Consider the following 144179-nt stretch of genomic DNA (forward strand, 5'->3'; position numbering starts at 1 on the left):
TGACCTTTCTATAAGTACGAGGACCTTTCAAAAATACATAGACTATTACTTTGGCGTTCGCAAAATGTAAGATAAATAAAAATGCAGTGAGTATAACGCAGAATTACATGTACTGATTTAATACACGAGATTTCATCAAAATCCGATCAGTATTAACACCGCTGCTGTAAGATAATTAACCTAAATCGATCTTTTAATACAATGCACAAAATTGTATCCATTATGTTTAGTTCTAACAATCGGATTATAAGGTATCTTTCAGAGTTTGTATTTAATACTATGACAAAACGTTCTGGTACTCTTGCTGCCGTTGCTTCGTGCTTTGATATATTTTTTTATTGTTTTGGTATACATGTGTTTGGTGAAGCAACAACTTATACTTGTCAGCTTAAATCCGTGTTTTAATATATATTTTGAGATGTATGAATATGTTTGTGTTTGGTCAAATGCATGTTTTTGCTGAAATTGCCAATAGCTGATATGGTTTTCAATCAATAAACTTAATGTTTCAACAACCCCATACTATTTTGAGGCGATATTTTATGCACTAGGATTTGATTTTGTTCGCGTCCGAAATTTAGCTGTAAGAAGTGCGGCACATTTGTGACGACACTCGCACGCTTGTGTACGCATTCAAACTAACATTACCTAATAAAATCATATTAACTTTAACGCTTAAAGTTATGAGTTTGAAATGCACCTATTATATACACGTTTAAGAACTATAATAAATTGATTTGCGGCTATGCGGGACATTTTCGACCCCGATTATAACAGGGCTGGTATTATATATTGGTTTTAATTGGATCTAAGATGTAGCTAATCGGATTACTTGTATAACTGACAAATAAAGGAAATGGAGTAAATGATGTATAACCATAAGATTCATTGAAGTTGCTTATTGAATACCATCTAAGATCCTTTTAATGCAATTCATCCTTTAAAGTGACACTCTTATTCAAAATCAAAACATATACATGTATAACAAACATAATTTTGACTGATAAACCTTTAACTTCTTACTAAATAATGCATTTATGGAAAATATTAATTTCTGATAACAAGACCGTAACCGTGTATTTAATACCAGAAAGCGCAAACATATTAAATGATTGGTGAATGCTAAAAGTTTTATTGTGGTCTGCTATAGTCCCATAAGGTAGAAATACCGTGTTTTATGCTCATTTATTTCCAAATAAACTCGGTTTCCTTCATAAGAACTATTGTTTCTGACATTTATTCATCCTTTTTGGAATAATAAAACAATGTAATTAATTGTGGTAAATCTTATCTTGGAGTAAGAGTGCATCTTTAAATTTAATTCACTTTTTTCCATCTATATCATGTCTTTATCTGGACCCATTTCTTTGAACCACCTAATATGAAAACCTGTCAACTAAGAGTTCTTTGAACTGTTTTTTTTTACTTTAAAACGCATATACATGTATGTGGAGCAACTCGAGAACACACCTCCTTTCTGAATATCGACTATTGTCATAAACATTTATTTCAACCAATGAAAGTGATTTTAAGTACATGATATCAATTTTTAGTTCCGGTATATCTAAGTGGCTCTTAGTAGCTCTAAGTGACTTTAAGAAGGACCATTTTTCAACAATGGTATGGTAAAGTAAAAGCCCAAACTAGTTCAAATAATCTTGATATTATAGGTTTGATGTATCCTTAAGATTTGACAATACACAATTTAGACCCGTTATACACTCTATCGTATTATGTTCATATGTACATGTATTTTCGGACATTTTCACATGTATTTTCGGGCATTTTCACGTGTATATTCGGACATTTTCACATGTATTTTCGGGCAATTTCATGTGGATTTTCGGACATTTTCCAATGTATTTTCGAGCATTTTCACATGTATCGTCGGACAATTTCACATGTATTTTCGGACATTTTCACATTTATTTTAGGACATTTTCCTTAATGTTTGTAACGGACTTGTTTTGTATAAAGTATAATTAAACATATCAAGCAAATGTCGTTGGATATGAAAGTGGATCCATTTGTAGTGATTTTTATACTGTATTATTGTGTATTAATATCGTTCTTATAACACGATAAATAATGAACGAATCAAAACAAACTATGATATGGCTTTAGTGGTATGACTAAGCATTAAAACTTCCGTATATATAAATATCTCTATCAGTGTTAAGTGTTGGTGGTATACTAAAGGATATGGTTATACCACATCGAGGGGTGAATGCAAAAAAGTAATAAGTGACATTAAATAAAGAAGAAGATAGAACCTTTTCGCTTTCACCCCTCGATATGTACTATAGAGGAGAGAAACTGCTAAGCGCAAGACAGTCGTAACTTCTTCTATTTTTGATATAGAGTAACCACTTTCTTGCGATGAGAACACTTTTTGTATTTGCATATACAGTGTGTGTATACCACGTGATAAATTGCGTCCTAAATGCTACGTCGGAAGGCATTATTTGAGTTGAAAAAATACTTTTAACAAAGATATCTTCACTATTTCTTCAACATTTTGAATGAAACATAGCGCAGTCTACGCCGCTTAAGGAGCCCTGCCTCTGGTCTTTGACCAGAATTTGATTGAGGCTTTAGTTTTCTAAAACACTTCGACACACCCTTTCACAATACGGCCGTCTGACGGAGCACTGTAAAAACATTTGTTTTGAACACAGGTTTGTCGAAGTGTTTGATGAAACTAATGACCTTATCAAAATCGGTAATAAAATAAATGCGGGGTTCTATAAGCGGCATAGACTGCCATTTTTTATATTTAAAATGGTGTTGTAAATGAAAAGTTATCTTTGATTTAAGTCCTTATTTTAAGCAAAATGTTGCCTTCCGACGTAGCATTTATGACGTAATTTATCACGTGGTATACACACACTGATATAGCGAAGTGACTACAACATGACGTTCTTTGCACACATTTTAAGTGAAGCATATTGCTGGGTAATAGCGAAATGGTTCTATCTTCTTATTAATTTAATGTCACTTAGAATATTTTCGCATCAACACCTCGATATATACAGAGTGGTGTCTCTTAATTCCCATTTAAATCTTTATGTGACCTCATTTGTGAAAGTAAGTGTTGTTTGTGGTATTCACGTTTAAAAATTTACACCTCAACTTCCATTTCTGAAATGAACAATTTAAGCAATTGAGAATATTTTCCAATTTCCAACCGCAAATGTTCGCTTTTTAACATAAATTGAAAATTGTTAATCTTGTTAATGTTTGTGTCACGAAAAAACTTAATAAACAAACGGTTACGGTCGGGTCGTCCTTTTAACCGGATGAGTGAGAAATCATTACTGTAATGTTTTCTTAAATGAAAATTAAGTATTTTCTTAACAATTCTGGAAAGAAATAATGAACTTTTGGTGTATATATAGTCCTTCGGACACCACATATTTTAACCAGCCCAACTGCGTTCACACCCTGATAAGGACATCAATCACGCAATCCATTACATAAATAAATTCAAGATCCTTTTCTAAGATAAGGAAAAGAAAAAGATGTGATTGCCCGTTATAGGTTGAGAATCCTCGCGACGATGTAAACGTCACTTGTTCTTGTACGTGACTCATTTTCACTGACGACGTCACGTATACATATATACACCTCAACTTCCATTCCTTAAATGAACTACCTTTCGGCAATTGCGTTTATCAATCGATGAACGCAACATCATCGGATATGTTTGGATCGCGATTCATCGCATAACAATATACATGAAAACTATTGATCTTGTTATTGTTTGTATTGTGTCAGCAGGTCCCGTAAATTATAAATCAACATTTTAGAAAGTGTCAATTTATCATAATTTAAATGTTTTGCTGCTATAAGTGTTTAAATTTTACGTTTAAAAGTGATTTCAAGTGGTTGATCTTTTCCCGCGTTATCGTGACGTCATTTGAAAAAAATGTTTCCGGATACAGTCGGGTCGTTCTATTTACAGAATGGGTATGAAAGGATTAATGAATGGTTTTCTTAAATGAAATTAAGTATTTTTTTAACAATTCTTGAATAAAATAAGGAACTATTGGTGTAAAAATAAGTAATGAATTTCAGGGTTGATGTCATTATCGGGACTCCACACACTTTGACCAGACCAGCCCAATTGCGTTCATACCCTGATTATGACATCAACCCCGCAATTCATTCCTTAATTACACTGCCCGATTATTTTCGGTAGCGAAATACTGACGTTCATTGTGCATGACGTCATTGCTCATTTGATTGGTGCACTCAGGCGGACACCCCTAGAACATTCGTATATTGCGGACGTTAATACAGTATGAACGCCGATGGACTTGGAATTAATCCAACTGCTCAATATGAACTACGATGCGGATGTCAACAAGCAGCATGAAACATAACCGTGTATAAGTATCTAACTGAAGAGGGTCTATTGTTGATCAGAATATTTTATTTCCCTTTTTATTAATTTTGAATGTTTAGCGTTTATATTCAGTTGTGCGGGCAATCAATTTCAAAAGGACTGGTACGTGAAGAAACAAACATACGGGATGGCCGACGATGGCGATTTCATGGATATGGATCATACACATCGTTTAAGGGAGCAGGCAGCGGTTGGAAAATATGATGTTCCCCCTGAGGTGGTCGTTCAGATGGAAGAAATGGAAGGTGAGACAGAAATTTAATTTTACTTAAACTAGCTAACAGATCTGTTAGAATAGAGTTAGAATGAATAAGTGGGAATGGTTTAAAATATTGTATCTTTTATAATATAAAGAATCTTTCCAACAGCACTTTACGATTGGTTTTAAAAGCATATGTACTTATATTTATGTGTTTTACTGGCGATGTCTAAAAATGATTGTAACAAACCTTAATATTACAATAAGTTCTCGTCTGTACGTATAACTGTCTAGATTTATACTTGCGTAAAAATGTATGCCCTTCAATCTTTCACCGAATCTCGTTTACTCATGCAAAACGAGATTTCATATTATTACCAACAAATTTAAATATACCTGGCTATACACCATAACCTCGTGCTCGAAAAAAGGAGGGGTTTAATAATCTTGTTCGCCCCTTTTCCGTTGCATTTTATTGTCTTTATTTTCATACTTGCTTGTGAACATATTTCTTGCAAATGGTTTGTTTGTACAGGTATGATTATCCTGTGTTCCTATATGTTACCAATAAGTAATTTATATTTGGTATATAATGTTGCTAAGGCACCATGTATGTGCTTTTGGCATAACTTCACTCTTCACTTGTATTTGTCATTCCTTTCCATCTCCGTCTACGTAGGCAATAAACCATTATTTTTAATTAATTTAATTGAAGGAAATTGTTTAACGTTACAAAGTCATTGTATAAAAAGGTGCCTTACTCCTAATTGCTTAGTGGCTAAAAACCTTAAAATTGTAAAATATTTCCAATGATTCCAAAAAGAATAGTTAATTTCAATTCAAAGTTTAAAAGTTTATATGGACATCCGCATAATATATTTTGCCATTTACTTCACAGACATTTAACTTTATGACATTAATACATATTTATTATATGTTTTCCGTTGGTTTATATAGATTTAAAGTGACACTCTTATTCAAAATCAATACATATACATGTATAACAAACATAAATTTTGACTGATACACCTTTAACTACTTACTAAATAATGCATTTATGGATACTATTAATTACTGATAACAAGATTGTAACCGTGTATTTAATAACAGAATACGCAAAAATATTAAATGATTGGTGAATGCTAATAGATTTACTGTGATCTGCTATCGTCTTAATATAAGGTAGAAATACCGTGTTTTATGCTCATTTCTTTCAAATTCATCTCGGTATCCTACATAAGAACCATTGTTTTCGTCATGTATTCATCATTTTTGGAATATTAAACCAATGTTATTAATTGTGGTAAATCTTATTTTGGAGTTAGAGTGCATCTTTAACATTGGAATGTAAATAAAAATTTCCTTATTTCAATCAGTTGAATAACAATTTGTTATTTCTCTTCATTTTTTTTATAATTTAGCCCGCTCTTACTTCGAAATTAATGTCTGCAATCAAAGGGCTGGGTTACAATTCCAATGACGTTATTTCCGAAATGACGTAACGTTTGCATACAATTTTTGGCGCGCTTTTCTCAACAAATACAACTATCTGTCATATATACTTTTTATGTATATAATAAACATAAACATTGTTAGTTATAGTGTATGCTTGTTATACACGTCATCAGGTGAACCCCAAAGGGTTTATTTCACGAGTGGAGTGACCACGAGTACGATATTAACGTTTGGTTATCACGAAGAGAAATATATCGCCATGTTACACTGGACCTCGTGAACACCAAATGTAAATATTACACTCGTGGATACGCCATCTTTTACAGTTGCTGTTTCTCAGCGCAATCGATAATTTGCAATTTTTGCTTCAAAAATCTTAATTATAAGGGAGTTAACTCTTGTACCTCTAATGCCTTCATTCCTTTTCGGTAAGTCTACGCTTGATTACCTGTATTTGGCGCTCACATTCATTGTTAAAATTTAAGTCGCGGGGACGGTCGTCTAATATTTTTAATTTCTGACAACTGACCGTAACTAACAAAAACGTAAACGGCGCAACTCATGTCAAACTTTTCAATTGGACTTTCCAATTTCTCTGTATTGCGGAAGACGGCCATTCTTAAGCGTTAAGTAACCTTAAGCATTTGATTATTTGATTATTGTGTCACTTAAATGTTTGTGTATAGTTTCGCTATTGTCAAGACATTATCATTTCTGTAACTTTATATTGCTTTTTTATAAAAAAAATAAACATCTTAATTTAACCAGAGCAAAATGAATACAGCAGCCTAAATGAAGTATTCATGTTAACTGACGAACAACTAGCTAACATTAACACAGATGTCGAGCGACCAGTCACGTTGCACACAGATTCATCAAAGACAAGTACACGACGTTGTGAAAGAGAGTCACACACTTCCAATGTTAAGAAAAGCTGTGCCTCAAATTCCGATTTTACTGATGGTGGCTTTGTGAAAGTATCAGAGTTAAATGCACACACCGATCAAACGCAGGATAGAGGAACGACTCCCATAACAAGTGAGTTTCTAGAGTTTCTATTCCATTATAAATAATGGGAACAACGTTGGATTGGATAAAAAAATTCTAGCACACCGGGTAGGCATTTCCGGTGAATCCAGCCTTGATGGAAAACTCCATCTGGCATCCCCCCCATGCCAAATGAGTCACGCGCTGTGACGTAATACTTTTCATTTCTTTTATTTTACACTCTATGTGACCATAATTATGAGATTTCAATAGATGAGTTCCATAAACATTAACTTTACAAAAATATACCTTCAAAACAAAACAAAAAACCCTTAAAAGACGTGATACTGAAGAAACTTCTAGACGTATGCAGTGAATAAAAATTACTGCGCGTCATGACGTCGGTAAACATCATCGCACGCGCTTTTTGGTGAAAATACAAAAAGGCGCTTTTTTATGTATTTTCTCCACACAAAAATGTAATTTAAGGTGTGCTAGAAAAAATCTCAATCATGTTTTTTCCGTTTCCGATAGAAAAATCCAACCCTCGGGCACGCTGCGTGGCCGGTAACGAGGCAAGCCTCGTTACCTGGCAACGCAGGTGCCCTCAAGTCGGATTTTTCTATCTGGAACGGTAACACATGACAGATATAATTAATATGATTTTGATTTGATGATATGGTTTATCTCTCTGAAAATGTGATCAAATTGTGGGAAAATTGAACCAAATGTGCAGAGTGACAGGCTCTCGAAAGAATAATTGTTTTGTTTAGAATTTTGTGTTTTAAAGGTGTGACTTCTCAAATCTTAGACTTAATATAAAAATTGTCAGTAATACTGGCCCTGGCTCAAAAAAATATAAAAGAGCTAGTTCTGAAGTTGTGGAGAAGTCTTCAAATTAACTGTTTGTGTATGAGTATCGTATTTTTGAAGAGTCTCTTTTGCTCCGGCTGATTTATTTTTGTTGAGAACGTGATTTAGGTAATTAGTGAACAGGTTTGTTTTACTTTTAAATATTTTGTCCTGATAGTGATGCTGTCTCCAACTAAGCTTATATTTAGACCTCAATTTCCATTCCTTAAATGAACTGCCTTTCGGCAATTGCGTTCATCAATCGATGAACGCAACATCTTCGGATATGTTCGGATCGCAATTCATCGAACAATATACATGAAAACCATTTATCTTGTTATTGATTGTATTGTGTCAGCAGGTCCCGTAAAATATAAATCAACATTTTAGAAAGTACTAAGTTATTATATTTGAAACGTTTTGTTGCCAAAAGTGTTTCAATTTTACGTTTAAAAGTGATTTCAAGTGGTTGATCTTTTTCCCGCGTTATTGTGACGTCATTTGAAAAAAAATGTTTCCGGTAACAGTCGGGTCATCCTATTTACAGAATAGGTAAGAAAGGATTACTGAAAGGTAATCCGAAATGAAATGAAGTATTTTTTTAACGTGTCTTGAATAAAATAATGAACGATTGGTGTAAATATAAGGAATGAATTGCGGGGTTGATGTCATTATCGGGGATATGAACGCAGTTGGGCTGGTCAAAGTATGAATGTTAGAATGTTTTATGTGCTTTTTTGTTTGCTAACCCTTCAAAGCGGTAGCCCGAACATAACTTGGTAAAGATATTTGGTGCATATGTGATATGTTTGTGTTATTTGTATGTGTCCCTCTCGTTCTGTTTCATTGGGCCCTCTCATTGTTCAAAAACATTTGGTTATGTATTGGCAACTGGGCTTAAGCCACCGTGTTATTTCAGAAACCTTGCATCCACCCTTACCCCCACCACGAACACCGCAAAAACGTATGCATCGCAGCTCTTCAAGACCAGGTCCCATACAGGTTATTGATGAAACTCTTCGCAGAGGTCGGAAAATGTCCTTGTCGCCCCATCTATCTTCAAGGCGCAGTGGTAGATTTTTTGGAGAAGAAACACCCATCATTACATCAAGTCGTGTAGTTGTAAAAGGGTTAGACGAAGGTGTTGATCTTAATAGCGTCAGATCATTTTTTGAAGACACAAGTCGATTTGGAGTGGGTGCTATATCATTCATTGAAAGATGTGACATAACAAACGCTATCACCATTGAATTTCAAACATTCGAAGGTAATATTTTATGATTCATTCTGATTAAAAAACAACAACAACACTCTACACAATGTATTTAAATCATCGATGACCTTTTAATGAATCAATATGTTTATCAAAACAGATGCACGCTCTAAAACGTTTTAAGCTGTGTTTTAAATATTAAGACGATTTTTTTTGTACTGGGTTCATATTTATTATTAACTAACGCTTTGAAATTCGGATGACAAACTGTAATCTTTAATACAATAATAAAGGGTGCAAATTAATGTGCATTTTGTTAATCTAAATATAAGAAACAAAATTTACTGTCATGGCTTTTCAACAGAAATTTTACAAGGAAATTGATATTTGCAAATTTGAGAATTGAGTTTCAAAGTGAAACTCAGGACGTTAGTTAATGTGGGCCAAGTAGAATATGAATTCACTTTTTTATTTACCCAGATGCACAGTCGGTGATTTTAAAAGCACGATCAGGGCCACTCCGATTGAGCGTTGGTAAAGAAATGACAATAGAGCCGTGTCCAGAAAAAGACCAGAAGTGTATTCTGGTCAATGGTATCGATAAAAGCACTGCACAAGCGGACTTTGCTGATTATCTGCATGAACACTGCGACATTGCCAAACATACAATTCAGAGCATACAATTCGGAACAAAAGAAGGAGCCGCAGTTATTCATTTTGATAAACCAAGACCAGGTACTATCTAAAACTCTGAGAAGATCAATATTTCATCTACGATTTTCTAGTACAATGATTAGAACCATTTAGCATAGTTTAACGTTCTACCTCTAATCAAGGTCTAAGCCCTTGCTTAGCGTTGTGCCTATAAACAGGGTCTAGGCCCTTGCTTAGCGTTGTGCCTATAAACAGGGTCAAGGCCCTTGCTTAGCGTTGTGCCTATAAACAGGGTCTAGGCCCTTGCTTGGCGTTGTGCCTATAAACAGGGTCAAGGCCCTTGCTTGGCGTTATGCCTATAAACAGGGTCTTGGCCATTGCTTAGCGTTGTGCCTATATACAGGGTCTTGGCCATGGCTTAACGTTGTGCCTATAAACAGGGTCTTGGCCATGGCTTAACATTATGCCTCTTAACAGGGTCTTTGCCATGGCGTAAACTTGTGCCTCTAAACAGGGTCTTTGCCATTGCTTAACGTTGTGCCTCTAAACAGGGTCTACGCCCTTGCTTAGCGTTGTGCCTCTAAACAGGATCTACGCCCTTGCTTAGCGTTGTGCCTATAAACAGGGTTCTACGCCCTTACTTAGGGTTGTGCCTATAAACAGGGTCTACGCCCTTGCTTAGCATTGTGCATATAAACAGGATATTGGCCATGGCTTAACATTGTGCCTCTAAACAGGGCCTTGGCCACGGTTTAACATTGTGCCTCTAAAAAGGGTCTTGGCCATGGCTTAACGTTGTGCCTCTAAACAGGGTCTTGGCCATGACTTAACATTTTGCCTCTAAACAGGGTCTTGGCCATGGCTTAACGTTGTGCCTCTAAACAGGGTTTTGGCCATGGCTTAACGATGTGCCTCTAAACAGAGTCTTGGCCATGGCTTACCGTTGTGCCTCTAAACAGGGTCTTGGCCATGGTTTAACGTTGTGCCTCTAAACAGGGTCTTGGCCATGGCTTAACGTTATGCCTCTAAACAGGGTCTTGGCCATGGCTTAACATTTTGCCTCTAAACAGGGTCTTAGCCATGGCTTAACGATGTGCCTCTAAACACGGTCTTGGCCATGGCTTAACGTTGTACCTCTAAACAGGGTCTTAGCCATGGTTTAACGTTGTGCCTCTAAACAGGGTCTTGGCCATGGCTTAACGTTGTGCCTATAAACAGGGTCTTGGCCATGGCTCAATGTTGTGCCTATAAACAGGGTCTTGGCCATGGCTTAACGTTGTGCCTATAAACATGGTCTTGGCCATGGCTTAACGTTGTGTCTCTAAACAGGGTCTTGGTCATGGCTTAACGTTGTGCCTCTAAACAGGGTCTTGGCCATGGCTTAACGTTGTGCCTCTAAACAGGGTCTTGGCCATGGCTTAACGTTGTGCCTTTAAACAGACTCTTGGCCATGGTTAAACGTTGTGCCTCTAAACAGGGTCTTGGCCATGGCTTAACGTTGTGCCTCTAAAGAGGGTCTTGGCCGGGGCTTAACATTGTGCCTCTAAACAGGGTCTTGGCCCTGGCTTAACGTTGTGCCTCTAAACAGGGTCTTGGTCATGGCTTAACGTTGTGCCTCTAAACAGGGTCTTGGCCATGGCTTAGCGCTGTGCCCATAAACAGTGTCTACGCCCTTGCTTAGCGTTGTGCCTATAAACAGGGTCTTGGCCAAGGCTTAACGTTCTGCCTCTAAACAGGGTCTTGGCCAAGGCTTAACATTGTGCCTCTAAACAGGGTCGTGGCCATGGCTTAAAGTTGTGCCTCTAAACAGGGTCTTAGCCATGACTTAACGTTGTGCCTCTAAACGGGGTCTTGGCCCTGGCTATACATTGTGCCTCTAAGCAGGGTCTTAGCCATGACTTAACGTTTTACCTCTAAACGGGGTCTTGGCCCTGGCTTAACGTTGTGCCTCTAAACAGGGTCTTGACCATGGCTTAACGTTGTGCCTCTAAACAGGGTCTTGGCTCTGGCTTAACGTTGTACCTCTAAACAAGGTCTTGGCCATGGCTTAACGTTGTGCCTCTAAACAGGGTCTAGGCCCTTGCTTAGCGTTATGCCTATAAACAGGGTCTACGCAATTGCTAAGCGTTGTGCCTATAAACAGGGTCTACGCCCTTGCTTAGTTTTGTGCCTCTAAACAGGGTCTACACCCTTGCTTAGCGTTGTGCCTATAAACAGGGTCTACGCCCTTGCTTAGCGTTGTGCCTATAAACAGGGTCTCCGCCCATGCTTAGCGTTGTGCCTATAAACAGGGTCTTGGCCATGGCTTAACGTTGTGCCTCTAAACAGAGTCTTAGCCATGGCTTAACGTTGTGCCTCTAAACTGGGTCTTAGCCATGACTTACCGTTGTGCCTATAAACAGGGTCTTGGCATTGGCTTAACGTTGTGCCTATAAACAGGGTCTTAGCCATGACTTAACGTTGTGCCTCTAAACAGGGTCTTGGCCCTGGCTTAACGTTGTGCCTCTAAACAGGGTCATGGCCCTTGCTTAACGCTGTGCCTCTAAACAGAGTCTTGGCCCTGGCTTAACGTTGTGCCTCTAAACAGGGTTTTGGCCATGGCTTAACGTTGTGCCTCTAAACAGGGTCTTAGCCATGACTTAACGTTGTGCCTCTAGACAGGGTCTTGGCCCTGGCTTAACGTTGTGCCTCTAAACAGGGTCTTGGCCATGGCTTAACGTTGTGCCTCTAAACAGGCTCTTGGCCATGGCTTAACGTTGTGCCTCTAAACAGGGTCTTGGCCCTGGCTTAACGTTGTGCCTCTAAACAGGGTCTACGCCCTTGCTTAACGATGTGCCTCTAAACAGGGTGTTGGCCATGGCTTAACGTTGTGCCTCTAAACAGGGTCTTAGCCATGACTTAACGTTGTGCCTCTAAACAAGGTCTTGGCCCTGGCTAAACGTTGTGCCTCTGAACAGGGTCTTTGCCCTGGCTATTCGTTGTGCCTTTAAACAGTGTCTTGGCCATGGCTTAACGTTATGCCTCTAAACATGGTCTACGCTTTTGCTTAACGTTGTGCCTCTTAACAGGGTCTTGGCCATGGCTTAAAGTTGTGCCTCTAAACAGGGCCTTGGCCATGGTTTAACGTTGTGCCTCTAAACAGGGTCTTCGCCATGGCTTAACGTTTTGCCTCTAAACAGGGTCTTGGCCATGGCTTAACATTTTGCCTCTAAACATGGTCTACGCTTTTGCTTAACGTTGTGCCTCTTAACAGGGTCTTGGCCATGGCTTAAAGTTGTGCCTCTAAACAGGGCCTTGGCCATGGTTTAACGTTGTGCCTCTAAACAGGGTCTTCGCCATGGCTTAACGTTTTGCCTCTAAACAGGGTCTTGGCCATGGCTTAACATTTTGCCTCTAAACAGGGTCTTGGCCATGGCTTAACGTTGTGCCTCTAAACAGGGTCTTGTCTATGGCTTAACGATGTGCCTCTAAACACGGTCTTGGCCATGGCTTAACGTTGTGCCTCTAAACAGGGTCTTAGCCATGACTTAACGTTGTGCCTATAAACAGGGTCTAGGCCATGGCTTAACGTTGTGCCTCTAAACAGGGTCTTAGCCATGACTTAACGTTGTGCCTCTAAACAGGGTCATGGCCCTGGCTAAACGTTGTGCCTCTAAACAGGGTCTTGGCCCTGGCTTAACGTTGTGCCTCTAAACAGGGTTTTGGCCATGACTTAACGTTGTGCTTCTAAACAGGGTCTTTTCCAAGACTTAACGACTAAACGTTGTGCCTATAAACAGGGTCTTGGCCATGACGTAACGCTGTGCCTCTAAACAGAGTATTTGCCATGACTTAACGTTGTGTCTCTAAACAGAGTCTTGGCCCTTGCTTAACGTTGTGCTTCTAAACATGGTTTTGGCCATGGCTTAACGTTGTGCTTCTAAACATGGTTTTGGCCATGGCTTAACGTTGTGCCTATAAACAGGGTCTGAACCATGACTGAACGTTGTGCCTCTAAACAGGGTCTTGGCCCTTGCTTAACGTTGTGCCTCTAAACAGGGTCTTGCCCATGGCTTAACGTTGTGCCTCTAAACAGGGTCTTAGCCATGACTTAACGTTGTGCCTCTAAACAGGGTCTTGGCCCTGGCTAAACGTTGTGCCTCTAAACAGGGTCTTGGCCCTGGCTTAACGTTGTGTCTTTAAACAGGGTCTTGGCCATGGCTTAACGTTGCGCCTCTAAACAGGGTCCTTGCCCTGGCTAAACGTTGTGCCTCTAAACGGGGTCTTGGCCCTGGCTTAACGTTGTGCCTGTAAACAGGGTTTTTGCCATGACTTAACGCTGTGCCTCTAAACAGGGTCTTTTCTAAGACTTAACGACTAAACGTTGTGCCTATAAACAGGGTCTTGGCCATGACGTAATGCTGTGCCTCTAAACAGAGTATTTGCCATGACTTAACGTTGTGCCTCTAAACAGAGTCTTGGCTCTGGCTGAACGTTGTGCTTCTTAACATGGTTTTGGCCATGGCTTAACGTTCTGCCTATAAACAGGGTCTTAGCCATGACTTAACGTTGTGCCTCTAAACAGGGTATTGGCCCTGGCTTAACGTTGTGCCTCTAAACAGGGTCTTGGCCCTGGCTTAACGTTGTGCCTATAAACAGGGTCTTGGTCATGGCTTAACGTTGTGCCTCTAAACAGGGTCTTGGCCATGGCTTAACGTTGTGCCTCTTAACAGGGTCTACGCCCTTGCTTAACGTTGTGCCTCTAAACAGGGTCTTGGCCATGGCTTAACGTTGTGCCTCTAAACAGGGTCTTAGCCATGACTTAACGTTGTGCCTCTAAACAGGGTCTTTGCCCTGACTTAACGCTGTGCCTCTAAAAAGGGTCTTGGCCCTGGCTTAACGTTGTGCCTCTAAACAGGGTCTTGGTCATGGCTTAACGTTGTGCCTCTAAACAGGGTCTTGGCCATGGCTTAACGTTGTGTCTTAACAGAGTCTACGCCCTTGCTTAACGTTGTGCCTCTAAACAGGGTCTTGGCCCTGGCTAAACGTTGTGCCTCTAAACAGGGTCTTGGCCCTGGCTTAACGTTGTGTCTTTAAACAGGGTCTTGACCATGGCTTAACGTTGTGCCTCTAAACAGGGTCCCGGCCCTGGCTTAACGTTGCGCCTCTAAACGGGGTCTTGGCCCTGGCTTAACGTTGTGCCTCTAAACAGGGTTTTTGCCATGACTTAAAGCTGTGCCTCTAAACAGGATCTTTTCCAAGACTTAACGACTAAACGTTGTGCCTATAAACAGGGTCTTGGCCATGACGTAACGCTGTGCCTCTAAACAGAGTATTTGCCATGGCTTAACGTTGTTCCTCTAAACAGAGTCTTGGCCCTGGCTTAACGTTGTGCTTCTAAACATGGTTTTGGCCATGTCTTAACGTTGTTCCTATAAACAGGGTCTTAGGCATGAATTAACGTTGTGCCTCTAAACAGGGTCTTGGCCCTGGCTTAACGTTGTGCTTCTAAACATGGTTTTGGCCATGGCTTAACGTTGTTCCTATAAACAGGGTCTTAGGCATGACTTAACGTTGTGCCTCTAAACAGGGTCTTGGCCCTGGCTTAACGTTGTGTCTCTAAACAGGGTCTTGGCCCTGGCTTAACGTTGTGACTCTAAACAGGGTCTTGGTCATGGCTTAACGTTGTGCCTCTAAAGAGGGTCTTGGCCATGACTTAACGTTGTGCCTCTTAACAGGGTCTACGCCCTTGCTTAACGTTGTGCCTCTAAACAGGGTCTTGGCCATGGCCTAACGTTGTGCCTCTAAACAGGATGTTTGCAATGACTTAACGTTGTGCCTCTAATCAGGGTCTTGGCCATGACTGAACGTTGTGCCTCTAAAGAGGGTCTTTGCAATGACTTAACGTTGTGCCTCTAAAGAGGGTCTTGGCCATGACTTAACGTTGTGCCTCTAAAGAGGGTCTTTGCCATGTATATCGTTGTGCCTTTGAACAGGGTCTTGGCCATGGCTTAACGTTGTGCCTCTAAACAGGGTCTTGGCCCTGGCTTAACGTTGTGTCTTTAAACAGGGTCTTGGCCATGGCTTAACGTTGCGCCTCTAAACAGGGTCCTTGCCCTGGCTAAACGTTGTGCCTCTAAACGGGGTCTTGGCCCTGGCTTAACGTTGTGCCTGTAAACAGGGTTTTTGCCATGACTTAACGCTGTGCCTCTAAACAGGGTCTTTTCTAAGACTTAACGACTAAACGTTGTGCCTATAAACAGGGTCTTGGCCATGACGTAATGCTGTGCCTCTAAACAGAGTATTTGCCATGACTTAACGTTGTGCCTCTAAACAGAGTCTTGGCTCTGGCTGAACGTTGTGCTTCTTAACATGGTTTTGGCCATGGCTTAACGTTCTGCCTATAAACAGGGTCTTAGCCATGACTTAACGTTGTGCCTCTAAACAGGGTATTGGCCCTGGCTTAACGTTGTGCCTCTAAACAGGGTCTTGGCCCTGGCTTAACGTTGTGCCTATAAACAGGGTCTTGGTCATGGCTTAACGTTGTGCCTCTAAACAGGGTCTTGGCCATGGCTTAACGTTGTGCCTCTTAACAGGGTCTACGCCCTTGCTTAACGTTGTGCCTCCAAACAGGGTCTTGGCCATGGCTTAACGTTGTGCCTCTAAACAGGGTCTTAGCCATGACTTAACGTTGTGCCTCTAAACAGGGTCTTTGCCCTGACTTAACGCTGTGCCTCTAAAAAGGGTCTTGGCCCTGGCTTAACGTTGTGCCTCTAAACAGGGTCTTGGTCATGGCTTAACGTTGTGCCTCTAAACAGGGTCTTGGCCATGGCTTAACGTTGTGTCTTAACAGAGTCTACGCCCTTGCTTAACGTTGTGCCTCTAAACAGGGTCTTGGCCCTGGCTAAACGTTGTGCCTCTAAACAGGGTCTTGGCCCTGGCTTAACGTTGTGTCTTTAAACAGGGTCTTGACCATGGCTTAACGTTGTGCCTCTAAACAGGGTCCCGGCCCTGGCTTAACGTTGCGCCTCTAAACGGGGTCTTGGCCCTGGCTTAACGTTGTGCCTCTAAACAGGGTTTTTGCCATGACTTAAAGCTGTGCCTCTAAACAGGATCTTTTCCAAGACTTAACGACTAAACGTTGTGCCTATAAACAGGGTCTTGGCCATGACGTAACGCTGTGCCTCTAAACAGAGTATTTGCCATGGCTTAACGTTGTTCCTCTAAACAGAGTCTTGGCCCTGGCTTAACGTTGTGCTTCTAAACATGGTTTTGGCCATGTCTTAACGTTGTTCCTATAAACAGGGTCTTAGGCATGAATTAACGTTGTGCCTCTAAACAGGGTCTTGGCCCTGGCTTAACGTTGTGCTTCTAAACATGGTTTTGGCCATGGCTTAACGTTGTTCCTATAAACAGGGTCTTAGGCATGACTTAACGTTGTGCCTCTAAACAGGGTCTTGGCCCTGGCTTAACGTTGTGTCTCTAAACAGGGTCTTGGCCCTGGCTTAACGTTGTGACTCTAAACAGGGTCTTGGTCATGGCTTAACGTTGTGCCTCTAAAGAGGGTCTTGGCCATGACTTAACGTTGTGCCTCTTAACAGGGTCTACGAACTTGCTTAACGTTGTGCCTCTAAACAGGGTCTTGGCCATGGCCTAACGTTGTGCCTCTAAACAGGATGTTTGCAATGACTTAACGTTGTGCCTCTAATCAGGGTCTTGGCCATGACTGAACGTTGTGCCTCTAAAGAGGGTCTTTGCAATGACTTAACGTTGTGCCTCTAAAGAGGGTCTTGGCCATGACTTAACGTTGTGCCTCTAAAGAGGGTCTTTGCCATGTATATCGTTGTGCCTTTGAACAGGGTCTTGGCCATGGCTTAACGTTGTGCCTCTAAACAGGGTCTACGCCCTTGCTTACCGTTGTGCCTCTAAACAGGGTCTTGGCCATGGCTTAACGTTGTGCCTCTAAACAGGGTCTTAGCCATGACTTAACGTTGTGCCTATAAACAGGGTCTTGGCCCTGGCTTAACGTTGTGTCTTTAAACAGGGTCTTGGCCATGGCTTAACGTTGTGCCTCTAAACAGGGTCTTAGCCATGGCTTAACGTTGTGCCTATAAACAGGGTCTTGGCCATGGCTTAACGTTGTGCCTCTAAACAGGGTCTTGTCCATGGCTTAACGTTGTGCCTCTAAACAGTGTCTTGGCCATGGATTAACGTTGTGCCTCTAAACATGGTCTACGCCCTTGCTTAATGTTGTGCCGCTAAACAGGGTCTTAGCCATGGCGTAACGTTGTGCCTCTAAACAGGGTCTTGGCCATGGCTTTACGTTGTGCCACTAAACAGGGTCTTGGCCATGGCTTAACGTTGTGCCTCTAAACAGGGTCTTGGCCATGGCTTAACGTTGTGCCTCTAAACAGTGTCTTCGCCATGGCTTAACGTTGTGCCTCTAAACAGAGTCTTGGCCCTGGCTTTACGTTGTGCTTCTAAACATGGTTTTGGCCATGTCTTAACGTTGTTCCTATAAACAGGGTCTTAGGCATGAATTAACGTTGTGCCTCTAAACAGGGTCTTGGCCCTGGCTTAACGTTGTGCTTCTAAACATGGTTTTGGCCATGGCTTAACGTTGTTCCTATAAACAGGGTCTTAGGCATGACTTAACGTTGTGCCTCTAAACAGGGTCTTGGCCCTGGCTTAACGTTGTGCCTCTAAACAGGGTCTTGGCCCTGGCTTAACGTTGTGACTCTAAACAGGGTCTTGGTCATGGCTTAACGTTGTGCCTCTAAAGAGGGTCTTGGCCATGACTTAACGTTGTGCCTCTTAACAGGGTCTACGCCCTTGCTTAACGTTGTGCCTCTAAACAGGGTCTTGGCCATGGCCTAACGTTGTGCCTCTAAACAGGATGTTTGCAATGACTTTACGTTGTGCCTCTAAACAGGGTCTTGGCCATGACTGAACGTTGTGCCTCTAAAGAGGGTCTTTGCAATGACTTAACGTTGTGCCTCTAAAGAGGGTCTTGGCCATGACTTAACGTTGTGCCTCTAAAGAGGGTCTTTGTCATGTATATCGTTGTGCCTTTGAACAGGGTCTTGGCCATGGCTTAACGTTGTGCCTCTAAACAGGGTCTACGCCCTTGCTTAACGTTGTGCCTCTAAACAGGGTCTTGGCCATGGCTTAACGTTGTGCCTCTGAACAGGGTCTTAGCCATGACTTAACGTTGTGCCTCTAAACAGTGTCTTGGCCCTGGCTAAACGTTGTGCCTCTAAACAAGGTCTTGGCCCTGGCTTAACGTTGTGTCTTTAAACAGGGTCTTGGCCATGGCTTAACGTTGTGCCTCTAAACAGGGACTTGGCCATGGCTTAACGTTGTTCCTCTAAACAGTGTCTTGGCCATGGCTTAACATTGTGCCTCTAAACAGGGTCTACGCCCTTGCTTAACGTTGTGCCTCTAAACAGGGTCTTAACCATGGCTTAACGTTGTGCCACTAAACAGGGTCTTGGCCATGGCTTAACGTTGTTCTTCTAAACAGAGTCTTTGCCATGGATTAACGTTGTGCCACTAAACACGCTCTTGGCCATGGCTTAACGTTGTGCCTCTAAAGAGGGTCTTAGCCATGGCTTAACGTTGTGCCTATAAACAGGGTCTTGGCCATGGCTTAACGTTGTGCCTCTAAACAGGGTCTTGTCCATGGCTTAACGTTGTGCCTCTAAACAGTGTCTTGGCCATGGATTAACGTTGTGCCTCTAAACATGGTCTACGCCCTTGCTTAATGTTGTGCCTCTAAACAGGGTCTTAGCCATGGCGTAACGTTGTGCCTCTAAACAGGGTCTTGGCCATGGCTTAACGTTGTGCCACTAAACAGGGTCTTGGCCATTGCTTAACGTTGTGCCTCTAAACAGGGTCTTGGCCATGGCTTAACGTTGTGCCTCTAAACAGTGTCTTGGCCATGGCTTAACGTTGTGCCTCTAAACACGGTCTTGGCCATGACTTAACGCTGTGCCTCTAAACAGGATTTTGGCCATGACTTAACGTTATGCCTCTAATCAGGGTCTTTGCCATGACTTAACGCTGTGCCTCTAAACAGAGTCTTTTCCAAGACTTAACGACTTAACGTTGTGCCTATAAACAGGGTATTGGCCATGACTTAACGCTGTGCCTCTAAACAGGGTCTTTGCCATGACTTAACATTGTGCCTCTAAAATGGTTCTTTGTCATGACTTAACAATGTGCCTCTAAAGAGGGTCTTGGCCATAACTTAACGTTGTGCCTCTAAACAGGGTCTTTGCAATGACTTAACGTTGTGCCTCTAAACAGGGTCTTGGCCATGACTAAACGTTGTGCCTCTAAAGAGGGTCTTTGCAATGACTTAACGTTGTGCCTCTAAACAGGGTCTTGGCCATGACTTAACGTTGTGCCTCTTAAGAGTGTCTTTGCCATGACTTAACGTTGTGCCTCTGAACAGGGTCTTTGCCATGACTTAACATTGTGCCTCTAAACAGGGTTTTGGCAATGACTTAACGTTGTGCCTCTAAACAGGGTCTTGGCCATGACTTAACGTTGTGCCTCTAAAGAGGTTCTTTGCAATGACTTAACGTTGTGCCTCTAAACAGGGTCTTTGCCATGATTTAACGTTGTGCCTCTAAACGGGGTCTTGGCCATGACTTAACGTTGTGCCTCTAAACAGGGTCTTGTCCATGACTTAACGGTGTGCCTCTAAACAGGGTCTTTTCCATGACTTAACGTTGTGCCTCTAAAAACGGTCTTGGCCATGGCTTTACGTTGTGCCTCTAAAAACGGTCTTGATCATGGCTTAACGTTGTGCCTCTGAAAAGGGTCTTAGCCATGGCTTAACGTTGTGCCTCTAAACAGGGTCTTATTATTGACTTAACGTTGTGCCTCTAAACAGGATCTTTGCCCTAACTTATCGTTGTGCCTCTAAACAGGGTCATTGCCCTGACTTTACGTTGTGCCTCTAAACAGGGTCTATGCCCTGACTTAACGTTGTGCCTCTCAATAGGGTCTTGGCCATGGCCTAACGTTGTGCCTCTAAACAGGGTCTTAGTCTTGACTTAATATTTTGCCTATAAACTGGATCTTAGTCATGAATTAAAGTTGTGCCTCTAAACTGGGTCTTGGCCATGACTTAACGTTGTTCCTCTAAACAGTATCTTGGCCATGAATTAACGTTGTGCCTCTAAACAGTGCCTCGGCCATGATTTAACGTTGTGCCTCTAAACAGGGTCTTAGTCATGACTTAACCTTGTGCCTCTAAACAGGGTCTTGGCCATGGCTTAACGTTGTGCCTCTAAACAGGATCTTGGCCAGTGCTTAACGTGGTGCCTCGAAACAGGGTCTTAGTCATGACTTAACGCTGTGCCTCTAAGAAGACTCTTGGCCATGGCTTAACGTTGTGCCTCTAAACAGTGTCTTTGCCATACCTTAAGGTTGTGCCTCTAAACAGGGTCTTAGTCATGACTTAACGTTGTGCCTCTAAACAGGGTCTTTGTCCTGACTTAACGCCCTGCCTCTGAAAAGGGTCTTAGCCATGGCTTAACGTTGTGCCTCTAAACAGTGTCTTGGCCATAACTTAACGTTGTGCCTCTAAACAGGGTCTTTGCCCTGACTTTACGCTGTGCCTTTAAACAGGATCTTAGCCATGACTTAACGTTGTGCCTCTAAACAGGGTCTTGGCCATGACTTAACATTGTGCCTCTTAACAGGGTCTTGGCCATTGCTTAACGTTGTGCCTCTGAATAGGGTCTTGGCCATGAATTAACGTTTTGCCTCTAAACAGGGTTTTGGCCATGACTTAACGTTGTGCCTCTAAACAGGGTCTTTGTCCTGACTTAACGCTGTGCCTTTAAAATGGGTCTCTGCCAAGGCTTAACGTTGTGCCTCTAAACAGGGTCTTGGCCATGACTTAACGCTGTGCCTCTAAACAGGGTCTTTGCCCTGACTTAACGCTTTGCCTCTAAACAGGGTCTGGGCCATGAATTAACGTTGTGCCTCTAAACAGTGTCTTGGCCATGACTTAACGCTGTGCCTCTAAACAGGGTCTTTGCCCTGACTTTACATTGTGCCTCTAAACAGGGTCTTGGCCATGGATTAAAGTTGTGCCTCTAAACAGGGTATTGTCCATCAATTAACGCAGTGCCTCAAAACAGGGTCTTTCCCATGGCTTAACGTTGTGCCTCTAAACAGGGTCTTGTTCATGACTTAATGTTGTGCCTCTAAACAGTGTGTTGGCCATGACTTAACGTTGTGCGTCTAAACAGGGTTTTGGCAATGACTTAACGTTGTGCCTCTAAACAGTATCTTGGCCATGAATTAACGTTGTGCCTATAAACAGTTTCTTGGCCATCACTTAACGTTGTGCCTCTAAACAGGGTCTTTGCCCTAACTTAACGTTGTGCCTCTAAACAGGGTCTTTGCCATGACTTAACGTTGTGCCTCTAAACAGGGTATTTGCCATGACTTAACGTTGTGTTTCTAAACAGAGTCTTGGCCATGACTTAACGTTGTGCCCCTTAACAGGGTCTTGGCCCTGTTATTTCCATTGTTATTGCTATTAGGTATACTTTTATACAAATCATTAATAATTCTCAGCTTTAAATTTGTAGAGGTTAATACACTGCGTAGCCTGGCCGTTGAGTGTAATTGGCCCGAGTGACTCATAATAGCCTGAGACGTAGAGTCACTCGGGCCAATTATCACTCAACGGCCCGGCTACACCGTGTATTAACTTCTTTAATACATTTGCTTGTTTTTCCTATTTCGCAAATTTAAAGTTTGCTTTTTTAAGTTTACCTGAAATCCAGTTGTGCATTCCTCTTTTCTTCTGGCTTGACTACGATGAGTTAACTCACTCTTAAATTAAATTTACTTTTAATTATTTAGTTTTTGAGTGTGAGCCAAACAGGCAAACAACATTTTGTTGTCATTTTTTTATGTTCCCATATCTATTTCAATTGATCACTTTGAAAATTCCACAACACGTCTATCCGAATTTGTCTGTACGAATCACTGACATCGGTCTGTTCATGTCCAGAATTATTGAATTCAAATCAATACACACGAACACTTAGCATGCTAAGTAGAACGACTGTTTGTACTTAAATAAACAAATACCTCGTATCATTGATGTCAAAATGTATGAACATTTGCTGTTTTTCAAGTAAATTCAATTTTGCCGCTTCATTTGTTTTCGTTTTTTTTTTTTCGAATGTCAACGCAGAATAAAAACCGCCGCCCTAAATGTCCACAATGGTTATCAAACACTAGCATATTTTCCTAAAATGCGTTCGCGTTTGCGTCCCTTTAGGATTTTAATTATAAATATCTTCAAGCAGATCAATAAATTTTGATTTATTAAGTCAATACATTATTTTACAGTCGCCAAAATTGATTTTAAGAACAAAATTGAATTCACGTGCGAATGTTCTACGGGCCGCAAATAAATATTCGAAAATCGGCCCGGGCCGCAAAACTGATAATCGCTGAGTCATGCAAATAATCGCGAAATCACTGTACAAATGTGTTACTATATATAGTAACATATGTATTAAATAACTGTATTACAGGTATTGAAACCATCCGGAAACGATTGAGTAAACGACCGTTCAGAGGAAAATTGTTGAGGTTTGATGAGGTAGATCAATGGAGAACCATTCTTGTTCAAAAAGTAAATCCGAACCTGTCTGAAAGTGACATTGTTCGTTACTTTTTAAGAAATGGCGGGATGATAGACACAGTCCATATCTACCTTCCTCTGAATGCATTTGTTGTTGTCTTTCGATTTACTGAAGGTAACCTTTTTGTTTTGACATTTTATTGTTAATGAATCTTTACAAACTGACTCGATACGCATGAATTAACTTCATAAACCATTTTTGTATAAGCATTGTTTATTAGAAGTATTCTTCTAAAAAGTGGTTAGAAGTTTTTGTTACGACATCACAATATTAGGCAGTTTTAACTTAACAGATAAAGAAGGTCATTTCCTTTTGTTTCAGATGCTGAACGTGTTTTATCGCAAAATCCGCATACTATATCTGAAAGAGCGCTTACTGTCGAGCCATTCTTCGCAAGTCTTCAAACAACATCTCTCAATGAGATCCCTACACAAGAGCCTCTTATTTTGAACGATTTGGACCGATCCATCGTCAGGTTTATATTTCTATATTAACACTTCAACTTCCCTTCCTTAAATGAACTGACTTTCGGCAATTACGTTTATCATCCGGTGAACGCAACATCTTCGGATATGTTCGGATAGAAATACACCGCATAACAATATACATGAAAATTGTCCATCTTGTTATTGTTTGTATTGTCTCAGCAAGTCCCGTAAAATATAAATCAACATTTTAGAAAGTGTTAATTTATGATATGTTAAATGTAGTGTTGCCATGAGTGTTTTAATTTTACGTTTAAAGGTGATTCAAGTACATGTAGTTGATGTTTTCCCGCGTTATTGTGACTTCATTTGATAAAATGTTTCCGGTTACAGTCGGGTCGGGCTATTTACAGAATGTGTAAGAAATGACTACTGAAACGTTTTCTTAAATGAAATGAAGTATTTGTTTTAACAATTCTTAAATTGAATAATAAACTATTGGTGTTAATATAAGTAATAAATTGCGGGGTCATTATCGAGGATATGAACGCAATTGGGTTGTTCAAAGTACGCGTGGAGTCCTTCGAATTTCATTCACTTTAACCAGCCCAATTGCGTTCATACCCCGATAATGACATCAACCCCGCAATTTATTCCTTAAATGTACACTTGGTACGTTATTAGTTATTTGTCGAGAGGAATAAGAATTGTTGCATTATCTGTATGTGTGATCATGTAAAAAAATTTATATTGTCACTTGCACTCAAATCGGTTCCATATGCCGTGTTTGCTCTATTTGGTAAGTTTGTTTATCTACAGTAGTTTGATCACATACCAGCGAAAACGGACTGCTATTTATATTATGTATATACATGAAGTATTTTCAATAATAACATTGACCTGCTCTTTATAGTATAGTTTTGTTGCCACAATATTCAATAACTCATTATTAGAATTGATTTAAGAACGAGCCGTTTAAAAAAAGCCCGTACTTGTAACCATTTAAAGGGTATTTCTCGTGTTACTTGATTTAAAAGTGATACGATAGGATAATTCTAGCACACCGGATAGGCATTTCCGGTGATTTCAGCCGTGCTGGAAAACTCCATCTGGCATCCCCCCATGCCAGATGAGTCACGCGCTGTGACGTAATACTTTCAATTTCTATTATTAAACAATAAATGTAACCATAGATATGCGATTTAAATAGATGAGTCCCATTAACATTAACCTTACAAAAATATTCCTTAAAAACAAAACAAAATAACCCTTAAAAGACGTGATATCGAAGGAACTTATTGACGTATGCAGTGAATAAAATTACTGCGCGTCATGACGTCAGTAAACATCATCGCACGCGCTTTTTGGTGAAATGTACAAACACGCGCTTTCTTATGTATTTTCTTCACAAAAAATGATGTTTAAGGTATGCTAGAAAAATTATCTATCAATGTTGTCCGTTCCGGATAGAAAAATCCGACCCTCGGGCACGCTGCGTAGCCGGTAACTCGGCAAGCCTCGTTACCTGGCAACGCAGGTGCCCTCGGGTCGGATTTTTCTATCCGGAACGGGAACACATGACAGATATTATTAATAGAACACCTTAAATAGATAGTACCGTGGATGGAACGACTTTATCTGGCTCGGCTATGGAATTAATTGGGTGAGCCTAAATTCCTCCACCATGCCAGATAAATCTTTTCCATCCATGGCGCTAACCTTGTTTTCTCAATGTCATTGTTTAAAGGGACCTCTTTACGTTCTTTAGGATTTGTTTTTATTTCCTGTTAAATTTGAACAAAATGCTGTTAACAATGATTAGAAACCAACAAAAGTTCAAGCAAGCTCTATTGTGGATATCAATTACAGAATATGCTCGTTTTATTATTTTTATGCCTCTACAGAAAATCATCGACTTCTTTGACCGTACCTGTACATGTTGTTTCTGTTCTAATGAAAAGGTTCTATCAACTACTATTTTTTATGTCACTTAGGCCGTTTTTAGTTTCATTCCTTGGAATGCGCTTTAAATTTTTCAGATTCATACAAAATTCAGGAGAATATCGAAAAGATTTGGAATGTGAGTTAGCTACACTCAATGGAAAGGTGGTTTGGCCAGGTGAATTACAATCTGACGAAAACGACGAAAGTGACAAACACTTGAAAGTTATTTGTACAATTGATCCGACCCAAAAGCCTCTTAAACCTCTTAAAGTAAATCTTAAAAACTGGCAGAACAATTGTTTAGGAATAATTGAACACTTTTTTCAACAATTTGAGACGACAAGGACAATTTTAGTCGCCAAAGAGGTTCGTATGTCTCATTTTTCGTTGTTGGATAACGTTATAAATTATTTTGGTAGTCTGTCAATAGGCACTGCTCATTGAAAAAGATCAACTTTAGTCCGAAGCAGGAGTTTGAGGTGCTTTTGTAACAATATTATATAGGCGTCAAAAGGCATTTAACTAGATGAATATATGAACTTATCATTATGGAAATGGCTTTTGATTGATATATATTTATACTGTTCGTGATAAGATTTTATCATGCAAACATGTACTCTAATATATCTGTTTTATAACAATGCACTCAAATAAGGACAAAGACAAAACAGTTCTATTAAAATGACCCAACCATACGGTATTTCGGTACGTGTAGGTGTTATAATTCATTCCGATCTCCTTTTTACATGTAATACACCTTTTAAGAATTGTTGACATTGCAATTTCGTGGAAATGCTTTGACTCGAAATGACGAACGGTTTTTTCTTATCATCTAGGTCTGGAACACCTTTAACATGTACCTTGACGCTAGTGCAGTTGACGACCCTAAAAAGAAGTACCGAGTTGTTCGTAAAATTATTGAGTTTCGAAGCGTTGAAATTGTCGGCAAAAAAGAATTTACAAAAGACTTGTACGTCAAACTTACATCGAAGGTGGATGTACTCGAAAAGGATTTTGTCGCTTCACAGAAGACAGACTGTCTTCACAAATTCGTTCAACTCAATTACAACGAAATGTCTCTACTTCAATATTCAAGAGCACTAGAAGAAAAAGAAATGAAACCGATACCAGATACCTGTGGCCTAGAAATTTGGGTAATATTAATTAGTATGTTACGTTACATAGGGTCGGACATCAAAAAAAAATCGTGTGAAATGTCAACAAATGTTTTGTAGCAATGGAAATTCATCATCACAAGGTCAAATAAAAGCTCCATTAAGTAAGAAAAATGCGTCATAAAATTGAAAGATGTTATGCTGAAAATAACAAAATCATGTTTGAATTGGTATCTTTAAGTTGATGTTTGATTTGTGTCAATAACAGGTGAAGAACAGAACAGAATAGAACATATATTTTATTAAGACTTATACTAACGTACATCGTCTAATCACATACCAATTCACTTAAATATGTCATGTGTATGTACAAGGTCAGTTTTAAAGTTGAACAAATATTTGTGTTACATGAGCGTTATTCAATTATAATAAACTACTATAAGGTATAAATATGTAAAGGCAGTAGTGTAACAGCTTCATAAACAGGTTGTAAAAGAGGATGGACAGAATTATGTAGCATTGTTTAGAATACAGTTACTGATACATAGTGACTTAACGTATTTACAGAGCTTAATAAGCTCAAATCTTGTTTAATAGTTGATGATATTTAAACACGGAAGGGCGAACATAATGATGACGTTTTATGTATTCCTGTCTAATAACTAAATAACATGGGCATATACGTACAAAGTATGATCAATTAAAATAAAGTTTGAAACGTATTATGTCACCATTTAAAGAATATGTGACGTGGTTCATCTAATTAAACATAACCTAACTCAAAGATGTATACTAGTTTTATGGATACAGTCAAAAATTATTAGTGTGTTTCAATATTTTAACAGACCAGCACATGCCGGTCAATTTTGACAAATACATCAGAAGGAAATAAAATACCTTCAAAGTGAATAAAAATGTCTGGCAGATAAGTCCAACCAACAACACGTCCAAACTACAGTCGAACCCCGTTGGATCGAACTCGTTTGGCTCGAATTCCTCGTTGGCTCGAACTATATGTAAAGGACCGAAATCTTTATACTGAAGGTTAACAATCCCGCTTGGCTCGAATTTTCTGAGGCTCGAGGTACTTTCGCCGGTCCCTGGGAGTTCGAGCCAACGGGGTTCGACTGTAGTATATTGATATCATTATGGGCATATATTTTCATGGAATATATATAAAGAGCGTATAACCACCAGAACGTTGGAGTTGGAAATAAAATAACTAAGTACCCAGGGAAGTAGAAGTTATATAATTTTATGGTTTTCATTCAAGTCGACTACTTACAATCGGATTTTATGATGTATAATTATTTCCTTCAGGGTGAAGTTCATTCAATCACAGAAGTAATCGATAAGATAGACCGAAGTATTAACAGTTATTCGAGGGAAGTGCTAAATACAGCTAAACATGGTTAGTATTCGGTAATAAACATAAAAACAAAGTTGATAACTTTAACAGTGTTCTGAACAATCTGTTCACTGTGTAATTTATGTTCCCTGGTATATTCGAATCTTCGCAGATCAATCATACAATTGATAATTATCAAATTTACCAAGCATTTTGGACAAAAATTTAACCCAATTAGTTTATGAATGTTAAGTCTCCAAATGTATTGATTATTATATAAGTATTGCGTTATCAATAATTAAGTGACTGTCTGTAAGTTAAAACTTTTAAAATTAATCTTAAAGTTATTAGTGCTGTTGAAAAACATATTCTATATTTTAGTTTTAAATGCTAAATTTCATTTACCACATTACTAGTATATATACCAAAATTATGTAATGTGTTTTAACGTGAATAAACAACACACAAATTAAAATATCTGAACATGAAAAACCAGTCAAATTTGTGCACACGCCCGAATGGTTATTTTTTAATTTTTTTAACGTCCTATTTTCTTTTAAGGAATAACTTGTAAGACGATGGACTTACTGAAGACTCCACAAGCTAAAGCCTACATCGCCCATATTATCGATAAAGCGATTGGGGAATCATCCAAAGCTTCCTACATTGTAGACATCGATAACAACATTGAAGTGTGCGCTTTGGACGATAAATCGCTTACAGAAGCCATCAGAATTATCAGAGATTCAATCAAGGAAAAAGAACTCAAAACATTAACTCCACGTCATCGAGCTATTTTAAGTGGACATGACGGCGATATTTTGTTAACCAGTTTGCAGCAGAAACACATGGGTCTATTTTTGAGTTACAAGAACAAAGATGGTTCGATTAGCTTTGTCACTATTGATTCTATTCTTGAAGAGGTGGAAGAGATGATATCACTGTTTATTGATAACCATGAAGTAATATCGGAATTCATCGAGGTTGGAAGTGGACGTTTAGCCTACCTTTTAACATATAAAGCAAACGAGCTTGAAACGATTGAAGACGAATACCGACCAAAAGGCGTAAAGATAACAGCTGTAGAAGGGATAAGGAATGGTTTTTCCATTAAAGGAAAGAAACAATATACCCGGGAAATAGGTTGGAGGTAAACCCAGTGATATATTTGTATAAAATAATTTGATTGTGTAAGCGTTTGGCAGAATTATATTATTTGGTAACCCGTTGCTAATGGATGAACAATTGTAACGTTTGATTGATGTTCATGTCAAGTAGGATCATATTATAGAAGTGTTACTATTGGTGTAGCTAGGCTAAACTAGGTTCCTGTTGTTCTTATTACTAGATACGTAATTACAAATATACATACTGTGATAAACATACCGTGAAACTTGATGTACATTACATTTATTTTCGTTTTACATCTGACAGACTACATGATATACATACCGTGACAAAGGATGGCCTTTATTAAAATACCTCTCTATAGAAGTAATTCATACATCTCTGAAACTTAAAACTTGATGTACTTTACATTTATTTTCGTTTTACATCTGACAGATTACATATGATGGTTGACGTAATTGTTGAGAGGAGTCATGAACTTAAATGGGATGGTTTCAATGAATGCCTCGAGGGGAACCATGCACACGGTGTTCAGTCAAAGATTTCAGTAATCGGGCTTGAACATAAATGTGTGGTTAAAATATCGCCAAATAAAAGACACAGTCGAACAAACAATCGCCCCAATTTGATTAGAACGGAGTTTTTCACCACAATTGGGAGTCGAAACAAATCCCTGTACGTTGTTGCGGGTGATATTACCGACATTGATGCTGATGTTGTTGTAGTCCCATCACATTCAACTCTCCAGCTTTCTGGTGGTATCGGACGAGTAGTAGGTGCTAAAGGTAAATGTCAACGTTTTGAACAAACGAAATTCTCAAGCTCGAGCTTGCTTTGCTCAATTTTCTCGCTCCCTTGCAGTTTTAACAAAACACCGAAATTCACTAGTTTAGTTTAAACTTATTCATTTTACAACGACTGTGAAAAATTATTACAACATTATATTAATCACTCTCGTTGGCACGATTTTACGCGAAAGTGTGGTCTTGTGTTGTGGGGGAAACTCATGGAGTATCCGGAGGAAACCCACATGTCCGGCTTGGTGACCACAAACCAAAATTAAATGCGCCCAGGCCGGGAATTGAACCCCAACCGCCTAGGTGAGGAGTGAGTGGGATAACCACTGCGAATTTCATTAACTATGGTAAATATATATACATATATAGGTATTTCCGCAGAGCTCGTAAGTGCATGTCTGCTTGGCTTCGACTTTTGTATCTTTACACGAGTTCAAAGTTAAATATTAACACCTTAAATTCCATTTCTTTAATAAACGGCTTTTCAGCAATTTCGAATATTTTCCGATGAATGCAAAATCTTCGGATATGTCCTCTCGAATCATCGCGTATTAATATAAACTGTTTGTTTATCTTGTTTTAGCGTGTATTGTGTCAGCAGGCCACGAAAACTTTATTTAACATGTTGAAAATGTGTATTTATGATTTGTAAAATGTATTGATGTCATAAGCGATTCTGTTTAATATTAAAAAGAGATTTAATGTCTGAACTGTGTAAAGATTAAATTTTCCCCTGATAAGTATGACGTCATATGATGAACTATTTCCGGTTAAGGTCGGGTCGTTGTATTTACAGAATGGGTGAGACAGAATTACTGTAAGTTTTTCTTAAATGAAATGAAACACTTTTTTAACAATTCTGAAAAGACACTATAAACTTTTGGTGTAAATATAAGGAATTAATTGCGTGATTGATGTCTTATCGGGTAAATGAACAGGGTTGGGCTGGTGGAAGTACGCGTGGAGTTCTTCGGACTCGACACTTTTAACTAGCCCAACTGCGTTTATACTCCATAAATGAAATCAGTCACGCAATTCATTCCTTGTTTATATCCCCAGCAACCGGGGATATGCTGTTTTTTTCTGTCATTATGCGGGCTTTAACTCATAAAAGGATCGACGGATATAAACAGTTTATGTTACACAAGTTTAACATCATAACATACCGCTCAACAATAGTTGAAAGGTCCTACTTTTTAACGGAGTTTTAGCCAATTTTCATCAAAGACTTTGCACATGACTTCTTTGAAAGCTATAGTTTTGAGTGCTGGGCTCGTCGCTGTAGTTTTAATTAAACAATTAAATACTTGTACACATTTCCCCGCTGCTCAACATTACCATCAAAAAGTTTGTATTATATATTGTAATAGAAAATGAATTATTGTATAGATGTTTTCACCTTTCATTAATGCCTTCATTCCAGGAGGATTTGAAATTCAGAAAGAATGTTGTGACATAGTCAAAGTCAAAGATGGCCGCGTTTCACAGGGAGATGTGTTTGTTACAACCAGTGGAAACCTTTCTGCCAAACATTTACTGCACGCTGTCACCCCGTACAAAGATGATTTCGAACAAGATGCTGTTAGAATTCTGGCGAGTTTGGTGGACCAATGTATTTCAAAGGCATCAGCACTTGGAGGGAGGTCTATAGTGTTTCCGTTGATCGGAACTGGTCAATTCAACTTTGATCTTAATACAGTTGCCGAGGTTCTTCTTACGAATATACTGACGTTTTGGAAGGAGGAAAATGATAACACTTTAGAAAGAGTTTACATTTGTGATATGGACGTAGCAAAGCTTAAGAACGTCATTTTGCAAGCTAAACAAATGTCAGATTACAAGGAAAACGATGGTAAGTTTGTTCGCATAAATAGCATGCACAGATCATTTATGTATAATTAAATTTGTAAAAGTAAAGAAACTGTGGCTAATATATTTAAGTTTAGGATTCATACCCTTTAATTTCATGTTCGGTCGATAGAGCTTATATAAAATCTTTATTTTTTTGAAAAAATGTTGGTGGAGGGGAGGCTGGTCGTCCGTAGAGCATTTAAACAGGCTCCATTATCACGAAAAAACTTAAGTCAAATCTCAAACTCAGTCTCAACACATTTTATAACATAGCATTAAAAATAAATAAAAAAATCATATATGTTTATTACAGTTTTATAAGCGCATTCTATCATAGAATATGCTGATAAAAGCCTTTGGTCGAATTCCAAGGTAAATATATTCTACAGCCAAAATGTATTTGAGTACAATTCTGTATTCTTTGATTAGATTCGGGTGAAATTCCATCGAACCGCCAAAGTGGAAAGTCCATACAATGCGATGTCACAATGGAAACTTTAGCTGAACTGCAGGTTTGTAATCGGACAATTGTCCTTATTCCTAACCTTTGCTATATGTTTAATACACCTTTTTGAGGTCGTTACTAAAGCCCGAGTGCGTAGCCCTTAAGCTGTTTTAAGGGTGTTTGCAGAAGGTAACGACCAAAAAATGTGCATTATCGCCATTATTATATCAAATACACACCATTAGTTACTTAGTGGTTAACAAAGCTGTAAAAAGTCACAAAAAATGAACAAAAAATGAGTGTTTATTTCTTTTAGAAAACATACTGGATTAATTTGCTTATTAACACGCATAACCTATCGGGAAATCGATTAATCACCGTTATATCTATACCTTGAATATATATGTTTTGGCAACTAATTTAAACCGGACAACTTAGTGCCAACGATCTGGCTAAAGCGCTTCATGAATTTATCTTCGGCATCAAAGAAAGGGAACGTTGAAAAAATAATATTTTCATTGCATACGACGTAATGGAATTATGTCCACATTATTTGTTTGTTTTGAATTCATATCGGCAGAAATTACATCAGCCCAGGGGAGGGGAGGGGAGGGGGTATAAAAACTGCTTGGTTTTTGCTCGTTAACATCCCTCATTACGGACCAAAAACACACATTTTATGCAGTTTTTATATAACATAATGCCACATTGTATTGACATAGTCATATTGCAGTTTTTATATAACATAATGCCACATTGTATTGTTATAGTCATATTGCAGTTTTTATATAACATAATGCCACATTGTATTGTCATAGTCATATTGCAGTTTTTATATAACATAATGCCACCTTGTATTGTCATAGTCATATTGCAGTTTCTATATAACATAATGCCACATTGTATTGTCATAGTCATATTGCAGTTTTTATATAACATAATGCCACATTGTATTGTCATAGTCATATTGCAGTTTTTATTTAGCATAATGCCACATTGTATTGTCATAGTCATATTGCAGTTTTTATTTAGCATAATGCCACATTGTATTGTCATAGTCATATTGCAGTTTTTATATAACATAATGCCACATTGTATTGTCATAGTCATATTGCAGTTTTTATTTAACATAATGCCACATTGTATTGTCATAGTCATATTGCAGTTTTTATATAACATAATGCCACATTGTATTGTCATAGTCATATTGCAGTGCAAATGCGGGATAAAAGTGAATGGGTAAGGTTTAGAAAAAATAAGATTGGGTAGTGAGGTGATAATATTAGATCAGTAATCAGTCATAAATAATATAGTCTGAGTTATTGTGCTTATCAGGCGGATGTTTTTGTGAATGCAACAACCCGGGATATGAATCTACGGATAGGTGCTCTTGGGAAGGCTATTTTAGATGAAGCTGGAGAAGAGGTTGTGGACGACATCAAACGCGAATACCCTGATGATATTCGATATGGAGAAGTTGCTATATCTATCACAGGACGTATGAAAGACCGTGTTAGAGCATTTTTCCATGGACATATTCCTCAATGGAGTCCGAACAATGTCTTTGCAGAAGTCGTAAGTACAGCCTTTTTCAGAAAAAATCGTGATATTACAATTAAGTTAAACCAATGCGAACAATACAGAAAACTGAAATACGTTTCGTCATTTACCGATTATTATGAGTGCCGTGCCATTTTGTTCTCATCAGATCTTATCAAGATTTGTTACTGAGTGTATACAAGAGGCTAATCGGCGCGGTCACCGCTCAATCGCATTCCCCGCGCTCGGATGTGGCATGGGAGGATATCCGCCTGACATTGTGGTGTCGACTATGCTTGGTGCAATTACCGAGTTTTCAAGAACAACTCCGCGAACTACAGTTGACCTTGTGAAGTTTGTTATTCCTCAAACAGATCTTTTTGAGGTAATTGTTCTAAACGCATAAAAAAAGAAAAATGCGCTTTTGAATTAGCAGAACAATTTACATAATAAAGCATGGTGTTTATGTCTTGAAAATGTAATCATTTAAAAGTCACACTGAGTTATTATCTATGTATTAAATGTCTGATTAGTTATTGATAAAAATGTGGTAATTTAATTCACTAAACGGACCGAGTGTCCAGAACTTTGTTAAAGTTAACAAAAAAGTTATATTTGAGATCGTTGCTGCTGGATGTTTAAAAGATACACTTATGACCAGGTCCCAATATCACGAAAAAACTTAAGTCGAATCTCAAACACAGTCTCAACACAATTTATCACATAGCATTAAAAAAAAAATCATATACGTTTTTTACAGTTTTATAAGCGCATTCTATCATAAAATATGCTGATAAAAGCCTTTGGTCGAATTCCAAGGTAAATATATTCTACAGCCAAAAATGTATTTGAGTACAATTCTGTATTCTTTATAAAATACTCATGTATATATTTTGCTCTAGAATTAGTTTTTTTTTTGAAATATTGACAAAATCTGTTTATCAACACATTCGATGAGAAAATACGTTTTCAAAAGGTACAAAAGAATGCAAGATTTTGGAGAATATTATGTTTTTATATGGTGAAATGAGTTGAGCCTGAGTTTGAGATTGGACTGTATTTTCGTGATACTGACGCCAGCTGTATTTCTTATAAGATTCCAGACAGCTGTTTCAGCTATATTTGTCTATATAAATCTTTAAGCACATCCTTGTAAATCTTAACGTTTACAAAGTTAACAACCATGTCGTTAATCACATTGTCATTCTTATCAAAGTTCTAAAAAACGGCCCATTGTTTATCGAAGAAGTCAGCTACACTAACGGTCATAGCTCAGTTTTCGTTATTTTTGTATACAGTCGAACCCCGTTGGCTCGAACTCCCAGGGACCGGCGAAAGTACCTCGAGCCTCAGAAAATTCGAGCCAAGCGGGAATGTTAACCTTTAGTATAAAGAATTCGGTCCTTTACATATTGTTCGAGCCAACGAGGAATTCGAGCCAAACGAGTTCGAGCCAACAGGATTCGAATGTATTTGTTTTCTAACAACAGTACTCGTTTCTATTGAAAGGTGTTTAATGAGTTTGTATACGAAAACAAGAGTATAGAAACGAAGAGCTTTGTCAGAGAATACTTTGGCCGTTCCCGGTCAGTCAACGACTTTCTTCTGCAAAGTAAGTTATTACGGTAATAGTGATGTAATATAAGCTATTGTATTATGTTTAATTTGTGAGTCTGTAATGTTAAGTCCACTAGCGTGGTAGAGTTTTAACACAACAAGTGCTAACTGCTTAACGTAATTTATTCAACTGATCTTGGGCCTCAACAAATGGCGGGAATATGTGAGCATGCGCATTCAACATACATAATATAAAACATCCTCTTTGTTTTGAAAGAAAGAAAGAAATGCCGACAATTATATTGCAACCTTTAAGTGACTTAAATTTATTATTCGTTTAAATGTCAGTTCGTTTAAATGTCAAATGGTGCCGTACAATTTGAGTTTTACTCAACTGACCTTGGGCCTCAATACATGGCGGGAATATGTGAGCATGCGCATTCAACATACACAATATAAAACATATTATACAAGTGATTCTTGATATAGGTCACCGCTTAGAAGTCCAGTGTGTTTCAGTAAATAAATGTAAACCTATTTTGGTATACATATCCAAATGACTTATCTTGACCATTTTCCCCCCATTTTTCCCACAAAGAATGATAAAAAATGCATTTGTCGTAATTACAAAATGCAACACAACAGAAAGAGTAATCTAAATTCAGCGGGCACAACGTCAGTACTGTATTTGCGTATCATGTGACTTTCCTAAAAATTTCTATGTTACTTTATATGCCAATGATTCTCGTCATTTTCATAAATTATATTGAACTGAATAATAAGGAAAGAAGACAAATAAGTGACACATTAAATCGGCGGTTTTTTCAACCCGAGAGCAGAATGTCGCCCGAGGCGTAAGCCGAGGGTGACATTCTGATTCGAGGGTTGACAATATCAATGTCACACATGCTGCCAAATGATATTCATTTTATTATTCTGAACCATACAAAGTGCATAAAAAGTTGTTGTTTTTTAATTCATATAAGTTAACAAGATAAACAAAATATAACATGATAAAATATTTATATTGGAACAGAATTCCAATGTTTACTTGCTGACAGTTCCTATCGACTGAGATTTTGTGTACACATTGAATAGTGACATCACTGCTGTGTATGTATCAGGGAGGCAAACATGTCATGATTTAGCTAAAATATTGAAACAGTTATTTGCCCTTATATGACATTCAAAATATCACTGCGGTCACTTTAACCTGACAGTGAATTTTCGGTTGGTCACGTGTCAAAAAGATTTTAAATGTTTCAGATAGTTAAAATATCTCTTTTTCGGTTAATGTGATTTTACCATTGTAGACAAAAGTGAGGTATATTAACACTAAATATCAATTTTAGGAAACAGTTACCAGATTCAAGAAGGTCCTGTGTCTATTAAGTTGGTTCTTGGAAACATAATCATGGAGAGCGCACACGCAATTGTCAATTCTACCAATTTGGCCTTGAACTTGAAGCTTGGTCTGGTGTCATCTATGATTCTTTTGACCGCGGGAAAGGTCATTCAGCTTGAATGCAACACTGACGGTATAGTCTTAGAGCTTTTAAAGCTGCTCTCTCACAGATTGAACGTTTTGACAACTGTTTTATAAAACTGCTGACAAATAATTAAATCACTTTTTTATATTTAAGTTCAAAAATTGATGTGTTATGCATTTTTCTTAAACCGTTAGTAACGGTTTAAGCCCTAAAACATTAATTTTCGAACGAAAATATGAAAATCTACGATTTGATTTTTTGTCAGCAATCTAATATCATTGGTTTGCAGATATTTACGCAAAATGTTGCTCTTTCCAAGACAAAAAATAAAACATGTTGTAAAACTGGTATATCTGTGAGAGTGCAGCTTTAATTAAAATAATATCAAACTATCGAGATCTAGTAAAATAATTTGTAGTCTTCATAATGCAGATTTGTTATGTGATAATTTCATACGACGAATACTAGAATGTGGTTTTATAGCTTGTGAAATAGCCTCAACGTTTATATTGAATACTTTTTGTTTAAAACAGAGAAGAAGAAACAAGCCCAGGAAAATAAAATAGTTACAACAGGCCCAGGGAGAATGTTATGCAAGCGAATCATACACTTGGTCGCCGGAGAAAATAAACAGCAGTGGGAAAAAAAGGTTAAACGTTGTCTCCGGACGGCGGAAGCGGAGAATCTGCCAATTGTATCGTTTCCTGCAATCGGTACTGGTAAGTGATGACATTATGTCTCCTATTGGGTGTCTATAAGGCTTTCATACCTTTGCCTCTAAAAACACAGATGTATGGTAGCTGCTGGACTTGCTTCTGAAATATGATGTAGTCCAATTTCTACTCCATCTGGGGGTTCTTACGGTTAAACCGTAGGTAGGCTTCTTGTATTCCGCAGTGCATTGTAAAGGATTACTAGCGCGCTTCATGAAATTTGATCGCGTGCCCTACTGCGTTCATACAGCATAAACGCAAGACAAACGCGATCAATACTTAAATAAAATCATAAACATCAACGTTTCTGTAGTGAAATGATATTAGTTAGATAAATGGGTAAATCCTCATTTCCTTTAAATTTTATAGGTCGATGTGGACAACCCGCCCATGTCATTGCCGACGTGATGGCAACAACTGTAAAGAAGTATGTTGAAAGCACAAAATACAGAGGCATCCTCAGGGCAATTAGAATTGTGATCTTTGATCAGGAAATGTTAGACGTGTTTAGAACAACCATTAACAAAAGCCTCTTGAGCAAAGAAAAACAGTCCGGAGGGATTCCTATATTCTGTAAGTTAACCATGAAAGATAAAAGAGCTCACCCCCCCCCCCCCAGCCAACCATCGGTTTTGACTGCATTTTTTACTTTTTTAATGTTTGTAGCCTTGCGACTGGTTCGCAATATAACATTATGCTAAATGATTTATGTTTGTAGCCTTGCGACTTGTTCGCAATATAACATTATGCTAAATGATTTATGTTTGTAGCCTTGCGACTTGTTCGCAATATAACATTATGCTAAATGATTTATGTTTGTTGCCTTGCGACTTGTTCGCAATATAACATTATGCTAAATGATTTATGTTTGTTGCCTTGCGACTTGTTCGCAATATAACATTATGCTAAATGATTTATGTTTGTAGCCTTGCGACTTGTTCGCAATATAACATTATGCTAAATGATTTATGTTTGTTGCCTTGCGACTTGTTCGCAATATAACATTATGCTAAATGATTTATGTTTGTTGCCTTGCGACTTGTTCGCAATATAACATTATGCTAAATGATTTATGTTTGTAGCCTTGCGGCTTGTTCGCAATATAACATTATGCTAAATGAGTTATGTTTGCTGGAAATGGTGGTTTCAAGATCGAGGCATTGTTATCCCTTTTAGAATTACCTATATAAATATCAATAGTATATTTCGAAAATATCTTTTCATATTAGTTTTAGTTTGACATTTTCTAGGTATGGTCGAAAATAAAATTATTATTATATATGTCGAGTACATTTTGAATCTTAAATAAATTGGTGAAAAATAATTTTATTCAGTCAGGAGAAAGGAAAGCTTTGAAACCGAGGCTGATGTCAAATTCCACATATTTGCTGAAACAGAGGAAAAAGCAGAACGAGTCATTCAAGAACTTGAATCCATGAAGACGGAGGAGAAGATCGCTTTTCCGTCCTCGTTTCTAGGCTGTCTTACAGAATCACAGGTAATTACTTATAATACAATGAAAGAATTGAAACTAGAGAACCAAGCCCAGTAGACAAAATGTATTGTGCTGTGACCTTGTAAAGAGCCACAAAGGTCAATAGCTAACATTAAAGTGAGGCACTTAATAAATGATGGGGTTACTGCCTGGAAACAACTAATGAAAATAGAAATTCACGTGGGAGGTAATCGGTTAATGAATACTCAATCTCACACTTAACCCTTTAAGCGTATATCGATTGCACAATCTCACACTTGACCCTTTAAGCGTACATTGATTGCACAATCTCACACTTAACCCTTTAAGCGTATTTTGATTGCACAATCTCACACTTAACCCTTTAACGCTTATATCGATTGCACAATCTCACACTTGACCCTTTAGGCGTACATCGATTGCACAATCTCACACTTGACCCTTTAAGTGTATTTTGATTGCACAATCTCACACTTAACCCTTTAACGCTTATATCGATTGCACAATCTCACACTTGACCCTTTAAGCGTACATCGATTGCACAATCTCACACTTGACCCTTTAAGTGTATTTTGATTGCACAATCTCACACTTAACTCTTTAAGTGTATTTTGATTGCACAATCTCACACTTGACCCTTTAAGTGTATTTTGATTGCACAATCTCACACTTGACCCTTTAAGTGTATTTTGATTGCACAATCTCACACTTAACCCTTTAAGCGTATATTGATTGCACAATCTCACACTTAACCCTTTAAGCGTATATCGATTGCACAATCTCACACTTGACCCTTTAGGCGTGCTTTGTATACTTTGTATATTGAATACTGAATCTCCCACTGTTCCAATTAAGCGTATATTGAATGCACAATCTCGCACTTAAACCTTTAGACGTACATTTATATTGAACACTGAATCTCTCACTAAACCCTTTAAGCGTATATTGAATGCACAATCTCGCACTTAAACCTTTAGACGTACATGTATATTGAACACTGAATCTCTCACTAAACTCTTTAAGCGTATATTGAATGCACAATCTCGCACTTAAACCTTTAGACGTACATGTATATTGAACACTGAATCTCTCACTAAACTCTTTAAGCGTATATTGAATGCACAATCTCGCACTTAAACCTTTAGACGTACATGTATATTGAACACTGAATCTCTCACTAAACTCTTTAAGCGTATATTGAATGCACAATCTCGCACTTAAACCTTTAGACGTACATGTATATTGAACACTGAATCTCTCACTAAACTCTTTAAGCGTATATTGAATGCACAATCTCGCACTTAACCTTTAGGCGTGCATGTACGTTGAATACTGAATCTCTCACTAAACTCTTTAAACATATATTGAATGCACAATCTCGAGCTTAAACCTTTAGACTTACATGTATATTAAATACTGAATATATTACTAAATCCTTTAAGCGTATATTTGATAATCAATATCACACTTAACCCTTTAGTCGTATAGTGAATAAACAATCTGACACTTAACCCTTTAAGCGTATATTGATTGCACAATCTCACACTAAACCCTTTAAGCGTATATTGATTGCACAATCTCACGCTTAACCCTTTAACGCTTATATTGATTGCACAGTCTCACACTTAACCCTTTAAGCGTATATTGATTGCACAATCTCACACTTAACCCTTTAAGCGTTTTTTGATTGCACAATCTCACACTTAACCCTTTAAGCGTATATTGAATGCACAATCTCACATTCAACCCTTTAGGCGTACATGTATATTGAATACTGTATCTCTCACTGATCCAATTAAGCGTATATTGAATGCACAATATCACACTTAACCCTTTAGGCGTACATGTATATTGAATACTGAATCTCAAACTGTTCCCATTAAGCGTATATTGAATGCTCAATATCATACCAACCCCTCTAGGCGTACATGTACATTGAATACTGAATCTCTCACTAAACCCTTGAAGCGTATTTTGATTGCACAGTCTCACACTTAACCCTTTAAGCGTACATTGATTGCACAGTCTCACACTTAACCCTTTAAGCGTACATTGATTGCACACTCTCACACTTAACCCTTTAAGCGTATTTTGATTGCACAATCTGACACTTAACCCTTCAGTCGCACATGTATATTGAATACACAATCTGACACTTAACCCATTATGCGTAGTGTATCGTAGGAATGTGAGTATGATTGCTATTTTTCAAGATTATATCTTTGATCGGAAAAGAGTTTTGTTATATAATACTGATCAATATTTAATATTCATGTATTGAATTGCTCAATGATCGCTGGTTGATATCATCCAAGCGTTCATCATATTGTTGTAGCATTGTTATGAGAAATGTCGTCTTGTTTTAGGAACACGAACTTAAGAATATAGCACTTCGAAGAAGGACAGTTAGAGTTAGTATAGACAAGAAGGATGGATTCATTGCCGTGACTGGCTTAGAATATGATGTTGTACGGACCAGACAAGAAATAGAACGATTTCTAAAAAAACATTCAAATGGTATTTAATATATTATAAGAATACTATTTCAACTTTATTTAAACGTACGGCATTGTTTTAATAATGCTTTTCATACATATATTGTTCTGGTTTTATACAAACAATAGTTGTTTTCTGTATTTAATATTTAACCTGTTTCCTTATCAGTAAACTATATAAACAATGCTGCTTATTTTGTTTGACAGTCAATGTGGAACGTCCAGACCATTGGAACATGAATGCTGCTATTTGAATCCCGTTGCAAATATCAAACAGCTGTTATGGGATATAAATCTATTAACAATCTCACACCGAGTTATATAAAAGACAATATTAAGATATCTAACAATACGCGACAAGACATCGCTCACATTCGACATAAAACAAAATACAAGAAACACTCGTTTGCATGCTACAGGGGGAAAGTTTGGAACTTTTTACCAGAAGTAATACGTAAATCCAACATTTAAACAAAGACATTTAAAGCCTGCTGCAGGAAGTTTTTGTTTCATCATCAATTGCAAAAAAAACAGTTGTAAGAATTGTATGCATAATTCAATGCATATAGTTTGTACGTATATGTCAAGTAAGGTGTTTATACATGTGTCACTGTCCTACTTACTCAGTTCATTAATTTTTATGAGATTTTTTGTTAATATTTAGATACAAATTGATGTATTACTATGTATTGATGTGTTAAATGGATGTATTATGTTCGTGTTTTTCATGTTTTCGTATTACAATTTAATACGTACCATTTTGAAATAACATAAATTTATGCTGACGTTTTCATTCTAAGCATTTTTTTCATGTCAAAACGATCATTTATTCCAGTAATAGGTCATGATAAAAAACTGTGCTTTTTAACAAAATGTATTTTTGCGTTACCGAAATGTGTTTCCTCATATGTGTTTGATTATAATTTGCATCACTTGATTAAGTGACATTTGTGCGTTTGTGTGAATGCGTGTGTGCGTGCGTGCGTGCGTGTGTGCTCTTTCAGGAGGCCACATTGTAAATAAGACGTGTGCTATGTTTGTTCAAAATATAATGCCTATATCTTAATGTGTTAACGTCTTTAAATAAATTATTATTATTATTATTATTATTATTATTATTATTATTATTATTATTATATTCATGAATCCCCAAAACGTGTTGAACTGCATTACTGCAGATTACCCTGACTAAATAATGAAACACAGTCGTTCTCATAAGAAGCTACCTTCTGGTACATATGTCAAGGTATGAACATGTTTAGCAGAAGATCGTTAAATACCATCAACCATCTTTTATGCTGGTCATAGTTTGAAGGAAATAATGTGAACATTGAATTAAAAATTTGAAACTTAGTTGAATTTGGCTATATTAGCATAGTTATGTTAATATATAGTTGTGGAACTTAAAATCTGAATAAATGCCTTTAGTGCTATTTGCTGACTAAATGTTAAAAAAGAACTATTCAATAATTTCCTCAAAACATTTTTGTTGCCATGTCTACCGTTAATTTCCTTGAAAACAGTTATTTTCCGATTATTGGGACAATAATCCTATAAAATTCCATGTATGACAAAGAAATGTTTGAAAATTAACATCCATTTAATCTGTTGCAGTATTTCAAAAGTTGTTGCAACCTTTAATGAGGACCAAAAAATCCATTGCGTTCAAGATGTCCTCAAAAATAGCAATAGTTATCTCTTATTATAACATACATTTGAATAGATAGAGATAGATGATTTAATGCATACCGTTCATGTTCATATTGTTCCTTAAAATAACATGTTGCATTGACTACCTCCAGGTTAAGGTCAAGGTAATTCAAGTTCATAGTTAAAAAATGCCACACACTTTGAGACTTCATGTATTTTTGCTAATATTTGATGCTAATGCTATCCTACCTGTTATTACTATGGGACAGAATAAATGTAAATTCACTGATTCAAATTTCTTTTTTCACATCAGCTTGCATTTATGGAATCGCGTACATGATCGAGTTAACTACTAACGATATGGTGCCCTCCCTTATATTGCCACCAACTCCAACATGGCCACATTAGTCTATGTTATAAGAGCTGCGAGAAGGTTTGTTTGGATATTTATGGGCTTTAATGTTTGCTCAAGTGTGGTAATTTCGGCACAAAAGAGTCTTAATTACAGCTGACATGCGTTTGTTTAGCTTTCTTTATAGCCACGGCTAAATGCTAGAGAAGTGAACTGACCCTCTGAAGTGTGTTTGTCGTTGGAATTCATGGCTGTAGTTGGAATTTACAGACCCTTGAAGGGTTTGTGTAGAAACATTATGTGATTTCAAATGCTCATTGAAATGCGGCTTTAGTGTTTGCTTGGTACACGATGGTCTTAATTGTAGCAGGAGTTGTTTTATTTGGAAGTAAGATGGATGTAGAAGAGCCCTCCTTTGGTATATTTGACACAAGAGATCCTTTATAGCAGCAGTATTACTTGGCAGTGGGCACTTGATTGACTTGAGAACCTTCATAGGATTTCTTTACACTAAAACGTCTCGAGTACAGCAGAACTTTAGTTTATTTGGTACTTGATAGAGCTTTATAGAGCGCCTTTATTGGCATAATTAATTGACAGAAAAGCTGTTTGGACACAGCAGACACACTGGTGAGTGGATGGCTGAATTGAGTTGATGGTAGCCAAAATGCGGTTGAATGAGTTTTTTGATATTACAAACGTTTTAGGGATATTATTTATTTGATAACTTGTTCAAATAAAGTGAAGAAATATGTAATACCGCTGTCGATTCTATGATCAATTCATTAAGATGCACCTACAGCTTCCACGCGGGCAAACATGCAGCAGCAGTAGAAGTATAGATGTAGTAGCTCTTTCAATTAAGGTACCCTAACGTTTGTGTTATTATAGTCGTACAAGTAGTAGTGAACTTCGTAGTATTAGTAGTGGAATTCGTAGTAGTAGTAGTAGTAGTAGTAGTGGTAGTAGTAGTGGTAGTAGTGGTGGTAGTGGTGGTGGTAGTGGTGGTGGTAGTAGTGGTGGTAGTAGTAGTGGTAGTAGTAGTAGTAGTAAGTAGTAGTCTTTTGTAAAAATAATGTTATTAACAAAGGCTTATGAGTTCTTTATTTTCATTTAGTCATTTATCATGTCCATGTGATCTTTACAATTTTACATTTTGGTCCATTTTAAGGTTTTAAAACCCTCTGTGCATTGTAATAGGACGTGACAAATTGATGATAAATATCTGTGTTTCGATACGTAACATACATGTATCAATTTGTCTGATTAATACATTCCAGGAAAACTTAAAGTTCATAATACGTATTTACAAATTTAATTGCACATTTCCGTTTAAGAATAAATTATGTCAATATTTTATCACTTATTTATCATTTAATTGGACTGGTGTATTGAAATGGTCTATATCCATTCAGCTGAGTCATCTCTTCGGGACAATCTATTATATATTGGTTTATAACTATTCAGCTGAGTCATCTCTGCGGGGCAAACTATTATATATTGGTTTATAACAATTCAGCTGAGTCATCTCTGCGGGGCAAACTATTATATATTGGTTTTATTGCCATTCAGCTGAGTCATCTCTGCGGGACAAACTATTATATATTGGTCCATAGTTTATGACCGGGGAAGGGCATTGAGAGTAAAATAATAATGATAACCACATTAATGTTTAGACCAATTTTAGGGTTAACAAAGTTAAAGATGCACTCTTACTCCCAAATAGGATTAACCACAATTAATAATATTGTTGAAATATTCCAAAAAAGATAAATAAATGTTGAAAACGATGGTTCTTATGAAGGATACCTAGTAAAATTTGTAAGAAATGAGCACACAACACGGTATTTCTACTTCATGTGACTATAGTAGACCTCGGTAAATCTTTTAGCATACACCAATCATTTTATATTTTTGCGCTTCCTGCTATTAAATACACGGCTACAATAGTGTTATAAGTAATCAAAATTTTACATAAATGCGTTATTTAGTAAGACGTTGAAGGTTAATCAGTCAAAATTAATGTTTGTTATACATGTGTATATATTGATTTCGAATAAGAGTGTCACTTAAATATGCTTGATTGTTAATAATTTGACGGGTATACCGTAATTTACTTTTTTATATAACATATATATTTCATATCAATTATGAATTACATATCTATTTCAAGAAAAGGAACTTTATCCGATAAGTGCATTTTTGGGCGTTGTTAATAGCCGAATACTTTCGATAAAATAATTCAGGAGAAACTTAACCTGTACACACCTTAATAGACAATATTAAAGATGCACTCTTATTCCCAAATAAGATTTACCACAATTAATAATATTGTATTAATATTCCAAAAAGGATGAATAAATGTCGAAAACAATGGTTTTTATGAAGGATACCGAGTTTAATTTGAAGGAAATGAGCATAAAACAAGGTATTTCTACCTGATGGGACTATAGTAGATAACAGTAAATCTTTAAGCATTCACTAATCATTAAATATTTTTGCGTTTTCTGTTATTAAATACAGGGTTACATCCTTGTAATCAGTATCTCATATTTTCCATAAATGCATTATTTAGTAAGTAGTTAAAGGTTTATCAGTCAAAATTTATGTTTGTTATACATGTGTATGTATTGATTTTGAATAAGAGTGACACTAAGAGTCTCTCGTTTGGTGATTGTCCTTGATACTTGGGCTTATAAAGACGAACATAAAACAAATAATCAAGAGCTGGAAATCGACATCATCTGCAAAATAATATAGAAATAAAATAATTAAGGAGATACACAATTGTTTAATAAATACAAACAGTTACATATTAATATTTAATGCGGTCGAATTTAGCGTCTAAACTTTTGGATCAACTGATACATACGTCAAATTACTAAAACAGAACTTCAATAGTATCATGATACTATTGTGAAGACAAATTAAGCATATCGGGTCTATAGGAACATTATTTAGCATCTTCTCTTTGTTAACAAAATATTACCCTGTAGCTCAGTTGCATATGCATTCAAAGAACAGTTTGAATATACGAGCACACTCGTTAAACACTTTTCGCTTCGTTATAGTGTTCTTATTGATTAAACTCATTATATTTTACCCTTATTATTCAAATTAGCTGCCGTCAGTCATAATATATTTTATACCCTCTTTAATGGAAGGCGACATTTGTTCCAAACACGTTCAAAGACCATGTATTCTCTCAATAGGAAACAGGTAGAAAGCAACAATGGTTTATAATCTAATCAGAGTGAAACTAAGAATACTACATTCCGATAAGAAAAGAAACCGGAAATTTGTCGTATCCAAGATATAAAATAACACTAGACCACACTCTCGCGTAAAATCGTGCCAACGAGAGTGATTAATATAATGTTGTAATAACTTGTTTCACAATCGTTGTAAAATAAATATGTTTAAACTAAAATAACCATAATCAAAGTATACTTTACATAGCTTTAGCAATTTAGCAAATCAAAATCGGTCAGGTTTCACATAACATTAAGGTTTTAAATGGGTTGAGACTTAAATTCTTGCTAACCTCAAAATTGATCCATTTAAATTGTGTGAGCGTATACAAGTCAAGTTTTGTGTAACCCAAATATAAATATCTATAACAACAGCTCGATATCGCCGCTCAATGCCCTTTTTGGTTTCCTTTCAGAATTGATATAATGCAATCATGGATGGCTGAATCACATGGGCGTCATATGGTAGCTCTAAATATATCTCTCGGGCTTCTATTAACATCCAAAACTGCAGTGGCATTTTGTGCAATTATCTCTACTCATTTCGCGTAAACCAAAGTAGTTCTCTAAACAAATTAGCACCATGTAAGACACTAGCAACTAATTTCAAGCATTATGTTACGTAGTTGCAATCGATGGCTTGCATAAATGTTCTTTAAAGCACTACTTGAATGTTTCCCAAAATGGGTGTGAGAAAAATTGATCTTATACCTATGCATCTATGAATTACCTCACTGTGTGAAAACTTTTAACGTCTTATCCGATTGAATAACAATGTAATTTGCATACTTCGTCCTAAATCACTTCCAATATAAAATTATGCCAGACAGTTGGCCTTTTCATAAAACTCATCGGAACATCCACGGATATCAAATATTGATTTAAAGGATATAAGAAAAACAAAACAAAGAAGAACCTTGCAAAATAAATGGAAATAAAAGGGTGGAAAGTTCATAATCACGGACGATAATACAAAGTGAAATATTGATAATGTGCGTAAGTGATTAAATACATTCCTCATACAAGTATAGTCGAGATGAGTCAATTTCCTTAATACTCTTAAAAATAAAGTTTGTTTAAGTGTAATAAGCCTTGAGACAGAAAAGATGAATCCCTATTCAAAACATCCATGAAGACTTCAAAACATTCTGACACCTACTTTTTCTCTAAAGGCACATTTCCCTAGAATGTCTTGCATCATCAGAATAAAGATGGAGAAATAAGCAATTATTAAAAATCGATTTTAAGTTTTTCCTTATTATAGTCAACACCAAACATTAAATTAATCTTAGATTGCATCGCCTCATTACAAAATATATAAAGAATATAATGACTAGATAAAGTCGCCTTCTTATTGCAATGTTAGACATAATACATACAAACATCAACGTTACTCGAGTATCACCAAGGTACATTCCTCTGATAAAACAAAGAGAGAGTTAAACAGTGAAAATGCCTCACCAGTGCAGCAGTCCTTATTACACAAAGCTCGGGCATTGCCATTTACGTAACTAATGAAAAGAAACCCATATAAAGAGAGACAACATAATATTATATAAGTTATTATGCAACGTGTGTGATGCGCTGTTTTGCCGACAATGACGAGGAAATATCGATAGTTTTGTCCCGGGAGCCACACATGTGTTGGAAATAGTTATTTCCTGAATCATATTTGAGTTACAGCGCTCAAATTTTTTTGTCATTTAAGCAAACGCATTACTTCAGTGTCTAGCAAATTGGATGTTAAAACATGTGCTTATACTCCTCTGACGCTTACGAATTTACAGCCACTCAATCAAAATGAAGTGACATTATAACCTCCCTTTGCAGTGTGCTAGACGGGCGTTTATACGAGCGCTGTTCGTACCAAGTCCATCTTGTTTAAAGGAAATCGATGAATACTCATTTGAAAAACTACAGAAACAAGCTCAGTTGCCAAAAGTTTAAACATAAACCCCGTTTAATGGCACAGGGTACTTATGTGAAAAAAATACAGAAACAAGCTCAGTAGCCAAAAGTTTAAACATAAACCCCGTTTAAGGATAAAGACACAACTTGATGTTTAATGTGTTGGAATTAAATACTTCTAAACTAGAAATTGTGTATAAATGTTGTTGTTTTTTAAATTTGAAATCGTATTATGATATACAATAAGGAACCTTACCCAACCAATGTTGAAACGTCATGTTGAATGATGGGCATACAAATTGCACTACCGCGAAACCGCCAGCGGAGAGACACAAGACGGAATTGACGAAACATAAATTATTAAAATGACAATGAGTATTGAAATTTTATGATAATAACTCCTTAGCTAGAATGATACACATCTCGCGTTCAATTTTCAGCCATAATTTCATATTTTATACTAAACAAATAGTTTTTTTCGTAATGTGATATGTTGTTATTAGTTGGTACAGTCATTGACGTTTCCTGTGTGCTATATTCGAGGAAATCCTTGATATGAACCCGGCTTGTTTGAATAAACAATCACATTGAAAGGAATACCAAATCCGTTTACACGCATCAATTATTTGGACAGTTTTTATAGAAATGTTGAGTACTCGGATAGTGTTCCGATCGAGTATTCGTATAACAAGAACTTCTTTGATTAAAAAGTAAAGGTCATTGATACCATACTGTAGTACATGGATCTTGAACTCGTCTGGTGTTTCGTCTCAGACCGATTCGATTACACCGAAACAAACAAGTATCCCCTATAGACTTAAATTTTCAAAATAGCATATTAAAAGTTCTTCGATCTTCATTTCACAAAGTGGCTTAAAGCATCGTCGGCAACCAGTTATTCTTTATTCATACCGTGGGACAATTGACTGACAAATAGCGTAAAATGCCTACGAGGGCTAACTACAGCTGCACGTTATGCATACCGAAAAACAATATAACTACAATAACTAACCAAGAATTTCCGGATCAGACGGGTTACCTCCGGAATTTTTACCAAAGCCCTAAAAACTGTTATGCCTGATATTTTAGCACCTTTCAATCGTGTATAACTAATGGGCATATATACCCAGACTGTTGGAGCATTGCGATCATAGTTCCCATTCTCAAAAACGGTGATAGTAATGTGCCATCAAACTATCGAGGATTTTCCCTACTAGACCTATTTGGGAAAATATAAGTTTTATAAACAGGCGTCTTACATTTTTCGCCAATAAAAATACAAATAATGACGCATCACAGGCTGTTTTTTAGAGGGATATAAACAACTGACGATGCTTTTGTGCTTCAGAATCTAATATATACAAAACATTATCCCATAAACGAAGGAAATTATTCGTGGCGTTTGTCGAGTTCAAAATCGCGTTTGATGTTTCCTTAGGGGCAATCTTTGGAACATTTTGATTACTGCGAACGTAAAGGGACATTTACTTAACGTCCTTCAAGGAATGAATAAAACTGTCCGTGCATGCGTCCGGACCAACAATGGATTGACCAACCAATTCGATTGTAAGCCTGGTCTGGAGCAGGATCGTATGGCTTTGCCGAATTGTTCACTTTCTTTAGCAACGAACAAGTGTAATACCTCAGAAAAATAGGTGTACGAGGGAAACAACGTCAATGTGATATTGAAATATTTAGTCTTATGTTCAAAAAGAATGTGGCTTTTATGGTGGACACAATAGCTGGATTTTAAAGACAACTGTTTTGGTCCAACAATTCTGCCGGGATAACTTTTTAACGGTGTACATATAAAGACATTCGAAGTCGTCGTCTTCAAAAACGGGGGACGCCTTTCAATGAACGGGAAGTGGTTTGATGAGGGCAATTAATTATCTGTAGAACCAATCTGTTCATATGTCGGAATATCTCTTTCTTCATCACTATCATTGAATTATATGGCAGAAGATACCAGTGTTAAAGGAAGAGAGTATTAAACATCCAGTACAAATGTGGTCAATTACCAAGCCCTTTGACTCACAAGTGTTACTAATTCTGTTAAACGGATGTGTATTGTGAGGTTCTAAATCTAGAGAAAACATCGAACGTGGTCAACGGTATGCATGTAAATGTAAGTTTAAATCCGCCAGGTCAGAGATGGTCCAAGTATTCCATTAGGATTTTACAACTATGTGCTATTGTTTTCAGGTGTAAAAAATATATATTTTAAAACGATTGTGAAGAAAAAGCTATGATAGCTCTCTCGCATTCTCGGTGGCACAATATTGCGCGAGAGTGTGGTCTTGTGATTGTGGGGGGAAACCGGAGTACCCGGAGCAAACCCACTTGTCCGGCTTGGTGACCACTAACTAAGCTCACATTCGCCGATGCAAAAGTAATGTGGTTCAAATCGAATGCGTTTACACTTGGTGATTTTTTTGCGTTGTTTGCTAGCACCCAAAAAAATCATATTTAAAATGCATTCAAAATTGGTTCAAAATCTTATATATGCCGGACTCAAAATACGTGAAAAAGGGTTACAACTTTCTGTTTGACACCAATAAAACGTTAGCGTTAAATTGGTCCACTGAGATAAAACGATTACTGGATAAAAATGGGTTTTAGCTATGTTTGGATTAACCAAAGTGAATAACCACCAAAATATTTCATTTAAAACTTTTTACAATGTCTAAGAGACTAATAAGTATAATATTCAGAATCTTAGCCCGATACTCGGACGCAAGCGGTTAGGGAACATTATAATGGCCACATTTGTATGATCATTATTTATTGTTATACAAAAACGTCATCATTATGTTCATCATCAGTAGTAAACAGTGTTGTTGGAAAATCAGGTGATCCTGCATGCTTTGACGATGAGGAGTTAAGCGTCAGTTTCGGACACGTATCAAGCACTTCCTCCGACGTATTCGAATGAACGCTGGTATTCCTACTGAGGACTCGTTTCCGGTTCGAAATCGAACTCGATCTCCAAGCGAAGGACTGAAAACCGTCGTTTGTATGAATTGACGATGTGGAGGAAGAGAGTTGTCTGGCAAAGCCCCGCTTGAATATGTCGAGAGTGACAACTCTCACAAGAGCGTGGCGGAACTCGTACATCATAGCGCAATAGATCCAGAAATTGGCATGAAAGCTGACTAAAAGGAGAATTTCATAAACGGATATCATGGTATGGTTAAGCTTTGCCGCTGGTAATTGAACACTTTCGATTGAGATAGACAACATTATGTACAGTTTGTATGCACCGTATGGTATTTCTGGGATCAAGAAGCAGACGACAATTAAGAACGCCGTTATCGTGATTATCTTCTCTTTAGAATTCCTTGTTTTGTTTTTCCTGTGAGACATAATTGTAGAGGCCCGCCTCTGAGCTTTCCTCAAGGCAAGAATTGTAATGATCGTCAGCGTTAGCAGCACAATGCCAGGTAGGAAGTGCATAAAGGTGATACATATCCACATGTACAGACAAGCGTCTTCACATGGGTAGTCAGACTCCCATTTACATTCGTCAAACTTCGCTTTTTTATCGACCAACTGGTATATATGCATGATAAATGCCAGGGCGTACATAACAACAACGCTGACGAACGTTTTCCAGAATGTGCATATCCGTTTGGTCTTTAAGGGATGACACACGCAAATGTACCTTTGAACACCAAGGAAAACCGTCTGCCAGATTGAAACTGTGTGGAACACTCGCGCGAAGTACATTTTCAGAATCATATAAGTATCACACTCAAACTTTGAAAGGAAGTGTTCGCCGGACAAGTAGACGCTGAATGAGTTAGGTAACAATGCCACTCCTGTCAGCGTATCAGATATAGCTATGTTTACGAAGAGCAGAGTCGAAGCCCTTCCTCGGCGATTACTTGTCAGAAAATACGTAACTACACAAATGTTTGCAAGGATGGTGCAAAGAACTAAAATCGGTCGAACATATCCGAGTGTTACTTTTTCAAACTCATATACCACCAGGCTGTAGCTGTCCGTGGTATTATACATGTCCTGGTAGTCATAGTACTCTTCTTCGGGGTAATAGTACACTGTAGAGGCCACATAACCTCCAGTTGTACTTTTAAACATATCCGTGTGATTTTTTTCTTTCGAAAACGACCTTATAGCATCAGGCGGTGAGTTCAACGAAACAGATTCGAAATTTTCCTTTTTTTCTATTTCGTTAACATCGACATTTTAATATAACAAACACCATTACGCAAACAATAGTATGAAAACATTAAAACGCAGTTTGTCGTCAACAAAATTAACTTCCTTACTTCTCTAGAGTAACATTGTCATTCAGATATGTCAGGGCACTTTATTTTGATTAGTTTACTTCCATGTTCGATGTAAACGTTGAAATAATTAAAATTCTTAAGGGCGTCCTTCCGATATCAGTAGCAACCTGGTCCATGGACTTAAGTTCAATTTATTGTGAATATCGCCTATAAACAAGAGATTGCTTGAACAATTTCGCTTGTTTCATGAGTGTTTATAATGATCTTTGTAAGTGCATTCACTTTTGCACACATTTGATACTGTGTAACAAATGTTATAGTAACTTAAATTATAGTTTAGCCGTCGACTTTTCTATGTATTGGGTTTTAATAATTTAGGACTGACCCGATAAAAATGCTCCGCTTGTAGTCATTATGTTTGCATTTAATGAGTTTTAGTCTGGAAGTCCAATTGCCAACCTTTAAATGAACGGTATTTTCACTTCAAGTCGGTTGAGGGATGAACTGTATATGTTTATTAGGGCTGTATCCTTTCAGATAATAAAGCTGCACTCTCACAGATGTTTCGTTTTTACAATTTTTGTTTGACTTGGAATTTGCAAATTTTTCAGGAAATATCTGCTAACAAGTGATGAAAGACTGCTGACAAAAGATCATATTGCATGTTTACGAAACAATTGGCTCGTTCCAGGAAAAAAAAAATGTTGAAAAAAAAGTAAATCAGTGAGAGTGCAGCTTTAACAATCATGTACAATTTTATTTGCATGTTAGACACTTAATTGAAACAGAAAGTCATATGATTGCATTTGTAAACGTATTAAGATATTCTTTCAGCGTAGTTATAATTAATACTTAACATATTGTCCAATAATGATGTGCTTATGATTCGCATTTGTTGTAATTGCAAAAAGAATATTGTATCTTGTGAATAAGGAAATAATTGAATGAAACTATGGTCTTTTCATGATTTGTTATTGCCTGAAATATATGATTGATGATACAAACATGCAAATAACCATGTACATGACTGTGTGTATCGTTCTTTGTTTAAACTCTAGGTCGCAACAAACCAAGTTCGCATTGCAATCCTGTGTAGCCCTAAGCACAAGAGCCGTCAATGTTGTCGATACAACCTCCTCCATATTTATGCAAAAAGCTACAGAAACAAGCTCAGTAGCAAAAAGTTTCAACATACCCCGGTTTAGTGGCACAGAGCACAGCACAGAGCATACATACTTTATATATATATATATATATAAAACAAGAGCTGTCACAGTATGTGACGAATGCCCCCGAATGTGACATTGACCTACGAACAAGGTCAGTACATGAAAAGTTGATTTTGCCTTTATGTGTCAAACACATATGGCAAGTTATTTTAAATTTCCTCTGAACATAAAAAATACCTCCCATAGTTGACAACCTACACTGTTATGTCCTTATATTCAGAATTCCCTTGTGAATAAACACTTGGTGTATCTTTCACCTTAGAGGTAGGGACATGGGTCTTGCACAGGACACGTCGTCTTCGTATGTGGAACACATGTAGCAAGTTATTATAAAATCTGTCCTTACAAGGGAAAGTTACAGCCCGGACACGACAACCTATACCCTATGTCCTTGTATGCAGCACTCCATTGTGAATAAACACTAAGTGTGACCTTGACCTTTAAGGTAGGGACACGGGTCTTGCACGCGACACGTCGTCTTGGTATGTGGAACACATGTGGCAAGTTATTTTAACATCTGTCCATACAAGGGAAAGTTACAGCCCGGACACGACAGCCTATACTCTATGCTTATATGCAGCACTCTATGGTGAATAAACACTAAGTGTGACCTTGACCTTTGAGGTAGGGACACGGGTCTTGCACGCGACACGTCGTCTTGGTATGTGGTACACATATGGCAAGTTATTTTAAAATCTGTCCATACAAGAGAAAGTTACAGCCCGGACACGACAACCTATACTCTATGTTCTTATATGCAGCATTCCATTGTTAATAAACACTAAGTGTGACCTTGACCTTTGAGGTAGGGACACGAGTCTTGCACGCCACACGTCGTCTTGGTATGTGGAACACATGTGGCAAGTTATTTTAAAATCTGTCCATACAAGGGAAAGTTACAGAGCCGGACGGTCGGACGGACGGACGGTGCGATTTTAATATGCCCACCTTCGGGGCATAAAAATAGGTTTGTTTATTAAGAATTGTTAGGTCCGCCTTGAAACGGTCAGTAAAATGTAAATTTACTGGGGGTTTACACCAGTTTATGTGCACAAACCTCACTCTTATCCCAACAATCCTTAATAAAGATAAAACGCAAAAGGTAAGTATTATCAAAGTATGCATTAACTTGAGGAAACTTATCAATAAAACAAATAACAATAAACTTATAGGTAAACCCCAAGAACTTCTATGATTAGAGGTCCCAACTCTATCTGCAGACGTAGGGATACAATTCAGGGCACCTAATGCAAAAACTTTTCAAAGATATGATGCAGTCATTGTTTGAATCTATAAACATCCCACACATCATTATACCTTATAATATAAAATGTTTAAAACTGTGTGATCATAGTGTTTCATAATTAAAAGCATCATTGTACTAAAACTGGGAACAAATAAGGAAAAATAAAAGCGACATGTATAAGCTAATCTTTCCTTCCAAATGATTTGAAAATGTAAAATATTTGAAGAAAATGAAGTCACATGCCAAAACACTCCGAGTCAGCCAAAAACGTGTTCGCCAAATACGGTTTTAAAGATAACATGAATTAGCAAAATCTTCATAAAAAATCAAAGGACTGAAAGCATAGTTATGAAAGAATGCTATATTCAACACTATATTTTGTTTCAGGTATTCATCTTCAAAAACTATTGTTTTAATTCAAAAACCATGTTCACACAAGACACCTTGTCAGTCGTCTTTATCTGTTAAGCATTAAATGAATAATGCCAAGCATTCATACTGTACAGTTATAACAACAACGGGACTTGAGCGAAAAAGTGAAATATTGAACGTTGTATATAGGTGATTGAGCTGAGTTTTGAAATCAAGTTTTAACATGTATTATAGCGTCGATGACGACGAGGGCGATGAGACGATTAGTAATGATGAATGAAATAATTATACTCGTTGAATTGTTTGCAAGAATAATATAGAAGTGTCAATTTTAAATTTAAAGATTGTCAGACGATATTGAAGCAATTAACATCCAAAGGGCAAACTTCAAGTGTAAATGTTGTAGGATTAGTCAATTATGACATTATACGCAAACTCTGAAATGTAGTCTCTGAGAACTATTGTTAAAAGATATTTCCTTATCAGCATGTCAGCAACTATGTAAGATCAATGTCTAACGTATACAACTCCAAAACTACTTTCACTTTCACTTTGGCATGCTGACAATATTACATGTAAGCCGAATTGTACCAATGCTCGGTAAATTGTTAAATACTGCAGCAGATACAAAATGTTACAATATATTCGATAAAATTATTCAACTCAGAAAATCAATCTGTGTTAACTTCACGTTGGATTCTTGGAAGACATCTGAAAGTCTCGCCCCTTCTGTCGTTTATAAGGTGTTAACATATATTAAGATGTCATCAAGTACATGTGAAAACAGGTTATTGCAGCGTCCACATTATCGTGAGTTGGTCACGAGATTTACGCTATTTTGATATGGTTTCTGAATCAAATGGCCAAATTAAAACGGTCAAGTTAAAATATTGATACCTTTTTGTTTTGACAATTATTTAAAGCAAATTTGATTCTGTTTTAAATGCTTATTGAAATAAAAAAAAGATCCTTATAATAATAATATTAATAATTATTATTATTATATTTTATTATTATTATTATTATTATTATTATTATAATCTAAGCAACACAATCATAGCTCGACACCAATCCGACGTGTTCTTGAAACAGCAGTAGAGTTTCACCAATTCGCATGCCTTAAGTATCAACCATAAAAACGAGAGTTGGTTAGTCGTAAAAGCTCTGAGATGACAGATTTGTTAGCTCCTAAATATTGCATAAGATAACATTTTAATATCACACCTTTCGATCATCATTGCATATCGTCATGCCTTATATAGCAATATTAGACAAGAATACAAAAATAACAAATATTATCATAAATACGATTAAGATATTGTATGGTGTTTAGAAAGATAAAATATATTGTCAAAAGAATTTCAAAGTATTAAAAATAAAGAAAGTTTAGAGTGAACTTCATAATACATGTGTATCTGTTTCTATATTAATATTATATACATTTTGCAGTGTCTCAAAACATCGTAAAATACTTTTATGTTTCATAGTCACTAATTTGCTCGCTTTGTATTAAAATGTATGCATTGTTCCATGTGTGTTTGCTAAAACCAGCCAGTCTGTCATACCCATAATGGTTATTGATAACATTTTAATATCAACCCAGCTGATGAAGTCATTGGTTGTATTGGAATGCATACTTTCCAATTCGATTTACCTTTTTAGCTGCATTTTGGCAACTGATTGCCCTGGAATTCATTATAATCGAACAGTATATAAAGCATCATATATCATGTGCCCTTTTCTGCACACAAAGTCCAATCACAATTAACAATATAAAACTGCATATTTTGTTTGTAAAAGAAAACAACGAAGGAGCAAATCAGAATATATACGAGGGAGGATTGGATTTTATTTGTAGAATTGCAGGTAAAAGTTAAGCACCTTACACTAATTCTTATCAAATACCGTTTGGCTACGAAATAATATCGATTACACAAAGCTTGACACAAAGATAGTTATGAAGAAATATTAGTATATATAAACATATATACGTATACAAATTTGAAGATTATCAAAAAGATAGATAAACACTATACTAAACATTCAGTTAAAGCTCAAGAGATCTTGCGTCAATAAACAATCACTACGGCCAACTCGAAATAAAACAAAACATACGTATTACTTTTTAATAATTTTATAAGCTTTTATGATGATTTGCTATATGGAAGTGACTAAATAAGTTCGATACAAAAATCTGTAGAAACTATTATTGTCTACACCTTTTAGAGCCAAATTAGCATTAACCTTGTGTGTCTCTCGTCTAGATATTCAGCTTGATACTTTGGCCTTAAAAGAAACAACAACATAAAATCATGAACAGGATAGCGAAATTATCTTCAAATTGAAATGATATTGACATCTATGAGTTACCTCATTTTGTGAAAACTTTTAACTTCTAAACCGATTGAGTAACAACGAAATTTGCATACTTCGTCTTAAATCACTTGCCATACAAATATCTGACAGACAGTTGGCCTTCTCGGTAAAAGTCGTCGGAACAACCATTGATGCTAAATATTGATTTAAAAGAGAGAATAAAATACATTGCAAATTAAATTTGAGTGCAACGAAGGAAGAGTACAAAATCAAGAACGAAAATACAAATTGAGATGTTCATAATGTTCGTGGGATACTAGATATAGAGGATATTTGATGATATTTTGTGTAAGATCGTTATTTATTTCACGAGTGGTCACATAAAAGAATATTTGCACGAGTGATATCCGATCTTACACTGAAATTAACAAATTTTATTTTTATTTTATGCATTTATTGTGTTTGTCCCCGCTGAAAACATTCTTGATTGACGAGAGTCTCTTTCAGTGGCCTCTTTGCGAAAGGAAGTAACTGCGGCATAACCGCTGTGTGCCGTTAACTCCTAACCACATGAGCATTTAAAATACGTCATCCAAAAAAAGTTCCATACTTCATGGAAATAGATACTGCAAATGAAATCTATTTTAGATGAAACACTGTTCAAGCGAATGAACTGGATCATATAACATATTTGTGTACGTTCACGAACAATTTCAACATATTTAAACTAACGCATATAGATTTATTATAATGTGTATGCCTAAAATAAACAGCAATTTGTGATCAGTGTGTTTCGTAGTGCTTGTTTATTCACTGTCGCTCTCAGACTCCGGAAATATCTAGATCCTACGGTATATCAACGGTGACGATTTTTCATGGAGGTATGCAGGATGTTAATTTTTGCTGAGATAGCGAATTAGTTTCAGAACTGTTTAAGATGAATGTCACGTTTCCGTTGAATGTCTGATTTATAAACGAATCCGGAGGAAATGGGCCCGAAGATGCTTTTGAGAAGGATGGAGCGCAGATTTCTGCAGTTTTCTTCGACGACAATATATCGGGAAAACGCCATGGCCTGGTTGGTATTCAAACTGCTTTATTTGTTCAGACTGTTTAGATTTTTTTAGGTGGGACGCCTTTATCGTTCAGCTTTTGGACAAGCCATTTGCGAGGACTTAAGGATTTTTAAAAAGATACTGAATTCATGAACTGATGAAGGTAAACAGTTTCAGAAAATTAGTCAAATTCAAAAAGCTTTTGCATACACGTATTCGGTTAGCGTTTGTCGATGTAAATGATCTACTACTAGAACATGTGGCAAAGTAAATATTCAATCGATATCTACCAAGCGGGTTATTTGAAACAGTATGTTCCATGAATACTTGTTTTATTATAACGTATGCATAATTTGATAATGACATTACATACCTGGCGTGATGCGAGGGTTTTCTGTGCCAGCATCTGCCTATATGTTGTTCATTATGATGTAGATAGAGTTGATCCCCAAGGCCCAATTTTTTAACTATCTTTTCAGCTGACCGGTACTAATACTAAGAAGAAATGGGGTATAAGGGGTCAGAGACTCCACAGGGCGCCGGTTCATACACACTTCGAATAAATGAACAGGATCTTAGAAAGGCTAATCCTCTGGTATTGTGGCGTACGCACGAGGCTGATGTTGTTCGAAATAATTTGATCTATAATAATTGAATTTCGCGTTTTCCAAATTACATTCACTTCATAAAAAACTCATCTTACCTAACCATTTGATGTTTTTCACAAGTCCTTGTTTTTGTCTGTCGCTCAGTTTGGAGTTCAATAAAATCCTGCATAGTTTCGAGGTCCAACCCCAGGTGAAGTCGACCGGTCTCATGTTACGCATTTCAGCTCCAGTCCTCATACCAAAAGCTGTAGTACATGTGTACCACATGGAATTGATGAGGGCTCGTGTACTGGCATCACCAAGAGAGTGTGCTTGATACATCTGATCCAGATGAATGTCAGTGAGAGCCTTGGGTACTCGTGGTGTGATACCTTTGCACATCATCTTCAGGTTGTTCTGTTTGCGTTTCAAGACGTGTCTTACATTAGCAAATTCAACATCATGAATGACGGAACTAATTGAATATTTCGTGAATCTCCTTTTGACAATAAAAAAATCATGAACTACTTTTATATTACTGTCAGTTCTTTTCAATGTGTTTTTGTTAATCTTCTCAGATAAAAATTGGTCGACCTCTACTAATTTGAACGTTACTTACTCTACCTCATTTTCGTACTGTTGTTTATTTTCAGTTTGTTGTTATTCTCTGGCATTTTCAATGTTGTTATGTAGATGTTTTTCATCATTTTGCATAATGATTTCTTTGAGTTCTTTGTTTGAAAAGTTCTGCATTAAAAACAACAGCAAATCCCTCATCAAACGCTGATTCGGCCATTGTGTCCATTGTTGCAATACAGACGACAGCAAACATGTATACTCTACTTGTATCAATTACGTGCTTTCTCAAGTCAAGGGAAGCAAATTTATCAAAAGATTGAAAAACGTGGTTCCGAGTCGTCTGCAGAGAAATGATCAATTTATCATTCACCGATATTTTACATTCTTTCACCGATATTCATGAAATAAACATTCGTCATACACTTGTCGAGGTGACAATGTTGTAACGAAACAATTTACGAATGGTGTATTTTCGTAAAGTATATAATTTTATTTGAAAACCCACTTGAATCAACAAAAAGGAACATTTTATCACTTAAAGTATTCAATAAACAAATATGTGAAGTTAGAAATTTTTGATGATATCAATTTGGAATCTTTTATTATGTACTATGGTATTACATTCAGATAAAAAATGCAAATATACACAAAATATACAAACAAAAACACAACACATGTAGTTTATCTTAAAAGTTAGCACAATAGGTTATGTCAGGTCTGATGTTATTTAAAATAAATAAGTTCTAGAACATTCAAGGTATCAATACCGTAGTCTTGGACATGTATTTACCATATTAGTATTCAGTGAGAAATACCCTTTAAAATAATATCAAAATCATATGGAGTCACCATGCATCAATATTTAACATTAGTACCAATCGGTCAATATATTGATCCATATCGGATAACTTGAGGCACCATTTTATTTTCAAACTGCTGTTTGTAGCAAAATCCACGCAAGAATATAATTGTACTTTATAAAAGGACTTAAGTAGCGTTAATGGGTAAGCTTGTCGTTTTAGCTCTTAAATTCGGAAATCTGTCTCAAGTGCATCGCATGTAGAAAAAAATACTTTGCTTGCTAACTAGATCCATGTATTAATTAGTATGTTATGTTTAAAATAAGTAGAACTTTTAGTGAAGTACCACTAATGCCACCACTACCACCACCAACAACAACAAATAAATGTTTCTGTTTCGTAGACCTAAAATGATTAAAATGTTTCATATTTTGAAATGCGTTTATTTCAAAAGGTGATACATTTATATACAGAATATTTCTTAAAACTATTGACCAATATACAACATTGTTTGTTGTTTATATGTTTGCAAACAACATAACTTAAACAAATACTTCAAAACACCAGATGAGGTGAAAGGTTTTTCCAAACCTTTGCTGCACATCTCGTAATGCAAATAAAAATATATTGGATCTATTTCTGGATGGCATTTTATGTACAATGTTAATGTAATTACGCAATTGTTTAACATTCTGGCAATATATATGTAATAGTTCTGATACCTACTTTTTCGCTAAAGGAAAAATGACCCTACAATGCGTCGACTCATCTAAATGAAGACGGGGAAATAAGATATTTGTAATAGTCGAAGTACTGTATTTCCTGTTAATATGAGAAGCATAATTTTAAATTAATCAAACTTATCTTAGAATGCATCGCATCATAACAAGATATATAGGGGCAAAAATGGAGACAACATTCGCATTTCCCTTGTAATATTTCACAAATTTTATACACTAATCAAACTTACCTGAGTAAGAAAACACCAATGTATATTCCTTTAGAGAAAGAAGAACAAATAATTCGGCCAACATGAAATCAACTAATTAATAAGTATTGATTATCAATTACGAATGGCCCGTATGATAAAATAGCGGAAAAAAAAATAGAAAATTGTCGAAAACGTACATTAACTTGGCATCGATGTGCACAATGCATTGAAACTTACTAACTGAAGTACCACATACTTTAAAATTTATTTTAGTTTAGCAGTTATTTCGTATTTCCCATTAAAAAGATTACCGGTAATGTCTACCAGGTAGAATTCATTCCTTATGCGTGATTGGTTAGTCGGTGTTATCACGTGATATTACCGAGGTAGGTGTATGGTTTATGTGCACCCAATTAGAGTAAGCCTTCATAGCTTAGTGGATACGACGCTGGATTGCAATTTTGGCGACACGGGTTCGAACCCGATCTCCGACACAATTTTTTTTTACATTTTGGTACTTTTTTTAAAATTATGATATCAAAGCGTAACACATTCTCTTAGATAATTGTCCTGAGATTCGTTACAGAAAAACACTTATGGTGCCAATCTGGTGTACAGTCGCTTTAAAACTTAGCTTAAGTTTATATTGACGCTTATTTATCCCTTATTCATTCATGGTGTCTGCTTTTCTAGACTTGACTTTGCTGATTTTGACATGCATTTTTTTAGTGGCAATGCACGTACATATAAATAAAGCATTGTACAGTCTAAGGAAGCATGTCATGAAGTCTTTATTTTGTATTTCGTTTGCAACTAATTCAAAACTTTTACTCGGATTATTATCGTAAAATCCGCCAACAGGTTACATTCAATTGCAATATCTAACCGTAAAATGTGGTTGAAGTATTCAATTGGCTAGTAATTCAAATATGTTTTATGGGAGGCACACAATTTTCAAAACAGTCGGTAACACGGAAAACAACATAGCTGCCTTTTAAAATAATCACAAGCATATTTCTCATATAAGGACGAAATAAAAATGGTCCATTTCTCTAATCCTGTATTTGGCGAATTGTGTAGCCAATCAAAACGGCGGAAACTAATATTGGCCGACTTTGGGCGAGTTTTGGTTTTTATTGTCGTCAATCGTCTAGTATTAGTATAACGATTGTCCCAGTATCGCGTCAAATCCGTACTAGTTGATTAATAAATGGTCTTATAAATTCGAAGCACATGGAAATTTAACGGAAGTAGAAATTATCAAGATAAGGGAAGTAACCCGTGAATGGGGCTACGCTACACCATATTTATTGCACCACTGCATTGATGTATTGCTGATAAAAGATATATGTATATCTGATATATTTCTTTGAAACATTTCCTTTGTCGAAACACTGATTGGTTATTTTTGTTATGTATAATTGTAAGTGTTGTCTGGGGTGCCCCGATCCCTGGTAGCACATATGTTTCGGGGAAAATAAAAGGGACTTCATTGATGTCTCAAAAAAATAGTCTTATAGTCTTACAGAACTTACGACAACAAGACGTTATGCATATCGTATAGCAATCAAACGTTATTTCTTGTAAGGCATAGTTTATTCTTACCGCGAGTGAATATGCCATAGCTAATGGTTCAAATATAATACAAACACGTTTCAAGAACATTTATTGACAGAAATGTAGAAATACAGAAAAACATTAAGATTCGGAAATATAAAAACAAATCATTCCTTACATGAAAATAATAGAAACGGTGCTAACTTTACAAATAACATTTCAAAGATAATTTACAACTTTTATTATGTAACAGTTATTTGTATTATACAAACACTACAACGAAGCTACATCCAAACAAAGTATTGTTGCTTTCAGACTCAGATATTGTGCAGTTATATAAGACACATACGTATTTAGAGCAGCATATATATTCACTAAAGTTTGAGTCTAAGACAGAGAAGCGAGACTCTGAAACTGAAAATCTTTATCCTCTTGTAAACTAAGAAGAGTAAGGCTTTGATTATCCTAAAATTGCTGTAAATCGTAAATATGACTATTGTAAATATCATCTGAACACCTTTTGTCAACAGGAGATACATCAATGACGTTTTCCTATTTCAGAATTTTAGTCCCAAACTCACACTCAAAAGGTATGGAAACATTATTAATATTTATGCAAAAAGCTACAGAAACAAGGTCAGTAGCAAAACGTTTAAACATATACCCGGTTTAGTGGCACTGGGTGAACGCAAAAGACATAGAACACAAAATCACAAACAAGAAACACAGAAAAACAGCACAAAAATCCACAAACAGCACAGTGCATGCATACTATATATATAAAAATAAATAGGTATGTTTATCAAAAATTGTTAGGTTCCGCCTTGGAACGGTCAGTAAAATGTAAATTTACTGGTGGTTTAAACCAGTTTATATGCACAAAGCTCAAGGTAAAAGTATAATACCCATTGGTTTATGTAAAAGCTCAATAGTATGACCACTGGTAAATGTTTATACAAAAACATCTTCATCATTTTCATTATCCGCCTTATACAGTGTTGATGAAAAATCAGGTGGTCCTGCATTCTTTTTCGGTGGGTTCAGCATCGGTTTTGGATAGACAGCGTTAATATTCTCTGACGTTGTCGAATGAACGCTGGTCGTCCTACTATGGACCCGTTTCCGGCTAGAAATCGAACCCGATCTCGAAGCAATGGACCTAAAACTGTCGCTTTTGCGTATTGACGAAGCGGAGAAAGAGCGTAACCTTGCAAAGCCACGCTTGTATGTGTCGAGGGTGATTATTTTCACAAGCGCCTGGCGGAACTCATACATCATAGCGCAATATATCCAGAAATTGGCATGGAAGCTGACCAATAGAAGTATTTCATACACGGATATCATGGTGTGATTTAGCTTTGCATCTGGTATTGAGACACTTTCAATGTAGATTGATAACATTATGTACAGTTTGTATGCGCCGTGTGGTATTTCTGGAATCAAGAAGCAGACGACGATTAAGAACGCCGTTATCGTGATGATCTTCTCTTTAGAATTCCTAGTTTTGTTTTTCCTGTGAGACATAATTGTAGAGGCCCGCCTCTGAGCTTTCCTCAATGCAAAGACTGTTATGATCGTCAGCGTTAGCAGCACAATGCCAGGAAGAAAGTGCATGAAGGCGATACATATCCACATGTACAGACAAGCATCCCCACATGGGAAGTCAGTCTCCCATTTACATTCCCCATCCTTCGCCTTTTCGTCGATCAGCTGGTATATATGCATGCTAAATGCCAGAGCGTACATAACAACAACGCTGACGAACGTTTTCCAGAAGGTACATATCCGTCGAGATGTAAAGGGATGACACACGCAGAGGTATCTCTGAAGGCCAAGGCAAACCGTCTGCCAGATTGAAACTGTGTGGAACACTCGGGCGAAGTACATTTTCAGAATCATGAACGTATTGCACTCAAACTTTGAAAGGTAGTGTTCGCCAGACAAATAGACATTGAACGAGTTAGGTAAAAATGCCACTCCTGTCAACGTGTCAGAAATAGCTATGCTCACAAAGAGTAGATTTGAAGCCTTTCCCCGCCGTTTCCTTGTCAGGAAATAGGTAAATACAAATATGTTTGCAAGGATGGTGCACAGAACTAAAATCGGTCGAACATATCCGAGTGTCACTTTTTCAAACTCGAATAACTCAAGACTGTAGTTGCCCGTGGTATCATTATACATCATATTTTCATTTCCGTAATATTTCCCGTAATCATAGTACTCTTCGTCGGGATAGAAATACTCTGTAGAGGCTAGAAATCCTTCGGTTGTACCCATAAAAGTGTAGGTATGATTTTCTTCTTTCGAAAACGACGACACGGCATCAGGCGTCTCTGAGACTGAGTCTGAGATTGACGAAACGGATTCGGTAGTATCCATTTTTCGTTTACATCGGCATTTTATTATGATAAAGAAACACAGAAGGCAGTCGGTTGTCAACAACGTAAACGTGCTGACTGTTTGAGAATTTTTATTATCACCAACATTAAACAGGACATTATTTTTATTATTATTCCTTAATTAGTCTACTTCAGAAGCAATCAGATATCTGAAGAGCCTCTTTCCTTGAACTTGTATAATTAGTTTAAACACGTGATAACTTCGTATGCTTTAAAAGTGAAAACTCGGATCTGTGTTTATGTATTTATATTTGAGACGTTCGATACCCTGTAAAAATAATGTTGTCTTTTGCATTAGGTAAGCCTTTGAATTCTCTATGTAAAAGGTTTAATCATCTTAGGGCCAACCCAATACAACAATGATACTTTTTGAAGTCCTTATTTTTGCAGATTACCCTTTTAGTGTTGAAATCCCTTTGCTATATTTATAATGAATGATTTAATCACTTTAAAACTCTCACAGATATACCATTTGTACAACTTTTTTTAGTTTTTGTCTTGGAAAGTGCCAATTTTTTGCGTTAATATCTGCAAACCAATGATAAAAGATTGCTGACAAAAACAAATCGTAGATTTTTGTTCGAAAATTAATGTTTTATGGCTTAACTGTTACTAACGGTTTAGGAAAAATTATATTAAAAATCATTTTTTTAACAGAACAGAACAGAACAGAAAATTTATTTTTGACTTAAGCATATACAGCTCATCGTCACATTACACAAATATAAACATAAATATAGAATACACACATAAACAATCAAAATATATAAAGTTTCATGTATAACACATTTTAAATGAGTTTTGCATCATTGGCAGATTTTTCAGAAATTACTTAAAATGAAAAGAACAAAAGAAAAAAGGAAAACATCAACCAAGTTACACACAAATCACCATTCATCCGTCAACTTAATCATAGTGTTCTTATTAGAAAGAAAACATATTTTAATATCTGTAAACATAATATTAAGTATGGATTTGAGAGTGTATGATGCAAATCAGAGAATGATAAATTCTTTTTTTGATGAGAGTGGATCAGAGTTACCATGGATATCTGATTGTGAAGTTTTAAGTATATATTGGTGGATGCAAACTAGCCATCGGCGTATCTTAAACCTATTAAGACATTCCAACTTTCAAGCAATTGTCGATGAATACAATAGCAATGAGCCACAGTTACCTGAAGAAACATATGAATTTATACCATATTTATTAACCTTTTCTCAAAGTAAAGATATTGAGGACTATATTCCTAGACAATAGTTTTAAACTGTTATATGTTACCTTGTTCAATAATTGTAAAAATCATGACACAAACACAACTGGATGTGATCAGTTTTAAAATTAATGCAGATGTTAGCATAGTGGCAGTTCATCACGAAAAAGAAAAATCAAAAATTAAATGTATTCTATCTAATGAATGTGTCTTAACTATAAAACCATGGAAAAATAGTTCTGTCATCAGTGTAGAAGACGGTTGCAGACGCGAAAGACTATCTTCAAACCAATTATTTAACTTGTATGATTTGAAGGAAACATTGTTGTTTTTAATTTCAATTGTTGAAAATCAGTGAAAATGAATCAAACAGATTGTATTTCTTTTCAAAGTGGTATTCCTTTTTCCGAATATACTCATCCAGTGTATTGATGAGGATCGCCTTAGCACCTATACGTTTTCTACTAAACAAAGTTTAGCCAAAGCCGGATTTTTCTATACAAATGTGGGTGACAAGGTGACATGTTTTAGTTGTGGAAAGACATTGTTTCAGTGGAAGTCATCCGATAACCCCTGGGCGGAGCATAGTAAACATTCAAAAGATTGTGAATATACAAAGATGGTTGGAGAAGATCCATCACATCATATTGCGTTTACCAACCACAAGAACACATCTTCAAATTCGTTTTCTCTTTGGAGTTAATGACAATGGCCTCTGTTTCAAATAATACATCAATCGAATTGTTATTTGAATCTTACTTCAAAATATTACATGCAAGGACAGTGTTGAACTCATTTCCAAAGATTGTGAAAGAACATTGTTATGGATGTCAATTTGATCGATTTAGTCAATCAGATCACACTTGTATAATGCGTATGTAGAGAGAAAATATGGATTTGATTTTCGACATAACACTAGATAAACTTGACTACAATAGTCTTATGTCTGTATGGGAGACATCTGTTTTGACAATGGATCTATCAATAGAGGAGGCTGATCTCGTACGATTAAAGTTCTCTTCACAAGGATGGAAAAATCAAATTGACTCTAATGGATGGAAGGAAGAACTGAAAAATACTGTTTTGAGAATGAAAGCAATAGATGATCGTGTACATCCTATCAATGATGAACCTGATAGCCATTTGATTTACCCGCCTTCCAATAAACAATGTGACATGTTCCAGAACAATTGTTTTCATCAAAACCAAACATAAATGGAGTATTGTTCATTGTGCAGTGAACAACAAATGGACGAATAAAAACAATTGACATGTTTTGAGTTCAATGATTAATTTGACTTACCATATTGTTTATATGTATTCTTTTTATATTTTACATGTATTACTTTTATGTCCTTGAATAAATCGTATATAACCATAAATGTTTCATTTTCTGTTTATGTTTCACATGAATGTTTGTTACTTTTACCAAGTACATTTTATTTATCTTTTATAAACTATCATTAAAAATTAGTGGCAGACATTCAAGTGATTCATATTGTTCAATATAAAAAAAAAATGAAATGCTGAACATGATAACTTGTCAACATTAGATTCAGATTGTTTTATAAGACAGATGACACGTATTCAAGTTCACCATTCAAGATGAATACACAACAAAAAGAAGACATATTAAAAAACTATTATTTTAATAGTTCAAATATAGCATCATACAGAGGATCACAAACATTATATGCAATATTGAATAAAACATATCCAGGACTATTCACAAAACAGTTCATTCGTCAATGGTTGGATAAACAAACTAGTTATGCTACTTCCAAACAGGTCCGTCGAAAGTTTAGAATGGCCCAAGTACGAGTGTCTTCTATTGATGAACAGTTTGATGCTGATCTCGTGTCTGTAGGCAATCTGTCAAAAGAAAATGATGGAATTTTTTGATAGTTATGGACATTCACCAGGATATAACACTGATTTCTTTATCACATTTATTAAACAATTCAAAACTGTAGACTATTCTGACAAACATCTTCAAAGCAATTATTCAAATATTTGTGGACTGTATTGTTTATTTTATTTTATGTTAAGATTAAAAAATATATCACTAGTAGATATTGTAAATATGTTTCTTCTTCTAACATTTCTAGAAATGATGTTTTTGTTTATGATGTTATGTCCACCATATTTTGTTATTGTATAAAACATGTAAAAATAATAATCAAAGTAGCAAATCTAGAATTAAAAACATATAAAATTAATGTATTTGTTGTTTCTTATCATTTTGAGTTTATATCTTAGCAAAGGAATATATCTCAACTTTCATCACAATAAAACAAGATGGATGAAGCGACTATTAAATTTAAATGTCCCAGCACATGTATTATTGCTGGAAGTACTGGGAGTGGAAAATCAACATTTACATATGAATTGCTGAAAGTGGCAGATAAAATATTTACCGTACCACCAAAAAGAATATTTTATTGTTATGGTATATACCAGAACTTGTATGATAACATGAAAGCTACCATTTCAAATATTGAGTTTTTTAATGGTCTCCCAATGAGGGAAGATTTAGAAACATGGGCCACTGATTCATCCCACAAAGTAATAATATTGGATGATTTAATGAATAAAGCTGCAGAAAGTAGTGAAATCTCCAATTTCTTTACTCAATATAGTCATCATTTAAATTTCAGTGTAATTTTTTTATGTCAAAATGCTTTCACTGCAGGAAAACAATTTCGCACAATCAGTTTAAACACACACTACTTTTTACTATTTAAAAATCAGAGAGATAAACTGTAAATACAAATGTTGGGTAGACAGATGTTTCCAGGACAATTACCCTTTTTTATGGACGCCTACACCAGGGCTACAGATACAAAATATGGATACTTCCTTGTGGATATTTCACCACACAGCAACCCTAGTTATAAGTTGCGCACAGACATCCTCCCACATCAGACTACCATCGTCTTCGCACCTATAAACAACAAAACATGAGTAACACTGTAAAAAAAAGAACGCCTTTTCATTCAGTTTATCATTCAAGTAGATTTTAGATTAGATTCGTTTTGTTTTTACAAGTTTTACTATTCGATTTAATCATTTTATGTATACTATGATTAAGTAGATTATAGATTAGTATTTATATTTGATAAGTTTATACCGTTGATGTTAGTTTCACTAATTTATGTACCCTGTTATTATGTAGTGATGATTAATAAACATTAAAATTAATGCTTGTGTTATAGTTAGTCTCTATATTAATACAGTTGTGTACAAAGAAAGTTGATTTCCCGTTGAAATATTTCATTACTTAGATATAGATGATTCAACCCCATACATTATTTGAAAACCTAGTTTGTATGTCAACGGATAAGTCACTTTGTCTTTTAAATGAAACGAAAAAGACCTATCATCAAGGTTTTAATCCAATATTTCACCACCAAGAGCTTCACGTGTAGTTCGGATGATGTGCGGTAAATTCACTTAAAACTTGGTACTTATTGCCAGAGACAAGATGTAGCAGGGCCCATAACATCGGCGTTAATAATGTTCGAGTTATGCCTCATATAAACTTACTGAATGACAATAACAACAGCATCGCTTTATGAATAGAAGGAAAGAAACCGTGGCATCATCACCATTTCTAGTGATTGCCCCACCCCCCAAGCAAGGAATATTGCACTCAATGTGTAGGCGCATGGTCGCGACTTTAAAACCAGTCAGTTATGATTCACATTAAGTGAGGTTTTACGATGACATACTCTAGAGTCAAGTCCAAGCGACTTTCATCTTCAGTTGAAATGATAAATACGATAATTATTTAGCGCTCTCTGACGTCACGTTTTTCCCATACTTCTAAGGTAATAGGTGGCGCTGTTTATTAGCGCCAATTTCATTGTTTAGCGTGCCACCAGCCGAGCGGTTTTCGTTTATAGTTTAAATTTAATAATTTATTTAATAGTGCATTTACTGAATGTCAAAACACTTTGTCTATAGCTAATTTCAAGTATGGTATTATATCAAAGCGGTGTGCTAAAGTTGTGAGTTACTACGTACGGCTTGGGTGGTATTTAAATTTATAATCAGCTAATGTTTACATCCAATACTGGGTTGAATCACTTTACGTAATTCTGATCGTTGTGCAATCGTAACCAATACCAGGTTAAACCAGTGGGCTATTTTGAGCAATCATAGCAATCGGTTGATCCCTTGTTATTGTCAGAGACATATGTATTTTATTTATTTTATTTTAATGATTGAATCTAATAGTAAAACTTGTAAAAACAAAACGAATCTAATCTAAAATTTACATAATCATAGTATACATAAAATGATTGAATCTAAAAGTAAACTCTTATAAAATATAAAAACGAATCTTATCTAAAACCTACATAATCACAGTATGCATAAAATGATTGAGATCTAATTGAGCAATCTAACAAATTCATAACATATATCAAATGATTATCATGTGTAACAAAACAGTTTAACAGGTATAAAACATAAATCTATAAAATTGCAGTAAATAACAGCTTTGTATAGACATAGGAATACAACTCAACCTTTCACTTTTTAATTATACGTAAGTCTGTCAGGAATTTTCCTCATCCGTCGTGGATAACGTCTGTTTTGTCTCTGTAATTGTGTGTTCATTCGGTTTATCCATCTGACGACGTTGTTGTGCATACCAATTACATAGTCAATGATTACATACTCCACATTTGAAAGTATAAGCTTACACACCAATGAAATGATGACGATGATGAAAATAACCAAATCTGAAATGAGTAAAAAGTCATTCCGTTTTTGTGTTTCGTTTTACTCTAGGTTGATGGCCAATTCTGCCTAACTCATATACTTCGTGCTCTGTTGATGGCATTGTTTATTCAAAAACGGTTTCTTCATCATTTTCATCATTTTCAAATAACACGTTGTTGCTTAACCTGTTCATCGTTCTAGTTTGTTGGAAATGTCGTCGGCAGAAGTAGAAAATGATAACACCCACGATGGTGATGAATATGATGGTAGGGATTATGATTTTTGATTGTAAAGTATGATCTGTGTTTATGGAAAATCCTTTACTCGACTTTGTAGTAGTTAATGGAATAGGTGTACAGTTGGTTGTTATACCTTCGAAAGAAATGTTGTTGTCTGTAGTTGAAGTAGTAAGAAAGCTGTTCGATTGAGTCGGTTGAGAAACTGGTTGGGTAGGCTTCTGATTAGGTCCACCGGTTGAGTGTTCTGAATGCTGCGAATAGAAATTAAGTATCATAAGCGTGAACACCTGAAAAATGTTTATGCGATAATATATTTAAAAAGCAACACAAATTCTGACTACATTCAACTCATCATACATGGAATCGCTTAGACATTTCCAGTCGTATCTAATATACACGCAAGTAACGCTTCACAAATAAACAATACTGTAACGACCTACTAAGTCAAGGCAAAACTTCTTTCAAGTCAGGGAAGATGTTGAAATACAACGAACACCGAGTTGAATGTTTAACGGTTTATAGTGTATTCTTTAACTTTGAATCATAAATATTAAACACATGTGTAGTCAATAGATATCAGTTTAAGTTGCATGGGCTCTCTAGTTTTCTATATTTGTCAACTATTAATTATCTTTTGTTAAAACAACTTGTTATAAATATTAAAGTAATGTCAAAGTACTAGACTAATAGATCAGATTTACGGGTGTTTTCTAACCCAAACGAGCTATTTGACATCAAAAACCCAGCTCAAACATACGAGGGTAACCTTACCCAAAACGAGCTATCCGACGTCAAAGACCAAGCTGTTGATTCCGAAAGGAACGCTGTTTATATAGAGAACCAAATATGCCCACGTGATCAAATCTGACCAATGGCGGCCGGACCGGTCAAACATCCAACCAATCACCGGAGGACCGGAGGAACGCTGACCAATCACCAAAGGACCGGAGGACCGCCCTGACAGAACAGAAGGACCGGTAGGGCGGTACTCACAGTGCCCACCGGGCGGTCCGGCAGCCATGACAGTTTGTTTACAATATTAAAAATACAAATTCAAGACATAAAATCAAGCAGTAGCGAAGTGGCTCAAAATATAAATGATTATTATAGGACAACTACTAATAAATAATGTTTATCTAATTACGAAGATGATGAAACAGTTATACTTATCAGTTCAAATTCATTCAACACGTATATGTAAGGTGGGTGGAGAACCCCCCTTGTATGTACATAGCAACAGGAATTATATGATTGGATGGAATTTAAACAGACATTACCTAAGGTAAGTGCAACTTTATAAAACATATCATAGTCTTTAAATATCTCTCAGTATTGAATATTAGTTCCACAGAAAGATGGCAAGTACATGTCCAGGTGAGTAACCTGCATAATGACAGGGTCATTACACACTCCCCAACCCTCAAAAATAAAATTCTCCTGAATTTTGCAACTTAGTGTAACGACCTACTAAGTCAAGGCAAAACTTCTTTCAAGTCAGGGAAGATGTTGAAATACAACGAACACCGAGTTGAATGTTTAACGGTTTATAGTGTATTCTTTAACTTTGAATCATAAATATTAAACACATGTGTAGTCAATAGATATCAGTTTAAGTTGCATGGGCTCTCTAGTTTTCTATATTTGTCAACTATTAATTATCTTTTGTTAAAACAACTTGTTATAAATATTAAAGTAATGTCAAAGTACTAGACTAATAGATCAGATTTACGGGTGTTTTCTAACCCAAACGAGCTATTTGACATCAAAAACCCAGCTCAAACATACGAGGGTAACCTTACCCAAAACGAGCTATCCGACGTCAAAGACCAAGCTGTTGATTCCGAAAGGAACGCTGTTTATATAGAGAACCAAATATGCCCACGTGATCAAATCTGACCAATGGCGGCCGGACCGGTCAAACATCCAACCAATCACCGGAGGACCGGAGGAACGCTGACCAATCACCAAAGGACCGGAGGACCGCCCTGACAGAACAGAAGGACCGGTAGGGCGGTACTCACAGTGCCCACCGGGCGGTCCGGCAGCCATGACAGTTTGTTTACAATATTAAAAATACAAATTCAAGACATAAAATCAAGCAGTAGCGAAGTGGCTCAAAATATAAATGATTATTATAGGACAACTACTAATAAATAATGTTTATCTAATTACGAAGATGATGAAACAGTTATACTTATCAGTTCAAATTCATTCAACACGTATATGTAAGGTGGGTGGAGAACCCCCCTTGTATGTACATAGCAACAGGAATTATATGATTGGATGGAATTTAAACAGACATTACCTAAGGTAAGTGCAACTTTATAAAACATATCATAGTCTTTAAATATCTCTCAGTATTGAATATTAGTTCCACAGAAAGATGGCAAGTACATGTCCAGGTGAGTAACCTGCATAATGACAGGGTCATTACACACTCCCCAACCCTCAAAAATAAAATTCTCCTGAATTTTGCAACTTAGTGTAACGACCTACTAAGTCAAGGCAAAACTTCTTTCAAGTCAGGGAAGATGTTGAAATACAACGAACACCGAGTTGAATGTTTAACGGTTTATAGTGTATTCTTTAACTTTGAATCATAAATATTAAACACATGTGTAGTCAATAGATATCAGTTTAAGTTGCATGGGCTCTCTAGTTTTCTATATTTGTCAACTATTAATTATCTTTTGTTAAAACAACTTGTTATAAATATTAAAGTAATGTCAAAGTACTAGACTAATAGATCAGATTTACGGGTGTTTTCTAACCCAAACGAGCTATTTGACATCAAAAACCCAGCTCAAACATACGAGGGTAACCTTACCCAAAACGAGCTATCCGACGTCAAAGACCAAGCTGTTGATTCCGAAAGGAACGCTGTTTATATAGAGAACCAAATATGCCCACGTGATCAAATCTGACCAATGGCGGCCGGACCGGTCAAACATCCAACCAATCACCGGAGGACCGGAGGAACGCTGACCAATCACCAAAGGACCGGAGGACCGCCCTGACAGAACAGAAGGACCGGTAGGGCGGTACTCACAGTGCCCACCGGGCGGTCCGGCAGCCATGACAGTTTGTTTACAATATTAAAAATACAAATTCAAGACATAAAATCAAGCAGTAGCGAAGTGGCTCAAAATATAAATGATTATTATAGGACAACTACTAATAAATAATGTTTATCTAATTACGAAGATGATGAAACAGTTATACTTATCAGTTCAAATTCATTCAACACGTATATGTAAGGTGGGTGGAGAACCCCCCTTGTATGTACATAGCAACAGGAATTATATGATTGGATGGAATTTAAACAGACATTACCTAAGGTAAGTGCAACTTTATAAAACATATCATAGTCTTTAAATATCTCTCAGTATTGTATATTAGTTCCACAGAAAGATGGCAAGTACATGTCCAGGTGAGTAACCTGCATAATGACAGGGTCATTACAAGCCACTGAAAGCAAAGTTTATTTTTGAGGGTTGGGGAGTGTGTAATGACCCTGTCATTATGCAGGTTACTCACCTGGACATGTACTTGCCATCTTTCTGTGGAACTAATATTCAATACTGAGAGATATTTAAAGACTATGATATGTTTTATAAAGTTGCACTTACCTTAGGTAATGTCTGTTTAAATTCCATCCAATCATATAATTCCTGTTGCTATGTACATACAAGGGGGGTTCTCCACCCACCTTACATATACGTGTTGAATGAATTTGAACTGATAAGTATAACTGTTTCATCATCTTCGTAATTAGATAAACATTATTTATTAGTAGTTGTCCTATAATAATCATTTATATTTTGAGCCACTTCGCTACTGCTTGATTTTATGTCTTGAATTTGTATTTTTAATATTGTAAACAAACTGTCATGGCTGCCGGACCGCCCGGTGGGCACTGTGAGTACCGCCCTACCGGTCCTTCTGTTCTGTCAGGGCGGTCCTCCGGTCCTTTGGTGATTGGTCAGCGTTCCTCCGGTCCTCCGGTGATTGGTTGGATGTTTGACCGGTCCGGCCGCCATTGGTCAGATTTGATCACGTGGGCATATTTGGTTCTCTATATAAACAGCGTTCCTTTCGGAATCAACAGCTTGGTCTTTGACGTCGGATAGCTCGTTTTGGGTAAGGTTACCCTCGTATGTTTGAGCTGGGTTTTTGATGTCAAATAGCTCGTTTGGGTTAGAAAACACCCGTAAATCTGATCTATTAGTCTAGTACTTTGACATTACTTTAATATTTATAACAAGTTGTTTTAACAAAAGATAATTAATAGTTGACAAATATAGAAAACTAGAGAGCCCATGCAACTTAAACTGATATCTATTGACTACACATGTGTTTAATATTTATGATTCAAAGTTAAAGAATACACTATAAACCGTTAAACATTCAACTCGGTGTTCGTTGTATTTCAACATCTTCCCTGACTTGAAAGAAGTTTTGCCTTGACTTAGTAGGTCGTTACAATACATATAATTCTATGCAATAAATGATTACACATGTTAAAAAATATACAGAAATATTAAACGGTTTACTCACACAATAAACCTCCACATCAATGTCTTCAATGTACACCATCAAAGCAGAATCCGAGATTACGTGATCACATGGTGACAAGTTATCGTACTTAGAAGAAAAGATCACAAGTTCCTGAATCTGATTTGGAAGGATGACGTAACTATTTCGCAATGTGAAGAAATTAACTCTTGTTACATCCTTGTCTACATTTTTGAAAATATATGTCCCAGGTGATAAAAATTCACAATGTATTTCAAAAGACAATCTTCCATCTGCACATAATGCAATTATATCCCCACACACATAATGATTATGTACCATAATAGTCAACAAATTGAAAGGCAAAAGTAGAGCCATGGTGATTTCACCGATTAATTTTCAATTGACACGTGCTTTATGGTAGAAAGTTTAGCTCAATATGCCTGATTATTGTAGTGAGAAACACTCTGAGAGCGAGGTCAGTTACCCAAGATTTTTGAGCGAGGTCAGTTACGATTTTCCGTGATACAGGAGAAATAGGGAGATGAGTTATGTAAGATTTTTAGCGCTGTAGAAATGAGATGCTTATGAACTTTAACCTTGAATGCTAAAAACAAATCCGAGTTCACACTCATGGTATTGACCTCTATTTCGCGCTCTCGGTATTAACCATGGGTGTTTGAGGAAATTTCCTTTGTTCATACACTTAATAATATTCTTTTCACATGGTTATTATGCCCCATGATAGAGTTTTGCGCAAACTTCAACATGCTGGGTTTGAAACCTATATAAACCCTTCAATGTCCAAATCATATCATTCTGATTCTGTCAGATCTGAAAAAAAATGTGTCGGAGACCGGGTTCGAAAAGACACGAGGAAATGAACGTCTTCAACCCTCGTAATACAGTGCCAAAAACGGTAAGCTAGTATATTTATTAGCGATTCCTTTTATAAGTATATTATAACAAAATAACGTATATTATATGCATGACAGCATAATATAAATTCAAAATGTGTGCTTACTCTTAAAAATACAATATGTAAACAAAGACTGACTCTTTTGAGACATTTTCTTTATAAAATATCGATAAATGTAGAGGTAATTGACAACTAATTTAAGCTCGTAGCGAAACTGTGTTCCAAACTAGTCAGCCGGTACTTTGCCATTATAATCACTATTATGAATTTTATGCGTTCTTGGTCCAATGTTCAATTTTGTTGTTTTTTTGTTTTGTCTTTATCTCTATATGAACGTGCTCGCGCACGCGCGCGCGTGCGTGCGTGCGTGCGTGCGTGTGCGTGTGCGTTTGTTAACAAAACAATTTTAGTGTTCTTTATTTTCAGGTGGCTAAAAAGTTCCAAATACCGGAACTCTGTGACGTGACGGAGGGAATGTGTTTCCCAAGTGCTTATATGATGCTGCTAATGTTAATACAAACTGGATGTGGCCGTTATATTGTGCAAAAACTGAAAGTTATTAAAGAACTTCCAAATGGGAATGTGCGAACAAACACTCGTAATTTACCTAGATTTAGTTTTTAATATCCTGACAATTTGTACGGCATCAGATATGGTTGTGAAGATAATGATGTCTATATTAGGCGGCCATTTACAGTTGACGAAGCCTTTTCCGCTATAGAAGTCGTTTTAAGTTTGTTTACCCATTTGATTGGTCAGCGTTCTACTGAATTCAATACTTTAGGTATCAAACTGATAAAAACACATGGCAATGCTCCCATAGGTATTACTATGAAGAGTGCTGGTTCGACCAAGGTTATGATTATACTCAATTTAAGTGGCATTTCTTGTATTGACCATTTGATAGTTGTTTTCCTACATGAATTGAGTCATGTACTCGAAGGATTTAATGGAGAGTCTCACCGTTTAGAGTTTTACTCTCCGTTTATCGCACTGAAAACTCTTTTTTTTACACCATATGCCTGAAGAGTACAACACTGATATCATTCAAAAGTCTAAAGTTTCAACGTATGCCCCGTGTCCCGTTGGACCTTCTAATACACAGCCCATCATTGACTTAACGGATGACAACTAATTACTTAATAACGGGACTAGTCACATTTTATGTGATTGTAACATGTATTCTGTTTTACCAGTTTGAAACTTTTAAATATGTTTGCATTGAAACAAAAAGAAAAACTATGGGGTGTTTCAAACCTCAGACCTTTCAGGATCAGAGTTAATCACTCAAAAGTAAACGCGCGATTGACCACTGACCTTGGGATAATGCATTGTTCATAATTAATCAGAAAGCTAGTTTGTATTTACTAAAAGGGGGTAAACCATACTTGTTTGAATATTTGACCTTTTTTCTTTCTTATGGCGTGTAGTCTCCCAAGATTAACAATTTCAAATGATTATCTGAAATTTTGTTTGAAATACGTTTTATAAAACCATACAGTAGAAATGTAACAAAGACTTTTGTAAATGGTCGCCTAGATAACGTTTTATTGCTTCAAACATTTAACCAACATTATTACTTATGAATTTACATTACTCTTATCAATGTTTTTTTTTTTAAACTATCAAGTACATACTCATATTTATAACATACATCTTAGTGAATTTCCTTGAAAAAATGATTATTGAAAATTGTGTACAAGGTTTTGTTCATTTATTTTCAAATTGGTATGTACAATAAATGTACATGTAGTTACCTCTGAAGTTGACTTCTTTGTGTGTGTTAATGACTGATCTCACTACAATGATAGGCGCGAAGGGTCAAGACTTTATATAAGGGAGCTCTTAACATAATTGCTGAATTCATGCGAACGTTTTTAAGTGATCATTGACAGTTCAAGTGTTTGATTAATGAAGACGGACCGTCCCCGTAAAGTACAAGCTTTGTGATTCTTCAGCCGTTGCTGCTATTCAATCAAACTCACATGATTAACATGTCATCCGCTGTTTATTAAAAAAGCTGGACTGGCGAGACACCTACTTCACCTTTATTAATGTAAATAGATTAAATCTTAATTATACAAAACGCTAGGTCGAAACCAAATTTATTTGATGTTAGTTTTACTCTATCTGGATCATTGAAACATTGTCGAATACAAAACATCATGATGTCCTTATTCAAAAAGACAGAGGCGTCGGTATTCTTAACCAAATGTTTTTGAGTAACGTGAGCTGATATGCACCCTTTCATGATGAAGAGCAGCAAAATAATATAGCAAACTATTTAATGAAAAGACTAACTGATCATTACATTTTCATTGGTTCCCGCCAAATAAGAGGATGTTATCAAGATCACAGTCGTGTTACAACTCACATGATTAACATTAATAAAAAAGCTGGACTTGCGCGACCCCTACTTTATTGATACATTAAATCAGTCCCCGTAAAGATTCTTCATTCATTGCTGCTATTCAATATCATCCGCTCAAAAGAGTTGGACTGGCGTGACCCCTACTTTATTGACTACGCAGGGCTATTTATAACTGATGATGTCATTATGCAAATTTGACTACGGAGAGGCCCCTATACTACTTATATTTGATGGAAGGCGTCATTTGCTCCAAAGCCGTTAAACGAACCATGTATTACCCAAGTGTCAGATAAAAGTGCATAATGCTATATAACCTTAACATATGGACACATAGGATATTCTATGTTGATAAAAGTATAAAGTATAAAGTATAAAATAAACGCAAAATAAAGTACACTACACTATGAAGGGCTTGTTCCTGTAGTAACCATTGGATGGTGAAATTTAGCAAACAGTCTATTTTAGGAACTCCCATAGATAAATTAGATATCTTAATTTAAACACATTTAATTCAGCGGCGTAAACATGCATAAAATAAAGACAAACAGAAACACATGTGCAATCTAGATCAAACGACTATGACGAGAGATAAATATATCTTAAACCGTTCTCCCCGAAGCTAGTTATCTGATGACACATCTACCGTTTTATTATATACCCATCATAAATCCACACGCAATACATATCGCAAAATACGGTAAAATGCGGTCATAAATCAAAACGGTGCAATGAAAGGGTTACTAGTACTGCGTTTTAATCTGGAATGTTGTTGTCGACTCTCGTGGATTTTTGCAGATTTTAATTTCAATCGGCTTGTGCCTCGTTAAATCCGAATCTGCAAAAATCCACTCGAGTCGGATACAACCTCCCGGATAAAAACGCAGTATTAATAACCCTATTTTATCAGATGTTGATGCTTGGTGATGCCATACATTATCGTATCGTTTGAAAGGTAGTTGCTTGCCCATGCTTAAAATGCTTGGAACATAATGAATAAAGCTATAATATTTTGTATATTTGCTCTATATTTCAATCCATTTAGGACGATAATGTCACAATAAATACTTTTGTGAAAAAACTACAGAAACAAAATCAGTAGCAAAAAGTTTAAACATAAACCCGGTTTAATGGCACTGGCTAAACGCCAAGACATATAACACACACACAAAAACAAGGAACAAAGAAGAACAGCACAAAACTCCACAAACAGCACAGTGCATATATACATATATATAAACTAGGTATGTTTATCAAGGGTTGTTAGGTACCGCCTTGGAACGGTCAGTAAAATGTAAATTACTGGGGGTTTAAACCAGTTTACGTGCACAAACCTCACTCTTATCCCAACAATCTTAAATAAAGAAAAAATAATATACTCCATGTTTTGTAGACCGAATTAATTTTGTTCGGTATATTTTAACATTTTATTTTCTTCACACAAAACACTTTCAAATTACGCCAGTGTCAATGTCGAATTGATATTATATTTGCATCTATTAATAACTGTACTGCAATTGTTTTGTACAGTCGATGGAATAGCAATTATATTAACATAATTCTTCTTTACTTGCAAAACAATTATCTGGGGCCGTATTCAATAAGCATCTTAGTGAATATTTTCAACTTAGTGAGAATTTTGTAATTTTCGACATCAATTATTTTTATAAATTGTTACTTTTCATCAGATTTATTCAGATGTATACATTGGTTAGACCATGATCTTGCTTATTTTCATAATTTTGTTGTACAAACATCGTTCATTTTCTTAAAATTCAAATTAGAAAAAGGCAATTTTTCACTAAGTTGAAAATTGTTACTAAGATGCTTATTGAATACGACCCCTGACAGACAGTTGGCGTTCTTCGTGTAACTTATTGGAAAAACTATTTTTTTAAATTATTGACTTAACAGACAGAAAAACAACAACAATAACAGCAATGTATACTTTGGGATATAATGGGAATAAGCCAACTTTTAGTGATTGGCTTACGGTTTTGATGCAAAGTCCGGCTGAAACGGTGTCCGCGAGAGGGACTCTAGAATTTGAGTTTCGGTCTTTCACAAAATATCTGTTGCTTGGAAAATGTGACTACTAAAAGAGAACAGGGTCCGGAAAGTCTGGTCAAAAAGGCAAAGGACTTATCTTTGTCTTTGTTTAAACCCTCTATCACTCTTGTTAGTCTTAAGGCTCACATCGAGTATAAGATAAATTCTATTTGAAGCTCAACACATTTATGTCCGACTTTTGGCTATGCTGGTAATTATAGTATACAACATATTCGTCATGAAGGGTATGACTCCTTGCAAATAAATATCTTATAAAGGAATTCAATACAAACAACTTCTCACAAATGCGAATCAAACACGTGCTTTACCATATAGTTTGAACACACTGCAACCCGTTCTGAAGGGACATTTTTGCTTGTCTTTTGTGTAGGATTGTATGAGAGATAATTTATTGACTATTAATGGCGACTTTTAAAAAGTAAAAAGTGAAATATTTAAGTAACGATATTGTTGCAGCTTTCATCAAAACATTATGACTGCATGAATATCCCTTTGAATTTGCTGTTCATATGCTATGTTCTGATTTTTAAAATATATATATATACGTATGCACTCCGTTAGCAAACCAGTATCAAAACTAAAAAGGAAAACACTCATGCGCATCCGCTGCACCGAAACTCGTATGTAATAAAATATTAAAATATTTTCGAGGGCATGATCTATTGGGGGCTTCGTTAAAGGTAATGGATTATCTAATATTTATGGACGACTTTTTTCTATTAAGCCCCGGTCCAAATACTAACTTACAAATCTGAAAAGACCCTTTTCTATTATTGCTTTGTATTTCAAAATCAACGCCGAACTTTCTTTCTTTCATATGGTAGAATTTGCATCTTGATTTTTTCGGCCTTTTTAATTCAACTATTAAATTATAATAACTTTTCGTTAGACAATGACATTTATATCTTCCTTTGTAGTTTATCTAGAGCGTTTATACGAACGCTGCTTCTGCTTAGTCCATTTCGAGAATAAGATAGATACAAATTGTTGTTTAAAATTTTAAAAAACAATCATTGTTTATATGAGAACATTTGTATACTTTTTTCAATTTTGACACCATTCTATGACACAAAACAAGTTATACAATCCGTAGCCCAACCAATGTTAAACCTTCATGTGATAAAGTGCGCTTAAAAGTAGGACATATACATCGCACTATTGTCGAACCGCGAGAATGTCGGTAAAAAGCTATACATAGCTTATGTTTGTTTCAAATATTATTAAAATCTGACAATAATAAAATATTGACTTGACTTGACATGAAGAAGCACAAGGTAGCAAAAAGGAAACATGCTTTATTAAAATGACATTAAATGTAAGCGTAGATGATAATTACACCTTCCGCAAGATGATTGAAGACCTAACTTCGTGTTTCAATGAGATGGAACTTGCCAACTTAATTCACGTTTTACTGATCGTTCCAAGGCGGCACCTAACAATCCTTAATAAACATACCTAGTTTTTTTATATAAAGTATGTATGCACTGTGCTGCTTGGCGAGTTTTGTGCTGATCTTCCATGTTTCTTGTTAGTGATTTTATGTTATATGTGTTTGGCGTTTACCCAATGCCATTAAACCGGGCTTATGTTTAAACTTTATTGCTACTGAGCTTGTTTCTGTAGCTTTTTGCATAAATATTGACGAAATAGTTAAAAAAGCACATATGCTCAACTCAAAGAAGTGTTGAATGAAGATCATAAAAAACACCTAACAATACACTGGATTCGAAGAATACCGTACTTATCGCAGTTTATAGTGAATTCGATCTCTTGTTCAACTTAACATATGTTTGTCTTGCTTACATCTTGTTTGACTGCGATTAAAACTCGTGTGTAACAAAGTATATGCGAACTCTGCAAGTAACGTATTCTGTGTTTTTAATTAAAATATGCTTCGTTTTAACATCTTTATATTGGAGGATTTTTTTACTATTGATTTCGTCCCTGTTGTTTTCTAAGTATAATTTTCCTAATTAAGTAGGTTTGTATTAATGGTCTATGTTTTTATTTGTTTGGAAAGCCATTAATTTTGCTTGATTATTTCGGCCTATACGTAAAATCAATGATATCGGAAAAAAGATCACATATGGTTACATTCTACAATGATATATATACAAGTTTTGAAAATGAAAAGAAACAAGTTCTAAAAGGCAATAAAGTATTGAATTGATTTGCATTGAGTATCATTTTCAGTTGAAGAAGAACTTAGCACTTACGCAATTGCAAATATGGAATACTTTCTCTTTCAATTCCCTCATACTTTTGTAAAAAAGCACTTAAGATCTGTGTTATCATTGCATACGTCCTTGAAGGCTTACACAATATGATAAATGGCTTAAATAATTTCTGTGTTTTATACAATCAGTTCGTACTGTCTCGCATCATACGTAGCATATATTCAGTCAGTGAACATATCTTAAGGCGTAAACAAAAATATTCTTTTTTTCCGGCTTCACCATTTTACTCTTTTTCGTAAAGGTCATTGGTGCGTAACTGTTGTACAGAGATCTTGAAACCGTCAGTTTTTAGTAGTACACTGATTCGATATGAGATATTAAAAACATAACATATGACAGTTAACGACAGCTAGACGATGTGCATACCAAAAAACAATGTCACTAAAATAACTTGAGTTTAATTACACCTATGCCATATATATGCCAACTACAACCATTAACTGTTTTACGCTGGACGGCACAAATATATGCATGAACCAGAGGAATACAAAACTACGCATACAATAATATATCGGTTCTTAACTACACCCAGAATAGCAATTTAAAAGATGACTTAAATCTCAAAATTGTCGCAAGCTGTGATATAATATCTCTCTGAAAAACATTTACATCTATGTCTTAAATTGCTGAGGTAAACATCATTTTATCATCGAAAGGCTTGACGTCATTTTGTGTAAGGCACATTTTCTTTATCCGCTAGGGTATGTGCCATAACAAACGGTTCATATATTATGCAAAATCATTTACTAAAACAGATAAAAACAATTTGTTGTTATTTTCAAGAATATTTAATGACAGAAGGTAGCAAATCAAGCAGAACGTTGAGTTTTGAAAATATATAAACATTTTGTTCATTTCACACAAACATTTAAAACGGTGTACATTTACAACTAATATTTTCAAAGATAATTAACAACTTTAAAATAGAACAATGATCTGTTTATTATATTTCATGAATACAAAGAACCAGCATGCAAAAAATATAACCTTGTATTTCAGATTAAAGAATAGTTGAATAATATCAGACACATGAGTATTTCGTGTAGAGCCCATATTCACTAACGCATGGAGTCTGAGATTAAAACGCAATAGAGTCTGAGTTTGTGGCGCAATAGAGTCTGAGATTAAGACGCAATAGAGTCTGAGTTTGTGGCGCAATAGAGTCTGAGATTAAGACGCAATAGAGTCTGAGTTTGTGGCGTAATATAATCTGAGTTTGTGGCGCAATAGAGTCTGAGATTTTGGTGCAATATAGTCTGAGTTCGTGGCGCAATAGAGTCTGAGTTTGTGGCGCAATAGAAGCTGAAAATCTTAACTCTCTTGTAAACTAAATATTAGTAAAGCATTGAAAATGGTAATTGCTGTATATTTTATACATTCATAGTAGTGTTATTATTAGCAGATCACCCTTTAATCAAATAAAATGATATTAATGACGTATTGTTTAATTCATATTTCATTATCTTAGTCTAAAACTCAGACTCAAAGAGGTGAGTATACAAATGATATGGTCAGCCGTTTAGTTTCATACAAATACGTCATCATGTTCAGCATCAGTCTTATTTAGTGTTGTTGGAAAATCAGGTGGTCCTGGATTTTTTGTCGGTGAGTAATTTAGCATCAGTTTTGGATAAACAGCGTTAATATTCTCCGACGTTGTCGAGTGAACGCTGGTCGTCCTACTGAAGACCCTGTTCCGGTTAGAAATTGAACTCGATCTCGAAACAGTGGACCTGAAACTATTGTGCTTGCGTATTGTCGAAGTGGAGAAAGAGCGTAGCCTTGCAAAGCCACGTGTGTCGAGGGTGATCATTCTCACAAGCGCCTGGCGGAACTCAGACATCATAGCACAATATATCCAGAAATTGGCATGGAAGCTGACTAAAAGGATAATTTCATATACGGACATCATCATGTGGTTTAGCTTTGCCTCTGGTGTTGGGACAATGTCAATGTAGATTGATAACATTATGTACAGTTTGTATGCGCCGTGTGGTATTTCTGGAATCAAGAAGCAGAAGACAATTAAGAACGCCGTTATCGTGATTATCTTCTCTTTAGAATTTCTAGTTTTGTTTTTCCTGTGAGACATAATTGTAGAGGCCCGCCTCTGAGCTTTCCTCAATGCAAGGACTGTAATGATTGTCAGCGTTAGCAGCACAATGCCAGGAAGAAAGTGCATAAATGCGATACATATCCACATGTACAGACAAGCATCCTTGCATGGGTAGTCCGTCTCCCATTTACATTGTTCACCTTTCGCCTTTTCGTTGATCAGATGGTATATATGCATGACAAATGCCAGGGCGTACATTACCACAACGCCGACGAGCGTTTTCCAGAATGTACATATCCGTCCGGATATGAATGGGTGACACACACAAAGATACCTCTGAACTCCAAGACACACCGTTTGCCAGATTGAAACTGTGTGGAACACTCGGGCGAAGTACAATTTCAGAATCATAAACGTATCACACTCAAATTTTGAAAAGTAGTGTTCGCCAGACAAATAGACACTGAACGAATTAGGCAAAAATACCACTCCTGTCAGCGTATCAGATAAAGCTATGCTCACGAAGAGCAGATTTGAAGCCTTTCCCCGCCGTTTCCTTGTCAGAAAATAGGTAACTACAAAAATGTTTGCAAGGATCGTGCACAGAACTAAAATCGATCGAACATATCCGAGTGTCACTTCTTCAAATTCGTATAGCTCAAGGTGGTAGCTATCCGTGGTATAAAACTTGTCCGTGTAGTCATCCTCATAGTAATCTCCGTCTGAATAATAATACACTGTAGAGGCCAGATAATCTTCAGTTGTACCTTTGAACGTGTCCGTATGATTTTCTCCGGTCAAAAACGACGACACAGTAACAGGCGTCTCTGTGGTTAACGAAACAGATTCGGTAGTATGCATGTCTTGTCTTTTCTTTACATCGCTATTTTATTATGATATAAAAACAGCATCATTACGCACACCATAGTATGACAACATAAAAAAACGCAGTCGGACATCAACAAAGTAAATGTTCTGACTATTCGAGAGAGTCATGACCATAAACATTTAACAAGACATTGTTTCTTAAAAAGTTAACTTCCGTTTTCGTTAAAACCATGAGAGCATTTAGAAAATCTTAAGTGCCTCTTTTTGTCTTCAATGGCAACTTGATAATTTAGTTGAAGTAATTCATGTCTATGCACTTACTCTGCCGTACATACCATTTTTCCTTTTTCCTTGATCAATCGGTCCGTTTAAAATATCCAATTGGCTGATGTAAGAAAGAACGACAAACTGATTTATGAAGTATCAGCATGTGCACTTTTAAAACTGTTGTTTAACACTGGGACCATTTCCGCAATACAATCTTGGGCTAGTCGGCTTACAAAAGTTCCAAGTCGAATAAGTAGAATACGTCCACTGCGCATGTGTTCAATGACTGATCGACTCCACTATTGTAACCCCACGTGATCGCGAGTTGGCACCCAGCTGAAGCAATTTTGATATGGTTGCTTTCTAAAACGGCGCAAATAAATTGAAAATAAAACAATTAGACAATTTGGTTTGTACAAGAGAAGCAAACCTGATTATGTTTCAAATGTGTATTGAAACTTGAGCTGTTAATAACTAAAACATAGAATATCGTAAGTTAAAACATGGCAGAAGAGAAACTCGAACTTGAGAACTCGACACCAAACCCGACATGTACGGGATATTGATAGAGTTGTGCCACTGCGCATGCCTAAAGCATCAGCCAGAGTTACGAGATTTAGAGACTCATGAAAACCACGTGATTACAGATTTGATGCGAGTCTACATTTGCAAATTATCTTTAGTGAGAATAGCTCCTATACATAGCATTGGATAATGTTTCAATACCTATTCATTTGATAATCATTTAATATTTGTAAAGAGCTACTTGTATATAACAATATTAGACAAAAAACACATATAACGTAAATATTATTTTTCTCCGAATATTCATGAGAATCGTGTATTTATGTTAGTTTCGAGATATATTGAACATGCTGTATAAGGAATTGTGTATATTTCGTGAACCGTAAACAATATAAACACGTTAATGGCTTGCTAAGTCAATAACGTACTATTGAGAAATTGCAGAAAGCTTTTAAACAGTGACCTTTATAGTAAAATGTGTAAATGTTTCTATGCTATTACTTAAAGCTGCATTTGAACGTTTTGACAACTGTTTTTTTTATTTTTTGTCTTGGGGCGAGCCAATTTTGCGAAATTCCATAGAATCAGTTATATAAGACTGCTGACAAAAAATCAGATTGCAGATTTTTATATTTTCGTACAAAAATGATGTTTTATGCAGTTTTCTTAAAATGTTACTAACGGAAAACATTTATTTTTGAACGAAAATATGAAAATCTACGATCTGATTTTTTGACAGCAGTCTTATATCATTGGTTTGCAGATACCGACGCAACAATTTGCCCTTTCTAAGATTTTTTTTTTAAAAAGTTGTAAAAATGGTGATTCTGTGAGAGTGCAGCTTTAATTAACAAGTCATATTATACTTTGTATCGGTTTCTAAACATATCGTAAAAAATAATGTAACATTATGTCCAGTACTCACTAGCTAGCTCCTGTAGTGTTGAACTGTGTGTTTTGCTCCCTGTTTATTTGTTAAAGATGCAGCCTTACTCCAAAATAATCGTCGGCAAGGACGGTACATTTTCCGTTACACTTCATAACAATATGTACGTAGTTGTGTAATGTCGGTATACGACGATGCTCCCAAATAAGATTTACAACAATTAATACAATTGTTTTTATATACCAAAAAGGAGAAATAAATGTCGAAAACAATAGTTCTAATGAAGGATACCGAGTTTAATGCGAATGAAAGGTGCAGAAAACATGGTATTTTTACCATGAGACGATAGTAGATCACACTTAATCTTTTCTCTCACCAATCATTAATATTTTTTTGCGTTTTCAGCTATTAAATACACGGGTACAATCTTGTTATTAGTAATTTATATTTTCTATAAAATTTAATGCTCTATTTAGTAGGTATTTAAATAGTCAGATATTTTTATATTGGTTCTGGATCACGTTTTTATTACAACTAATGAATTCATATCTTATATCGAAATGCATACTTTTCATGTCGATTAACTTATCGTGAATTGCATTTTCGCAACTGTTTACTCTGGAATGTATTATAACCGGACAATAAGTATAATTTATCGTCTGTTTATGAAGCATTTAGCCAGGTTCATATAAGATATGGTACTTTTGAATAAGTACTAACTTCTAGGTAATAAGTACTTAAAAAAGTCGGAATGAATGGAAATGACACGTAGAGAAGTGTAAAAAATAAGGACTGGCACTTAAAGTTAAGTGTGCTTCAATTATACCAGATAGTTCGGACTTCATTTTGAATTTGTCATCAATGTTTGTCTCGGCATGAAATAATTAAATTTCTTATAACAAGGAAGTCAACACTTCGGATTGAATGAAACTGTAGGCGCATTGTTATAATAAGATGATAATAAGATAACATATGTTGTTAAGAAATAAATGAACATGAAATATAATCTCAATTGCCAATTAACCATCCCTACAGTCTTATATGTGACGCACTCTGCGATTTTGGGTCAAAATGAGGTAACCGTTTTTTTCGAGAAAATCAACTTCAAACCTGACGCCACACAATTAACTTTTATTTCCAATAAACAAATATTTTTTAAGCGTTTTCTGCCTTTTCCTGAACGTTCATATTATGGTGCAGAATTATGGTCATCGCTAACAATAACTGGCATACTAAAGATATTACAGTTTTACGATCATCTGCGAAAATGTGCCAAAACCTACTCACACGTTCGCGAACTTATATGGTATTTGGTCTCCTTGGATGGATTTATGTCCTTGCCGAAAAAGACATTCGTCAATTTGGATTTTTTTCACAAACTGTGCACGCAAGGCCCGCACATTCTCGAACAAAAAGTATTTGATAATATACTTGAGCTATATCACATGAAAGGAAAACTAGCACAAAGTGTATTCGTACACGAGATATCACTAAAGCATGCTTTAGAACATTTCCTCCGTGAATACAGAGCTATGATGTGCATCCCACTTACGTCTACATGGAAACGTTTCGTGCGAACCAAAGGCACACACCATTATAAATCACAGTGGCTCATCCGCATAACCGGTAACCCGGAATTCAATCGATTTAGAAATTTTCATCCTGAAATACGTCCATCCGTCCTATGGTTGAGTGCCACCTCAAGGGACCAAATCCACAATGCCCCTGGAGTTGTTGGCCTTACCGTGGATACCAGGCCGTCTATAGACAGTGTGTGTATACCACGTGATAAAATACGTCATAAATGCTACGTCTGAAGGCAACATTTTGCTTAAAATGAAGACTTCAATCAAAGACAACTTTACTTTTACAACACCATTTTAAATAAAACAAAAGGCAGTCTATGCCGCTTAAAGAGCCCCGGATTTGTTTTACTACCGAAATTTGATAAGATTATTAGTTTCATCAAACACTTCGACAAACCTGTTTCCAAAATAATGTTTTGACAGTGCTCCGTCAGTCGGCCTTATCGTGAAAAGGTTTGTCGAGGTGTTTTAAGAAACTAATCTCTTAATCAAACTCTGGTTAAAGACAGAAGGCAGGGCGTAGACTGCGCTGTGTTTCGTTTAAAATGGTGAAGAAATAGCGAAGTAATTTTTGTTTAAAGTTTTCAAATCAAAATATTGCCGTCCGACGTAGCATTTATGACGCAATTTATCACGTGGTATACACACACTGATAGACGACGCTTTGTGCCGACATTGTGGTGAAAACAAAAATGACATCGTGAAGCATGCATTGACGAAATGCACTACATGTATGCATGGCAGGCGACATTTGCTAGACATGTTATCCATTTCGCAAAACCAAGATACTGATGTGATTTTGAAACGTTTGCTATCTAATGATACAATACGTACAGTCGATTGGAATATTCTAAACAGTTGGGTTAAAGCATCTTGTGAATATATTTATAACATTGTAGCCAGAACTGTCTATTAAGTCATAATTATTTTATAAGAAAAGAATGCATTATGTATTACATACTATTATATTCTGTGACGATTATAATATTTTTACTCGAAGTAGCTGCTTAACTTTTATAATTATGAAAACAATTATATCCAGCCTTGTTTATATTTCTTTCAGCGTTCATATTACTTTGGTTCTAAACATAACTTGACCATACATTCACATACGCATCAAACACTTTTGAAACAACATCAAAATTACTCCCATAAAAGGCCATATACATTTTATTGTTAACGGATCGTTCGAAAATTTCAATGGCTGAGACAAAAGCCATAAAAGAATCACCCTTAATTGCTTGATTTTCGGTGTTTTCCAGCTCGCAATGTTTAACTTAAATATTGTTTTAGTAAAATAAATAGATGCTCCCATGCTTGAACCTGAATTGTTTCCCTGAAATATAAAAACATTCATCATGAACAAAATGAGCTTCTCGAACAACATGTTTAACTGCGATTAGTGCGATTATGATTATTGTCTTTATCTATATTTATTATTTTCAGAATTATTTTTCGATTGTTTGTATTGTTGCAGTACTGTTCATTCATACAATTATTGTTAAATCACTTGGTGATAAACGGTTTTAATGCTGATCTTAAAGCTGCACTCTAACAAATTTACCATTTTTACAACTTTTTTACTCTTTTTTTGTCTTGGAAAGAGATTTTTTTGCGTAAATATCTGCATATCCATGATATAAGATTGCTGACAAAAAATCAGATCGTAGATTTTCATATTTTCGTTCGAAAATTAATGTTTTATGGCTTAAACCGTTAATAACGGTTTATGAAAAATGTATAAAACATCAAATTTTGAACTTGAATATAAAAATCTACGATCTTATTTTTTGTCAGCAGTGTTATATAACTGGTTTCCATGTATTTTTTTTCAAAAAAATGGCTCGTTTCAAGACAAAAAAATAAAAAAAGTTGTCAAAACGTTCAATCTGTGAGAGTGCAGCTTTAAAAGATGCGGTGAAGTCTGTGCAAACCAAGTTGTTAAACGAAATAATAAACACCCTTCACTGGATTGAATCTGAATGTGTATCAATGAAATTATTCTCGTAAAAATCAGGAGTAAAAACGTCTATAATCATACTCATCTTACAATGTCTAATCATCAGCAATCTCACTTTCTGGCGACGGATTGCTGGTCACTGATGGCTACCCCACGGGCATTGTGGCAATTTCGCCGGAAGTGAGTAGATTCTTCGCATGCAAAGCACTGACCCTGAGTGCCGGATATGCAGATGCGCTGTTACCAAAAGCGGACGTGAAGCCGGGACCGTAACTGTAAGTGAAGCAGGAAGCGTAGCTGGAAGCATTGCAACAATGCCAATAGGGACGGAAACGACCTCCTCCTCCTTTTACAGGCAATAACGGTATGAAACGCCATCATCATTTTCGTCATCATTTTCGGTTGCTAGTGGGTCGGATTCGCACTCTCCGACAGTTTCCCAACCGCCCTCAGAACTACCTCCGATTTCCCTTGTGTAGAACGTCAGCTTTATCCTTTTACTGTGCTGCACAAGAATCCTTGTTTAATAGAGTTTATTATTGAATTGACATTGTTCTTTGTTGCCTTTAAAAAACAAACTCATTTATCAATTATGTCCATGCACTTCTTGCTTCAAGATACTTAGTCCTAATAAATAGCTCTTGAATAGCATATGAGTCTCCACAGTTTGTGGTGTCTTTATTTTTATCACAAACCGTATACATAAATGACCGCGTGGTTGCCAACAGAATGATAAACAGGCTAATGGAAATTATCTTCGTTTAGTTGGACTGTCCAGAGCTAAACGATCTTTAATAAACCGAAAACTCACTTTCCTCGTGCTTACTTCATTTACCGCCATCTAGCGCTCATTTCCTATTTGTAGCTCAAGCTAAGAAAGTTATATTTTCACTGAATAGGTTATCCCATGATCTACCGGTAAGACTTTTTGATGTGTGTTTAGTCTGTTTATGGTGTCTGTATTTGTGTATTGTCGTTTGGGTCTTTGCATGGTGCCTCTTAACCGGTTCTATGTTTGAATGTTCCACTCCCGGGCTTGTCGCTGTCGTTTTATTGCATTAGTGAAGAATTCGAAATAATTGTAAATACTTTAAAGCTGCATGCACTCTCACAGATTGAACGTTTTTTGACAAAAAAAAATTGTGTCTTGGAACGAGCTAATTTTGGCTGAAATCCATGGAAACCAGTGATATAAGACTGTAGACAAAAAAATAGATCGCAGATTTTTGTATTTAAGTTAAAAAAAATTCGAACGGAAATATGCAAATCTGCGATCTGACCTTTTTTCAGCAATCTTTGATCATTGGTTTGCAGATATTTATGCAAATATTTGGTCTTTCCAAGACAAAAAAGTTATCAAAACGGTAAATCTGTGAGAGTGCAGCTTTAAAAGTCAATTTAACCACAATATGTCCCTTCTTAAGCCAATTTAAACAAGCTACATGCCATATGTTTTTTTGTGAGTTCCATGTAAGCACATTCAGCCTAAAGTATCACTTTAAACACACACGCCATAAACAAGGGCCATTATTACGAACAGTCTCAAGTCCAAGTCTTAACTCAGACTCAGACAAGCATTTTTATAAAGGAACAAAATATCATATTTATTCCATTTCGTTTACAAAACTTTATGTAAATTATAGTAAAACATTCAACTAGTAAGATATTTCATGAAATTTTACTTTCAATGCTCTGATAGAAGGAAAATTACAATGTAATGAAGTTTTTCCATAATGTGTCTTGAGTCTAAACTCAGACTTGAGACTGTTCGTAATCAATGTCCCACTGAAGTAAGATATCCCTACATGAAAATTAAGTAACTGATCTTGATATATCGCACTGAAGAAAATGGCAATATTCTTAGAATATCAGTAAAAATGTGACAACTTGGATTCAGACTTTAAACATAGTCGTTAATGTTAGTAATCTACAATGTACTGTTGTAGGTCATTAATTGTACTTTGTGGTTTTCATAAAACTGACTACGTGCTGCAAGAACTGTCATCAATAACTACAAGTACATAGATGGTATTAGTAAAAACAAACACTTAAACAAACTTAAAAGCAAATTGTTTGCTTTGGGTTTATCATTTTACGCACATGATGGAGACGCATTTAGAAAATAAAATAAATTACAATGTATAGTCAATATTATCCACCCACATTAATTAAGTGCACTTGAATGGGGAGGCGGATGTACTTCCTTAGGTGTGAGCACACATCTAACGCGAGGTCGATATTTATATATTCTCCGTCCTATACGTACATTTATGCAGTCATTCCTTACCTAGGTGTCAACCTGCAAAGTAATGCATACGACATTCAGTTATTCACCGAACCCTTTGAAAGTTTAATGTACCAGTCAATTGTAACCACGCCCCCCCCCCCCCAGGTCCGCGGAATAGCGGGGACTTTGACTTCGATCCAGCCAAGCCCGGATAAAACCCTGATAAGCCCCTGGGGTGCGGGGGAATTTGGCGGGGATTTTACCATTTGTTCGTCCCCGTAGTGCAGGGATTTTACCCGGGGTTGGCTGGACCGAAAGTCAAAGTCCCCTCTATTCCCCGGACCTGGGGGCCGTGGTTACAATTGGCTGGTGCATTAGCGCCCTCTATTTACATGAATTCCTTTACAATGGTCAACAGGTCATTTGCACAGTCAGTATCCAACGCTGTATTTGAGCATTTACGACTATTAGGTCTATTATTTTAATTAGAAGTTTAGAATCAAAATAAAAGAGTTAATATCATTAATCTGTGATAAATATGAAACCCACAGAAATAAGTTGGAAGTACTCGAAGTTCTTTTTATTATTCTTTACGTGTGAAGACCCTAACTAGCCTAAACATTTGACAAATGTTTCCTCATACTATTAAAGGAACAATATTAATACAAAATTGTGAGTGTGTGTGTCTGTGTGTGTGTGTGCGTGTGTATGTGTGTGCGTGCGTGCGTGGGTGCGCGTGCGTGCGTCGTGTGTGCGTGTGCTTGCGTGCGTGCGTGCGTGCGTGTGTGAGTGCGCGTGCGTGTGTGTTCGTGCGTGCGTGCGCGTGAGTCTGTGTGTGTGTGCGCGTTCGTGTGTGCATGCGTGCGTGTATGTGAAAGAATATCATTAAATGCAATATAGAAATGACATTGTATATTTGTCTTGATAATTTAAGTTAGTTATATATATGTTAAAAATAATGAAAAAAATGGATTTTAGCTTCAATCTTTTTTATGTTAACAATTATACGATCCTCATTCATTTTGTAAGATAAAAGGCTACATTGGATCTCTAAACAGTAACCTGTCCGAAATCCAGAATGAAAAAGTGTTCTAGATATTGTAACAACATTGGTTTTAATAAGTTCAGTATTTAAATAGTTCCATTAGTCTTCGGTTGGGATTAATTGATATGCATATACACATATTCTAATCGACTTACATTACTTTAAATCACATAATTAAAGTTTAATGCTATTTAATCTTTATGGACTTCGGTTCACTTTTTTCTATAATAACATTTGAATTGGTTTAACATACATCTGTACTTTTGCTCTTATATTTAATCACATGTTACATAAGGCACCTCATGTCGGCCTCGGAGGTGCTAAAATCCGTTGCGAAATATTGACCTTAGTCCGTGACAAAACAAGGTGAATAGTGACAAATAATGACCATTTCTTATTATGCAATGACGTCCATTTGTAGCATCGATACTTAATGGTACTGTATCGGGTTTCGTGATCAAGAATATAAATTTAAACTAGGAGACAGATTCCTATCATGGAGGAAAGAAGGAAAATGGGAGCTGTGTATTTCGGTAATAGTTTTCTTATTTCTTTATTGTTTAATGTATAGTTTGTTAAATTTCTTGCCATGGAAAAAGAAAATTTAAAAAGATAATTCAGTACAGTTTCCGTTGCTAAGAAACGAGCATAATATATAATTGTTTCACCCTGAAATACTTCAAATATAAAGGCGTTTCGTGTATCTCGTTATAGGATTAAAAATAATAAAGTGACACTCTTATTCAAAATCAATACATACACATGTATAACAAACATAAATTTTGAGTGATAAACTCTCAACTTCTTACTAAATAATGCATTTATGGAAACTATTAATAACTGATAACAAGATTGTACCGTGTATTTAATGGCAGAAAGCGCACAAAAATTAAATGATTGGTGAGTGCTAAAAGATTTACTGCGATCTACTATTGTTTCAAAAGGAAGCAATACCGTTTTTACTGCACATTTCTTTAAAATTAAACTCGGTATCCTTCATAAGCGCCATTGTTTTCAACATTTGTACATCCTTTTTAGATGTGTAAAATATTATGGGGGTTAAAGTGCATCTTCAAAAAAATGTTTTTTAACTTCAAGATTATTTTAAATATAATGAAATTAAACTCAATATATCTTTATAAGCATAATTTAGGTACGAGTGTGAAACTTTGAACTTGGATGTCGTTATATGACTTTATCAACACAAATATATAGCTTTATGATACAGTATGTAGTGTACATGAGCTCATACCTCATTGTGTTAGGTATTTGTAAATTATAGATGCTTTATCACTTTCTTACGTAGTATTAAAGATAGCAGTAGTGGTGTTTACTGGTGATAGCATTTTCTATTGCCATAATGGTTAAAGACTGCAACATATATATTTTCATATATATATATTAATACTAATAGAATTCAGTTTACGCAGCTTTACGTTACACAAAATTCAAACTTTTCATTAGTGTAAACAGTAGGCCATTACATATCAGCATACTGTTAATACAATTCTACATTCCAGGTCTAGCGTTCATTTTGTTCTCTTTATTGACCCCAACTCTTTCCTTTGACGTCATCAATGCAAGTGCCCTTGAAACCGACTTATTAACCGGGTACAAGAAGACTGTCCGACCCAGCAGCGTGACACAGGTCAATGTGGGGATGGGACTTATGCATATCGTGTCCTTGGTGAGTGTACATTCAATTTACTTGGAATTTCTCCGAACCAAATCAGCGTTGCTAATGCACCAGTCAATTGTAACCACGGCTCCCCCAGGTCCGGGGAATAGCGGGGACTTTGACTTTTGGTCCAGCCAACCCCGGCTAAAACCCGCGCCCTGCGGGGATGAACTGATGGTAAAATCCCCGCCAAATGCCCCGCCCCCAAAGGACCTTAGGTTAGGCCCATTCCCCGCTATTTTTTTGCGCAATGACAAAACCACCGCATTAACCCGGCACTGCGGAGCCACCTGAAAGGTAAAAACACGGCCCATTTCCCCGGCTATCCCCGGTATACCCCCGGACCTGGGGGCCGTGGTTACAATTGACTGGTGCATAATGCGTTGTCAAGCAGATCATATACAGCATAATAATGTATTTTTCTCAGATATAGCAATTGTGATTACAAGTCAAATACATTTTGATTTTACACCCAAACTCAGCATTTGTTTTGTTTCATTAATGCTTAATTTTAGGAAATGGAAATTTAATGGTGTTAGCTAAAATATCGCGGGCGAATCACCAAAATTTCACAACTTGGATATAACGCCCAACATTTGTCGAAGTACATTTAGTTGTAATAGTTAACGCAAACTAGCGAATATATACACAGGATAAAAATAAAATGTCACTTTAAATGATTGATTGCAACAATACCTCTCATATTTCGAGAACAGAATGGAGAATTGAAAAGTGTTACATTAGAAATATAGTTGTTGAAATTGCGACAATGTTATAGTCCTTAACTCTGGACGTAATAATGCGCTTTAGCCTTTGTTCATCAAAAAAACAAATTATATTTAATCCACATTAACATTTCTAAGTTTTTTTTTCAATTAGCTAAGAATTGAATAGGAAACTATTGAATATGAGGGCCAGTCAAAGTGAAGTTGGTCAAATTTGGTCAATTTAAGGGCCATAACTCCAGAATGAATAAGGTTATATAGCTGTTGATCAAATCTGTTTGAAATAGTATGCTGTTAAACATTGTAACCCATTGTTGTACCGGATGGGGGTGGGGAGCTCGAATAAAAGACGGAACAACGTAAGTTTGGTCAACCATTGACACTTCAAGGGACATAACTCTGGTGTTAATAGTGTGAGTTGGCTGGTACAGTATGCCAACAAACACAGGTCCAAGTTCGGTAAAGTTAAGATAACACATGCAAAGATAGCGGAAAATCAAGTGTAATGGTGCGGATGACGGCGACGCTAAACTAATCCCGACATGACTGCCATGCTACTCAGATGACGTATTCTAGTACACCGGATAGGCATTTCCGGTGAATTCAGCCGTGCTTGAAAACTCCATCTGGCATCCTCCCATGCCAGATGAGTCACGCGCTGTGACGTAATACTTTCAATTTCTTTTATTAAACACTAAATGTAACCATAGTTATGAGATTTCAATTGATGAGTTCCATTAACATTAACTTTACAAAAATATTCCTTAAAAACAAAACAAAATAACCCTTAAAAGACGTGATATCGAAGGAACTTATTGACGTATGCAGTGAATACAAATTACTGCGCGTCATGACGTCAGTACACATCATCGCACGCGCTTTTTGGTGAGATGTACAAAAACGCGCTTTCTTATGTATTTTCTTCACAAAGAATGTAAAGGTATGCTAGAAAAAATATCTATCATGTGTGTCCGTTCCGGATAGAAAAATCCGACCCTCGGGCACGCTGCGTAGCCGGTAACTCGGCAAGCCTCGTTACCTGGCAACGCAGGTGCCCTCAGGTCGGATTTTTCTATCCGGAACGGGAACACATGACAGATATTATTAATATTAAACGTCGTAACGTTTTTTAGACGTCATTCAAGTATATGCAAAACGATACGCTGAAGACTGAATTAATTTTCAGTAAGCAATCCTCAGTGCCCAAACCTGTAAAAGCAATGAAAATATCAAAAATGATAGTGAAAGATTTTTCTCCAAAAGCATAAAATGATGTTTTGTTTGAATGAAATATGTACTTAATCTAGCGGAGTAATTCAAAACTTGTGTGATTTAAATGATGTTTTGAAAGTATGTGTAGATGTTTCATTTGTTCTATGAGATGCTTTAAATCTGAGTCTTTATTGACACTGTAAATGATAATGAGGAATTGTTTCTTTCAGGACATTGTCAAACAAAACATTCATCTGGTCGGATTTGTTTTCTGCGTAAGTGTTTTGCATTTTTATTCGTCGTTAGTTTGGAAATATTTCTATTGTTTTTTTAAGTGAACTAATTTTCGTATGCAACGAACCGACGAAACAGCTTTCGGGGGATGGGGAGAGGGGGGTTCGAAAGTTTCAAAAACAAGTTTCGGTGTTTGTAAAACAAACGAAAAAAAACGGTTTTTAATTGTTTTATAACAGTTCGTGAAATCAATATAAAAACAAAACTTGTTTATTACCAGCATAAACGCCCTAAAGTACATGGAATTAAATAATTATATTTGGATTTGTTTTTGAAAACGATTAGTTCATTTGAAATAAATATGTCCGAAGGCCCAAAATCGCGCGATGCGGCTCAAATATAAGGTAAGGTAATCGCCACAAAAATCAAATCGAAGTGGGTGTACGCTTACTAATGCACCAGTCAATTGTAAACACGGCCCTCTCAGTCCGGGGTATAGCGGGGACTTTGATTTCGGTCCAGCCAAGCCCGGGTAAAATTCCCGCCCTGCGGGGACGCACTGCTGGTAAAATTCCCGTCAAATGCCCTCGCACCCCTGTGACCCTAGGTAAGGCCCATTCCCCGCAATTTTTGGGGCGATGACAAAAACACCGCATTCACCAGGCACTGCGGGCCACCTGGAAGATAAAACCACGGCCCATTTCCCCGGCTATACCCGGTATACCCCCGGATCTTGGGGGGGGGGGGCGTGGTTAAAATGACTGGTGCATAACTGAATAATTTCTTCGTTCCTGCCAAGGTTGTCCCTACCCGGAACACTCTTACCAATAACTTGCATCGGGTATACGTCAACAAGTTTCCGAAGTAATCGCAAACTGGTGCAATTTGGAAGCAAGGTTGTAATGCACTCGCACCAATTAAAGCGTCTTTAGAAACAAATAATTAATCTGAATCACGTCCTGTTTCATCAAATGACACCGTTATGCACAAGTCAATTGCAACCAAGGCCCCCACAGGTCCGGGGGTATACCGGTGATAGCCGGGGAAATGGGCCGTATTTTTACCTTCTAGGTGGCCCCACAGTGCCGGTTGATTGCGGTAGTTTTGTCTTTGCACCACATGTCCCCGCTATTCCCCGGACTTTGCTACTCAAATGTGTCATTCTTCCTATGATGTTGCCTGAAGCCAGCAAGGTCCAAAATGTATATGTGTTTCTGTTTTCTTTCAGTTTTGGTCAGACCCTAGGCTTTCGTGGAGTCCCGAGGATTACGGTGACATGGAATCCACCGTTATGTCCATAACTGATGTCTGGGTGCCGCCTATCGTGTTAAGCAACGCGTATGTTAAAGTATTAGTATACCATATATAGTTTGTGACCAACACCTATTGGTATTGAAAAGTAAGGCCCAGTATGTTTTAGTAAGTTAAACTTATCGAAGTGTATGTATATCCAAATGACTTATCTTAACCTTTGATATTTGATAACACCCCGGATCATTAAAGCTGCTCTATCACATATTTACCATATTTACAACTTTTTTATTTTTTGTCTTGGATGCTCATATTTCCGTTCGAAAATTAATGTTTTATGGCTTAAACCGTTTTAGATAATGCATTAAACATCAATTTTCGAACTTAAATATAAAAATCTGCGATCTAATGTTTTGTCAGCAATCTTATATAACTGGTTTCCATGGATTTTTGCAAAAATTGGCTCGTTCGAAGACAAAAAATAAAAAAAAAGTTGTCGAAACGCTCAATCCGTGAGAGTGCAGCTTTAAAAACTTCATTTAGAAACATGCAGCAATACCGAAGGTATATTTTAATTGATAGCAGTTGAGTAGTCTAGCTAGTGATATCGTTGGACATTTCTGTTTAATGAAGCATCGCGTGGAACTCACGGTTTCAAACATTATCTGAGACTCGTTCATAGTGACTTTATATACGCACTTTTACTTTTGTTCTTATTTCTTTAAACCAATCCGTAATGGCCCTTTAAAGATGCACTCTTACTCCCAAATAAGATTCACCACAATTAATAATATTGTTTTAATATTCCAAAAAAGATGACTAAATGTCGAAAACAATGGTTCTTATAAAGGATACCGTCGAATTTAATTTGAAAGAAATGAGCATAAAACACGGTATTTCTGCCTGATGAGACTATAGTAGACCACTGTAAATCTTTCAGCATTCACCAATCATTTAATATTTTTGCGCTTTCTGCTATTAAATACACGGCTACAATCTTGTTATCAGTAATTAATATTTTAATAAGTAGTTTAAGGGTTGTTCACTCAAAATTGATGTTTGTTATACTTTATATACGCACTTTTACTTTTGTTCTTATTTCTTTAAACCAATCCGTAATGGCCCTTTAAAGATGCACTCTTACTCCCAAATAAGATTTACCACAATTAGTAATATTGTTCTATGATTTTATTTGAAAATAGATCACTTTTAACAAAGTCGCGAACAGAATATAAAACTCTTTTGAGGACAAAACGATACCTACATGATAAAAATGCTACAGAAAAACTGGTTCAAGCAAGATACAAAAATGCAAAACTATATTGGAATATGCTCAAAAATAGGCAAAATAATAACAATAATAAGTCATCGGGCAATATATCAATCTCGCAGTTTGAGCAATATTTTAAATCCATCAATAATCCAGATTCGGTTTTCTATCAGGAAGATGAAGAAACCGATTATATTAACAACAGATTCTTAAATGGGGAACTACAAGTCATGTTCTCAGAACTAGACATCGATATATCAACTAAAGAAATAAAGACAGCATGCTCCCAACTAACCAGCGGTCGCTCTGGTGGACCTGATCTTATCTAAAACGAAATTCTTAAACATGGATTTCCTCATTTATCGGGATATTTTAATGCTTTATTTAATAGTGTCCTAAAACTTGGTTATTTCCCTTCGCAATGGACAGAGGGCTATATTGTACCATTATTTAAAAAGGGGGACCCAAATCTGCCTGAAAACTATAGGGGTATAACTCTTCTAAGCACATTAGGCAAATTATTTACCCGTATAATTAATAATAGATTGAATACATGGGCAGAAAATTACTATGTTTACACCGAGTCACAAGCCGGTTTCAGAAAAAATATGGGTACGATTGACAATATATATGTCTTTAGTAATATCATTGAAAGTATTCTTAAACAAAACAACAAACTGTATGTATGTTTTGTTGACTTTACCAAAGCATTTGATTTATTATTAAGGGATAATATATTTTACAAACTAATTAAATACGGCATACGTGGCAACATGATGAATACTATACAGTCGTTATATTGCAATGTAAAATCAAGCATAAAATTTCAAAATGAGCTAAGTGAGACATTTAAATGTTCAATAGGGACACGACAGGGGGACTGCTTGTCTCCATTTATATTTTCTATGTATATTAATGATTTAGAAGAAGAATTCTTACTAAAAGGGTTCCAAGGTCTTAATATTAACACACTCAAACTACTGCTATTATTGTATGCCGATGATATCGTTATATTTTCCAGTTCAGAGGAAGACCTACAAAATGGCTTGAATATTTTACAAAATTATTGTCAGAAATGGAAATTAGTTGTTAATATTGAAAAAAAAAAGATTATGGTGTTTCGGAAAGGGGGCAGATTAAGAAATAATTTAAAATTCTTTTATGATAATAAAGAAATAGAAATAGTAAATCAGTTTACATACCTTGGAATAACTTTTTCCACTGGGGGCTCATTTAATAAAACGTTTGAAGCCCTTGGAGGTCAAGCGCTCAAAGCCATATTTAAACTTAAAAAATACTTATCAACATTTACAAATTTGAAAGTAAGCCACGTCTTATCATTATTCGATAAATTAATTACTCCAATACTTAATTATGGTTCAGAAGTATGGGGTTTTTCGAAAGCAAATGGACTTGAAAAAATCCACCTCCATTTTTTAAAAACACTATTAGACTTTCAACGCAAAACAACTTTATATATGGAGAATTAGGTAGAGTCCCATTGTATGTCCATAGATTGACATCAATCATCCGCTTTTGGTTGAAAATAACAATGACGGATGAAAGAAAATTCATCCGACTTACATATAACTCGATGTTAACTGATATACAAAACAACGCAACGGAAATGAATTGGGCAATTAAAGTTAAAAATCTGTTAGAATCTATGGGATTCGCTGAAGTTTGGCTCAACCAAGGGGTTGTAAATACAAAATATTTTATACACACCTTTAAGATGAGGGCTAGAGACTGTTTCATGCAAAAATGGAATGAAGAATTACGAGAGTCATCAAGAGCGTCAACATACATACTATTTGCAAATTTTAATTATCAGTCATATTTAGACACCATAAAAAACAATAAATTCAGAACAGCTTTAACACGACTAAGAGTAGCATCACACAGATTAGAAATAGAAATGGGCAGATGGCACAAGCCCCAGATAATTCCAAGAAATGAACGAAAATGCCAACTTTGTAATACACTTGAAGATGAATTCCATTTTCTCTTAGAATGTCCTTTATATCATGAATTAAGAATCTTATACATTAAGCGATATTATTGGCGCAATCCAAATATTCCTAAATTTGTCGAACTGATTTCGAGCGAAAATGTAACTACTATTAGAAAACTATGTTGTTTTGTCTATAAGGGCTTTGAAATGCGTCAGTTTAGACATTAGACACTTTTCTCCACTAACTATTTTTCAGTATTTAAAGCAAATGTGATATAACTTTACTTTGTTTATACATTATGATTGATTTTGAAAGTTGTTCTATCGGAAATGTTTATACACTGTACATGTTTATATTATATGTAACTGATGGGCTGTAAGCTTATAGTTAATAAAATCTTCTTCTTCTATACATGTGTATGTATTGATTATGAATAAGAGTGTCACTTTAAATATTATGTTCAATTTTAGCTCAATATGTAAAGCATCCCTTAAGTGACACTCGTATTTAAAATCAATACATATACATATTTATAACAAACATGCATTTTGTGTGCCAAACCTTTTAACTACTTACTCAATAATGCATTTATGCAAATAATAATTACTGATTACAAGATTGTAACCGTGTATTTAATAGCTGAATACGCACACATATTGATTAACTGATTGGTGAATGCTAAAAGATATACAGTGATCAACTATCGTCTCATGAGGTAAAAATATCGTGTTCTTTTCACATTTTTTTTTCAAATTAAACTCGGTATCCTTCATAAGAACCATTGTTTTCGATATGTATTCATCCCGTTTGGTATATTTAAAAATGTATAAATTGTGGTATATATTTTTGTGAGTAAGGTTGCATCTTCAGCTTAACACGTTTTCGTGTGTGTTTTTTCGACACTCGGTTTGGTTCACAGGTTTTAGGAAACACCATTCCCCATTACTCAAGCATTAATAGTTCATTCGTTATTCACTTTTCGACTAAGTAAGTAAGTAAGTCAGTAAGTCAGTAAGTGAGTGAGTGAGTGAGTGAGTGAGTGAGTGAGTGAGTGAGTGAGTGAGTGAGTGAGTGAGTGAGTGAGTGAGTGAGTGAGTGAGTGAGTGAGTGAGTGAGTGAGTGAGTGAGTGAGTGAGTGAGTGAGTGAGTGAGTGAGTGGAGTGAGTGAGTGAGTGAGTGAGTGAGTGAGTGAGTGAGTGAGTGAGTGAGTGAGTGAGTGAGTGAGTGAGTGAGTGAGTGAGTGAGTGAGTGAGTGAGTGAGTGAGTGAGTGAGTGAGTGAGTGAGTGAGTGAGTGAGTGAGTGAGTGAGTGAGTGAGTGAGTGAGTGAGTGAGTGAGTGAGTGAGTGAGTGAGTGAGTGAGTGAGTGAGTGAGTGAGTGAGTGAGTGAGTGAGTGAGTGAGTGAGTGAGTGAGTGAGTGAGTGAGTGAGTGAGTGAGTGAGTGAGTGAGTGAGTGAGTGGGTCTTGGTAGTTGGGTGGGTAGAAACACCGGAAATACCAAAGATGAATCCATTGTGCACGAAATAGTTCTTATAATTCTGATTAACATTTTATTTGTCTTCTTAGATTGTAAATATTTGATGATGGTCGGAAATATACGGTCTATCAATTCCGATACGCTACATTCGTCACTGAATGTCCAGCCATGTTGATTGTTTCTTCACTCTGCCGGTTTTTGAACTTGATAAGTACTATAAATAAACATCAACTACAATATACAATTCAGGGCAGATGGAATAAGCATGTTGAGTGAGGAAGACGGTATGGGCAGATCGTACCTGTACACGATGGCGGATGGCACGTTGATGTGGTACACTTCAGCTAACTTTGTCTCGCAGTGCCACATAAATGTAGAGTTCTTCCCGTTTGATTCACAGGAGTGTGAAATAATTGTAAGCTTAAAGTACAGCCGAACCCCGTTGGGTCGAACTCACAGGGACCAGCGAAAATACCTCGAGCCTCGAAAAGTTCGAGCAAAGCGAGATTTTTTACTTTCAGTATAAAGATATTGGTTCTTTACATCCAGTTCGAGCCTACGACAAATTCGAGCCAAGCATGTTCGAGCCAACGGGGTTCGACCGTAGATTACAAATGACGGTTTATAATAGGACAACTGAATAAATGTTTGTGTTATGGGAAACGCCGTCGTAAATAGTTCAATTGCAGGTCTATACGGGTTTTAATGTTATTATTGATAAAGTACTTTAAAGGGTATACAGTCTGTCAGACGTTGCCAGGGACGTACCTAGGCATACCACAGTACGCCCTAGTTTACAAATAAACGTACATTTCCGCGTAATGGCAAAATGCTAAAAATGTAAGTCGAAATCAGGAACCAAATATAAAAACTAAGAAGGTGTAACGTGTATATACATGTAATTTTTCAGTGGTTAAAATTGTTTGCAATTTAACTTAATGAATGTTTGAAAATGGTTCCTTTATAGATGTTTTCGTAATAGCAAATTTACCAGGACAAAAACGCTAGGTGTCATGTTGCATCGTGGCGTATTGTGACGTTATATGTCATGTTGCATCGTGGCGTATTGTGTCTTGTTACATCGTGACGTCATGTGTCATGTTGCATTGTGACGTTATGTGTCATGTTGCATTGTGACGTTATGTGTCTTGATGCGTTGTAACGCTATGTGAAGTGTTGCATTGTGACGTTGTGTGTGTTGTTGCATTGTGGCGTTGTGTGACGTGTTGCATTGTGACGTTGTGTGTGCCGTTGCATTGTGACGTTGTGTGTGGTGTTGCATTTTGACGTTGTGTGTGATGTTGCATTGTGACATTGTGTGTGGTGTTGCATTGTGACGTTGTGTGTGATGTTGCATTGTGGCGTTGTGTGTGGTGTTGCATTGTGACATTGTGTGGGGTGTTGCATTGTGACGTGATGTGTGTTGTTGCATTGTGACGTTATGTGGGTTGCTGCATTGTGACGTTGTGTGTTGTGTTGCATTGTGACGTGATGTGTGTTGTTGCATTGTGACGTTATGTGTGTTGCTGCATTGTGACGTTATGTGTGTTGCTGCATTGTGACGTTGTGTGTGGTGTTGCATTGTGACGTTGTGTGTGGTTTTGCATTGTGACGTTATGTGTGTGCTGCATTGTGACGTTGTGTGTGGTTTTGCATTGTGACGTTATGTGTGTTGCTGCATTGTGACGTTGTGTGGGGTGTTGTATTGTGACGTTGTGTGTGGTGTTTCATTGTGACGTTGTGTGTGTTGCTGCATTGTGACGTTGTGTGTGGTGTTGCATTGTGACGTTGTGTGTGGTGTTGCATTGTGACGCTATGTGTGTTGCTGCATTGTGACGTTGTGTGGTGTGTTGTATTGTGACGTTGTGTGTGGTGTTTCATTGTGACGTTGTGTGTGTTGCTGCATTGTGACGTTGTGTGTGGTGTTTCATTGTGAAGTTATGTGTGTTGCTGCATTGTGACGTTGTGTGTGGTGTTGCATTGTGACGTTGTGTGTGCTGTTGTATTGTGGCGTTGTGTGTGATGTTGTATTGTGACGTTGTGTGGGGTCTTGCATTGTGACGTTGTGTGTTGTGTTGCATTGTGACGTTATGTATGGTGTTGCATTGTGACGTTATGTGTGTTGTTTGCATTGTGACGTTGTGTGTGGTGTTGCATTGTGACGTTGTGTGTGGTGTTTTATTGTGACGTTGTGTGTGGTGTTGCATTGTGACGTTATGTGTGTTGCTGAATTGTGACGTTGTGTGTGGTTTTGCATTGTGACGTTATGTGTGTTGCTGCATTGTGACGTGGTGTGGGGTGTTGCAATGTGGCGTTGTGTGTGGTGTTGTATTGTGACGTTGTGTGGGGTGTTGCATTGTGTCGTTATGTATGGTGTTGCATTGTGTCGTTATGTGAGGTGTTGCATAGTGACGTTCTGTGTGGTGTTGCATTGTGACTTTATGTGTGTTGCTGCATTGTGACGTTGTGTGTGGTGTTGCATTGTGACGTTGTGTGTGTTGCTGCATTGTGACGTTGTGTGTGTTGTTGTATTGTGACGTTATGTGTGTTGTTGTATTGTGACGTTGTGTGGGGTGTTGCATTGTGACGTTGTGTGTGGTGTTGTATTGTGACGTTATGTGTGTTGTTGTATTGTGACGTTGTGTGGGGTGTTGTATTGTGACGTTGTGTGGGTTGTTGCATTGTGTCGTTATGTGAGGTGTTGCATTGTGACGTTATGTATGGTGTTGCATTGTGACGTGATGCGAGGTGTTGCATTGTTACGTTGTTGAATCGTGACGTTATGTAAGGTGTTGCATTGTAACGTTGTTGCATCGTGACGTGATGTAAGGTGTTGCATTGTTACGTTGTTGCATCGTGACGTTATGTGATGTGTTGCATTGTGACGTTGTTGCATCGTGACTTTATGTGAGGTGTTGCATTGTTACGTAATGTGTGGTGTTGCATTGTGACGTTATGTGAAGTGTTGCATTGTGGCGTTATGTGAGGTGTTGCATTGTGACGTTATGTGAGGTGTTGCATTGTGACGTTATGTGTGTTATTGCATTATGACGTTGTTGCATTGTGACGTTATATGTGTTATTGCATTGTGACGTTATGTGAGGTGTTGCATTGTGAGGTTACGTGTGCTGTTGCATTATGACGTTATGTGTGTGTTGTTGCATTATGACGTTATGTGTGTGTTGTTGCATTGTGACATTATGTGTGTTGTTGCATTGTGACGTTATGTGAGGTGCTGCAATGTGGCCTTATGTGTGTTGTTGCATTATGACGTTATGGGTGGTGTTGCATTGTGACGATATGTAAAGTGTTGTACTGTTACATTATGTGTGTTGTTGCATTGTGACGTTATGTGTGTTGTTTGCATTGTGACGTTATGTGTGTTGTTTGCATTGTTAGGGTATGTGAGGTGTTGTACTGTGACGTTATGTGTGTTGTTGCATTGTGACGTTGTGTGTGTTGTTTGCATTGTGACGGTATGTGTGATCTTGTAATGTGACGTTATGTGTGGTGTTGCATTGTGACATTATGTGTGTTTTTGCAATATAACGTTGTTGCATTGTAACGTTATGCGTGGTGTTATTGATAAAATAATATCGCATATGTATCCCCGAAACAACCTGTTTCAGTCCTAAGGTCTTCGTCATATTGGTAGCGTCGGTGACCGATAGTGAACATTTCTGTTTGGATATAGTTATAGACAAAGGAAGACTATAATGATATAATTTGTGTCGATAATACAATTCCAGATAACACCTTGGACCATCAGTTCCGATGCGATGAATCTGTACTCCACCTTTAAAATCGTCGATACTAACCTATTCGAAGAAAATGGAGAGTGGGACTTGGTTAATAGCAGAGTTCAGAACTACACAAGGTAATAATTCGAACAGAACATTTTACTAAAAGAACTTTTCACTAATACATGAATATCGCATAATCTCTCGCCGGTGATATCATCAGTAATGCCTATTACTAGTATAATGTACATATTTACGCGAAAACACCGCTTTACTCGGCACTGCGGGGACACCTGGAAGGTCATTCGGAACTCCTCGGCCATTTTTATCGAAAACAGCCTCGGATGTATGCCGGTACATCAGTTGAAGTAGTTCGTAAATTTTTCAATAATATCATTTATGAAATGTAGTGTTTTAGAATTGTTTTTATTGATCCAAGTTTAAATTGATTGTCAGTGAAGTATATTATTGCAAACATAATTAAGATTTCCAAGAGTTAAGTCATAAAGTTTAACTGCTAAATAAAATTACTACGCGATCTACTTGCAGCGGACTTAAACGTACCTCTTTTTGAGTATGTAAACCGTCCAAATACATCCGAGGTTGTTTTCGATAAAAATGGCCGAGGAGCTCCGAATGCTGGAAGGTAAAAACACGGCCATTTCCCCCGCTATCGTGGTAACAATTGACTGGTGCATAGTTATTGCGAAGTTTGTATCGATTTCTTAACAGTGAACTAAGAAATCCAGTCCACGAACCAGCTTGTTCTCTTTTTTCAGAAACGTCGGCGTTGATGCTTTTCCAGGAGTGAAGTTCATCCTTAGTCTGAAGAGAAAAGTCTCCTACTATCTAATCAATATGATACTTCCGGTCATTTTCCTTGCCATTGTCGGCTCTTTCGTATTTGTACTTCCGGTTGAAAGCGGGGAGAAGAACGGGTTTGCGCTGACCATTCTACTGTCAATGTCGGTCATATTGACCATCGTATCGGACGCAATTCCACCGATATCGACCCAAACAAGCCAGTTGAGTAAGTTTGATAACCCGATACCGTTTTCTTACGATACAATAATAACAATCAATGTGTGTATACCACCATGTAAATGACGTCATATATGCCCCGTCGGAAGGCAATATTCAGCTTAAAATAAAGACTAAAATCAAAGATAAATTGTCTTTTACTACATCATTTAAAATAAAAACAAAGGGCAGTCTTTGCCGCTTAAAGTGCCCCGCATTCGTTTTAGTACCAAAGTTTGATAAGGTGATTCGTTTCATCAGACACTTCAACAAACCTGTTTCCAAAATAGTGTTTTGACAGTGCCCCGTCAGACGGCCGTATTTTGAAAAGGTTTGTCGAAGTGTATCAAGAAACTAAACTCTCAATCAAACTCTGGTAAAAGACCGAAGGCGAGGCTCCGTAAGCGGCATAGACTGCGCTATGTTTCATTTAAAATGGTGAAGAAATAGTGAAGTTATCTTTGTTTAAGTCTTAATTCGAAGCAAAATATTGCCTTCCGACGTGGCATTTATGACGCAATTTATCAGGTGGTATACACACACTGGCAATGCAACTATTTGAGTCGCATCCATGATTTTATGTTCGGGGAAGAAGAATAATGAAGTAAGAAAAAGGGGCTCAAACATGACTTGGGTTTCGCAAAAAGGCGCCTTACATCAAGATAAGGTTTTAAAATCAGTAGCGGACCCAAGGGGGATGGACCCACGTGCCTTCAATCCCTATACAGTGGTCATATGGTAGAACAATTTGCATTGGTTTTTATGCTTTCCGGTTTTTAAGGCATAAGATAAAAGGAATATTGATTGTTTCATTGAACGATCGTAATTTATTTCATCTCGTGAACACTAAAAGTGAATATTTTACTAGTGGCTTAACTTTTGGTGCTCACTTGGTGAAATATATCTCGATCTTACATTGAAATATTTACACCTCAACTTCCATTCCTTAAATGAACTGCCTTTCGGCAAATGCGTTCATCAATCGATGAACGCAACATCTTCGGATATGTTCGGATCGTAATTCATTGCATAACAATATACATGAAAGCTATTGATCTTGTAATTGGTTGTATTGTGTCTGAAGGTCCCGTATAATATAGATCAACATTTTTAAAAGTGTTAGTTTATTATATTTTAAATATATTGGTACCAGAAGTATTTCAATTTTACGTTTTAAAGTGATTTCAAGTGGCTGATCTTTTCCCGCGTTATTGTGACGTCATTTCAAAAAAATGTTTCCGGTTATAGTCGGGACGTCCTATTTACAGAATGGGTAAGAACAGATTACTGAAAGGTTTTCTTAAATGAATTGAAGTTTTTTAACAATTCTTGAATGAAATAATGAACTATAAGTGTAAATATAAGGAATGAATTGCGGAGTTGATGTCATTATCGGGGATATGAACGCAATTGGGCTGGTCAAAGTAGGCGTGGAGTCCTTCGGACTCCACACACATTGACCAACCCAATTGCGTTCATACCCCGATAACAACATCAACCCCGCAATTCATTCCTTAAATAAACAATTATCCTCTATTCATTATATGCTTTCCGGTGGTGTATAGGTATTAATCAGTGAAATGAAAATGATATTTCACTGTTTAAAACAGTTTAAAAACATTTTTTTTCATTATTTTGAAATTTTAGCCAGCTCTAAATTCCAAATCCAACGTCAGCGCGCACAGCGCTAGGACTCAAAGACAACGACGTCATTTCCGAAATGACGTAATGATTGCATACAGTTTGGCGCGCTTTTCTGAAAAAAATGTAATCAAGTGTCCTTTAATATCCTTTGAAACATATAATACGAACAAAAAATGTTTGTTTCAGTGTAAGATCGCAATATATTTCATCTCTTGAACACCCAAAGGTAAATATTTCACTTATGGCTACGCCAATCGTGAATTTAAGCTTTTAGTGCTTACTCGGTGATATATATTAGTACGATCTTACACTATAACAAATAATTGCCCTCTATATCATACAACGAAGTGCTTGACTTTAAGAATAAAATAAGCCAAATTTAAACCAGCCATATAACATTTAGAGCCTAAACTTTCGACTGAGGGGGAAAGGGGCGCGATTGCAAAGCTGTGCCCTATTTTGCGCCCCTCTTAATTCAAATCCTGGAACCGCCCCTGGGAATTTCCACAACGCGCAAGTGATCATGTTCTTAACAGTCCGTTTGTATATAAATCAAAGGTGTCAATCAAGAGACTATCAATGAACTCGTAACCAGTCGTATATTTCAAAATATCCAAGGCGAATACCATGACATGCTTCCGTTCAATAAGCGAACATTCACGGCAAAATAAAGCCCAAACGCTTACTTTTTTGTTCGTCGAACAAATGAAAAGTAATTATTACTCGTATGTTCAAGCCCTGGGGACGTTTTATAACGACAAACAGAAATATACATGTTTTAAGTGAGGACTTAAAATGCGATTAAACATTTACCAGTCCTTTTTGTCAAACGGATCTAAACATCGACAAATGCTCCGAGCAGGATATGAGCCCGATAACCTCTAAAGCAAACCGATACTATTATTAAACCCCCCCCCCACACACACACACCCCACCATTCAATACCCCAATAATGTTTCTTATTTGAAGTCGTGTATGTCGTGTATCTCCTCGTAATCGTTATCATATGTTCACTGGAGACCATACAGACAACCAGAACTATTACAAATTGACAAAAGCTCCGAGCAGGATATCAACCCGATACTCTCTAAAGCAAACCGATATGCCTATTACCCCCCCCCCTCCCCTTCCCCCGCCTACCCGATTCAATACCACAATGTTTCTTATTTGTAGGCGTGTATCTCCTCGTGATCTTCATCATATGTTCCCTGGAGACCATACTGACAGTAGTGAGTTGCCAGATACATTCCTATAAGGCCAAAGGTTACGTACCTGGACCGGTGGGGCAGAAAATTGCAGCGTTCCTGGCGAAACTATCACTTTACCGGTATGTCGTTTTTTGCGCAGACTTCCTGTCCTTACACCGTAAATATAACTGGTCACTTTAGCAGTCGACTTTTAAACTGAGGCAAAGAAACTGGATCCTGTTTCAATCAACAGGTTTGTTAATTTTAGTCGTAAACTGAAATGATCTTCTTATCATGGTTTCATTAATTGCTACCTATTTGATACTGGCACCGGATTTTCAAACTCAATCAAACTTAATTTTATGATTTCGATAATGTGAAAAAATATTGAACAAAATATTTTAAGCACGAGTAATAAGGTAAAAATATATCTTAATAATAATAATAATGGAATATGCTTAATAAATAACCAGGAGGGCCAAAGACCAGCCTGGCAATGTTGTTACGCCAAAAGAGGACGATGGGAACGGAAGCCCTAAAAAGAAAGACTTAGTTCAGCAGGAGGCATGGACAGAGGAGGCTCAAAATAAACACATACTATATGACTATGAAGAAGTTGCGTTTGTTATGGACAGAGTCTTCTTTGGGTTCTTCCTTATTATGCAGATACTGTTCACGCTTATCTTCTGTGTAAACCTTCAAATTCAGGGAGATAATACTGGGGGTAGCGTATAGCCACAATAGTCCCTGGGGAAACATCAAATTTACACTGTCATAATGTAACTGTTAAAGCTGCACTCTCACAGATCTACCGTTTTTCCAACTTTTTTTTATTTTTTGTCTTTGAACTAACAAAAGTTTGCGTAAATATCTGCAAACCAGCTATATAAGACTGCTGACAAAAATTTAGATCGTTGCTTTTCATATTTCGATCCCAAAATTGATGTTTTATGCATTGTTCTAAAACCGTTAGTAACGGTTTAAGCCATAAAACATTAAATTTGAAATGGAAATATGAAAATCTGCGATCTGATCTTTTGTCAGCAGTCTTTCATCACTGGTTTGCAGATATTTACGCAAAAATTTGCTAATTCCAAGACAAAAATTAAAAAAGTTGGAAAAACGGTAAATCTGTGAGAGTGCAGCTTGAATGGACAGGAAACAGCAATTCAATTTATACTATCAGATATGGTAAAGGAAAGGTGCTCTGACATGCATGCTCAAGTTTATGCCAAAATTAGTTTCGATATGTTAAGCGTATAATCATAGTTCAATTTCATTGATCGATTCATACTTGTTAACAGCACGCGCCACACACGCGGCACTAAACTTCTAATACTCCTTATTGGTCAGTTTCAAAATTGCAAAATATTGGAGGATATATAATATATAGGAAACAACCTAAAAATTAATACCAAAATAACCGGCAATTTCTATAACAAACATAATGACAGGCATTTTCTATAACCAACACAATGGCAGCCAGTTTCTATAACAAACGTTATGGCCATTATGACAGGCAACTCCTATTACACACATTTTCACCATTATAACAGGCATTTTTTATGACAAATATAATGGCAGCCTGTTTCTTTTGCAATCTTAATGACAATCATGTCTGGCAGTTTCTATTACAAACTTAATGACCATCATGTCTGGCAGTTTCTATTACAAACTAAATGACCATCATGTCTGGCAGTTTCTATAACAAACTTAATGACCGTCTGGCAGTTTCTATTACAAACTTAATGACCATCATGTCTGGCAGTTTCTATTACAAACTAAATGACCATCATGTCTGGCAGTTTCAATTACAAACTTAATGACCATCATGTCTGGCAGTTTCTATTACAAACTTAATGACCATCATGTCTGGCAGTTTCTATTACAAACTAAATGACCATCATGTCTGGCAGTTTCTATTACAAACTAAATGACCATCATGTCTGGCAGTTTCTATTACAAACTTAATGGCCATCATGTCTGGCAGTTTCTATTACAAACTAAATGACCATCATGTCTGGCAGTTTCTATTACAAACTAAATGACCATAACGTCTGGCAGTTTCAATAACAAACGTATTCATATCATAACAAACATTGTTGTTTTTACTTTAGTTATATTAAGCGCTTTGAGATCTACTGACATTCTTAAAATGTTAAATATGAGGTCACTCACCAGTCAATCTTATAAGTCGTATGAAACTATGTATTAGTATACATGTATGTAGTAAGTCATGAGTTAATCCAAAAGCGCTTTTGGGATTAACATTATGTTAGTGACACTAATCCAACCGGCAGTAATAACCTCCCCAAAGTTAGCAAAGCTTGTCCAACGATCCATCCAGCGACCCATATTTTACCATACACATTGTACGCACATATTGAGAAATTAAGAAGAAAATATAAATTTTATCAAGTTAATAAAGCTTATGAAGTTTGAGATTTGAAACAAAATATGGGACAAGATAATTATAATGATAGAAGGACAGATCAGTGCCGGGAAGGGGGAGACTGTGTGAAGGTGAAGGCTGTATGAAGGGGAATGCTGTGTGAATGGGAAGGCTGTGAGAAGGGGAGGCTTCGTGAAGGGGAAACCTGTGTGAAGGGGAGGCTGTGTGAAGGGGAGGCTTCGTGAAGGGGAAAGCTGTGTAAAAGAGGGGGGGGGGGCTGTGTGAAGGGGAATGCAGTGTGAGGGGGAGGCTGTGTGAAGGGCAATTCTGTGTGAGGGGGAGGCTGTGTGAAGGGGAATACTGTAATAAGAGGGAGGCTGTGTGAAGGGAAATACTGTATAAAGGGGGAGGCTGTGTGAAGGGGAATGCTGTGTGAAGGGGAAGGCTGTGTGAAGGGGAATGCTGTGTGAGGGGGAGGCTGTGTGAAGGGGAAGACTGTGTGAAGGGGTATGCTGTATAAAGGGGAAGGCTGTCTGAAGGGGAAGGCTGCGTGAAGGGGTATGCTGTATAAAGGGGAATGCTGTGTGAAGAGGATGGTTGCGTGAAGGAGAAGGCTACGGTTTTCGTAATACTTCATTTGATATTTAATATAATTTTTCGGATTTCATTTAGCTTGATTCTATTTAATATTCAATTTTGTCATAAAATATGCATACACTACGTGGTTAATGTTCGTTATTACGTTGTGCTATAAGTATACACAATTTTGATAAAATCAGTAACAGACGTTTAAGTTTTATTCCTTATAGAAAACCACATTTGAAGCAACCATTTAAAACTATATCATGCACAACAAAGGTATGAGACTATACATCTGCAGAATCGAGTAATAACAAAGTGAAGTATTACATCTTGCATAACTATACAATGTTTAGTATTATATCTTGTAACAACTCTCGATGTTAAATACAATTTATTGCAATAACTATCCAATGTTAGGTATAACATATTGGCATGTAATAACTATCCTATGTTAAATGTGACATATTGTAATAACTATCCTATGTTAAATGTGACATATTGTAATAACTATCCAATGTTAAATGTGACATATTGTAATAACTATCCAATGTTAAATGTGACATATTGTAATAACTATCCAATGTTAAATGTGACATATTGTAATAACTATCCAATGTTAAATGTGACATATTGTAATAACTATCCAATGTTAAATGTGACATATTGTAATAACTATCCAATGTTCAATGTGACATTTTTGATAACTATTCGAATTATGAATGTTAAGTTGTATATCATGCCATTTAACTCTTTAATGTTAAGTATTTGATATTGTTATAACTACCCAATGTTAAGTTTTAAACATTGTTTTATCTATACAATTTTAAATATCAAATATGGCAAAAACATTGTAATCTTGTGCATTACGTATGTTTTAAAAGTATTTGCATTTTTCACTTTTTTACTCTTTTTTTTACATACATGGATGTTGTTTCAACAAGACTGAAATGTTTTCAGATTATAAATAGGCCACTTTTGTTTTACCCTTAATCAATCATATTCATAAATTCAGATACAATTTGTGTCAAAATGTTCATATCTATATCTTTAACTTTTGATCATAACATGTTATGATAGATTGATTTTTGCTGTGTATAAGTTTTAAATTTGTTTTGGGATGAATAAATGAACATTTCATAAAATCAGAGAGTACTTTATCTTGTTATAACAACAAAACCATGACTAGCGGATCAAGGGTGAGTGCACCTGGTGTGACCCCCCCCCCCCACACACACACACACCTCCTTCCTTAAATCATCCAAGTCAATGTTTTATTTTAATATAGGAGAAAAACGATATAATATATGCCATAAATGCAACATTTCAGAATAGAAATTGCTTAAACTTTATTTGGGAGTGCCCCCCAACCCACGATCAAACACTTTAAACCAATTAGATTTCAGCTCTGAGGTAGGGGCTGCGCAAGTCAAAAGGATCCGCTCCTGAATACAATGTTAAGTAACAAACAATATTGCACAAAAAGAACACTAGGTTTTACCGGTCTTAAGTAGAGACTGATCATCAGGCTAACATAATCGATCGCTGAAAATGATCTGTCAATCCATTTTGATCAGTTTTTGAAAAATCTAAATCAAGAGATCAACTTACATTGCTTATACGTATAATGAAAAAGAATGAAAAGCTACATTTAAATGTGAATAAGTTAACATATCACTTTACAATGAATGGACATCAAACAAAAATATTTTGCTGTATTTTTGCTGTCATTTGACAGTATAACAGAGAATACATCAACACAGTAAATGATCGATTTTCTACAATACTTCAACATCATTTTTGCCCTACATAACAGTCTGTAGGGTTTCAGCTTAGCAGTTATGGTAAGGTGATTTCCCTGTCCCTTTTTGGTAGCAACCCTATTCCCCAATGGAGACGAGCATGGGCACGGCACCCTCCTACCTTTGTAGAAGATAATAAAATATTTCTTTTGTTTTGATTAAAACTTAAATATGTATTGATTGTAAATTCATACAAACTTAACATATTTTACAGCTGAAACTTTATTTGACTTCACTTAAGCACCATTCCTCACATTTTCTGTGAAATTTATAATGTTCAGTCTTCGAAGTCTGACATAATATTTTGTTTTCTCTCTTCCCACCCTTTCTTTCTTAAAACCTGTCTAAAACATAAAAAAGCCACCTTGTTTTACAGAGCCTACCAACATGCGTGTAATTAACATAAGCACTGACCCAGAGTTTTTCAGAGGGTCAGTTGGTCAGGGGTTATTCAGTTATGACTGAGTGATGATTTAGTATCAGACAATATTTCAATAGCATAGCAATAAAGAACACATTTTGGACTTGTATAGAAGAAATTGAGTTGGCTGATTTTGGCCACTCAGTCAGGCCACTGCACAAAGCATTTTCTGAAAGAAGGCCAAAAATACAAGCTTCATTTTTAGCTTACACATAGTTTCTTATTCATAATAAATAAACAGTTTTTTTTAACCATACTGATCGATACACGTAAGAATTTTGTTCATAAATGTTGGGAAAAGTTTGAAGTTGAGTACACTTCAACTAGATTTAACCCCTTAAGTGGGCTTGTGTTTCAGTAACTTAGAGTTTCATTGACCATTCAAAGGTGGTAACAGTGGTCAAAATGAACACAAGCCCACAAGCACTGCACTGGTTAAAATGTCTACCGGACTTGCTAAAATTTTGTACAGCAGAGATTGTTTAAAAATTTGATGCCAAGCAGTAGTATCAGAATTCAGGCTTGTTTATCCAAAAGACTAATTTCAATGACTGTGGTAATCCCATTATTTCTTGATAAAGCTATTTCATGTATAATGCATGAGAGGTCTATTTGAAGTGTTGCCTTGTTGGGCCCGAGCCTTTCTGCCTCTATATAAGATTTATACATGTGTTTCTAACCGCTGGGCTTTTCCATGTAGTTTTCATTGTATCATTGAAATTGTTATCTTATTGGGAGCTTAGGGCTATTCCAGTAAAACATATAACCCCCGGGGAGAAGGCAATTAATTGAAAAGTATATAGGTGGGTGTCTTTTTTCACTAATTTGGACCTCACAAGGGTCAATTAAAAATTGCTTCTGTAGGGGGTTGGCATATTACAAGAGTGCCTTCCCCCTGGGGGTTATATGTTTAAATGGAATATCCCTTTAACATACAGTTGTAAATTTTAAACTAATGAAAATACTTGCAAGGGATGATTGGAGTTACAGTTTTATTAAATAGACAATATATTTCATCACATATCAACACTATCGCATTGAATGACCTACAATGTACATCAACAGGAATGTTTAAATTCTTGAAAAAGTGGCTCAAGAGGCATTCTCCAACAGAACAAGGTCAATAACATTTGGCACGAAGAAGCAGACATCCTTGGAACTACTTGAGATCAACTTAGACCGTCAAGCTGTTTTTGTATTGTCTCCAACTGAAACAAAGAAAACAATCATGGTACATCCCTTGTCTTCATAATAAGTAATTTCCTGATTAATGTTGATTTCCTAAAATGACCATTGTTAAATCAACAGAAATTGGTAAGTGTTTACTTATATTAAAGTATCAATTTCGACTACAATAATTAAGTAAAGTCTTGTTGACATTATCTCAGAATTACAGTACACACCCAGTGAGATACACGGTACTTAAATTTGGTAATTGACTTAATTATGTGAACTGAAGTGACCAGGACTCCATCTCAATTAAGATCTTAAAGGATAAAAGTTGTTCAGTGAAATTAACTTACTGTCGTGTCATTGCTTCATTAATTTGCTAGATATCTGAGAAAGTTGAACTTAAATTATTATTTAAAGCAGCACTCTCACAAATTTACATTTTTACAACATTTTTATTTTTTTGTTTTGGAAAGGGCCATTTTTTGCATAGATATCTGCAAACCAATGATATAAGATTGCTGACAAAAAAATCAGATTGTAGATTTTCATATTTTACTTCGAAAATTAATGTTTTATGGCTTAAACCGTTACTAACGGTTTAAGAAAAATGCATAAAACATCAATTTTTGAACTTAAATATAAAAATCTGCGATCTATCTTTTTGTCAGCAGTCTTATAAAACTGGTTTCCATGGATTTTCAACAAAAAATAAAAAAGTTGTCAAAATGTTTAATCTGTTAGAGTGCAGCTTTAAAATGTTGAAGAAAAAAAAAAAAAAATCAATGTGTTGCCATTCGTGATGTGTATTCAGATTATTGAAGTAACAACTACAAACTTTTTTTGACACCAGTACCCAGGAGTTTTACTCTACATATAAGAACTGGTACCCAGCAGTTTTACTCTACATATAAGAACTGGTACCCAGCAGTTTTACTCGGCATATATAAACTGGTACCCAGGGGTTTTACTCAGCATATATGAACTGGTACCCAGGAGTTTTACTCTACATATAAGAACTGGTACCCAGCAGTTTTACTCGGTATATATGAACTGGTACAGAGGAGTTTTACTCTTCATATAAGAACTGGTACCCAGCAGTTTTACTCCGCATAATTTTTTTCATGGACTGGCACAGAGGAGTTCTGCTCTACATAAAAGGGACCGTTTTGCGTGTGAATTCTGCTTTAATTCTCCTTTAAGGTGTTTTACCCAAATTTTGAAGACAAATCTCCATATTGCATTCCTCAGAAAGGACATGTATATAAAATATCCTAAAAAATTCCTAAAAATGCTATGTTCTCTTAGTTTATACTTTACACTATTTTATTTGAACTCAACTGTGAAGCCAGCTGAAAGGTGATACGATTACCTCTCATTTTTCATTTTCTGGGCAAAGCCAAAACTTGTGTCCTTTTAATGAGGCCAACCTATTGGGGATCAAACACATAATCTGCTGGATGGGAGGTGGACATCTATACCAAGAGGTTACCCACAATCTGCTGGATGGGAGGTGGACATCGTTACCATTAGGTAACCCACAATCTGCTGGATGGGAGGTGGTAACCCACAATTTGCTGGATGGGAGGTGGAAATCTTTACCATTAGGTAACCCACAATCTGCTGGATGGGAGGTGGTTACCCACAACCTGCTGGATGGGAGGTGGTAACCCAAAACCTGCTGGATGGGAGGTGGACATCTATACCATTACGTTACCCACAATCTGCTGGATGGGAGGTGGACATCTATACCATTAGGTTACCCACAATCTGCTGGATGGGAGGTGGACATCTTTACCATTAGGTTATCCACAATCTGCTGGATGGGAGGTGGACATCTTTACCATTAGGTTACCCACAATCTGCTGGATGGGAGGTGGACATCTTTACCAATAGGTAACCCACAATCTGCTGGATGGGAGGTGGACATCTTTACCAATAGGTAGCCCACAATCTGCTGGATGGGAGGTGGACATCTATACCATTAGGTAATCCACAGTCTGCTTGATGGGAGGTGGACATCTATACCATTAGGTAACTCACAGTCTGCTGGATGGGAGGTGGACATCTTTACCAATAGGTAACCCACAATCTGCTGGATGGGAGGTGGACATCTATACCATTAGGTTACCCACAATCTGCTGGATGGAAGGTGGACATCTTTACCATTAGGTAACCCACAATCTGCTGGATGGGAGGTGGACATCTTTACCATTAGGTTACCCACAATCTGCTGGATGGGAGGTGGACATCTTTACCATTAGGTTACCCACAACCTGCTGGATGGGAGGTGGACATCTATACCATTAGGTTACCCACAATCTGCTGGATGGGAGGTGTACATCTATACCATTAGGTTACCCACAATCTGCTGGATGGGAGGTGGACATCTATACCAATAGGTTACCCACAATCTGCTGGATGGGAGGTGAACATCTTTACCATTAGGTTACCCACAATCTGCTGGATGGGAGGTGGACATCGTTACCATTAGGTTACCCACAATCTGCTGGATGGGAGGTGGACATCTTTACCATTAGGTTACCCACAATCTGCTGGATGGGAGGTGGACATCTTTACCATTAGGTTACCCACAACCTGCTGGATGGGAGGTGGACATCGTTACCATTAGGTAACCCACAACCTGCTGGATGGGAGGTGGACATCTTTACCATTAGGTTACCCACAATCTGCTGGATGGGAGGTGGACATCTATACCATCAGGTTATCCACAATCTGCTGGATGGGAGGTGGACATCTTTACCATTAGGTTACCCACAATCTGCTGGATGGGAGGTGGACATCTTTACCAATAGGTAACCCACAATCTGCTGGATGGAAGGTGGACATCTTTACCAATAGGTAACCCACAATCTGCTGGATGGGAGGTGGATATCTATACCATTAGGTAACCCACAATCTGCTGGATGGGAGGTGGACATCTTTACCAATAGGTAACCCACAATCTGCTGGATGGGAGGTGGACATCTATACCATTAGGTTACCCACAATCTGCTGGATGGAAGGTGGACATCTTTACCATTAGGTGCGGATGGAAGGTGGACATCTTTACCAATAGGTTATCCACAATCTGCTGGATGGGAGGTGGTAACCCACAACCTGCTGGATGGGAGGTGGACATCTTTACCATTAGGTTACCCACAACCTGCTGGATGGGAGGTGAAAGACTAAAAAGAAAGACTTAGTTCAGCAGGAGGCATGGACAGAGGAGGCTCAAAACAAACACGTACTATATGACTATGAAGAAGTTGCGTTTGTTATGGACAGAGTCTTTTTTGGGTTCTTCCTTATTATGCAGATACTGTTCACGCTTATCTTCTGTGTAAACCTTCAAATTCAGGGAGATAATAGTGGGGGTAGCGTATAGCCACAATAGTCCCTGGGGAAACATATCAAATTTACACTTTCATAATGTAACTGTTAAAGCTGCACTCTCACAGATCTACCGTTTTTTCCAACTTTTTTTTATTTTTTGTCTTGGAACTAACAAATGTTTGCGTAAATATCTGCAAACCAGCTAAATAAGACTGCTGACAAAAATTTAGATCGTTGCTTTTCATATTTCGATCCCAAAATTGATGTTTTATGCATTGTTCTTAAACCGTTATTAACGGTTTAAGCCCTAAAACATTAAATTTGAAATGGAAATATGAAAATCTGCGATCTGATCTTTTGTCAGCAGTCTTTCATCACTTGTTTGCAGATATTTACGCAAAAATTTGCTAATTCCAAGACAAAAATTAAAAAAAGTTGGAAAAACGGTAAATCTGTGAGAGTGCAGCTTGAATGGACAGGAAACAGCAATTCAATTTATACAAATAATATCTGTCATGTGTTACCGTTCCGGATAGAAAAATCCGACCCGAGGGCACCTGCGTTGCCAGGTAACGAGGCTTGCCGAGTTACCGGCAACGCAGCGTGCCCGAGGGTCGGATTTTTCTATCCGGAACGGACACACATGATAGATATTTTTTCTAGCACAAATTAAATTACATTTTTTTGTGAAGAAAATACATAAAAAAGCGCATTTTTGTACATATCACCAAAAAGCGCGTGCGATGATGTTTACTGACGTCATGGCGCGCAGTAATTTGTATTCACTGCATACGTCAATAAGTTCCTTTAATATCACGTCTTTTAAGGGTAATTTTGTTTTGTTTTTGAAAGTACATTTTTGTAAAGTTAATACTAATGGAACTCATCTATTTAAATCTCATAAATATGATTACATAAAGTGTATTATAAAAGGAATTGAAAATATTACGTCACAGCGCGTGACTCATCTGGCATGGGGGGATGCCAGATGGAGTTTTCCAGCACGGCTGACGTCAACGGAAATGCCTATCCGGTGTGCTAGAATATCAGATATGGTAAAGGAAAGGTGCTCTGACATGCACGCTCAAGTTTATGCCAAAATTAGTTTCGATATGTTAAGCGTATAATCATAGTTCAATTTCATTGATCGATTCATACTTGTTAACAGCACGCGCCACACACGCGGCATTAAACTTCTAATACTCCTTATTGGTCAGTTTCAAAATTGCAAAATATAGGAGGATATATAATATATAGGAAACAACCTAAAAATTAATACCAAAATAACCGGCAATTTCTATAACAAACATAATGACAGGCATTTTCTATAACCAACACAATGGCAGCCAGTTTCTATAACAAACGTTATGGCCATTTTGACAGGCAACTCCTATTACACACATTTTCACCATTATAACAGGCATTTTTTATGACAAATATAATGGCAGCCTGTTTCTTTTGCAATCTTAATGACAATCATGTCTGGCAGTTTCTATTACAAACTTAATGACCATCATGTCTGGCAGTTTCTATTACAAACTTAATGACCATCATGTCTGACAGTTTCTATTACAAACTTAATGACCATCATGTCTGGCAGTTTCTATTACAAACTTAATGACCATCATGTCTGGCAGTTTCTATTACAAACTTAATGACCATCATGTCTGGCAGTTTCTATTACAATCTTAATGACCATCTTGTCTAGCAGTTTCTATTACAATCTTAATGACCATCATGTCTGGCAGTTTCTATTACAAACTTAATGACCATCATGTCTGGCAGTTTCTATTAAAAACTTAATGACCATCATGTCTGGCAGTTTCTATTAAAAACTTAATGACCATCATGTCTGGCAGTTTCTATTACAATCTTAATGACCATCATGTCTGGCAGTTTCTATTACAAACTTAATGACCATCATGTCTGGCAGTTTCTATTACAAACTTAATGACCATCATGTCTGGCAGTTTCTATTACAAACTTAATGACCATCATGTCTGGCAGTTTCTATAACAAACTTAATGACCATCATGTCTGGCAGTTTCTATTACAAACTTAATGACCATCACGTCTGGCAGTTTCTATTACAAACTAAATGACCATAAGGTCTGGCAGTTTCAATAACAAACTTAATGACCATCATGTGTGGCAGTTTCTATTACAAACTTAATGACCATCATGTCTGGCAGTTTCTATTACAAACTTAATGACCATCATGTCTGGCAGTTTCTATTACAAACTTAATGACCATCATGTCTGGCAGTTTCTATTACAAACTTAATGACCATCATGTCTGGCAGTTTCTATTACAAACTTAATGACCATCACGTCTGGCAGTTTCTATTACAAACTAAATGACCATAAGGTCTGGCAGTTTCAATAACAAACTTAATGACCATCATGTGTGGCAGTTTCTATTACAAACTTAATGACCATCATGTCTGGCAGTTTCTATTACAAACTTAATGACCATCATGTCTGGCAGTTTCTATTACAAACTTAATGACCATCATGTCTGGCAGTTTCTATTACAAACTTAATGACCATAACATCTGGCAGTTTCAATAACAAACGTATTCATATCATAACAAACATTGTTGTTTTTACTTTAGTTATATTAAGCGCTTTGAGATCTACTGACATTCTTAAAATGTTAAATATGAGGTCACTCACCAGTCAATCTTATAAGTCGTATGAAACTATGTATTAGTATACATGTATGTAGTCATGAGTTAATCCAAAAGCGCTTTTGAGATTAACATTATGTTAGTGACACTAATCCAACCGGCAGTAATAACCTCCCCAAAGTTAGCAAAGCTTGTCCAACGATCCATCCAGCGACCCATATTTTACCATACACATTGTACGCACATATTGAGAAATTAAGAAGAAAATATAAATTATATCAAGTTAATAAAGCTTATGAAGTTTGAGATTTGAAACAAAATATGGGACAAGATAATTATAATGATAAAAGGACAGATCAGTGCCGGGAAGGGGGAGACTGTGTGAAGGTGAAGGCTGTATGAAGGGGAATGCTGTGTGAATGGGAAGGCTGTGAGAAGGGGAGGCTTCGTGAAGGGGAGGCTTCGTGAAGGGGAAACCTGTGTGAAGGGGAGGCTGTGTGAAGGGGAGGCTTCGTGAAGGGGAAAGCTGTGTAAAAGAGGGGGGGGGGCTGTGTGAAGGGGAATGCAGTGTGAGGGGGAGGCTGTGTGAAGGGCAATTCTGTGTGAGGGGGAGGCTGTGTGAAGGGGAATACTGTAATAAGAGGGAGGCTGTGTGAAGGGAAATACTGTATAAAGGGGGAGGCTGTGTGAAGGGGAATGCTGTGTGAAGGGGAAGGCTGTGTGAAGGGGAATGCTGTGTGAGGGGGAGGCTGTGTGAAGGGGAAGGCTGCGTGAAGGGGTATGCTGTATAAAGGGGAAGGCTGTCTGAAGGGGAAGGCTGCGTGAAGGGGTATGCTGTATAAAGGGGAATGCTGTGTGAAGAGGATGGTTGCGTGAAGGAGAAGGCTACGGTTTTCGTAATACTTCATTTGATATTTAATATAATTTTTCGGATTTCATTTAGGTTGATTCTATTTAATATTCAATTTTGTCATAAAAATATGCATACACTACGTGGTTAATGTTCGTTATTACGTTGTGCTATAAGTATACACAATTTTGATAAAATCAGTAACAGACGTTTAAGTTTTATTCCTTATAGAAAACCACATTTGAAGCAACCATTTAAAACTATATCATGCACAACAAAGGTATGAGACTATACATCTGCAGAATCGAGTAATAACAAAGTGAAGTATTACATCTTGCATAACTATACAATGTTTAGTATTATATCTTGTAACAACTCTCGATGTTAAATACAATTTATTGCAATAACTATCTAATGTTAGGTATAACATATTGGCATGTAATAACTATCCTATGTTAAATGTGACATATTGTAATAACTATCCCATGTTAAATGTGACATATTGTAATAACTATCCAATGTTAAATGTGACATATTGTAATAACTATCCAATGTTAAATGTGACATATTGTAATAACTATCCCATGTTAAATGTGACATATTGTAATAACTATCCAATGTTAAATGTGACATATTGTAATAAATATCCAATGTTAAATGTGACATATTGTAATAACTATCCTATGTTAAATGTGACATATTGTAATAACTTTCCAATGTTAAATGTGACACATTGTAATAACTATCCTATGTTAAATGTGACATATTGTAATAACTATCCTATGTCAAATGTGACATATTGTAATAACTATCCAATGTTAAATGTGACATATTGTAATAACTATCCAATGTTAAATGTGACATATTGTAATAACTATCCAATGTTAAATGTGACATATTGTAATAACTATCCAATGTTAAATGTGACATATTGTAATAACTATCAAATGTTCAATGTGACATTTTTGATAACTATTCGAATTATGAATGTTAAGTTGTATATCATGCCATTTAACTCTTTAATGTTAAGTATTTGATATTGTTATAACTACCCAATGTTAAGTTTTAAACATTGTTTTATCTATACAATTTTAAATATCAAATATGGCAAAAACATTGTAATCTTGTGCATTACGTATGTTTTAAAAGTATCTGCATTTTTCACTTTTTTACTCTTTTTTTTTACATACATGGATGTTGTTTCAACAAGACTGAAATGTTTTCAGATTATAAATAGGCCACTTTTGTTTTACCCTTAATCAATCATATTCATAAATTCAGATACAATTTGTGTCAAAATGTTCATATCTATATCTTTAACTTTTGATCATAACATGTTATGATAGATTGATATTTGCTGTGTATAAGTTTTAAATTTGTTTTGGGATGAATAAATGAACATTTCATAAAATCAGAGAGTACTTTATCTTGTTATACTTTATCTTGTTATAACAACAAAACCATGACTAGCGGATCAAGGGTGAGAGCACCTGGTGTGACCGCCCCCCACACACCTCCTTCCTTAAATCATCCAAGTCAATGTTCTATTTTAATATAGGAGAAAAACGATATAATATATGCCCTTAATGCACCAGTTCAGAATAGAAATTGCTTAAACTTTATTGGGGAGGGCCCCCAAACCCACGATCAAACACTTTAAACCAATAATATTTCAGCTCTGAGGTAGGGGCGGCGCAAGTCAAAAGGTTAGAGGGGGCGTGTCCTGGATCCGCCCCTGAATACAATGTTAAGTAACAAACAATATTGCACAAAAAACACTTAAGGTTTTACCGGCCTTAAGTAGAGACTGATCATCAGGCTAACATCATAATCGATCGCTGGAAATGATCTGTCAATCCATTTTGATCAGTTTTTGAAAAATCTAAATCAAGAGATCAACTTACATTGCTTATACGTATAATGAAAAAGAATGAAAAGCTACATTTAAATGTGAATAAGTTAACGTATCACTTTACAATGAATGGACATCAAACAAAAATATTTTGCTGTATTTTTGCTGTCATTTGACAGTATACAGAGAATACATCAACACAGTAATAGTCCATTTCAAGATTATGCAAGTGATTACCGCACATCTCAATCATAAACGATTGATTTTCTACAATACTTCAACATCATTTTTGCCCTACATAACAGTCTGTAGGGTTTCAGCTTAACAGTTATGGTAAGGTGATTCCTCTGTCCCTTTTTGGTAGCAACCCTATTCCCCAATGGAGACCAGCATGGGCACGGCACCCTCCTACCTTTGTAGAAGATAATAAAATATTTCTTTTGTTTTGATTAAAACTTTAATATGTATTGATTGTAAATTCATACAAACTTAACATACAGCTGACTTACAACTTACAGCTGAAACTTTATTTGACTTCACTTTAAGCACCATTCCTCACATTTTCTGTGAAATTTATAATGTTCAGTCTTCAAAGTCTGACATAATATTTTGTTTTCTCTCTTCCCACACCCTTTCTTTCTTAAAACCTGTCTAAAACATAAAAAAGCCACCTTGTTTTACAGAGCCTACCAACATGTGCGTAATTAACATAAGCACAGACCCAGAGTTTTTCAGAGGGTCATTTGGTCAGGGGTTATTCAGTTATGACTGAGTGATGATTTAGTATCAGACAATATTTCAATAGCATAGCAATAAAGAACACATTTTGGACTTGTATAGAAGAAATTGAGTTGGCTGATTTTGGCCACTCAGTCAGGCCACTGCACATAGCATTTTCTGAAAGAAGGCCAAAAATACAAGCTTCATTTTTAGCTTACACATAGTTTCTTATTCATAATAAATAAACAGTTTTTTTTAAACCATACTGATCGATACACGTAAGAATTTTGTTCATAAATGTTGGGAAAAGTTTGAAGTTGAGTACACTATAACTAGATTTAACCCCTTAAGTGGGCTTGTGTTTCAGTAACTTAGAGTTTCATTGACCATTCAAAGGTGGTAACAGTGGTCAAAATGAACACAAGCCCACAAGCACTGCACTGGTTAAAATGTCTACCGGACTTGCTAAAATTTTGTACAGCAGAGATTGTTTAAAAATTTGATGCCAAGCAGTAGTATCAGAATTCAGGCTTGTTCATCCAAAAGTCTAATTTCAATGACTGTGGTAATCCCATTATTTCTTGATAAAGCTATTTCATGTATAATGCATGAGAGGTCTATTTGAAGTGTTGCCTTGTTGACCCCTAGCCTTTCTGCCTCTATAAATAAGATTTATACATGTGTTTCTAACCGCTGGGCTTTTTCCTGTAGTTTTCATTGTATCATTGAAATTGTTATCTTATTGGAAGCTTAGGGCTATTCCAGTAAAACATAATACCCCCCAATTAATTGAAAAGTATATAGGTGGGTGTCTTTTTTCACTAATTTGGACCTCACAAGGGTCAATTAAAAAATTGCTTCTGTAGGGGGTTGGCATATTACAAGAGTGCCTTCCCCCTGGGGGTTATATGTTTAAATGGAATATCCCTTTAACGTACAGTTGTAAATTTTAAACTAATGAAAATACTTGCAAGGGATGATTGGAGTTACAGTTTTATTAAATAGACAATATATTTCATCACATATCAACACTATCGCATTGAATGACCTACAATGTACATCAACAGGAATGTTTAAATTCTTGAAAAAGTGGCTCAAGAGGCATTCTCCAACAGAACAAGGTCAATAACATTTGGCACGAAGAAGCAGACACCCTTGGAACTACTTGAGATCAACTTAGACCGTCAAGCTGTTTTTGTATTGTCTCCAACTGAAACAAAGAAAACAATCATGGTACATCCCTTGTCTTCATAATAAGTAATTTCCTGATTAATGTTGATTTCCTAAAATGACCATTGTTAAATCAACAGAAATTGATAAGTGTGAACTCATATTAAAGTATCAATTTCGACTACAATAATGAAGTAAAGTCTTGTTGACATTATCTCAGAATTACAGTACACACCCAGTGAGATACACGGTACTTAAATTTGGTAATTGACTTAATTATGTGAACTGAAGTGACCAGGACTCCATCTCAATTAAGATCTTAAAGGATTAAAGTTGTTCAGTGAAATTAACTTACTGTCGTGTCATTGCTTCATTAATTTGCCTGATATCTGAGAAAGTTGAACTTAAATTATTATTTAAAGCAGCACTCTCACAAATTTACATTTTTACAACATTTTTATTTTTTTGTTTTGGAAAGGGCCATTTTTTGCATAGATATCTGCAAACCAATGATATAAGATTGCTGACAAAAAAATCAGATTGTAGATTTTCATATTTTACTTCGAAAATTAATGTTTTATGGCTTAAACCGTTACTAACGGTTTAAGAAAAATGCATAAAACATCAATTTTTGAACTTAAATATAAAAATCTGCGATCTATCTTTTTGTCAGCAGTCTTATAAAACTGGTTTCCATGGATTTTCAACAAAAAATAAAAAAGTTGTCAAAATGTTTAATCTGTTAGAGTGCAGCTTTAAAATGTTGAAAAAATAAAAAAAATATATCAATGTTTTGCCATTCGTGATGTGTATTCAGATTATTGAAGTAACAACTACAAACTTTTTTTGACACCAGTACCCAGGAGTTTTACTCTACATATAAGAACTGGTACCCAGCAGTTTTACTCGGCATATATGAACTGGTACACAGGGGTTTTACTCAGCATATATGAACTGGTACCCAGGAGTTTTACTCTACATATAAGAACTGGTACCCAGCAGTTTTACTCGGCATATATGAACTGGTACCCAGGAGTTTTACTCTACATATAAGAACTGGTACCCAGCAGTTTTACTCGGCATATATGAACTGGTACCCAGGGGTTTTACTCAGCATATATGAACTGGTACCCAGGAGTTTTACTCTACATATAAGAACTGGTACCCAGCAGTTTTACTCGGCATATATGAACTGGTACCCAGGAGTTTTACTCTACATATAAGAACTGGTACCCAGCAGTTTTACTCCGCATAAAAAAATATATGGACTGGCACAGAGGAGTTTTGCTCTACATAAAAGGGACAGTTTTGCATGTGAATTCTGCTTTAATTCTCCTTTAAGATGTTTTATCCAAATTTTGAAGACAACTCTCCATATTGCATTCCTCAGAAAGAACATGTATATAAAATACCCTAAAAAATTCCTAAAAACGCTATGTTCTCTTAGTTTATACTTTACACTATTTTATTTGAACTCAACTGTGAAGCCAGCTGAAAGGTGATACGATTACCTCTCATTTTTCATTTTCTGGGTAAAGCCAAAACTTGTGTCCTTTTAATGAGGCCAACCTATTGGGGATCAAACACAATCTGCTGGATGGGAGGTGGACATCTATACCAAGAGGTTACCCACAATCTGCTGGATGGGAGGTGGACATCTTTACCATTAGGTTACCCACAATCTGCTGGATGGGAGGTGGACATCTATACCAAGAGGTTACCCACAATCTGCTGGATGGGAGGTGGACATCTTTACCAAGAGGTTACCCACAATCTGCTGGATGGGAGGCGGACATCTATACCAAGAGGTTACCCACAGTCTGCTGGATGGGAGGTGGACATCTTTACCTAGAGGTTACCCACAATCTGCTGGATGGGAGGTGGACATCGTTACCATTAGGTAACCCACAATCTGCTGGATGGGAGGTGGACATCTATACCAAGAGGTTACCCACAATCTGCTGGATGGGAGGTGGACATCTATACCAAGAGGTTACCCACAATCTGCTGGATGGGAGGTGGACATCTATACCAAGAGGTTACCCACAATCTGCTGGATGGGAGGTGGACATCTATACCAATAGGTTACCCACAACCTGCTGGATGGGAGGTGGACATCTATACCAATAGGTTACCCACAACCTGCTGGATGGGAGGTGGACATCTATACCAATAGGTAACCCACAACCTGCTGAATGGGAGGTGGACATCTATACCAATAGGTAACCCACAACCTGCTGGATGGGGGGCGGACATCTATACCAATAGGTAACCCACAACCTGCTGAATGGGGGGCGGACATCTATACCAATAGGTAACCCACAACCTGCTGAATGGGAGGTGGACATCTATACCAATAGGTAACCCACAACCTGCTGGATGGGAGGCGGACATCTATACCATTAGGTAACCCACAACCTGCTGGATGGGAGGCGGACATCTATACCAATAGGTAACCCACAACCTGCTGGATGGGAGGTGGACATCTATACCAATAGCTAACCCACAACCTGCTGGATGGGAGGCGGACATCTATACCATTAGGTAACCCACAACCTGCTGGATGGGAGGCGGACATCTATACCATTAGGTAACCCACAACCTGCTGGATGGGAGGCGGACATCTATACCAATAGCTAACCCACAACCTGCTGGATGGGAGGCGGACATCTATACCAATAGCTAACCCACAACCTGCTGGATGGGAGGCGGACATCTATACCATTAGGTAACCCACAACCTGCTGGATGGGAGGCGGACATCTATACCATTAGGTAACCCACAACCTGCTGGATGGGAGGCGGACATCTATATCAATAGGTAACCCACAACCTGCTGAATGGGAGGCGGACATCTATACCAATAGGTTACCCACAACCTGCTGGATGGGAGGCGGACATCTATACCAATAGGTAACCCACAACCTGCTGGATGGGAGGCGGACATCTATACCAATAGGTTACCCACAACCTGCTGGATGGGAGGCGGACATCTATACCAATAGGTAACCCACAACCTGCTGAATGGGGGGTGGACATCTATACCAATAGGTTACCCACAACCTGCTGGATGGGAGGCGGACATCTATACCAATAGGTAACCCACAACCTGCTGGATGGGAGGTGGACATCTATACCAATAGGTTACCCACAACCTGCTGGATGGGAGGCGGACATCTATACCAATAGGTAACCCACAACCTGCTGAATGGGGGGTGGACATCTATACCAATAGGTAACCCACAACCTGCTGGATGGGAGGCGGACATCTATACCAATAGGTAACCCACAACCTGCTGAATGGGAGGCGGACATCTTTACCAATAGGTAACCCACAACCTGCTGGATGGGAGGCGGACATCTTTACCAATAGGTAACCCACAACCTGCTGGATGGGAGGCGGACATCTATACCAATAGGTAACCCACACCCTCAACCTGCTGGATGGGAGATGGACATCTATACCAATAGGTTACCCACAACCTGCTGAATGGGAGGCGGACATCTATACCATTAGGTAACCCACACCCTCAACCTGCTGGATGGGAGGTGGACATCTATACCAATAGGTAACCCACAACCTGCTGAATGGGAGGTGGACATCTATACCAATAGGTTACCCACAATCTGCTGGATGGGAGGTGGACATCTATACCATTAGGTAACCCACAACCTGCTGAATGGGAGGTGGACATCTATACCAATAGGTTACCCACAATCTGCTGAATGGGAGGTGGACATCTATACCAATAGGTAACCCACAACCTGCTGAATGGGAGGTGGACATCTATACCAATAGGTTACCCACAACCTGCTGAATGGGAGGTGGACATCTATACCAATAGGTTACCCACAATCTGCTGGATGGGAGGTGGACATCTATACCAATAGGTTACCCACAACCTGCTGAATGGGAGGTGGACATCTATACCAATAGGTTACCCACAATCTGCTGGATGGGAGGTGGACATCTATACCATTAGGTTACCCACAACCTGCTGAATGGGAGGTGGACATCTATACCAATAGGTAACCCACAACCTGCTGGATGGGAGGTGGACATCTATACCAAGAGGTTACCCACAATCTGCTGGATGGGAGGTGGACATCTATACCAATAGGTTACCCACAACCTGCTGAATGGGAGGTGGACATCTATACCAATAGGTAACCCACAACCTGCTGGATGGGAGGTGGACATCTATACCATTAGGTAACCCACACCCTCAACCTGCTGGATGGGAGGTGGACATCTATACCAATAGGTAACCCACAACCTGCTGGATGGGAGGTGGACATCTATACCATTAGGTAACCCACACCCTCAACCTGCTGGATGGGAGGTGGACATCTATACCAATAGGTAACCCACAACCTGCTGAATGGGAGGGCGGACATCTATACCATTAGGTAACCCACACCCTCAACCTGCTGGATGGGAGATGGACATCTATACCATTACAGGGTTCAAACAGATCTTGGGTACAAGAATTCCATTGTTTTTCCATGCCTTTTCCAGGATATTGCTGAGTTTTCCATGATATCATCCAAATACACGATACTCAAATTCAGGACAATGATATACATATTTAAAAAATTTACTAGTATACAAAAGTTTAGCACTGTCAGCAGAAGATTTGTAACATTGACGTGATTAGTTTCAATGTCCAAAGTATTTCAGCTTTTGTAACATCCTCCTCAGAAACAAAAGAATCCATCATACCACTGGCACTTGGTTTGGGACAAGTGGGTGGGAGAACAAGAATAATACAGCAGGGGAAGGGGGTTTGCTTAAAAGATAATGGCTTACAGTTAAGTAGTTGTTGTTGTTTTAATCTTAAACTCAATAGTTTAAGCCATGACAATTGGAAATTAGTTTTGGGTTCTGTTTTGTATTGATTATAACTCAAATAAGTGTATTTTGAAGCAACAATTTCTTCGCACCGTAAACGGACCACAATGGTTAACTTATGTCCTGCTATAATTATAGAAATAAGATTAACAATCTGAAATGATTTTTAAAAATTCTTATATGACCTGAATTGAATGAATTCTTGTTTTGATGACTAAGTTTGCATGTACATATCTCTTGAAAATTCAATTCATCGTAAACCTGCCCATTGAACTTTGAATTCCTACAATGGCTTTCATGTGTTTCTTGTTACAGCTCAATTGAAACTGTCACACTAGTACAATTAGTCAATACTTGAATACATTAGTCAACAAGTATGACTATTCAACACGTATGAGCATGGGAAACAAAGTTGTTGTTTTTTAAGTTATACTGATATGAATCACATTGCAAGTCTATTCCCTGGGTAGAACCAGAACACTGGGCCGGTATTCATAACACTTCTTAAAGATGCTCTAATACTCCAAAATGAGATTTACCACAATTATTAATATTGTATAAAGTCTCCATGCAATACACCAAGTAATTGCTGAGAAATTAACCTATGAGTGCTTACATGCAAAACCTTAACCAGAATTTTTAAGTCAAATAATAATGCACCAGTCAATTGTAACCACGCCCCCCCCAGGTCTGGGGAATGGGGGGACTTTGACTTTCGGTCCAGCCAACCCCGGCTGAAATCCCCGCCTTGCAGGGACGAACAGATGGTAAAATCCCCGCCAAATGCCTCCGCACCCCAGGGACCCTAGATAAGGCTCATTCCTCGCTATATTTAAAGCGAAGACAAAACCACCGCATTCACCCGACACTGCGGGGCGACCGGAAAGGTAAAAACACAGCCCATTTCCCCGGCTATCCCCGGTATACCCCTGAATCTGCGGGGGGGGGGGGGGGGGGGGGGGGGGGGGGGGGGGGGGGGGGGGGGGGGGGGGCGTGGTTACAATTGTCTGGTGCATAAAGGCACATAATTTGCATTTTATTCAAAAATGTGTTACCTAACTTAATTAAGTAGGTTAAATAGTTGGGAATACATATTGATACAATACATGATACATTACTGAGCTTATGACTTCAAAGTGCTTACATGCAAAACCTTAACCAAGGTGGGACGCCGAAGCCGACGCTTGGGTGAGTTGTATAGCTCTCCTTATTCTTTGAATAGTGAAGCTAAAAATGAAATTTTTGTAAATTTATCAAACCACTGCGATCTGTTCTAGTATGAGTTATTTTATGTGACTGAATTAATATTAAAGGCCAAAATGAGCTTATTCTGAGACAAAAAATAAAGGGCAAAATTGTCAATTTGTGAGAGTGCAGCTTTAAGTATCTCAATGGTCATTTGATATAATAACTTTATAACATGAAAAATACTTTTTTTCATAATACTCCAGGCAAAATTCAAACTTATATGATTTCTTAATAATTAAAATCATCTAATTTGACAATCAAAAGTTTAGGAAATCACTTAAAAATATATGTTTTATGAAAACCTGAGATGTTTTTGTCATGTAATATTCTTGTCCAACTTGAACAGGCAATATACCTGGTTATAGAACTGGTACAACTCTTCATGTGTAAACTCCATCCTGATCTTCTGATTGCTGTCCCTCTCTTCCCTGCTCACGCCCAGCTCCAACATGGCGTTGGGTATCTTCTGTTTGGTCTTAGTTGACTGGGCCATCTGAAGGTTCAATCTCCAGTTGATGGTGTCCAGCTGAAAAAGGGAATGACTTTGTGCAAATGGTGCAAGAATGTGAATTAAACTTGTATCGAGTAAAAAAGCAATAATGTAATAAAGGGAATGTGTACCAATATATATTATATTCATATATATTTACATTCACACTTCATTCCTTAACGATGGTTGTTGTTTATCAATTGCACTTTATTTCTGTATAAAGTGCAATGGCATTTCCTATCGATATCGCGTGCGTTTGTTCGATACTTGTGTCCTGTCATTGGGCGCAATAATACCAAGGGGCGGGTCATATTTACTATGGAACTATTTTTTTCAATGAAAAATTGACTGGATTACTGGGATTATTTACACACAATACCTATTGGTAATTTAGACAATTCTAGATTTTCTGACTTTGTAGAAGTGCCATAATTCATAGTTATTTATGCTAGATAGTTGGTATGAGTGACCCCTTTGATGAATCTGAAGAAAAAATATATATTTTAGGTTATTTTAGGTAAAATGTCACTAAATTTTGTAAAGGTCAAAATTCAGCTCATTCCCTCCAAATCACTGTGCTTCGGACTCCACCCATTTTGAACAGCCCCATTGCATACCATACCCCAATAAAATGTAACATGTTGAATTTTAATCCTTAAATGGTGCACGGATGTTACTTATAAAGATGTTATATAAAATATTTCAACTAAAAGAATATATTAAGTGCCATACTTTCATTAAGTGCTTCTTGAGTTTTTGCACTCAGGTATTGTTCACTCAAGTCAAGTCATACATTTATTTCAGTAAATCAAGGCCTGGAGCCAAGGGCAGTAATGTCAGGTGCGTCCATGCTTCCCGGTTCATTGTTTTGAGTGGAAAACGTTCTCGATTCGGTGAGTATTATCACTGTTTTCTGTATGTTTAAACGATAATTTTTAGAAACGAACTTGTGCACCGAATGAAGAGCAATTGCTCGTTTACGAAGACGCTTGCTTTAGATCAAAATAATGTCTGTATTAAAATATCTCGTGAAAACAATGCACGTTCTTACTAGGCTTCCCGACTCACTCAGTGCATTTTTTGCTTCCAATTAACTATTTAATACCGTTCTCTTGCGTACAAACCTCATCCGATGCTTACAGACATCATTTGATCTAAAGCAAGCATCTTCGTAAATGAGCAATTGCTCTTCATTCGGTGCACAAGTTCGTTTCTTAAAGTTATCGTTGAAACATATAGAAAATAGTGGTAATACTCACCGAATCGGGGACGTTTTCCACTCAAAACAATGAACCGGGAAGCATGGACGCACCTGACATTACTGCCCTTGTAAGTTGTACAAGTGTAGTGAGTAATCAATAGTTCTGTCCAATGTTTATAAATAAATGGCACAAAGGCATATGAGTATGCGTGTATCTAAGCTTTCATACAATTCATAAAATAAAATAATATATATATTGCAATTTTTTTCTTAGTGTACTGTAGTTGCTTGTGAATAATAATTCAGAAAAGTTATTCAATAAATATCAGAATCATGCAAGTTGAACAAATATTTGTTTCTTATATGCGTGTTCTTTATTCACTGGAAAAATGCATGGTATTCACGATCAATTTTGGCAATATCATAGTTTAATGAGCAAACAGTACACAGTCAGTCATGCAGTGCAATATTTAAATGTCTTTCAATTTCAATATTTAACTCATGATTTGAAATTAGAAAGTTTAAATTTTACTTGCATTTTGCAGATGTTTCTTTTAAATGAATGCAAAGCAACCAAACATATATTTTACTTTCACTACACAAGAAGCTAGCAGCCAAATAACATGTTGAATCTTTATCTAAGGGGAACAACTCTATAAAGTTATGCCCATACATGACTTGGGCAGTTCTCTTTTTTGTAAACTAGATCTTTAAAGATGCACTCTTACTCCCAAATAATGTACCAGTCAATTGTAACCATGGCCCCCCAGGTCCGAGGGTATACCGGGGATAGCCGGGGAAATGGGCCGTGTTTTTACCTTCCAGGTGGCCCCGCAGTGCCGGGTGAATCCGGTGGTTTTGTCTTCACGCTAAACATAGCGGGGAAAGGGCCTTACCTAGAGTCCCTTGGGTGCAGGGGCATTTGGCGGGAGTTTCACGAGCAGTTCATCCCCGCAGGGCAGGGACTTTGCCCAGGCTTGACTGGACCAAAAGTCAAAGTCCCCGCACCTGGGTGGGCCGTGGTTACAATTGACTGGTGCATAAAATTTACCACAATTAATAATATTGTTTTAATATTCCTAAAAGGATAAATAAATGACGAAAACAATGTTTCTTATGAAGGATACCAAGCTTAATTTGAAAGAAATGAGCACAAAACACGGTATTTCTACCTTATGAGACTAAAGTAGACCACAGGAAATTGTGATCAGTAATCAATATTTTCCATAAATAAATTATTCAGTAAGTAGTTGAAGGTTTATCACTCAAAGTTCACGTTTGTTATACTTACCTATATCACGTATGTCTTGATTTGAAAATATAAAGTTTAAATTCTACTTGCATTTGCAGATGTTTCTTTTAAATGAATGCAAAGCTACCACACATATATTTTGCTGTTACCACAAAAGAAGCTACTAGCCATATTACATGTAGACTCTTAATCTAAGGGGAACAACTCTTATAAATTTATACCCATAAAAGACTTGGGCAGTTCTCTTTCTTGTAAACTCATCTTTAGTCTAATTTTGAGCTATTTTCCAGAAGAGCAGCCAATGTTTTTGGAGAGTAAGTGTAAATATGACACAGTAAATAACTGTCATGTCAGAACCATTGCCTACCTATTTTTTCTTTAGTCTACCTTTCATAAATAGTGGAATTGTGTTTACCTGATGAGGAAGTAGGGTTCTTTGCCTCAGTTTCTGTAAAACATCTCTGCCACTGGAAGTCCAGGCTTCGACCAGAGCAGTGACCTTCAAAATGTCAACCAACTGTTCAAACCCATAGAGTAATTATAGACATACATTGAGTTGTCCCATAATATTATTGTATAAATCAATGACACAAGTTGTAACAAACCATGATCTATTCTTTTCAATTGACTCCAGATCAAACACATAAATTAAGAGGGAGGCATCAGTGATAGACCCTCTGTACTTACACCATATATATTGACATAATTAACAATAGTATCAGGTTCTATCAATTTATTAAAAAGTTTCCATGTGATGACCAAATGTTATTCAAATTTCCACATGACAATGAGAACAATACCACCGATGATAACAATGGCACCAGGACTATCACTATAGATTCAGCAAGGTTTTCAAAAGAACTGGTTACTGCAGGGTGCTGAGAGAGAAAATGGCATATCGTATTGGGCTGTCAAGAACGTCAACGTAATGAATTGTTCAGAAAATGTTAGGAATTGTGTTGAATTGAAGTAATATTAGGTTTCTCCTAACAAATATGTAAAGTATCTATGTATTCATAATCAAATTATTTTAATCAAAACAAAAGAAGTAGTTGACAGTCTTAAGCATTTCATTCCATAAGGGCAGCAGGGAGTCATTGCTGGTGTTCATGAGGGAAGAAGGTAGCTTATGCTGGTGAACATGAGCGCAGAAGGGTGCTACCAATAAACAACAGGGTGTATATATAGTACTCTTCTGTTATTATTTAGCTAACTCCTTATGGCAGTAACTTTTGTTTTTGAAAAAAAGACAAGCCTTACCATATATGATGAACACAGATATAGAAAACTTGGTAACTGTTTTTTTTAAAGGTATCCAACCCATAACTATGTGACTTTTTGAAGCCTGGTGACCCCATATTGTTCAGGTAAAATTATAATGGCTTTGAGTACAGAAATAAAATGTATGTTGTTTACCGAAAATAATAAAACAAATTTATTTTTTGGATCTCCAAAGATTGCAAAATATGACCTTTACATCTTTGTTCAGTTAAATTGAAAAAGCAAATATACAAACTGTAATAAGCTCATGTATTATGTACTTTTGATCATTTATTTCAAAAATTAGAAATCAGTTAACAAATAACTTAATGATACCATATCGTAAGGGGTCACAAGACAGCAAAATATAATATTAAGAAAAATGAAACTAACAGAGAACTAGCTCATTTGTGGGCCAAATATTGTACAGGTAAATAAAACAATGCTCTTGTGATCTGTTTCCCTTATATTCAAGGTTGGTCTCCATGAAAGCCTTGATCCAATAATTCAGATGCTGTAACAGTTATGAGATAAGCTCAGTATCAAGGTCTTTTCAACATTTCAGCCTTGGCAATGCTTATATAAAGTTTCACCTTGGTCTGGCATTTTCAGCCACCAGACGAAAACTCTTTCATGTACTTATTCAAAACTCACATATAGAGTATTTCAATGCATTCAATCTATAATTTAGTCTGCCTTAAATAAATCAAATGTATTGTTTTATGTCTGGCATATTTTCTACTGTATGTTAACTGGTTAATTTGCATGTGATTTCAGTTTTGCAATCCAATAAATGTACAACTTGATCATTATTTCATGGAAGAGGTTTCTCTTTTGAATGATTTTCCAAAAATGAATGGCAAAGTTATTTCTTTGTATGTTTTTGGTTAGAACTTACAGCTTGTTTTGCATCATTAACATGGTTACCATAGTGGTAGTTGCACATGCAAAACCTTAACATCGATTATTAAACAGTAATACTTTCTCTTATATGTGAAATAGAGTAATCTATTAACTTGATTGATTAAGTAGGTTGGATAGTTATTTGGGAACATTTGTTTAATGTTTCAATGCAATACAAAAAGTATTTGCTGAGATATTAACCTATGTGTGCTTACAAGCAAAACCTTAATACCAAATATTAAACAGCCACACTTTCTTTTAATATATACAAAACAAAGCTTTCTTATAATATTTATTAAGTAAGTTAAATATTTGGGTTCTGGCCCAAATTTCTCAAAAAATCCGAAGTCTGTTATAACGCGATCAAGTTTCAGAACACTATTTTTGGTTTGGTATAAAAAAAATAATATTTCCTTTTTAAAGAGTTTTGAGGACTTTAAATTATATATTTGAGATAAATAAGAAAAACTATTCTCCCACATAATGCTTCACTCTTCTTAGAACTATTTAAAGACCGATCAGACCATTTACATACTCTGAATCACTGCGCGAATATCCATGACAACCACGAATTAATGTTCTGGCAAAAAAATTCATTTTTACTTTATTTTGTTTAACTGATGTGGGAGAAAAAGCATCTACCATAGCCGCACGTGTAAGATAGGTTCATCCCGACCCTCGCGCAGGGTCGGAATGAACCTATCTTTCACTCTCGGCCATGGAAGATACTTATACTCTTTGTGTAATAAAGTAATATTTAAGTAAGTACTTTTGCTAAATGAAATAAGATACTTAAAGGAGTTAAGCTTATTTTTTCGAGAAATTGGGGCCAGCAGGTGTGTAAAGTTTTAATTCAATACATAATGTAATTGATGAGGTATTGACTTAAATATGCTGACATGCAAAATCATGTGATGCCGATGCTAGGGTGAGTAGTATAGCTCCCCTTATTCTTCAAATATCTGAGCTACATCGTTGGTACCTTGTCTTCTTCCATCTCCAACTGTGTAAGCTGCTGGGTAAGCACTGCAGGTTTTGCTGCATGGTACGCAGCCTGAAACATGAACTGTCTGATAACAAATAGACTCAATCTTTTACCCTAACATACTAGTTTAACTTTTGCAAGTGTAAATAGAAACTAAAGTGCCTCAGAGTCATTAAGCCCTAACCCTAACCCTAAGAGTCATTATGACAGGCACTTATTAAAGCAAAAGGTATGGGATTTCCTACACATTTTCACTGGTAGTATGTGTACAACGATTCACGTGGGTTGTCAAATTATAGTCAAGTTTAAGATTTTGCACGGCTTTTTCAAACTGTCAAAGGGAATAACAATCATTAAAGCCAGAGGTATTGAATTATATACACATGTGTATTAAGTATCTAGTAACATAGGTACAAAGTTTCATGAGAACATCTTGAAAGGTTATAAAGTTATGGACAACTTAAAATTCTTGCATGCTCTTTTTCAAACTATCAGGGGTTACAACTGGACAAGTATTAAGCAAGAGTTATGGGCCTTGCTGTATATGTGCATATTTTCTCTGGCATCATGTATATTAAGTTTCAAATATCCTCAATGTTTATTTCAGTCATGGCCAAGTTTGTGTACAATAATGCTGGTAACACCAAGGCTATGACCATTATTCTAAATTCGAATTTGTATTCTACTTTTATGTAGTGTTGGGAATCAGTTGCAATTTTACTATCGATGATCGGTTCCACTCAAGTAACCAATTATCGATAGTACAATCGGTTTTTAAAATACTAGATAGTACCTGAGTTGTAGTTTTAATCGTGTACAGTATTAAACTCTTAATCATTATATGCATATACCTTATGTCTACGATTGAAGTTATTAAGTGTTGTTGTAAAAAAAATAGTTCATTTTCTTGCTCATTGAGGCTTTCATCAGCCATTTTGTTAAAGATAACATCTGAACACTTAATAATATTTTTTTTTTCGATAATCGATTATAACTAAATACTATCGATTGTCGCCGATTTCAAGCCAAACCAATCGATTTTCTATTATAATCGATCATCGGAACATCATTAGTGTACAATAATGCTGGTGTGACCATTACTCTAAATTCGAATTTGTATTCTACTTTTATGTTTAATTAATATATAAAAATAGATACATTAAACTGACATGTGCAGTCCTATATGTATCTTCATCAAAAATATTTATATAGCATTTGAATATGGTTTACTAGCTTTGTATTCACCATAAAGTTTAATTCAAGCAATGGTATTGCTAACCTGTAAGAGGTACTATTTGGGACAAAAGTTCTTAAAGCTGACAACAAAGGTTACAAGTCTCTAAATTTCAGAAGTGCATGTCCATCTGATTTAATTTAAGGTGCAACTCTATATTTGGAGGTGCAGGTCCAATAATATGAACAGTCTCTAGTCAAAGCTCTGAAAAGAACTTTTATTAAGTTACAAAAAATAATCTTTAATAATACTGTTTATAAATTTCCATTCCTTTTACAGAAATATATGTGATAAAGTTCAAATAAAATAGTAATAAAATTAAGCTGTTTTGACCATCAATGCTTTTCTAGAATGTAATTTGCAACATTGCAGTTTTGCTTCTTGAGTCTGAACTCAGACTTAAGACCGTTCATAAACATTGGCAAAAGTTGCATATAGATGTGAAGGTATATTTATGAAACTAGACCTGCAACTCTATTTTACAAAGTAAAAGCTGACTTTTGACCCAAATGGTACTTTATTAACCTGTTGCAA

General features: G+C 36.5%; 7 protein-coding genes across 8 annotated transcripts in view; 2 read left to right on the plus strand and 5 right to left on the minus strand.

Annotated features, from left to right (window-relative positions):
- The first annotated feature begins 4506 nt into the window (after nucleotides 1-4506).
- On the plus strand, nucleotides 4507-42828 carry LOC128220582 (protein mono-ADP-ribosyltransferase PARP14-like). Of its 2 annotated transcripts, none has more exons than XM_052929030.1 (22): nucleotides 4507-4653; nucleotides 6831-7100; nucleotides 8821-9168; nucleotides 9595-9849; nucleotides 23322-23546; nucleotides 23754-23907; nucleotides 25897-26167; nucleotides 26638-26955; nucleotides 28237-28327; nucleotides 28826-29414; nucleotides 29828-30177; nucleotides 31613-32041; nucleotides 32470-32552; nucleotides 33821-34060; nucleotides 34194-34409; nucleotides 35534-35636; nucleotides 36934-37119; nucleotides 37605-37790; nucleotides 38154-38357; nucleotides 39119-39282; nucleotides 41625-41775; nucleotides 41961-42828. In XM_052929030.1, exons 1-22 carry the CDS (start codon nucleotides 4536-4538, stop codon nucleotides 42005-42007), a joined length of 4998 nt encoding a protein of 1665 aa, XP_052784990.1. In that variant the 5' UTR covers nucleotides 4507-4535; the 3' UTR covers nucleotides 42008-42828. The 2 variants fall into 2 exon arrangements, with proteins under 2 accessions (XP_052784990.1, XP_052784991.1); XM_052929031.1 differs by having other exon boundaries at nucleotides 6903-7100.
- An 8854-nt stretch (nucleotides 42829-51682) lies between these two features.
- On the minus strand, nucleotides 51683-53221 carry LOC128220474 (sex peptide receptor-like). Its single transcript, XM_052928880.1, has one exon. It carries the CDS (start codon nucleotides 53013-53015, stop codon nucleotides 51705-51707), a length of 1311 nt encoding a protein of 436 aa, XP_052784840.1. The 5' UTR covers nucleotides 53016-53221; the 3' UTR covers nucleotides 51683-51704.
- A 10865-nt stretch (nucleotides 53222-64086) lies between these two features.
- On the minus strand, nucleotides 64087-66322 carry LOC128220013 (sex peptide receptor-like). The gene has a single exon (XM_052928244.1). It carries the CDS (start codon nucleotides 66216-66218, stop codon nucleotides 64791-64793), a length of 1428 nt encoding a protein of 475 aa, XP_052784204.1. The 5' UTR covers nucleotides 66219-66322; the 3' UTR covers nucleotides 64087-64790.
- Nucleotides 66323-85281: 18959 nt separating this feature from the next.
- On the minus strand, nucleotides 85282-87719 carry LOC128220732 (sex peptide receptor-like). Its single transcript, XM_052929235.1, has one exon. It carries the CDS (start codon nucleotides 87442-87444, stop codon nucleotides 86053-86055), a length of 1392 nt encoding a protein of 463 aa, XP_052785195.1. The 5' UTR covers nucleotides 87445-87719; the 3' UTR covers nucleotides 85282-86052.
- A 12423-nt stretch (nucleotides 87720-100142) lies between these two features.
- On the plus strand, nucleotides 100143-114034 carry LOC128219398 (neuronal acetylcholine receptor subunit beta-3-like). The gene is made up of 7 exons (XM_052927209.1): nucleotides 100143-100160; nucleotides 100985-101094; nucleotides 105958-106123; nucleotides 109458-109585; nucleotides 110228-110478; nucleotides 113286-113439; nucleotides 113773-114034. Exons 1-7 carry the CDS (start codon nucleotides 100143-100145, stop codon nucleotides 114032-114034), a joined length of 1089 nt encoding a protein of 362 aa, XP_052783169.1.
- An 11951-nt stretch (nucleotides 114035-125985) lies between these two features.
- LOC128219399 (uncharacterized) lies at nucleotides 125986-126537 on the minus strand. Its single transcript, XM_052927210.1, has one exon. It carries the CDS (start codon nucleotides 126535-126537, stop codon nucleotides 125986-125988), a length of 552 nt encoding a protein of 183 aa, XP_052783170.1.
- A 3494-nt stretch (nucleotides 126538-130031) lies between these two features.
- The window catches only part of LOC128220543 (COMM domain-containing protein 10-like), a 16193-nt gene continuing 2045 nt past the window's right edge, over nucleotides 130032-144179 (minus strand). The window contains exons 3-7 of the mRNA XM_052928983.1: nucleotides 144171-144179; nucleotides 142409-142480; nucleotides 139679-139762; nucleotides 136676-136846; nucleotides 130032-130261 (exon numbers count right to left, since the gene is read on the minus strand). The exon at nucleotides 144171-144179 is cut by the window's right edge and continues 102 nt beyond it. Coding sequence (XP_052784943.1) covers nucleotides 130223-130261; nucleotides 136676-136846; nucleotides 139679-139762; nucleotides 142409-142480; nucleotides 144171-144179 — 375 coding nt within the window. The 3' untranslated portion in view covers nucleotides 130032-130222. The remainder of the gene's footprint in view (nucleotides 130262-136675; nucleotides 136847-139678; nucleotides 139763-142408; nucleotides 142481-144170) is intronic.

The sequence above is a fragment of the Mya arenaria genome, chromosome 15 (genome assembly GCF_026914265.1).
Source record: "Mya arenaria isolate MELC-2E11 chromosome 15, ASM2691426v1".
Taxonomy (NCBI): Eukaryota; Metazoa; Mollusca; class Bivalvia; order Myida; family Myidae; genus Mya; species Mya arenaria.

What these genes read in the sequence shown, in the direction of transcription:
- LOC128220582 (XM_052929030.1), top strand. Translation starts at nt 4,536, where the DNA reads ATGGCCGACGATGGCGATTTCATGGATATGGATCATACACATCGTTTA. An exon ending in CAATTTTAGTCGCCAAAGAG is followed by an intron (nt 26,168 to 26,637) that starts GTTCGTATGTCT and finishes CTTATCATCTAG; the next exon opens with GTCTGGAACACCTTTAACAT. An exon ending in CCTGTGGCCTAGAAATTTGG is followed by an intron (nt 26,956 to 28,236) that starts GTAATATTAATT and finishes TATTTCCTTCAG; the next exon opens with GGTGAAGTTCATTCAATCAC.
- LOC128220474 (XM_052928880.1), bottom strand. Translation starts at nt 53,015, where the DNA reads ATGTTTAAAAGTACAACTGGAGGTTATGTGGCCTCTACAGTGTACTAT.
- LOC128220013 (XM_052928244.1), bottom strand. Translation starts at nt 66,218, where the DNA reads ATGGATACTACCGAATCCGTTTCGTCAATCTCAGACTCAGTCTCAGAG.
- LOC128220732 (XM_052929235.1), bottom strand. Translation starts at nt 87,444, where the DNA reads ATGCATACTACCGAATCTGTTTCGTTAACCACAGAGACGCCTGTTACT.
- LOC128219398 (XM_052927209.1), top strand. An exon ending in CACAGGAGTGTGAAATAATT is followed by an intron (nt 106,124 to 109,457) that starts GTAAGCTTAAAG and finishes ATACAATTCCAG; the next exon opens with ATAACACCTTGGACCATCAG. An exon ending in GACCCAAACAAGCCAGTTGA is followed by an intron (nt 110,479 to 113,285) that starts GTAAGTTTGATA and finishes TCTTATTTGTAG; the next exon opens with GCGTGTATCTCCTCGTGATC.
- LOC128219399 (XM_052927210.1), bottom strand. Translation starts at nt 126,537, where the DNA reads ATGAAGTATTACGAAAACCGTAGCCTTCTCCTTCACGCAACCATCCTC.